Source organism: Lemur catta, chromosome 1 (genome assembly GCF_020740605.2).
Source record: "Lemur catta isolate mLemCat1 chromosome 1, mLemCat1.pri, whole genome shotgun sequence".
Classification (NCBI taxonomy): domain Eukaryota; kingdom Metazoa; phylum Chordata; class Mammalia; order Primates; family Lemuridae; genus Lemur; species Lemur catta.
The window spans coordinates 75999937-76139410 of record NC_059128.1 but is presented as its reverse complement, the minus strand read 5'-3'; the positions used below and the strand labels follow the sequence as shown (position 1 = coordinate 76139410).

Here is a 139474-nt window from a genome sequence, read left to right as displayed (position 1 = left end):
CTTCTGCCCTGGGGTTTTTAGTTCTTCCTAGAAACCGGAGAAAAAGGCTGGAGCAAGAAATATGGGCTAAAAAAGGGAGAAAGGAAGAAACCAGGGACATGGTGGATGAATAGCAGTATGAGGTGGAGGCCAGCCTTCCCTCTAACTACAAGGATGTTCCTGCCAGAAAATAAAAAGATCCAGTTGAGGTTCTAAGCTCCCACTGGGCCAGCAGCCAAAACCCCAGATTCCTGTTTCCTTCCAGAATCCCCTTCCCAGGGTACTCACACGTCTTCCATACACTCTGGAGGCTGTTTCAGGCGGTTGCCGCCAATGAGGTAGTTGTAAATCTCAGCGTTTTCGATACCAGCATATGGCGTCTGCCCACGAGTCATGATCTCCCACATGGTCACCCCGAAGGCCCACTGGGACAGAATCGAGGTTGGGGGGAAGATGTCACTAGGCTTCCTGAGCCAGGCAGAGCTGTGGGGCTCAGGGGCCTCATCACTGGGCAGCAAAACGCCAGAGAGCAGACCTGGCGAGGCCCTTGAGGGTCCTAAAGGTCTGCTCTGACACTAGTCCACCCCACGTGAGTTAGCACGAAGCCTCACTGTGCCACCACCCTGCTCACCACGTCACTGTGCACAGTATACAGGTTGTCAGCCAGGCTCTCCAGGGCCAGCCACTTGACGGGCAATTTGGAGGCACAGCCCTGACGATAGTAGTCCCCGCTATAGATCTTCCGGGAGAGTCCAAAGTCGGCCACACACACCGTCATGTCCTCTGCCAGCCTGCGAGGGGTATCGAAGGATGAGGTCAGCCTTCCCCCATGCTCACAACCTTTCTAGAGCCACTCCCAAGCTGTCCCCAGTGCATATCGGATACTGTCCCAGGCAGCAGCTGAACATTAGCTAGCTCCTCCTGTACTAGCTGCTGCCTCCCACCCCTGAGCCCTCCAGAATTCATACATGCAGTTTCGAGCGGCCAGGTCCCGGTGGATGAAGTTCCGAGAGCTCAGGTACTCCATGCCACAAGCAATGTCCACCATGAACCGGATCAGGGTCTGGAGGGGCAGGTTCTGGTGGGCAGACAGGGAAAGCTCAGGCTGGACCTGCCCACCCGGCTGAGGCAGGAGGAACGGGATTCCCTGGCCAGAAAGCCTAGCGACTGTCCTCAGAATCACTGGAAGGAAGGAAAGGGGACAGAGGGCCTTCCCAAGGCACGGAAGCTTTGGCAAGTTGGAGAGAGAGCCCAAGAGCCAAGACTTCCCCAACTTGCAGCTCCACAAGTCTCTTCTCCCAGAAAGGGCCCTTGCGCAGCCTCAAATTCCCAGCAGGGTTTTGTGAGAGAAAAGGAAGCCTGCTAGCCTAAAGGGATTCAAATTCGGCCATTCTGCTCCCCACTAGCTCTGTCAGCCCTACCCACCAAGTCCCTCTCTGCCATGGTCTCTGTCCCTTTCCAGGCCCTTTTCTCCCGCCCCTGTTTCCTCCTAGTCACCCCCACCCCAGGCACTCACAAAAGGGTTCTCCCCAATCCGGGAGGCAAGCAGGAAGGCGTGCAGGTCCCCGTGCTTCATGAAGGGCAGGATGACCATGGGGATGGGGAGACGACCTTTAGCCCTGCTCCGAAGGCTCACCCCTGGGACAAGGGAGAGTCGGGAGCTGAGCACGAAAAGGTCAAGGGACAACTCAAGTGTCTACACAATCCCCCACCAGCTGGGTTCCCCCTCTAGCCCTGGCTATGCTACCTCTTCCCACAGGTTCCATACTGGCCTAGGGACTACCCGGGAGGGCTCTGGCTGCTCCCAGATCCCTAGAGCACCTTCTGTCCCCTCCTTCTCCTCCTTTGTCCACATGAGCAGTCCTCATGCACTTTGGTACTCCTCACCTGTAACGTGGTCAGGTTTTAGCCAGGACTCTCCTTGCTATGTTGCCATCTGCCTACTTACCAGGTAAGTCCAAACTTCTCTCTTACAGACTGCCCTCTCACCTTGGCAGAGCATATTTTTAGCCTGATTCTATATCTGCCTCCCCTGCAAAAAGGGCTCACCAACAAGCTTGGCCACGTGTGGATGGTCAAACTCCTTCATACAAGCCGCTTCCCTGAGGAACTCTTCAATGTCACTTGAGGCAATGATGTCAGCTGGGAGAAAAGGATGGGAAGGAGGGAATGAAGCGAGATGTGCCCCTAGCTCTGACCCAAGACTCCTAGGTCTTATCCTTCAGATGTTCTGGGCTTCCAAGGGGCCCCAGAAAACGGTCAGCCATGAGCAAGAGAAACCCCCGTGGAATGGTGCTATCTAACAACTTCTCCACTGCTGATGCCTTCCCTGTGGTCTGGGCAGCCCAGCAGCTCCACCAGCCACAGCTGCAATCACCCCAGGAGGGAACTCAGAGGACAGTCACTGCCGACAGCAGAGAGCTGGGGCACAGATCTGTGTGTGTGCTTATGCTTGTGAATTATTCACGTGGTACAGATAGCTAGTGCTAACTAGCTCTTGGAAAATCTAGGGGCAAAAGAAAGCCTGCTTCAGGATCAGTCACCCCTATTTCCCTCCCAAGGGATGCCCTCATGCCACAACTACTATCCTCTCACCTTTCAGCATCTTTACAGCCACTTTCACAAAGGAGCCATCTTCCTGCTTCAGCTGGGCCTCCCGCACTGAACCAAACTCTCCTACAAACCAATACAAATAAGAGGGAGTCTCCTTGGCCTTGCTGCCCACCCTCCTCCCTCCCAAGTGACCCTCCATGGGGACACAAAATCATCAGAGGAGGCTGGAGGAGGCTCCCTTGCCCATAGCCAAAGTAAAGCATGTTGAGAGTGGCTCCTTAGGCCTCCCTGTCTCTAGGCACCATTCCCCTAAACATTCCAAACTCAGGAGTCTACAAGCATATCTTGTTTATAGGCGCTGACCCCAATCCATACCCTCAAAGTGATAGAGGCAACCAAACACATCCAGCTACGCTATGGCAAACTCACGCCAATCCCTACACAGCCCCACATACCTTTGCCCAACATCCGGCCCAGGGTGAACTGCTGCTCTGGAATGAGCACGTCTTCCAGTTTTTCCTTTAGTTCATCACTGATGCCCAAGCTGTCCACTGTGGGGAGGGGGTTGGTGAGAAAGGGGAGGGATTTCTGGTCCTGATCCAAACCCCAGTCTGCTGCTTATACCCCAGCCTCTGCCCTCAGAGAACAGGGCTGAGCTGAGCTCTCCCACAGCTGGGGTGGTGACCTCCATGAAGGGAGGTCTGTGTCTTTTCCACTATGTGCCTGGGACTCATCAAGGTTCAGACACACTGGTCAAGTTAATGAGTTGGTAAAAGGAATGCAGATAGAGACATAACATAGCGCATTAGTCCCTCCCATGAGACCCCCTACTCACATGTAGCCTCGATGCGCTCAGGCCTTTCTCGATTGAAGGACCGGGCGGCCCGGAAGTGAACAGCTGGCTCCCCCCGGGCCATGACACTGTCAAAAGCTTGCCTAAAGGGAAAGCCAGGACTTGGAATCAGCTCCAACGTCTGTCACCACCTGCCTTTCCCTCCCCGTCCCCACCCCCTTACCCAAACCGTGTCTCCTTCCGCCTCTTCCGAAGCAGGATAAGGGCCAGGGCAGCGGCTGTCACCAGGGCTGTGAGCACACCGAGCACCACAGGCACCCAGGATGTGCGGCTGTGGGGAGGGCCCTCCTGGCCTGTGGGAGGGAGGGGCAGTGGCACTAGCAAGGCTGACACCAAGGGGTCCCTTTAGAACTTTCCCAGGAGGGCCATCCAGCCTGATAAAGAGGCTCCTCTAAGTCAAAGGGTCCTGAGTGAAAGAGGCTCCAGAGGAAGACCCAGGACTTCCTACCTGGTCAGTGACAGGCCCTGGCTATTGTGACCTATCGCCGACCTTGGCCCCAACTGCTTAACTCTGACTTTATTAGGAGAGAAGTCACCACCAGCCTCCTCCTACCAGGCTAGGATGCCCTTGAAAGCCTTGATCCCCTGTTCCCCTCCCCCTACAGGCCTCACCTGCGTGGTCATAAGAAGAGACCACCAGTGGCTGACTCCAGGGTCCACAGCCAACTGCATTGGAGACGCACACACGCACGATCAGGTCCTTCTGGGGATCCCAGCCTGTCAAATTGGCCCTGGTCCCCTCCACTGTCAGCTCATCCTACAGCCAGGAAAAGCCCCAACCCACACTGAGCCTGAAAAGAAGGCATCCTGCTGGGGCTTGAGGGCAGGAAAAGGTCCAGCTAAGAACATGAGAGTCCAGGGGCACTGTGGATTCAGGGGCTGCAGGAACATGACCTTCTGGGAGTCATCACATTCCTGCTCCAGGCTGCAGAGGCCTCTCCAGAACACAAACAAGGCTCAGTTGGAATGCTCAGGTGGGGGATGGGAGGGGATTGAGCTGGGGACAAAGCCTTATCTGTGCCCTCCCCCAGTTGATGCAGGAATGTGCTTCCTGCTTTATACACAAAGTGGATACAGGATGCAATCTTAACAGGAGACATATTCCCATGAGGCGTGTGGAGTTTGCAGGAGAGGGTGGGGAGGAGTGGATTCCCTGGGGCAGTGGGAGGCCCAGGGCCACCAAAGATTGCCACTCTGAAGCCGTTCAAGGCCTTAGAACCCTGAAGGCTGATATTCCAGGACAGTGGAGAAAGTGGAGAGTTCTGTCTCCCTTACCTGGGTTCCATTGTCTTGAACCCAGGACAGTTTATAGGGTCCCAGGGGGCCTTCCAAAGGGCCCTCAGGGATCACTTCTTCCCACTCCAGGATGAGGCCTGAGTCTGTGCGGATGGCATGGAGGTTTTGGGGAGCGCTGGCTGGGGCTGTACCCAAAGAGAGAAGGTTGCTAAGATCCCTGCCCTTCCCACCATCACTATCCCATGCAGACCTTTGGAACCAACTCCCAAGAACTAAAGAGCTCAGAGAACAACAGACGGGGGAAGGGTTCACCTCCCAGCTCTGACTGCTCTCACCCACTATGCTGGGGGGGGTAAGCAGTGGGCTGGCAGTACCCCAGCTTGGCAGTGCTGCTTTTTATCACTGTGGTTACCACCCCTCTGCCCCATCCTTCACCACTTCCCTCTCAACAGCCATGCCAGCCTTCTTGCCAGAGAACTCCCAGCAAGTTCCTGCCACAGGACCTTTGCACTTGCTGTGCCCTCTTCCTTCAGTGATTTCCCCCAAATATTTACATGATTTCATTCAGACCTCACCCAGATCTCTTTAGAGGGTTTTCCTAGACTGCCCAGGGGCACTCTTCATCATTATATTATCTGATTTTTTTCTAGTTTGCTTATCTGTTCCACTCACAATAATTAAATAAAAATGATGCCTGAACCTTTCTGTCAGGTACCTCCTCTCAGTCAACTCTATTCAGAACTCGAGCCAACACCACCCCTCACTTGCTCCAGCCCTGCCCAGCCTCTCTGTTTGGAGTCCCTTACCTAGACCCTTTGTCTGAAAGGGCACCCAGTCAGCATAGGGAGAAGGCCCCAAGGCATTGGCACAGCGCACCCTGAGGCTGTAGTTGGTGGCAGGCACCAGGTCCCGGAGCAGGCAGGTAAAGGGTGGCACCGGGACCACAACAGCCAGGACCTCCCAGCCTCCTGGGGCCTGCGTCACCTACAGAAAAGCAGAAAACTAATGACACAGGGAAGGGCAGTCTCTATGGCCTGTGAGATGAGACAGAAGATGGGATATAGGTATGGGGGCTTGAATTAATGCTTCTTCTAAGTCTAGCAGCAAATATTTGCAACCCATCGCTCCCACCTGCCCTACCCCAACAACACACCGGGTTCCACACCTTCATACCTTTGCAAATGCTGTTCCTTTTGCTTAGAATGAGCTGCTCTTCCTAGCAAAGCCCTACTAGTCCTTTAAGACTCAGTGCAAATATCACTTTCTTGGTAAAGCCTTTCTCACCTACTCCAGAAAACTCCTCTTGTCCCTTTGTACCTGGTGCATAACTGTTAGAGTAGTTACCATTATTGTTAATTGCTTATATGCCATTTCAAAGACTCTGAGCTTCTGGAGGTCAGAGAAACTGGAAGCCTAGGAGCACCATGAACCAGCCCCATGCCTTACATTAGAGCACAGAGACCCATATACTGTATGGCTGAATATTCAAACATTATAAATCAACTAACAAACTATTAAATAATCTATCTTAGTGTCTTGACAAATAAACCTTCAAAACAACCTGGAAGGTCAAGTTTGCATTTATAATTCTCCAAATTCTTGGATTCCCAAGTCAGGATGAGGGGGTACCAGAAGAGCTGGCCCTCAGCCAAAAGTTTACACCATGAGAGGCCTCATGTGCACAGGTGTGGACGATGCTACCTGTACACCCAAGGTCGGTTCCCATCCCCCCCAAAAAGGGCTGCCCCTTGGGCTTAGAGGTACACATATCACATCGTGGAAGGCTGGACCAGGGAAGAGGCCCACATAGGCTCTGGAAGCAGACTCAGGGCCATTAGGGCAAGAGATCCTGAACATCTAGACTATGGTGTGGTGGTGAGGGGTCTTCATGATCTGGATGGGCATGTCCCCTTGGCCCTGCAGACTCTTTGCCCAGGGCCAAGGGGTATGGCCAAAGGAGGGCCAGAGGGGGGTCCTCTAAATAGTGGAGCCCAGGTCAGGGGCCCCTCCTGCACAGGAGAACTGCCTAGAACAGTTTTGAAAGGTGCTCATTAAATACCTTTTAAGTAAACAGTCTCAAATGAGCAAGCCTGCATTGCCTCTTATTTCTTATCACCTTACCCAGTTTTCCACTTACCAGGGCTTAGGACCCTTCTGATCCTCTTGTTCTCTCTGGTTTAAGTTGGTGGGGGGTAGGGGAGGCATGAGGTGGATCAGATAAATCAAAGGTTTGAGCTTTCACCCACGTAAGAAAAACTCTTCTAGGTACCCCAAATCTGCTCTAGTATCTGCTTTCCAGCCTGAAGAATGCACGGTTTGAGGTAATCTGCAGAGTCACTTAGTTGCCAGAGCACCTTGGTAAGAGACAGTGGCCTGGGCTCTTCCTGCTAAGGGGCACCACCTGAATAGAGCTGGAGACCAAGCCCCATGGGCAGGTCTAGTAAGGGTGACACGACTGTCAACAAACGTGCCAGCAGGCAGCCAAAACGAATATGGCCAGGCCTAGAGAGCCTGCCCCGTCTATCTCAGCCTACCTGAACTGTACAGGATTGGAGCAGGGCTCGGCCATCAGCACCTGGCATCCAGGCCACGCTAGCATTGTTGCTGGAGAGCTTCGTCACGGTGATGTTGAAGGGGGCTGCAGGCAGTGCTGCGGATGGGGGCTTAGAGTCAGTGCTGGGTAAGAATGTGGGAGGAGGGAGCAGGAGGCATGGGAGTGGAAACTTGAGTCCCTCCCTAGCGTCTGGGGCACTCCCAGGACCACAGTGGTACACAAGCCACCGGTAGGGCACAGCTGCTTATACCTAGGAGAGTGCCTAGGCTGTGGAGAGAGGCCGCCTCTCCCTGAATCAGGGCCCCGTCTCACCAAGGAATAAGAGAGTATGTGGGGGCAGAACCTCTAGCCTTGGGAAAGACAAAAGAGAGACAGTCAGCTGCCCCTGCAGCCACAGCCCACACACCAGCTCTCTCCCTCCCTCAGCCCCTTGGGTCTCCTCTGTCCTCATGAGGCTGCTTTCCCCACCTCCATCCCCTCACAGGGAGTGCCAGAAACAAGGTTGGGCAGGAGCTTTGACCATCTCCTACTGGCTCTCTCCCTCCCTCCCAAGGACTCTGCTTCATAATGGGAAATCTGCTGTGACGTCAAGATTCTATTCTCATCTCAGCCACGGCAGGGTCTCAGGTGCTCCCACTAGGAATGGGAGCTATGCCAATTAACCCCTCATCCCTGAGATCCCAGCAGAACTGAGGGGAGCTGGAACAGCAAATGATTCTAACCCCAGGACAGCCCACTGAGAATGCCCCTGGCATCACCTCTGGTTCCTCCCCACCAAGCCAGTCCCGTCTGCTCAAGGCAGCCTCAAACTCCTGGGCTCAAGTGACCCTCCAGCCTCAGCCTCCCAAGTAGCTGGGATTATATGTGCAAGCCACCGCACCTGGCTCAGTCCTCCTACCTTGAAGGCGAACAGTAGCTGGGCGTGAAGAGGCCAGGCCTTTTAGGTTGTGAGCTTCGCAGGAAAACACGGTGCTCTGGGTCACCCCTGGGACCAGAAAACCTCAGTCAGCCCCTCAAGCAGCAATTCCCACTCAGGCTCTGGTCCAAACATCCTGGAAGTCTCTCCAGCCAAAGGAAAGGGATGGATAGTCGGGCACGGTGAAATGAACAAGGATTCTGGAGACTAATGAGCCTGGATGGGGCTCTGTCTTCTCATCTCTCAAATGGGAGAATTGTGAGAATCAGGTAATGTGTGTAAAGTGCATGACATGCAGTAAGCACTTGAGAAATTTAGACCACTTCTCCCACCTCAATCCCATCTCCCACAGACAACACAAAACTGCCTCCCTTTTCTGGTCACTCCTTTATTGTGCACACCAGAGCTCCTCTCTGCTCTGGGCCCTATCATGTTGGACTTGCAGATTCTTTGACTAGCAATAGTTCTCAGCTCCTCATGCATGTGTCTTGTCAGCCCCAATTATGTTCAATTCTTTGGGGGCTGAACAATGGCTTCTATTTCCTTTCTGTTCCCTCAGTCCCCCGTGGTGCCTAGCACAGTGTGGTGTGTGGAGTAGGAGTTTAGTGAGTACTTATCAGGCCGCCTGCCTGAGGGTCCCAACCACGCGCATCTGGAAGGAAGTGAACCCAGCCTCCTCTCCAATCTGCTCCAACTCCGTGCCTCCTGAACAGGACCTGCCCTCCCTTCCAAGAGGGCAAGACTACAGGTCCTGCAGTCCACTTCTTCTCAAGACTCAAATTGCTGGGGACTTAACAGCTCACCGCCCCTTCCCTCCTACCTTCCAGCACATAAGACCAAGCTTGGTCTCCCATCTTTTTTGCTCAGTTAAGCCTCAACCAGAAACAGTAAACTTTGTTTCACAAATAAGCGTGCCTCACAAGCATGTGAGGTATGTGCCGAGGATCTTGGGGCCCAGGTGGGTGTGCAGGCATGACTGTGCGGAGGTATGGACAGACCCAGGGTTTGGGAAAACGTCTGGACATTTCTGGAAAGAGCCATTAGGGGAGGAGGCCCCTGTAACTTTGTGCTGGCCTCCCCCCACTCCTTCTCACTCTCCTCCTTCCCCTCCCAAGCCTAACAGTCTTGTCTTCTCAGTGTCTGCCAGACACTCCTCCCTAGCTCTGCGTGGGCTGGTTTCTGGCTCTGTCCCTTGGGAGGGGGAGGAGGGATGGGTGCCCCTGGTCTCATACAATTGATCTCCCAGGGCCAGCTGTGCATGGTCTGGCAAGCTGTGAACAAAAGGAGGCCCCACACTCTCCCTAATCACAGCGGGATCACCACTAATCAGCCCACCCAGCCAGCCCAGCACACCTGACTAATGAGCTTAGTAATGGTGCAGCTCATGCACCCAGGCACTGGGGTTTGCTCTGGACCCTTGCACAGCAAACTCAGCAAGTGAAGCAGATCCCCACCCTCAAGGACCTAGCTCCTTCCCGGCTCAAAGTCCCTTCATGAGACTGCTCACCTGTTACATTTAAAACAGATGGAGAGGGAGCAGGTCCCCCAACCTTCGTGCCTCCTCTCCACCAGACAATGGTAACAGGTTCAGGGGGACCCACGGCCTCACAAGACAGTTGGAAAGGGGCATTAGGTGGCACTGCCAGATCTTTTGGCTCCACTGTGAAAAATGGCACACCTAGGAAGAGAAGGGGAGTGGGAGGTGAGCTTCACCACCTCTTGGCTTCCTACTGCCCAACTCACAAGTCTGCTTCCATTTGAAGTCCTCTATGCAGAAGACCCCCACAGGCCCCTTATGACTGGGTCAACAGCAGAACAGGCCTCTAGGTTGGGATGTGAAGGGTGCTTCTCTTCTTCACCCTCCTTAGGAATATCTTTTTGGTTTTTTGAGACAGGGGTCTCACTATGTTGCCCAGGCTGGCCTCAAATTCCTGGACTCAAATGATCCTCCCACATTAGCCTCCCAGTAGCCGGGACTACAGGCTTGCACCGCTGCCACCATGCCTGCCCTGTACTTTAGGCATATATTTTATTTTTATTTATTTATTTATTTATTTATTTATTTATTTATTTATTTATTTATTTATTTATTTATTTATTTTTGGTAGAGACTGGGTCTCGCTCTTGCTCAGGCTGGTCTCTTGAGTCCCTCCCACCTCGGCCTCCCAGAGTGCTAGGATTACAGGCATGAGCCACCACACCTGGCCCCAGCTTTAGGCGTATCTTTTATGCTGCCCCCTTAGGCATGGCAGATTCTATAAGCTCCCTTCCCAGACCTGCTCTGACAGCCCTTCTCAGAGTAAGGGAGGAGGCTGGGGGTGGGGAGCTGGGGGAGGGGCATGAAGGGAGGGGGAGTGGGTGGGAGCTTTAGCAGAGTTCTGCTGGCAGGCCCCAGCTCCCTTTCAGGGCCCTTTGTTACTTTCTTAGTCACTTTGTTTTCCTGGACTGAACAGCTCTGAGCTCCCGCAGCTGTGGCGCCTTCCTCCCCTCCCTTATCCCTCCCCCAGCTGGCCAGGGCACTTGGCAGAACAGGGTCCAGCCCCAGATGGGTGCTTGAGGCTTGTTGCTCAGACAACTGACATAGCCTGCAGCCCATCGGTTGTGGATCCTAGTTGCCCCCTTGGTCCTCAGGTACCCGAACTCCAACAGGTAGGGTCTTCTGATGTCTGAGGTGGGCCTAGAGCCTGGTGCAACCAGGCCCCAGAGGGTAGTTCGGCAGCCCAGCTTCCACTGAGTTCTTCTCTGCAGAGGTATGCTCACAAGCAGACAGCACCTGCTCCAGGCCAACATGCCCATGTGGCTCTGCCTCCTCACCTTCTACCGTGAGCCACACTGGCTGAGAGGTCTCAGTTTCTCCCCCATCCTCCACCTGGCACCAGTACCGGCCCGCATCAGAGCGCTCCACTGACTTCAGGCTGTGGAAACAGGATAGCAGGCTTGCTTCCCAGGGTCAAGGGGGGCAGCTCTGCTGGGCAGACTTGATGGGTTCAGCCTGCCCCCACTTCTAGAAGGTTCCACAGGGTGCCGAATTAAAAAAAAAAAAAAAGCACAGACTTCTGGGCATCAGCACAGTCCCCAACCCCCAAGACCCAAGGAAAGAGCACAGCCTGCTCCCAGGCTGGCACCCCACACCTCCCCCTACAGTCCTGCACCTGAGGAAGCCAATCCAGTGCTGCTCGCTGACTGGGATGTAGAGTTGGTCCACACTCTGGACCACAGCCCCATCCTTCACCCACTGTATCTCAGGCTCCTCCATCCCCTCCACGCTGCAGTTGAGCTTCACTGGCTGCCCCTGAGACACTGTCAGCTTCACCGGGGCTCCCATGAGCTTCAGGCCTGAGGGGTGAAGGAAAATGTGTCAGTCTACTTGAGAGGGGCCTTGTCTCTGGAAATAGTTCCCATTTTCTTCCAGAATGTAACTTCTGGGTCAGAGGGTTCTTTCTCAGCCAATGCCAAGGAAGTAGAGGCAAGACAGTGTGGGAGGGAAGGTGGCCTGGACCTGGGATACGGGAAGGGGCATGACAAGCACTCCAGGTCTCATTTCTGTCACTGCCAAGTTCCCCCAGCTCTGAGGACCTCTTCCCCATACTCTCCTCCTGGGCTCAACCACCAAAAGGCAAGCTGGGCTGAAGCAATGGGAGTTACCCCTGTGGAGCAGGCACTGCCCTAGCAATTACTGCTGCACCCAGCTAGTGCAACAGGCTGCCAGCTCTCTGCCCAAGGTGTCAGCCCCGACCCTGAACTGCTGCCAGCACCCTCTGCACCCCACCCTTCCCAATGAAGGGAGGCTGAGGAAGGAAAGGAGGGGGTGCTCCCCTGAAGTAGAGAACATATGGCTGCAAAACCACGTCAGATCAAACACATGGCAGCCTTCCTGGCAGCCACCCGCTCTATTAATACCTGAATGTGTGCAGGGGCGGGCGATAGGAAGGTGGGAGGCAGAAGGGAGAGGTAGCGCCCTGAGCTGGGGAGCCCAAGGCCCCGGAGCCACTGTCACATCCACAGAGGCCACCCTCTGGAACCCTACCCTCTGCACACATACACACCCCCGCACCTCTCCTGGCTCTTGGTATGCTTTTAAGCAAAGAGAGGGGCAGGTGAAGTATCTGCATAGATGAAATCCAGTCCTGCTTCTTTGTGCCCTTTGCTGTGTGACTCTAGGCAAATTCCTGGGCTCTCTGAACATCAGATACACACCTTTCAGCTCCTAAATAGTTGTCACCCTCTTTCCCTTCCCTTCCCGGAGAGGCTGATATGGCAGGGAATGTTGTCTTAAGAGAAGGTGCCAGCTGGGTAGCTGCTGCCCTTGCCTGTGTCTCTTCCCTACTCCCTTCACCCTCTCAGGATCAGTCATAAGACAAGGAGGGACTGCCTCACACTCCATATACACCCAGCAGTCCCAGAGTTGTGTAGTGTGAACTTGGGGAGCAAGGTGCTGCATGGAGCACTCCTGCCACCAGGAATGGCTGGGCAGCTACATGGGAGCACAAGGCTAACCGCCCCCCCCCCCAAGGCCAGCAACCTTGCCCCAGCCCATCCTCTCCAACATTCCCTATTTCAGGAAGCTCCGAGAGCACAGAAACTAGAGTATGCCCAGATGTTTTTTTGTGACTGAGCACCCTCACAACCCCTGTACCTAAATGGTAACAGAGTGCCCCTTGGGTGCTCTGTCCCAATCCCTGTGGTTTCAGAGTGGCACCTCTGTGTGTAAGGCGGGCAGAATGGGGTCCTAAACTGGGGAGGGGGGAGCAAACAACTAGGAACAGCGAGGCGGGAAAATCCATTCCCAATACTCCCCGCTGACCACACACCCCACTCCCTTCTCTTCCACCCCTCCAGAAAAGCCCGGGGCTCAAGAAAGTTGGGGGTGGGGGCCCCAATCGGAGATCTGGCAGCGAACCCTCCGCTGCGCTCCCTCCCCCAGCCCCCAAGCCTCGGCCTTCCAGCTTCCGTCCCCCGACTCAAATCTCTGGCCCGCGCAGGCCGGGTCTCGCTCAACTGCCGTCCCCGGGCTCCGATCTCCGGCCGCGCCCCTCCGCAGCCCCCCGCTTTCCGCCGCCTCCCGGGCCAGCCCCTACCTGCGGCCGCAGACTCCGGGAGCAGCAGAGAGGCCAGACCCGCCAGCAGCAGCAGCAGCCCCGGCGGCGGCGGGAGACCGGGTCGCCCCATGCTCCGCCTCAGCGCCATCGGCGGCGACGCCGCACCATGCCGGGCCGGGCCCGCGAGCGAGCAGGGAGGAGGGAGGAAAGAGGAGGGACGAGGGAGGAGGGAGGCAGGAGGGGGAGGAGGGCCGCGGGAAGGGCTGCGGCCGCCGGGGGGCCGGCGCTGGGGCGAGTGCCTCCGAGCCGCGCGCCCGCTCCGAATCGCCGCCGCCGCCGTCAGCAGCGCGGGGTCCTTGGGGCCGCTCCTGGGCCACCGCGCTCGGTCCACAGCCGTCGCCGCCGTCGCCGCCGCTGATTCATGTTCTCCGAGCCGCCGCCTCCTCCCCGGCCCGCCCGCAGCCGGAGCTCGTACCGCCCCCCCGCGGAGCCCCGAGAGGCTCGCTCCGAGCGCTAACCCTGGCCTCTGCCAGCGCGCCCCCACCCCCAGACCTCCCCAGCCCCAGCCGGCACCCCTGCCCCAGCTACCCCAATGCCAAACCGGAGCATCTGGCTCGGTCCCCTGGATGGGCACCCCGGCCACGCCCCTCCTTTCCCCAAACACAGTCCAGCATCTTGTCCAACCCAACACTCCAGATCCTTCTCTCAAAACCTCTCTACCCCTACCACACCCCAACTTTTGTCCGGACTCTGATCCCAGAATCCAGCACCCCCTCTCTCAGAACTTAAAGCACGTCAACCCCTAAGACATTCCCAACCATCAAGCCCCGTGAAATTGCGGTGACCCAGGGCTCCCCCCACAGGATCTGCTAGCAGCTCTTCGAGCGTCTTTTTCATTGAGCCTCTCACCCTAATCCCCCATATTCGTGCTCCATTTCCCATGCCTTTATCGCCAAGGATCCTCCTATCTGAAAATGACCATTTTTTCCCAGCCCACCTTCCCAACATGTTTTCCAGCGTGGGTCTTGGGTCTGTAGTTTTCCAAGACCTTCAAGGTAATCCCCACGTCTTATCTGTTATATATACTCACTGCTACCCTACACAGGCTAAAGTCCAATCACCCCTATCTTTTTCGGCTGTCATTTTTCCTAGCTGCTTCCTCTGCTTCTACCCCTTTCCCCAGGATATGGTGTGAGAATTGGCTGTGTCCTCACATTGTCCAATGAAATATTACCTATTATTAGTAGACTACCTTGCACACAGTAGGCACTCCATAAGTAAATAGGCAGATGCCTACTGAATGAATAATTGCCTCAGAGCCTACCCCACAACCAGTAATCACGGGGGTGGGCATGCCCACGGACATCCTGTGAGGCAGATGCAGAGCTGGTTCCAAACCAAGCCTACCCAGGGTTCTCCTCCCCTTGCCCTTGCCTCTGTTTTGCCGCAAGGCCCTGGGTGGAGAGGAGGGTAACTACTCAGCCCCATTGCCACAGCCTCATTGGATCTTTCCAGGGATTCTCCTTCTGAGCAGCAGGGGCCTGCCTCTTCTCCACTTGGCCCCATCAGCGCTTGTTTATTAATTACACTAATGATAACAACAGCAGTGCTGGCAGTGTCAGCACAGGCCCAGCTGGGAGCGCCTCCACACGGCAGCACAGGGAGGGACTCAGGAGGCACTGTCACATGTTGGATGGCAGGAGCCTGAGGTCTCCCTTTAACAGAGCTCTCTGCCAATTTTCTTGAGCACTGTGGGTTGGCCTCAGGACCCTTTCCTAAAGGAAAAGACATGTTCCTTTCCAGAATCCACAGTTTCTGAGTTTGGGCTAAGTTGGATCAGGTCATGCGGACAACAATGTGGGGCTGAAGCCAGAATTGCCTAGACTGCACTTGGGCACTTGTCACTTCTCAAGGCCCTCTCCCCCTCCTCTTTTCTTCGGAGGGGACTTCAAGTTTCCAGTGCAGGGGAGCCTCCTCCTCATGAGTCTGGCTAACATCAATAAGACTTCTCCTGGAGGATGTTGAACCCAGAGCCCAAACCCAGCCTTCCACCTCCTTTTCTCCCTTCATTCCCTCCCCACCATTTCCTGAGCTGACAGGGAATCCCAGCCCAAAGGCCATCATTTGCCACCAGTCAAATGGGCTTCTCAGACATGTCATGGATGGCTCAGCATTCTCCACTTACAGCCTTGACAAACTTCCCACCTCAGCTACTGGCCTGAGACACATCCCTGTCAACTCTGGGGCAGCACACTTTCTGTGTGAGGCAGAGAGTCCTGAGTTCCTGCTTCCTCTTTCCCTGATTCTGAATCCCTCTCAGTTCTTAGTATTTCTATTTGCAGGAGCAGAGGGGACTGTGGGGTCCTGGTCTTCTGACTTTTCAGAGATTGTTTGGCCTCCTGAGCTCTTATAACCCACTCTCCTTGCCTGTCTCCCCCATCTTTCCTCTCTGGGCACAGCATAGGAATGTGCTTCTAAGGGTATGTGAGCAGGTGTGATTTTTGTGGAAGAGATATGTAGGTGGGTGAGAGGGTGTGCATTGTGATGTATGAGGGAGGGTGTGCATTTGTGCAAATTCTAAATGTGACTGACGCTTTGTGGGTGGATGGGGAGAAAGTGTGTGCGTGTGTGTCTGTGTGTGTGACTGGAGGAGGTTGGCTGCCTATGCAAATGCATGCTTGCAAAAGCTCCTTTTCTTCTATAAATGCATTGCTTGGAAGGAAACTAATCAAATCAACAGGAAATGTATTTGACCTAATGCGGAGTAGCTGTCCCAGAAGTTCCTGTCCTTAGAACGGAACCAGAGCCAGCTATGATCTATCCCAGGAGAGTGAGAAGGGCAGCAGGGCTGGAGGAGGGCTGAGTAAAAGGAAGGGCTGGGGGCAGCCCCTTATTATGGATAGGGCTAGGTTGCACCCTGGCATCTCCCTGATCTGGTAAAATAAGTCTCTGCTCACTCTCTGCCTTTTATGACCCAGAACTGTCCAAGGAGGCCAAGGATCCAGAGAAGACAAAGAAACCTGGAAATAAAAACCATTGCCCATTATAGCAGGACACCCTGCTGCCAACTTCCAGCACTCTCAGGAAGCAGCTGCTTTAGCTTTTTCAAAGTTAAAGCCTCCTCCCTCCACCCCCCGGGGAGGGGGGCTCAGGGATCAAAAGGGAACCAAGGTAAGCTTTAGGGTCATAGTAGTCTCACTGGCCCTGTGACTAAGGACCTGTTCTTTCCCAACTACTGGCTCAAGTTCCACTGAAGGAATGCGGCAGGCCACAGACTGTTTATTATTACCTTAGAAAAGGCAGAGAATCTCTGCCTTTGCAGCTTGTAGGAAATTGCATATAGGTGTGATCCCAGGGTCTCTGGGGACCGTTGCTGTCCCTGTCAAAACCCTCTCCCCCATTCCTAAGCCAGAAACAACGCTATTCCTTGCCCCACTGAAGATGACACAGAAAGGTAAATTCCTAGGAGAGACCACACTATGACTTTCAGTCACAGGGGAATTTCAAATGATGAGAGTCTTCCCTAAAAGCAGATTTAGGAAGTAGGAAGAGAGCAATAAGTTTAGGGTTTCTGAAAGAGTAAATGGGTCCATACATATGGAAGAAAAATTGTTTTCTTCAAAATTTCACCTAAGGATGACCCTGAGAGGAAGTGTGTGTGTGTGTGTGTGTGTGTGTATGTGTGTTAATGACTTGTGTCTGGTTGGCTGTATTTCTCTATTTGACCCTCTTTAACTGCAGTCTGGTGAGTGAGGTTTTTCTGGTTCTATTTTTTAAAACTTTTTTTATTATGGAATATTTCAAACATACACACAAGTAGAGAGAATAGTATAATGAATCCCCAATGTGCCCATCACCCTGCCTCAATGATTATCTTAGCCAATTGTGTTTCATTGTCCTATTTTTTTTGTTGTTTTGCTAGAGTTTTTAAAAGCAAATCTTAGCCACATAATTTAAGTTGTAAATATTACAATTCGTACCTGTAACAGAGAGACTTTTAAAAAAACACAAACTTACCCATATGTAATACAGATTGCTACATATAAAAATATTTATAGATATGTATATGTACAACAGTATACATACATATATTAACTTACTCTGTCAGTTGAGAAGGGCCTAAAAGCAAGACACCCCAGTAGCAATGAGTACACTTAGCACCTAGATCTTGGTTTCATATACCAATCTCCAATAAAAGGAACCAAAGGGTCTCAAAAAAAATAGCTGATTCTAGGATTAGGGCAAGAAATATACAAGATGAGCTTGGAGCATCTTGTAGTGTCGGAAAGTAAGGAAGTACTGAAACACATACACACACATAATGATGAGGTATATCAAAGGGTCATAGGCTGGGCGCAGTGGCTTACGCCTTTAATCCCAGCACTTTGGGAGGCTGAGGCAGGAGGATCGCTTTAGCCCAGGAGTTCAAGACAAGCCTGGCGATAGTGAGACCCTGTCTCTACAAAAAATGTTAAAAAATTATCTGGGCATGGTGGTTCATACCTGTAGTCCCAACTACTCAGGAGGCTGAGTCAAGAAGATCGCTTGAGCCCAGGAGTTTGAGGTTGCAATGAGCTATCATGACACCACTCACCACTGTACTCTAGCCTGGGTGACAGAGGGAGACCCTATTGGGGGCAAAAAAAAGTCATGAGAGAGATGGCAAAAAAAAAAAAAATTCTTTTTTGAGACAGGGTCTCACTCTGTTGCCCAGGGTAGAATACAGTGGCACGATCATAGTTCATTGAAGCCTCAAACTCCTAGGCTCAAGTAATCCTCCCACCTCAGCTTCCAAGTAAGTAGGACTACAGGCATGTGCTACCATGTCTGGCTAATTTTTTTTTTTAATTTCAGCATAGTATGGGGGTCAAAAGTTAAGGTTATGTATATTGCCCTTCCCCCCCCCCCCCAAATCAGAGCTTCAAGCGTGTCCATCCCCTAGACAGTGCTGGCTAATTTTTTTATTTTTGTAGAGATGGGGTCTTGCTATGTTGCCCAGGCTGGTCTCCAACTCCTGGCCTCAAGTGATCCTCCCACCTTGGCCTCCCAAAGTGCTGGAATCACAGGAGTGAGCCACTATACCTGGCCAGAGAGGTGGAAAAAAATTATTACTTTTTTTTTTTTTGAGACAGAGTCTTGCTCTGTTGTCCAGGTTAGAGTGCTGTGGCGTCAGGCTAGCTCACAGCAACCTCAAACTCCTGGGCTTAAGCAATCCTTCTGTCTCAGCCTCCCGAGTAGCTCGGACTACAGGCATGTGCCACCATGCCTGGCTAATTTTTTTTCTATATATATTTTTAGTTGTCCATACAATTTCTTTCTATGTTTAGTACAGACGGGGTCTCACTCTTGCTCAGGCTGGTCTCAAACTCTTGACCTTGAGCGATCTTCCCACCTCAGCCTCCCAGAGTGCTAGGATTACAGGCATGAGCCACTGCACCTGGCCAAAGGTGGAAAAATTTGAGCAACAAAATAAAGTAGTATTGGTTATAAACCAATGTATAAAAGCCTATATATATTTAAATTAATTACTTAATGGGGAGCATAGACAATCTCCCCTGCAGAAGAATTCCACATAATTTATGTAGATACCATACCCTTAAGGAGGTGGAGCAAAACTTCCCATTCATTAAATGCGGGATGCATGTGGAAACTTCCTTCCAAAGAGTACAGTATGAAAAGCAGGGGAAAAGAGTAAGTTTACAGTGGACAAACCTAACAAAAATTACTTTAGCTGGTGATTAAGTTTAATGCCTATAGTTATAAGTCATGTGGATAGGATGTAATAAAAACAGTACTTTAGCTCTGTGGTCTTCCTCTCAAGAACCTATAACCCCAGCCTACTCATGAGAGAACCATTAGACAAATCTCAATTGAGGCATATTCCATAAAGTACCCTACCAGTACTACTCCATAGTGTTCAAGTGATCAAAAACATAAAAAGTCTAAGAAATTGTCATAGCCAAGAGGTGCCTAAGGAGACATGACAACTAAATGTAATGTGGTATCTTTAATGGGCTCCTAGAACAAAAAAAGGACATTAAGGAACAGCTAAATAAATCAGAATAAAGTATAGACTTTGGTTGGCAACAATATATTGATATTGGTTCATTAATTCTAACAAACCGAACCACATTAATATCAGATGTTAATAGGGGAAACTGTTTGGGGTAAATGGACACTCACTTTCTTTGCAATTTTTCTGTAAATACAAAACTATTCTAAAATAAGGTTTATTTTCCAAAAAAATTTTTACCCAATAAAAATTTTTTAAATCCTTAATATCATACAAAATCCAGTTTGTGTTTAGATTTCCCCAATGGTCTCAAAAAACATTTTTTAAAATTAATTAATTAATTAATTTTTTGAGACAGAGTCTTGCTCTGTTGCCTGGGCTAGAGTGCTGTGCCGTCAGCCTAGCTCACAGCAACCTCAAGCTCCTGGGCTCAATCAATCCTTCTGCCTCAGCCTCTCGAGTAGCTGGGACTACAGGCATGTGCCACCGCGCCCGGCCCCAGCAATCTGTTTTTAACAAGACTTCCAGTTGATTCTGATGCCTGCTAAAGTTTGAAAACCATTGGACTAACACTGGCTGCCCTAAGATGTCCTTCAATCAAGCAATGATTTAACTTAAAGTCCTACTATGTGCATGGCAACATGTTGGGTACTGAGCATTATGGATGCAAAGAACAAGGTCTGGTGCTGGCAAGGAACTCACAGTCTATTCAAGGGAACAGGACATATGTTTGCGAAAAGGTAACCAGTGACAGTTGGTCGTTGGCAGTACATTCCCAGAATGCCATATAAGTGGCGCAGGTGTTAACATTCCAGGTGATTCTAAGGAAAGTTCAGTGAGTAGGCCTGGTTGGCAAAGGTTTTAGAGTTGAATTCTGCTTGGCCTTAAAGGAAGAGAAAGACTTTGGGGATGGAGGTTGCATGAAAAGGGGGAGGATTTCCAAGAAGGGAGACTGGCATGAACAAAGGCAAGATGCTCTGGAAGGGGATAACCTTGCTGGCAATAAGGCTATTTTCTTCTCCTCACCGCCACCATTTCCGCAATGCACTCTGGGAGTGTTCCTTTCCTTGAGCCTTTTTCATAGTTACCTTCTTGCTTGTCCATAAACACACCGGGGAGGTCACACTGGGGTGTGTGTGCACGTTTCTGTGCGCTGCTCGTGGGCGTGAGTGCTGGGGTGTAGGATGTGGTTATGCAGGCTGGTTAGTGCAGAGGGACGTCTGAGGAACCCTTTGTCCCTGTCACGGGTGTCGTATGTGTAGAAGGGTCTGTGCCTGCTGTACATCAGAAGGATGTGTGTGCTGAGTGTTGGTATAGAGTTTATGCAGGGTAGGACACCGCCAGCGGCGCAGCTTCGCGCTTACCTGCCTGCGACGCTCAGCAAACAGCCACAATACTCCGAATCAAGCCCAGGAGGCGGGGCCGCGCTGCCGGGCGGAAGCTGAAATCTGGCGGCGGCGGAAACGCGACCCCAGAGGGGCAAGATGGCGGCGCCCTGGGATCTCTGTAGCAAGTAGGTGGCAGGGTTGGAGGGACGGACTTTAGGTGACCCGGGCAGAAAACCTAGGGTCCAGTTCCTTTGTTGGAGCGTGCCCGCGGGTCTTTGGTCTGCACGGGAGCGGCTGCGGCCTTCCAGTGCATAGATCTCGGGTACGGCTTTTCATCCATCGGCGGCAAAAGCTGAGACTCGGTGATTTCTCGTTGCTGACTCCGGTGTTCAGGAGGCATGCCTAGAACTCCCGACCGCAGAGCTCTAGGGGCAGTTGCGTGACCTGACTCGGGTTTGGATCCTGGCGCTAGAGGACAGGCTGCGATGTAAGAGCCCCAAAGACTCCTCAGAGGCAATGCAAGAAAACCCAGAGGTCCATTGTTAGCGCTACTTTGCTTACAGGTTACTCTCTAGGCTGAGCATCCACCCTTATTTTGTTAATAGTTAAAGATGTTATCATTTCTAGCACGGATTGGTTCTGGACAAATCTGCCCTGGAGTTTGTGGTGGAAATACATTGGTGGCTTTACATAGACTAGAATAATTGCTGTCAATTATTGAGGCTTATTTAAATAACAAATACTGGAGTAGACGCTTGGTGTGCTTAGCCATTTAAATCCTTACAAAAATTTCTGTTATATAGGACCTGTTATTATCCACATTTTATGGTTATGGAAACTGGACTCAGGGTAGCCTAGATAATTTCCCATTTTCGCACAGCTAGTAAGTAGCTGGAGCTGGTTTTTGACGTCTGGCCTTCTGATTCCAAAGTTGGTGTCCATAACCACCATAGCTCTCTGCAGTGTGGATTATGGCCCACCCTGAGAAGTGTGCTGGACTTTGCTTTTGGTCACTTGAATCCATTGATAAATAGAGGAAATAGTCTCTGCTTTTGTAGAATCTTACAGAAGTGAATTGTTAACATACTTTGGATTCTCCCTTCATCTAGTTTAGCCTTCCTTTGGGCCAGGGGGGACACTGGGGTAGGAGATTTTTTTTTCCTTGTTTGTTGGCAAGACTGCCCAACAATTGGTTACAGTTAATTTCTCTTTGTATGAATAATGAGAATCATAACTGGTATTTGTGTACTTGCCATGTATAAGACTCTTATTCTAATCACATTACATATATTTAACTCATTCATGAGGTAGGTACAATTATCTTTATGTTACAGATAAGGAAACAGGAACAGTAATTTGAGTAAAGTACCTTGCTTAAGCTTACAGTTAGTGAATGGTAGAGCCTGAATTTGAGCATAGGCAGTCCATCTCCATACTGTTTACCACCCATCCAGGAAGAGGCACACCTATGTACTTTGCTGTTGTCACTCTACAAACATATTTACTTATTACAAGATCTGTGCCAAATTTAAGACTCAACATTGTACACAGGTCTTTGCTCACTTCATCCACTTCCCTCTGTTCTCTGCTTATGTAAGTTTTCTCCTTCAATATTTAGACCTATTTTTATCCTTTAGAGATTTTTTCCACCTCTGAAATCCTGTGGACTAGTTTTTTATGTGATTAATTTGGTCACTGGGATATAATGCTATTTATTTATCTATTTTTTGTTATTACAGAGTCTTTCTCTGTTGCCCAGGCTGGGGTGCAGTTGTGCAATTACAGCTCACTAACCTCCCTCAAACTTCTAGACTTAGGTGATCCTTCTGTCTCAGCCTCCCAAGTAGGTAGGACTACAGGTGCATGCCACCACGCCTAGCTAATTTTTTTGTGGAGATGGGGTGTCACTGTTGCCCAGGCTGGTCTTGAGCTCCTGACCTGAAGCAATCCTCTCACCTAAGCTTCCCAAAGTGCTAGGATTACAGGCATGAGCCACTGCACCCAGCCTTGTTTTGCTTTTTAAGTGTATACATGTAGTTACTATATTCCTCCCCCAAATTTGGGTGCATCGTTGACCAAAGGAAGACTTTCACAATCTAGGAAATGTCATTTTAACTACAAAACTTTGGAATTTCTAGGCTTGGGGGTGGGGGGAAGAGAGATAATGAAGTAGGAAATTATTAAAAGACCCAGTATTTTGGCATGGTTTCTGCCTCCCCCGGAAGCTCCTTGACCCCAGGGACTGGGTTTTACCTGCATTTCTTTGTATTTACAGCCCCTTGTACACCATTCTGCCTAGAGTAAATTCTCAAAAAAAGTTTTTTATTATGTTCTTAAAGTCACATCCTCATGTGATTGTTTTTGCCATTTCTACCCATTTTAACCTCTCCCACAACCTTGTTTTGGGGAGTGTTTCCAATACTGGCTTTGTTATTAGATGTAATCTTGCTTAGAACTGCATGAAGAAAGAGTAAGGCAATGTGTCCTTCAGCACTATTGTTATTCCCATCTATCCAGCCTTGTCTCCTCCTGAGGAGGCGGAAGCTGTCAACTTCATTGCCTCTCTCATGTGCCATGTTTATCCAGTTTCCACAGTTTTGCTCAGCTGTTCTTTCTGGCTGGAGGCTCATCTTATCCTTCAAGGTCTGGTTCAGTGGTTTTCAACTAGGGGTGATTTTTCCCCTAAGGAGACATTTGGCAAAGTGTGGAGATATTTTTGCTTGTCATAACTGGGAGAGGAGGTATGCTAATGGCTTCTAGTGGGTAAAAGCCAGGAATGCTGCTCAACATTCTATTAATACACTGCACAGGACAGCCTCCCACGACAAAGAATTACCCAGCCCTACAGGTCAGCGGTCCCTATTGAGAGAAACCCTAGTGTAATTCCAGCCTTTGCTCTTCAGAAGATGCTTTGTAGTTCTCCCCTGTCTCACTCACTGTTCCATACTTCCAGGACACTCGAGCACAACACTAAGCAGGAGAACACTGTGGTTAAGAGCATGGACTGACTCTGAGATTGAAACCTAGTCCTACCACTTACTGAGACTTTAGGCAAATACTTCTCAGCACCTCTCTTTCCTCAGCAATAAAATGTGAATGATAGTAGTAACCTGCCTCATGTGGTTGTTATGAGGATTAAATGAGTAAATATGAAAAAAGTGCTTAGAACAGTATATGGCACATACTAAGTGCTCAATAAGTGTTAGCTATAATAATAACATAATTTTATTATTATCAACATCTAGCTCAGGGGTTCCAAACTAGGCAGCCAGCTGGCAGACATGTTTGTTTGGCCAACCCAAGTTTTTTTGTCTTTTAATTGAAATATAATTTATATACCACAAAATTCACCATCTTGAAGTATACAATTCAGTGGTTTTTAATATATTCACAAGGTTGCAACCAACACCACTAATTCAAGAACATTTTCATTATCCCAAAAAGAAGCACCATACCGATTAGCAGTCAATTCACTTTTCCCTCCAATTCTCCTAGTCCCTGGAAACTAATAATCTACTTTCTGTCTCTATGAATTTTCCTCTTCTGTGCATTCCATATTAACAAACACATACAATATGAGGCCCTTTGTGGCTGGCTTCTTTTACTTAGCATAATGTTTTCAAGGTTCATGCATGTTGTAGCATGTGTCAGAACTTCATTCCTTTTTATTGACAAACAGTATTCCATTGTATGAATATACCACATTTTGTTTATCCATTCATCAGTTGATCAGCATTTGTGTTTCCACTTTTTGGCTATTATGAATAATGCTTGTTCTGAACATGCATGTGCATGTTTTCTGTGAACATATGTTTTTATTTTTCTTGGGTATGTATGTCTAAGAGTCTAATTACTGGATCGTATGGTAACTCTGTGTTTAATTTTTGAGGGACTGCCAAACTATTTTACATTCCCACCAGGAGTGGATGAGGGTACCATTTCTCCACATCTTACCCAATACTTGTTATTTTTCTTTTCTTTCTTTTTAAATTTAATTTCAGCCTTCCTAGTTGTTGTGAAGTGGCATCTCATTGTGGTTTTGATTTACATTTCCATAATGACTAATGATGAACATCTTTTCATGTGCTTCTTGGCCATTTGTATATCTTCTTTGGTGAAATGTCTATTTAAATCCTCTGCCCATTTTTTAATTGGGTTATTTGTCTTTTAATTGTTAAATTGTAAGAATTCTTTTTTTTTTTTTTTTTTTAATTTTTTTTTTTGAGACAGAGTGTCACTTTGTTGCCCTGGCTAGAGTGAGTGCCGTGGCGTCAGCCTAGCTCACAGCAACCTCAAACTCCTGGGCTTAAGCGATCCTACTGCCTCAGCCTCCCCAGTAGCTGGGACCACAGGCATGTGCCACCATGCCTGGCTAATTTTTTATATACATATTTTAGTTGGCCAGCTAATTTCTTTCTATTTTTGGTAGAGACGGGGTCTCGCTCTTGCCCCAGCTGGTCTCGAACTCCTGACCTCGAGCAATCCACCCGCCTCGGCCTCCCAGAGTGCTAGGATTGCAGGCGTGAGCCACCTCGCCCGACCTCGAATTCTTTATATAATCTAGATACAAGTCCTTTATTATTTATATGATTTGCAAATATTTTCTCCCATTCTATAGGTTGTCTTCACTTTCTTGATAATCATCTTTGATGCACAAAAGTTTTTAATTTTGATAAAGTCCAATTTATCCATCTATTCTTTGGTTGATTTTGGTATCATATCTAACAGATTGTTGCCTAATCTAAGGTCACAAAGATTTACAACTATGCTTTCTTTTATTACCTTCTTTTTCTTTTTTTTTTTAATTATTTTTTTTTTGAGACAGGGTCTCGCTCTATTGCCCAGGCTAGAGTACAGTGTTGTCATCATAGCTCACTGCAACCTCAAACTCCTGGGCTCAAGCAATCTTCCTCTCACAGCCTCCCGAGTAGGTGGAACTACAGGTGGGTGCCACCACACCCAGCTATTTTTTCTATTTTTATTTTTGGTTGAGATGGGGGCAGGAGTCTCCCTCTGTTGCTCAGGCTGGTCTTGAACTCCTGACCTCAAGCAATCCTCCTGCCTCGGCTGCCCAAAGTGTTGAGATTACAGGTGTGAACCACCATACTCAGCCTACACCTATGTTTTCTTCTAAGAATTTTACAACTTTAGCTCTTACAATTAGGTCTGTGGTCCATTTTCAGTTAATTTTTGTATATAGTGTGAAGTAGGAGTCCAACATCATTCTTTTGCGTGTGGATATCCAGTTATCCCAGCACCATTTGTTGAAAATACTCTTCCTTTACTCTTCTTTCAAAGATACAATGTCTTTCCATTTGTTTAGGTCTTTAATTCAATAATATTTTATAGTTTTCAATGGACAAGTCTTGTACTTCTTTGGTTAAATTTATCCTGAAGTATTTTACTCTTTTTAATGCTATTGAAAATCTTGTCAACCTTGTTGAAAATTAGTTGACTATAGATATATGGAGTTATCCTAGACTCTCAATTCTTTTTTTTTTTTTTTTTTTTTTTGAGACAAGAGTCTCGCTGTGTTGCCCGGGCTAGAGTGAGTGCCGTGGCATCAGCCTAGCTCACAGCAACCTCAAACTCCTGGGCTTAAGCAATCCTACTGCCTCAGCCTCCCCAGTAGCTGGGACTACAGGCATGTGCCACCATGCCCGGCTAATTTTTTTTTTCTATGTATATATTTTAGTTGGCCAGATAATTTCTTTTTTCTATTTTTAGTAGAGAGACGGGGGTCTCGTTCTTGCTGAGGCTGGTCTCGAACTCCTGACCTCAAGCAATCCACCCGCCTCGGCCTCCCAGAGTGCTAGGATTACAGGCGTGAGCTACCACGCCCGGCCTTGGACTCTCAATTCTATTACATTGATCTATATGTCTTTCCTTATGCCAGCACCAGACAGTCTTGATTACAATAGCTCTGTTTTCAAAGTGTGACTCCTTCAACTTTATTTGTTTTCAAGATTTTTGGTCCTTTTGTTAAGACAGAGGGGTCCATTCGTCTTTTTGTGGCAAACATATCTTGCTCTTGCTCTTGCTCTTGCTCTGTAAATCTATCTTGTCCTTCCTCGGTAAACTTTGTTTCACACTTGCCTTGCCAAAAAAAAGAAAAAAAAGATTGTTTTGGGTAGTCTGATGAGTCCCTTGCATTGCCATATTAATTTTAGGAGTATCTTGTAAATTTTTACAAAAATAGACAGTTGGAATTTTGATAAGGATTGGCCTCGAATCTGTAGATTTGGGGAGTATTAAGTCTTCCAGTGCCTGAGCACATGATGTCTTTCCATTTGTTTAGGTCTTTAGTTCAACAGTGTTTTATAGTTTTCAATGGACAAGTCTTGGACCTCTTTGGTTAAATTTATTCTGAAGCATCTTATTCTTTTTAATGCTATTGTAAATTAAATTGTTTTCTTAATTCCATTTTCTGATTGTTCTTTGCTAGTATATAGACATATGAATGATTTTTATACATTGATATTTTACAGCCTAAGGTTTTTAATAATTTGAATACCTTTAAGCCAGGCATGTTCTCTCTGTTTGATACAGAATCATCGCTCCCTGTTATGACACATTTATCTGCCTAGCCCCTGATAGGATTTTCCTCAGGTCTCCTGCTGGTTGTTCCTGAGCATTTTATCACCCACAGATTATAAACAACCTAAGCTGGCTGTAAATATTGTTGCTAGGCTGATGACATTAGGGAGGGCTGAAAAGGGAAGGCAATAAGCTATGAATGAGGAGGAATGAGTTCATGTGAATCCAAGGAAAGACAGGGTCTTCTCTGATACCTAGCACAGAGGATTGGGGTTCAGTTGCAGAGGGCCCATCATCTTTATTGCTCTTAGGGATGAATGAGAGGGAATCCCCACACGGAAACAGTGCTGGAAAGAGTCATACTGGGGCTGCAGCTGGAGGGTCAAGATGCTGTCAAGACCAAAGCCGGGGGAGTCCGAGGTGGACCTGCTGCGCTTCCAGAGTCAATTTCTCGCAGCTGGTGCAACCCCAGCGGTACAATTGGTGAAGAAAGGAAATAGGAGAGGTGGCGATGCTAACCCAGAAGAGGCTCTGCTGCAGGACCATCGGGATGTGGTGATGCTGGACAGTGAGTATCTGTGGGGTGAGGCTAAGAAGAGGAGAGGGTACAGCTTCAGGGGCCCCTTCATCTTCCTGATGTGGCTGGGTTCTACCCCATCATTATTTCAGACACTGCATAGTCTCTGTTGCGACAGCCCCATTTTACAGATAAATAAACTGAGGCTCTTAATATATTACAGATAAAGGCCCCATTTTACAGATAAAAGAAACTGAGCTTAAATATTTTAGCCAGGTGCAGCGGCACATGCCTGTAGTTCCAGCTACTAGGAAGGCTGAGGCAGAAGGATTGCATGAAGCTAAAAGTTCAAGACCAGCCTGAGCAACATAGTGAGACCCTATCTTTAAAAAAAAAAAAAAAGTTGAAAATTAAAAAAAAAAAAGACGTTAAATATCTTACCTAAGGTGAAACACCTTGAGCCAGGCTCCAAGGCAGCTGCCTTTCTTTGGCTCACCTCAGCCCTCGGCGTCCTCCTAGGAAAATATGAGTATACTTACATGTGGGTTTTTTCACTTCTCAGATCTCCCAGATTTGCCCCCCACTTTGGTTCCTGCTCCCCCGAAGAAAGCTAGGCCCAACCCTGGCTACCCTCTGCCTGAAGATGAGGACCCAGAAGAGAGGCTGAACAGACACGATCAACACATCACTGCTGTCTTGACTAAGATTATTGTGCGTCTCACCCTGGCTGAGTGGGACAAGGCATCCCAGGGCAGTAAGGATATTGGTGGGTGGATAAGGGTGAGCCTTATGAGTGGAGGGTGCTTCAGAAAGTAGACTTCCCCACTGCAGTCAGGTTGGGAGCTGGGTTAGAATCACTCTGCCCTAAAATAAGGTGAGTTCATGACTCTCCAGAGTGAGGTTCTAGTCTTGTAGAACGAGGGCCAGTGGGGTAGAGTCTAGCTTGTGGAAGTCTCTCCATTGTCGTTCACTACTTTGTGCTTTGTTGCTACAGGAACGAGATACAAGTTCAGTGGCCGTGAATCTGCCTGTGCCCAGTGGTGTTGCTTTCCCGCCTGTATTCCATCGCTCACAGGAGAGACAGGTGGGCAAGGGTAAGCTTAGGCAGTGCTTGGGAGACAGGTGAGTCTCATAGTACATCTTCTCCAGGTGGTTTTAATAATGATAAGCAATTCCATTTATAAAGTAGTACCATCCTAAGCACTTTATACATATTACTTCTTTTAGCCCTCATAACAAACATGTAAGGTAGAGGTGTCATGATGATACCTTGAGTATGAGGATACCTTATCCCTATTTTTCAGATGAGGAAAACTGAGAGCCCCCACCCAGAGAGGTGAATAACTTGTCTAATACCACACATCTAATAGGTAGAAGAGCCCAAGCTTCAACCCAAGTCTGTCAGATTTTAAGATGTTTACTCCTACAGAGTTCTCGTTTTTCTGATGACTAGGGTTATGATCCCTAGAGCTAAGTCCCTTTTATCTTTTTGTTCCAGAGACCTTAGTATAATGGGGTTAAGAGGAGAGAGATAATGAGCATCAGTAACCTAGGTCTTCTTTTTGCCACATAGGGGAAGTCAGGAACATCTGGTAAGAGAAGCATCTTTGCCCAGGAAATTGCAGCAAGGAAACTGTCTGAAGCCAGGGTGCCATCCGTTGAGGAAGTTGTGTCCAACGTGGTCCCACCAGAGGGTAAGCTGAGGTTAAAGAGGCTTGGGCTTGGCCTTTTTCTTTTTCTTTCTTTTTTTTTTTTTTTTTTTTTGAGACAGGGTCTCACTCTGTTGCCTAGGCAGGAGTACAGTGGTGCAATCGTAGCTCACTGCAGCCTTGAACTCCTGGAGTCAAGCAATCCTCCTGCCTCAGCCTCCGTCCCAGGTAGTTGGGATTACAGGCATACGCCACCACTCCCAACTAATTTTTCTTATTTTTTGTAGAGACAGGGTCTCAGTATGTTGCCCAGGCTGGTCTTGAACTCCTGGCCTCAAGCAATTCCCCCGCCTCAGCCTCCCAGTGTGCTGGGATTACAGACGTGAGATACTGTGCCCTGCTTTGGCCTTTTTAAAAGATGTGATCATAGGTTCATTTTTGTATGTGTGTCTTCCGTGCCTCAAATAGGAGGTGCATTTGAGCTATCTCAAGAGAAAGTCATTCCATGTCCTTACTTAAAAGTACTGAGTATGTTAGGCTTGGGTCCACATCTAGGTCTTAGGTGCAGGGAGGGGGCAGGCCATTATGCAAACCTGAGAGAACGGGTATGGGATAGAAGTGTCTGGCAGAGACTATAAAATAAAGGTGTATTAATAGTTGAGCCAGGCACAGTGGCATGTGCTGGTAGTCTCAGCTACTTGGGAGGCTAAAGCAGGAGGATTATTTGAGCCCAGGAGTTTGAGGCCAGTCCGGGCAACATAGCCAGACCCCATCTCTTAAAAAAAAAAAAAGATGTAGGCCAAGGTTCCTTTAATAATGCACCTTACTAGCAGAAGAGCTGGGGGCAGGCACTTAGCAGTAGATGGCTGCCTAGACATCCAGGAAGAGTCAGAAACTAGGATGTGGCCAGGTGTGCCAGTTTGAGCCCATAGTCCCAGCTACTTGGGAGGTTGATATGGGAGGATTGCTTGAGGTCAGGAGTTTATGACCAGCCTAGGTGATATAGTGAGATTGTCTCTTTAAAAAAGAAAGAAACTATGATGTTTCTGAGGGAAACCTTTTCATATAAGTCCTAGGGAAACAGTGAGTGGAGAAGCCACCTCCCTTCTCCAGTGTGCGTGGAGTCCTGTGCTAGACCCAGTGGGGTGTCTATTCTGTGCCTGGGAAAGCTCCGGTCTGTACCTGTCCCCAGGCTTAACAAGCATACAGAAAAGGGCCATACGGCCCAGTTAGAGCCATGGAGGGCAGGGTAATGAAACTGATCATGCACTTCTTCCAGATGCTGTGACCTGTGAGGCACCCGCTCCTAGAGACCAGGGCTACCAGCTTCCAGGGAGCAGCCACAACTTCCAGGGCCCCAGTTTGGTCACCGGGAAGGGGCTCAGAGGCCAGGAGGCTCAGCAGGAAGCCCAGACCATCCATGAAGAGAATGTAGCGAGATTGCAGGCCATGGCTCCTGAGGAGATACTACAGGAACAGCAGCGGTTGCTGGCCCAGCTTGGTATGGGTACTTGACTTTGCTAGGAAGGGACTGCCACTTATTGAGGAAGACTTACTGTGAGTTCCAGGTGCCGTGCTGGGTACTTTAATGTTATTATTTCATTCTATCCTTAAACTCATCCCGTGAGGTAGGTGGCATTAACCTCATATTATTAATACCTATGAAAAAAACAGGCCCCAAATTTTAAAGAAATTCTCCATGGGTCACAAAGCATATAAGGAACTCAGATTGGATTTAAACCTAGGTCTTTCTGGTCTCATAGGCCCTGCTTGTAAGCACTGTGCTATGTGTAACTGTACTACCCTGGTGCAGTGGACATTATGCTTTATTACAGCTGTACGCCAGTGTAACTGCAGTCTGTTCCATTCTGTGACACTACTGTGCTACACCTCCCTCCTAGCTTTTCTTTGCCAAATGCTAGGCACCCAGTCAATCTTGTCTCCCACTGTATTATCTAGCACCTATATAGAGCATAATGCATATTGGATATTTAGTAAATATGTGTGTATAAATAAATTAGCTGAAAGAAGGTGAGGGAAATTGTTTCCCTAAATGCCTTCTCTTTGGCCCTCGTCAACATTCATTCCATAGCCACTTACTTTGGACCTGTGACTTAGAGCCAAGCACAGGGACAGGCATAGGAACCTGGGGCAGAGGACTGTCAGGGCTAGAGGGAAAGGTGGGCAGCCCCTAGTGACCCACAGGTGTGAGAAGGCAGGGTCATTGAAGGGTCATAAGAAGAGCCAAGGGGCTTAGGCCAGGGCTGGGAAGCAGCTTGTCCTGTCCTTGACACCAACAGGCAGGCAATATTCAGCAGGTTCCAGGCCTGTAGCAGGCTAGGAACAATCTGCCCTCTCTTACTGTCCCTGCACCTTCACCTCTAGACCCCAGCTTGGTTGCCTTCTTGAGATCTCACAGCCATATCCAAGAACAAGCAGGAAAGAAGGCCACCGAGGAGCAGAGGCTGGGAGGATCCTCTGTTCATGTCACCAAAGAGGAGCCCCTCATGTCAACTTCTGCCAGTGAGTCCAGGAAGGGAGACAAGCTGGAGCCAGGAGCCCCAGGTATGGAGGAGGGGGGACCTTCTTTTGGTGGATAAAACAAGGGGAAAATGTCCCTTCTCCTAGGCCTGGCAAATGAGAGAAGGTTCTCTGCCCTTGGAGAGCTAACATTAATCCTCATCGTTGGCTTCAAATCAGTCTTCATTTGCTGATGCATATCTTCTTCCTGCACATGCTTCCTGTTTTCATGTCCTGTTACTGCTCCTTCTCCACCTCCCCTTATAAGAGGCTGAACGGCCCCCTCCCCCTGACAAACCGTCTCCCTGCCTTTGCTGTAGCTGCCTCAGCTCTGGCTCTGTCCATCCCATAGTTCTTTCTACCTCTGATCCCAGTGTTGGGAGAAGATGGCCCAGCCAGAGTGATGGGAGAGGAAGAGTATGATGAAGGTCTTATGAACGTGCCAGACCAGAAGCAGAGAGGCCAGTGGAAGCACTCAATTCCCAGAAACTAGATTATTTCATTAGTGATTAACAAAGGAAGAAATTGAATTATGACAGCCAGGAACCTCCTGCCCCCGGAGGAGCTCCAAGCCAGCTGAGTAGGTTGGGTGGGGGTAGGGGTGAGGGAGGAGGATAGTGTTGCAGGGGTATGTTTCTATATCTAGCCCCCTGGGGCAGTTTAGTTGCTTCCTCATTGTCCCCACTCCCCTACTCCTTTAGAGGGCTGGAGAGCTATGCTTTCCCAAATCTATGTGGTCCTCCCTTCCTCCTCTTTTCTGCCCAATTTTTCTCTTTCTTTCCTCCTCCCACTCCCAGCAAATTCTTGGGGTCTGCAAGGGTCTAGAGCCCAGGACTGGATGTGTCTGCCATATCTGCAACATTCGCCTGGTTCCCAGGAGTTCTAGCCCCAGGGCCATGCTATTTAGCCACAACTGAGGTTAGAAGCTGCCAGATCATGGGGCAGAAGTAGATGTGGCAGCTGCTCAGTGACAGTGGGGACTCTTGTGGACTAGTGAGCCGAGCCCCTTAGGGAATACATCATGCATCTATCTCCCCAGCGCTTGCACTGCCTGTGACCCCCCAGAAGGAATGGCTGCACATGGACACTGTCGAAATGGAAAAGCTCCATTGGACCCAGGACCTGCCCCCACTCCGGCGGCAGCAGACACAGGAGGTGAGGAGAGCCAGCTGGTCTACAAGGGGTGGGGTGGGGCGTGAGGGGCTACTGCTCTTACACCCAGAGCTCAGGCCCTTCTATTCCCCTGAGCCTGAGAAACATCTCTCTTTTGCTCTCATCCTCCCCTCGCATCACCCTGCATGGCCCCCAAGGCCAGATGAGCCCCATTTCCAGGCAGAGGTAGAGTCAGGACCTAAGTCCTGAGAGGCCTGAGATTAAACGTGAGGAGTGGGTGTGGACAGGTTGCTGCTGCCCCGGCCCACAATCCTTTCTCTTCCCATCAGAGGATGCAGGCCCGATTCAGTCTACAGGGAGAGCTACTGTCTCCTGATGTGGACCTACCCACCCACCTGGGCTTGCACCACCATGGCGAGGAGGCAGAGGTGAGGCATGAGGCCCAGGGAGAACTGGGCAGCTCTTGGAAAGTGCTTTTAACAACCACGTGGAGGCCGGGAAAGGTTGCTCACGCCCATAATCCCAGCACTTTGGAAGGCTGAGGTGGGAGGATCACTTGGGGCCAGGTGTTCAAGACCAGCCTGGGCAATATGACCAGGCCCCATCTCTACAAAAAAAACAAACCATTGGCCCAGTGCAGTGGCTCACGCCTGTAATTCTAGCACTCTGGGAGGCCTAGGTGGGTAGATCGTCTGAGCTCAGGAGTTCAAGACCAGCCCGAGCAAGAGCAAGACCCTGTCTGTACTAAAAATAGAAAGAAATTAGCTGGACAACTAAAAATATATAGATAAAATTAGCCAGGCATGGTGCCACATGCCTGTAGTCCCAAATACTCAGGAGGCTGGGGCAGAAGGATTGCTTGAGTCCAGGACTTTGAGGTTGCTGTGAGCTAGGCTGACGGCACTCTAGCCCAGGCAACAGAGTGAGACTCTGTCTCAAAAAAAAAAAAAAAAAAAAACAAACTATTAATATCTGGGTATGGTGGCACATGCCTATAGTCCCAGCTACTCAGGAGACCGAGGTGGTAGGATCACTTAAGCCCAGGAGGTCAAGGATGCAGTGAGCTAAATCAGGACACTGCATTCCACCCTGGGCAAAAATGGCACATGGAAAAGGATCTCTGGTCAGTTGCCCATGACCTCCTGTGTGCCCTGCTCTAGTTCATGGCCTTGCTGTCCATTCAGTTCCTTAGGCTCAAAATCTTGCTCCTCTCTGCCACACACTTGCCTACTTTTGTCATCATGCATCCTACATCATGGCCTTGCTCTGTCTGCTCAATTGCCATGCCTTCCACTCTCTCCTCCATGCCGCTCCATCCCTCACAAGGCTGCCGTACTGATTTCCTCTGGCCCAGCTCAGGCTATACCTTGCCTTGGAAAGTTTCTTGGCTCCCCTCTGCTCACAGAATAAGGTCCTGGTTCCTCAGCTTGGCAAGACCATCCGTTCCCCGCCTGTTCCTGCTGACCCTGCCACCCTGCCCCCTTCACTCCTGCTGCCCCACTCTGCCGCCTTCTCCCCACACACCTCCTGTGCTCAGGGACCTTCAGGGCTCAGCTTGCTCCAGGGAATGCTTTTACCTTTTGCACCACGCCAGGCCATAGAAGTTCTACCCATCCACTGAGACCAGATGGCTTTTGCAGGTCCCCCTTGCTCTTTCTTCTGTCTACTGGTTGCAAATAAAACATGGATTGCTATATTCCTCCCCATCTGCCATATGCCACGGTTACTTGTGTGCAAGTCCCATCTTCTTTACCAGCTCGAGGCTCCATGGAGAGCAGGGGCAGGAGATATCACTTACTCATCTGTGTCTTTCCCTTGACATTTTGCTGGGTATGTTTTGGGCACTGCTTTGCATCTTTACTCCTTCTAACTTCCTGTCCCTGCCCCAGAGAGCAGGGTACTCCCTACAGGAGCTGTTCCACCTGACCCGCAGCCAGGTGTCCCAGCAGAGAGCACTAGCACTGCATGTGTTGGCCCATGTCATCAGCAGGGTGAGTGGACTACTGGCCTGGTCCTGCCTGCCCCTACCCCCTTGCTCCACAACCTTAGACGTTCCCACTTCCTGCCCTTTCCATTCTGGCTCACCAGCCAGATACGTGCTTTTAACAACCCCAGGTCATTAGCGGGCAAATGAAGGGTTAGAATGAAGACTATTTAACTTCAGCATCTCCAGCAAGGTTTTATCCTCCTGCCCCCAAGGCCCAGGCTGGTGAGTTTGGGGACCGGCTCGTGGGCAGTGTCTTGCACCTCCTTTTGGACGCTGGTTTCCTCTTCCTGCTGCGCTTCTCCCTGGATGACAGAGTGGATGGGGTCATCGCAGCTGCCATCCGGGCTCTTCGGGCTCTGCTGGTGGCTCCTGGAGATGAGGTACGCCACAGGGGTAGGACTGGGGCTTGGAAGCGTCAGGGTCCCCACTCCTCATGCTGGGTGAGCCTCGCAAGCAGAATGTAGAATGGGAGTGAGCCGGTATCACCCTCTTCTCCTAATGGCCCCGAAGCCCAGGAGCCTCGCCCCTTTCACTTCTTCCCACCCCTATTCCCTTTCCTTTGGCAGGAGCTCCTCGACAGCACCTTCTCTTGGTACCATGGAGCTTTGATGTTCCCTCTGATGCCTAGCCAGGAGGACAAGGAGGAAGAGGATGAGGATGAAGAACCCCCAGCAGAAAAGGCTAAAAGGAAGAGCCCCGAGGAAGGAAGCCGGCCTGCACCTGACCTGGCCCGACATGATGTCATCAAGGTAAAGGAAAAGCATCTTTCCCATCCTGTGCCTAGAGGGCAAGCACACATTGGGCAAGAGGTGTCATCAGGGCCTGGGCCCAGCTGTGTTTGGCAGTGGGTTTCTCTCTCTGACCTCTAGGGGCTCCTGGCTACCAACCTGCTGCCTCGGCTGCGCTTTGTGCTAGAGGTCACCTGCCCAGGACCTGCTGTGGTCCTTGACATCCTGGCCGTGCTCATCCGCCTGGCCCGGCATTCCCTGGAGTCAGCCACCAGGGTGAGAAAAAGAAGGGGACAGGGAGTGAGCAAAGAGCCTGACTAGGCCTGGTCAAGACAGCCTCCCTACCTCCCCTTTTCCTCCCGTCTCCCATAGGTCCTGGAGTGCCCTCGGCTGATAGAGACCATAGTTGGAGAGTTCTTGCCCACCAGCTGGTCCCCCATGGGGATAGGGCCTACCCCCAGTCTGCACAAAGTACCCTGTGCTACTGCCATGAAACTACTTCGTGTCCTGGCCTCGGCTGGTAGGAATATTGCTGCCCGGCTGGTGAGCAGGACACAGGGCAAGGGATGAGGGGGTTTGGGACAGGGCTGGGTTGGTAGCTAAACATGGCCCCTGAACTCGGGGTGACCAGCTCATGCCATCTTCCTCTCTGGTTCAGTTGCTTAGAAATACAACAGAAACCACCAGACAGGAAGCTAGTCAGCGGGAGCCTGGTGTGTCCTGTAGACATACTCTAGTCTCACGATGTAATGGGAGGGCTCCCCTTCCCCAGACCCAGATCACAAGAGCCACATATAGATAGGTGCTCATCACCCTTAGCCAGGCAGCCCTAGAGAAGGTGCCCAGCAAGTGCTTGCTAAAGAGAGGGAGAGGTGCATGAGATAGTTTCACCCCTGCCCAGAGCTATGATCCTGTGGCCCAGAGTGGCCTGCAACAGGGTCAAGTTGAGCCAGTCTCTCAGTCCAGCTGAGAGTAGGTGGACTTGGACTCCCAGCAGACCCTGATCCCCATACTCTGCCCACCCCCAGTTGAGCAGCTTTGACCTCCGGAGCCGCCTGTGTCGCTTCATAGCTGAGGCTCCCCAAGAACTGGCCTTGCCCCCAGAGGAAGCTGAGACGCTGAGCACTGAGGCCCTCCGTCTGTGGGCTGTGGCCTCCTCCTATGGCCAGGGCGGTGACCTTTACAGGTGAGGAGAGGCAGGAGTAGGCTCCCTTGTAGACCCCTCCATTTCTGCACTGGTGACCAAATCAATACCTCAGTCTTGCTCAAGGTCCCAAGCTTGGTTGGGGGGAGGGGGGTGGCACTTAGAATGAGGAAGGGATCTGCTGGGTGTGAAAAGTCTTGAGAGTCAGGACCAGGCAGAGAAGAGCGGAACAAACCTGAGCTAACCACAGTCTGCACAAAAGCATTGGTATCTTGGTGAACTCAGATTTAAATTCTCTGTTGGGGGCAGCCTTGAAGGACTACATCCTTCCCTTTCCTCAGGGCCCAAGAGTGCCTCAACCTGGGGCCTTCTCCGTCCTGATCCTCCTTCACCAGACGGCAAACCCCTGGGGCAGGGCTGTGTCTGTGTGTCATTTCTCCATCTACTCCATGCAGTGGAAGTTAGTCATCGTTCTTCCCCAGGGAGCTCTACCCAGTGCTGATGCGGGCCTTGCAGGCCGTGCCACAGGAGCTCAGCACCCACCCGCCTCAGCCCCTGTCCGTGCGACGGATAGCCTCATTGCTCACTCTCCTCACCCAGCTGACCCTGGCCGCCGGTAGCACCTGCCCCAAACCCATCAGGTAGGTTAAACCCTGAGCCTGCCAGTAGGGACATCCTGCCGGCAACCCCAGGACAGGCAGAAATGCTCCTCCCTAGGGAGAGAGTGACTATTGCTTAGAGGGGAATCAGGCAGCCAGATCCTCACTGTGGCCCCTTTTGGCACTTCTGTAGTGACTCTGCTGAGGCCAGCCTATCGGCCACCCCCTCGTTGATCACTTGGACGCAGGTGTCTGGGCTCCAGCCTCTTGTGGAGCCATGTCTAAGGCAGACCTTGAAGTTACTGCCCAGATCTGAGATGTGGAGTGCCCTGAGCCCAGTGCCCACCGCCTGCCTATTGTTCCTGAGCACCTACTATGAGGTCTGGAGCCAGCAAGTGAGTGTCACCTGCCTGCCTTCCATCATACCCCTGTGCTGGCCTCCAACCACATTCCACCCCTCCACTCCTATTCCCCATTTCCCACCATCCATCTTTTAACTCCTGCCTTTCCTCCTCTTTCCATCTCCGTATCCCAGTGGGGCTTCCCAGGAGCCATGCTGGTTGGGACCAGAGAACCCAAGCAGCAGCTGAGCCTTCCTATAGCCTTTATGTTCTCTGTGAATCCCTGGCCTTTGGGTGCCAGAGCAGCCTCAGGGCCTTCTCTCCCTTCAGAAAGGTCAGCCTGCAGAAGCTTCCAAATGTACTCTTGGGCTCTTGGGATGGTGGAGTTGGCCCAGGTACACAGGGGTAAGACAATGGGTGTCCTGGGCCATCAGCTCAGTGAACCCCGTGGTCCTCCAGCCAAGCTTGTGCCCAGAGGATTGGCTTCAGGACATGGAGCGCTTGTCGGAGGAGCTGTTGCTGCCACTGCTGAGTCAGCCCACTCTGGGCAGCCTGTGGGAGTCCCTTAGGTATGTGCCATGTGTGGGTAGTTAGGGGGAGGCAGAAGAGGAGGCACTTTCTCTTCTCGGGATTCCTAGGTCCAGCTCTGTCCATCCCAGGGTGCAGCACTGCAGCCTGAGGGAACCTGAATCCCTAGCAGGCAGCAGTGCGCGGGGCTCGAGGAGTGTGGGCACTGACCTGCACAGCCAGGCCTCTGCCGGCCTTGGTCACAGACCAGGCAGCTCTTTTCCAGCCTGGCACATGTCAGGCCAGAGCCCCCCTCCAATTCTCTGTTTTGCCTGCAGGCACTGCTCCCCTCTCTGCAACCCGCTGTCCTGTGCTCTGGCCCCTGAAGCTCCCCCTAGCATTGTGTCACTGGGCTGTGCAGGAGGCTGCCCCACTCTGAGTCTGGCTGGCTCAGCCTCACCCTTCCCATTCCTCACTGCCCTCCTCTCACTTTGCAACACCCTGGCCCGGATCCACAAGGGGCTGTGTGGCCAGGTAAGCCCTGGGTGCCTGGTTAGGGGCCAGGGAGGGGGCCATGGTGGCAGGAGTCAGAAAGAAAGGGGAGGGTGTTCCATGGGGAAAGGAAGCCTCTTCTGCCAGCACCCATTTCTCTGAGTTTGGCTGGGAGGGGACAGCCACTTGGGGAGGCCCAGAAGGCATCAGAGTCAATTTCTACATCTGAACAAAACCGTTTTTCCTCAGCTGGCAGTCATATTGGCTGCCCCTGGACTCCAGAACTACTTCCTCCAGTGTGTGGCTCCTGGGGCTGCCCCACAACTCACACCCTTCTCTGTGTGGGCCCTGCACCACGAGTACCACCTACAGTACCTGGCCCTCGCCCTGGCCCAGAAAACGGTGGGTTCCCCTGTCTGACAGGTTCTGCCTCCTGCCCCGAGATCTCCTCCTGCTTCTTGGAACCTTTGCTGCTTCTGCCAAGCCATGCAGCTCCTGCTTTCCTCCAGACGTGCCCTGGATCTGTGCCCCTCAGCCTTGCTTACGTCCTCTTCCTCACATCCCACTGCTTTGGTCCCCTCCCCTCCGCACTCCCCCACACTAAATAGCTCCTAGCTTTTTTATCCACAGGCAACTGTCCAGCCACTGCCTGCCGCCAGTGCTGCCCTCTATCATGGTATGGCCTTGTCCCTGCTGAGCCGGCTGCTGCCCGGAAGCGAGTACCTCGCCCACGAATTGCTCTTGAGCTGTGTGTTCCGGCTGGAGTTCCTCCCGTGAGTTCAGGGTTACTGGCATCAGCTGTGCCCTATGGAGGTTGCTGTGGTTGTTAACTGAGCAGCCCTGTATTTGGAGCCAGCAGAGCTAGATTTAATTCTCTTTCTTCCATGGATTGCACGTTTAACCCATCTGAGATTCTGTTACCTCATTAGTAAAGTGGGAATGAGGCTTACCACACCAGACAATGATTGTGAGACTTCGGTGTGACCGTATGGCTAAAAAGTGGTATATAAACTAGCCATATGCATGTACTAGCTCGCAGTTACTGAGTGTTTACTCTGTGTCTGGTACTCCCTTACGTGTTTATCTGTATTTTAAGTGTTTTACACGGGCCATGAGATAGATACTATTATCCCTCTCTTACTCTGAGGAAACTGAGGCACAGGGAAGTTATGTAAACTTACACCTGTGCAGCTGGCTTTAGTGTTCATCCTCTTAATTGGTATACAACACTGCATGGGAGGTGGTTAGGAGAGCAGGGAGGAGCAGGATTGGACTTAGGAGCTTCTGGGAAGCCCTAAAGAGCTGGCACGGCCTCCAGTTGCACTGATTCCAGCCCTTGTTTTTGGCTTTTGCATCCCATTACAGAGAAAGAACATCAGGGGGTCCAGAGGCAGCCGATTTCTCTGACCAACTCTCCTTAGGGAGCAGCAGGGAGCCTTGGTGTGGACGAGGGGCCCTACTAGCTCAGGCCTGCCGGGACCTCCCCAGCATCCGCAGCTGCTACCTGAGCCACTGCTCGCCAGCCCGAGCCAGCCTGCTGGCCTCCCAGGCTTTGCACCGAGGGGAGCTACCGCAAGTCCCAACCCTGCTGCTGCCTGTGCCTAAGGAGCCATTGCTGCCCACCGACTGGCCCTTCCTGCCACTGATTCATCTCTACCACCGGGCTTCAGATACCCCCTCGGGGCTCCCTCCCACTGACACTGTGGGGACAGCCATGCGGGTCCTGCAGTGGGTGCTAGTTCTGGAGAGCTGGCGCCCCCAGGCCCTCTGGGCTGTGCCTCCTGCTGCCCGCCTGGCACGGCTCATGTGTGTGTTCCTGGTGGACAGTGACCTGTTCCGGGAGTCCCCAATACAGCATCTGGTGGCAGCCCTCCTATCCCAGCTCTGTCAGCCTCAAGTCCTGCCAAGCCTCAACCTGGACAGTCCACTTCCTGGCCTGACATCTTTCCCTGACCTCTATGGCAACTTCCTGGATCATTTCGAGGCTGTCTCTTTTGGGGACCACCTCTTTGGGGCTCTGGTCCTTCTTCCCCTGCAGCGTCGGTTCAGTGTCATCTTGCGCCTTGCCCTATTTGGGGAACACGTGGGAGCCTTGCGATCTCTGAGCCTGCCTCTCACCCAGGTACTGTCTCAGCCCAGCAGGGCCTGCCAGGGGTGCCCTGTGTGGCCCTAGGGGCAGTCCTGAGCAGGGGGACCTTTAGTGGGCCTCAGGTTCCTCTCCTTACCCCTTCTGAGCTTTGAGGGGATTGAGAGAATCCATGAAAAGGGTTTAACGTGGTATCTGACATATAGTAGGTGCTCGTTATTATTAACAGGGTATGGCTTTCTCATAACGGCTACAATCCAGGGAAGAAGAGATTTACTAAAAACCAAAATGGCTCTGAATTGTTCAGATTCTAGGTGTTACAGCAGGATTCAGAAAAGGGAAAGATCAAAGTAGGCTTCCCATAAGGAGAACGCTTTGTGGAAGAAGTAGGGATTGACCTGGGCACTGAAGGTTGGGTAGAATTTGAATTGTTGAAGAGATAGAAGGGCAAGATCTTCCTAGTAGAACAATATAAGCAAAAGCTCAGTGGCAGAAAGGAGCATGACAAAAGATAGGGAGGAGAGTTCTGTTGGGAACTTTTTGAAAACAGGAGTTTGAGGTTGTGGTGAGCTGTGATGATGCCATTGCACTCTAGCTGAAGTGACAGCAAGACTCTCAAAAAGAAAAAAGTACTATATAATATAATCCATTGTGTAGATGCACCCCAATTTTCTCAGAACCTCTTGCTGGCTGTTTAGATTGTTGCAGATTTTTTGCTATTTTAAGTAACACTGTGATAAACAGCATTGGACATAAACTTTGTGTTTCTCTTATAATCATTTCTCTGTGAGGTTAAGAATGACTTTTTAGAAAGAGAATTAACTTGCCCAAAGAACATGAATTTTTGAGAAGTCTGTTAACGGAGCAGTTGAATATGACATTTTGAAAGTTTTTATTTTAAAGTATTAAGCAGTGGTAGGCAGTAGACGTTCACAACTGCTTCTCAGTTCCCAGTTTCCCTTGCTTTCTGCTCTTTAGTCTTTAGCCTTGATCCTTGTGCTAGAGAAGGATTGATGTCTCTCTGAGACCTGATCTCTGTCCTTATGATTTGGTTTCACGTGACTATCAACCATCCACCTTGTAGTCCAGTGATACACATTCCCACCCTTCCCCTCAGCACATCTCATTTCCTCGTCACAGTTGCCTGTGTCCCTGGAGTGCTACACGGGGCCTCCTGAAGACAACCTGGACCTCCTTCAGCTCTATTTCCGGGCCCTGGTTACTGGAGCACTCCGTCCACGTTGGTGCCCTGTGCTCTATGCTGTGGCTGTGGCTCATGTAAATAGCTTCATCTTCTCCCAGGACCCAAAGAGCTCAGTAAGTTACGTCCCCGTCTTGAAAGGGAGGAAGGGAACTAGCAATTGAGCTGCCCCTGGGCCAGCTGGGGAAGAGGTGAGGGTCAGACAAGGCCCTGGGGCAAGGTAGTGGGTCCTAGCCCTTGGCTCAGTGCCTCTCCCCGTTTTGCATCTAGGATGAGGTAAAGGTGGCCCGCAGGCATATGCTGCAGAAAACTTGGCTGCTGGCAGATGAGGTAGGGTCAGGGCCATTAGGAGGGTGGGAGATTAGAGGATCCTGGGGGACAGAGACCTCAGCAGCATCCCACTACTCACTTCATAAAGTCTCTTCCCTCTCCACAGGGTCTCCGGCAGCATCTCCTCCACTATAAGCTTCCCAATTCTACCCTCCCAGAGGGCTTTGAGCTGTACTGTCAGTTGCCCCCTCTGCGTCAGCAGTACCTCCAGAGACTGACCTTAACGATGCTCCAAAATGGGGTATCAGAGATCTAGTGTAGTTGCTACGTTCTCCTGTATCCATCTCACCAACAGACGCCTGGCCAGACAGAAGAGTATTATGTCCTAAGGGCAGGCAGGAGACAAAGGAGCAGAATGCTTACCCTCCTGGGAGCAGGTAGTTGGAGCTCTTTTGGAGCAGAATGAACCCTAGCATTACATCCTGATATCTGGAGCTCAGGATCTGGGGCTTTTGAGGGCCTGAGCTGGGAGTGACAAGTGACTTACCTATTTACCCTCTCTTTGGGAACAGGACAATCTAAGTACACCTCTCCTTACCTACTCCCAGCCCCTGCCCTCGGCTGAAGTATATGAATGCTATAGCTGTGCATTGAAATAAAAATTTTTTAAATCTACTGGGTATCTGTTTTTTGTTTTTCTGTGGTTTTTTTTTTTTTTTTTTTTTAAATAGAGACAGGGTCTCACTCTTGCTCAGGCTGGTCTCGAACTCCTGAGCTCAAGCAATCCTCCCACCTCGGCCTCCCAGAGTGCTAGGATTACAGGCGTGAGCCATTGTGCTCTACTGGGTATCTGATTTGGACTGATTTCACTCATGTTAGTTCAGGGTTGGTGTCAAGGGGTGGGTTATCCCAGGGGAGGGGCAGGGGAGGAGAGAGATGGAATCAAGAGTGGAAGGTAAAAACTGAATCCACATCTGAGGCCAACAAGAGTAGGTCCTTCTGGGCATGGTGATGCATAGCTTAGTCCCAGCTAGTGAGAAGGCTGAGGAGGGAGGATCACTTGAGCCCAGGAGTTAGAGTTTAGCCTGGGAAACATAGTAAGATCCCCAAAAAGAGATCTCTAAAAAGAATGTGGGTCCTATTTCCTGGATGGTTCCAGGCCAGAGCAACATTCATGGGAATGTGGGTACTTCTGGAAGAACTCTCTCAGCAGTCCACTAGGAGTATATGTGTCCATAATGAGGTCATCAGCTAGTCTCCTTGTGGTTCCCTATTTCCATCAAGTGGTATTATAAGCCACGAAGAAGCCAAAAGTCAGACCTGCTGTAGTAGCTGTCCTACAGCACCATTTCCACTGGGGATTTTATTGGTGGTAGGCATGGCTAGGGAGGAGTAGATCAAAGCATAAACTCAGGCCAGGCCCAGTGGCTCTAATTCCAGCACTTTGGGAGGCTAAGGTGGGAGAATTGCTTGAGGCCAGGAATTGGAGACCAGCCTGGGCAATGTTATAAGGTCATTTGAGGTCAGGAGTTTGAGACCAGACTGAGCAAGAGCAAGACCCCTTCTCTACTAAAAATAGAAAAAGTTAGCTGGGTGTGGTGGCATATGCCTGTGGTCCCAGCTACTTGGGAGGCTGAAATGGGAGGATCACTTGAGCCAGGTGTTTGAGGTTGCTGTGAGCTAGGCTGACACCACAGCACCCTAGCCTGGGCTGCAGAATGAGACTCTGTCTCAAAAAAAAAAAAAAAAAAAGGAGGAGGCCGTAACCTCTGGTTCATCTCTATTTTGATAAAGTTTCTAGGTTGTTCTTTTGTCTAAATTCTAACAGACTTTATTACACTGTCACTCGTTGTATGTAGTTACTTATTGTGTTTGCGGTTCATCAGGATGAGTTCAGTGTGCCAGGCCTGGCCCTGTCAGTAGGTAGAGAGAACCCACTCCCTGTAAATGGAGATGCTGAAACATGGAATTGTCTAATAGGTTTTATTAAACAACTACTGTATCTGCAAATACCAATGGTTCTCAAACTTATGTGACAAAAATCACCTACAGAGTGTGTTCAAACATATTGCTGGGCCCTGCCACCAGAGTTTTTGATTCAGTATATCTGGGGTGAAACCCAAGAATCTGCGTTTCTAACAAGTTCTCAGGTGATAGTGATGCTGTTGTCCAGAACCAGCCACATCTGGGGGTGGAGAAGGAAAAAAAAAAAAAAAAGACGAAGAACCAACCACGATTTGAGAAGTAGTAGCTCGGTTTACAGGGACCTTTATGGTGATCTCATAGTGCAATATCTACACAGTTAACTATGGCATGGATACCAGAGTTTTTACAAAATCACTGTTGTATCTACACCTTGCATTATACACAGACTTTACCAACTGGCTATTATAACTTCTTTATTCAAGTGTTTTATACTGAACATAGGTCTCAACCTTTCAAATTGGTCATGTTGAGCAAAAGATTTAGGACCCAGGACACAAAACCACCTGAAGGCCAAGTGGCCCTCTCAGTTACAGGGTGCTTTGTAGTTTACAGAGCCACTTCCCTTCATGTGATTTTACAGGTGGTGGGGAAACTGTCTCAGATCACTTGTGTGGCCTGTGCTGCAACACCCATTGACTAGAGATGCGAGTACTAGCACTCGGATCTTCTGACATCTGGCGCAGTCCTTGACCCCATCACAGTAAGAAGCTGTGCAGAGGTGTAACGCAGTGGAATTGTATGAGGCCAACAAGGGAGGTTCAGCCTTGCACTCACAAAGGCACTGGAAGACATAAGTAATGTCAGGTAACGAGCCCTTCCTTGGAGGAGTTTACACAGTACTCCCCACGTGTGATCACACGAGCACACCCACCACCACCGTCACCATTACCAGTGAAGCGCACACACTACTGCTCCTGTCCTGAGGAATGTAGCAGTCCGTGCCCGATGTCTGCGGCGGGGCACCTCCTCCTCGACCTCGAGCCCACCCCGCTCCCCGGGGCAGCCCGGGGCACACCCGATGGCCGGAGACGGCAGCGACTGCGCGAGGGCTCCGCCAGGCTCTTCCCGGAAGCCTGGGGACCTCGCCGCCCTCACGCCCCGCCCTTTCCTCCTCCAGCATCCCGGGGGCTGAGGTGGGCGTGGCCAGACCGGCTTTAGTTCCCTGGGGTGTCTCGCTGGCGGCTGGACCCTGCTATAAGCCTGGGCCGCAGTGGCTGGGTCTGAGCTGTCAACGTCAGGTGCCGCGGACCGAACGGGCGATGGGCAGCTTGGGCCGGCTGCTGCTGTGGCTCGGAGCCGCGGGTAAGTGCGATCTGGCTGTCAGGAAAAGGCCCAGCCCGAGGCACCTTCCTAAGCTTGGGGATGGCGGTCGCAACAGGCCATGCCCCAGTGCCTCCTCCAGAGGCCTGCAACCCTCGTGGCCAAACTTCTCCGGTCCGTGCTCCTGGAGTGCAGGTGGAAAGCGCGAATCCGAGGACCCGGATCACGCAGCCTGGGAAGGAGGGACAACCCTGGGGGTTTCAGCACTGCCTGGGGGTAGGGCCACCAATCTAAGTGCTGCGAAGGGTTGGGGTGGAGGGCTGCGGAACCGAGCTCGGTGCGCCCAGTCATTCACTGGGAAGTGCTCTCGAGGAGAGAAACTGGTAGAGGCATCCGCGGGCACCCGAGGGGCTTCTGCCACCGAAGTTGGGCTGTGGCGCGCATCCAGGTGTGAGTGAGCACTGGTGCGCAGCGGGGTTAGGGGTGTGGCCGCGGGCAGCAAGGGCTGCTGTCGTGGGGTTGTCTCTGAATCTCTTTACCTCTTTTATCTCCTATCCCTCCCTCCCGTTAACATTCTGCGCCCTCTCCCTGCACTGCGGGCTCCCTGTCACCTTTCAGGAGGCACCATTCTCTGCTCCAGCTCAGGGTCCCAGGGGCCTTTTCTGTTATCCTCGCGCCTGCCAACTCCCAGCTCCCGGGACCCGAAAATCAGCGCCCCGCCTAGCGGCGTGGAGCCAACCCTCCCCTTAAATCCCTCAGGTGAGCTCCCGGCTCCTCCCTTCTCTTCCGCTTACCATACTCAGACCCCTCGGCCGGCCAGGGGCTCGACGAGCCTTTTCTCCCTCCTTGCTCCCAGGCACCGAGAGGTCTTGGCAGTTCTCCACCTGCGGGGCCAGCGGCCGGCGCGGGCCCACACAAGCACAATGTGATGGGACGTACGCCGGCAGCGGCATGGCGGTGACTGTGGGGGCCGCCGGGCCGCTGAGAGGCGTGCAGCTGTGGCGGGCGCCGGGTCCTGGCCAGTACCTGTAAGTGCGGGGCTAGGCTGGGGGTGGGCGATGACCCGCGATTCTGCGGTTCCACTGTCCGGGGAACCGACGCCACGTACGCACCACCTTGCGTCTTAGGGTTTTCCGAAGCGACGTCCAACCAGGGCGACCTCGAGTGCTCCTCCTTCCAGCGCCCCCCGGGAAGTGTGGCGGTAGAAGCCACCACGTTAGCCTGTCCCCAGGAGCCCATTCCCGCCCAGCAGATGGCCCCTAACCCGCGGCAGCGCCAAGGGGTGGCTTGATCCTCCCCCATCTCCGTTAACACTTCTGGAATAAGTGTAAAATTTAATTTCATGGTGCGCAAATCTAGTCTTCCCATCCCTTCAAAGCCTCTAAGTCCCTCAGATAAAAAATTCTGGAGCTGCCTCAGTCGCCAACCTCTGCCTGGAGCGGCTGCCCGAGGGCGAGGGCGGGGGACTCAACGCCGGCCTCCCGCAGGATCTCAGCCTACGGAGCGGCGGGCGGCAAAGGCGCCAGGAACCACCTGTCGCGCGCGCACGGCGTCTTCGTCTCAGCGATCTTCTCCCTTAGTCGCGGGGAGCCGCTTTACATCCTCGTGGGGCAGCAGGGAGAGGACGCCTGTCCTGGAGTAAGCGGACCAGTGGGAAGTGTTAGGGCGTTCCCTCTTTGGTGCCCCGACGCCGGCACAGCGAGGGGAGGGTCCCGGGCCCCGCCAATTCCTGCCCCTGGTGCGCGCAGGGGAGCCCGGAGAGCCAGCTCGTCTGCCTGGGAGGGTCTCCGGCCGCAGAAGAGCACGAGGCGACGGACGCGACCGAAAGGGCCCCGGGGTCGCAGCGCTGGGCCGGAGGTGGCGGGGGTGGCGGCGGCGCCACCTACGTCTTCCGGGTAAGTGTTCCCCTGGGGCGGGGGTCTCAGTCCTAGTCCCAGAGGCTCACGCGCACGCGCTCTATGTACGTCCCTTGGGGTCCCTCTATCCCTGTGCTGGGCTGGGAGCCCCTGCCCGTTTGGGGGCCCGAGGGACGGAGACACAGCCCCGTGTCCTCCCTGGACGGCTGGGGGGCGCGCCCCTCAGCGCCCCGCTGGCCCCATAGCTGCGCGCCGGCGAGCTGGAGCCACTGCTGGTGGCGGCCGGAGGCGGCGGTCGGGCCTACCTGAGGCAGCAGGACCGAGGCTGGGCTCAGGCCACCCCCGAGAAACTGGAGAACCGCTTATCCGCGCCCGGGAGCCGCGGGAGAGGCGTGGCAGCAGGTGAGGGCGCCGGGCCGCGGGGAGAGGCGGGCGTGCTCCCCATCCGGCTGCCAGCCATCGCACTGTCGCTTCGCAGGTGGAGGGGGCGGCTGGACGTCGCGGGCCCTCTCCCCGCAGGCCGGCCGCTCACTGCAGGAGGGGGCGGAGGGCGGCCAGGGCTGCGCGGAGGCCTGGGCTACTCTCGGCTGGGCCGCGGCTGGCGGCTTCGGGGGCGGCGGCGGGGCCTGCACTGCGGGCGGAGGCGGCGGCGGCTACCGGGGTAGGTGCACCCCTGGGGAGGGCAGCCGACAGCCCCGAGGGTGAAGTGAGGTTAGAACCTTAGAAGAGGCAGGAGCCCTCCGAAGGGCTCGGTGGGAAAGGCGTTAAGTTCGGTTCAGCTGCTCCAGGCCAGAGCAGGAGCTCGCTCTTAGAAATGGAGGTCAAATAAATTGCAAATCACACACATGCAGACAGCCCTAGATTTTCATTTAAATCCAGGATATTTTCCATCACACTAGGTGCCCTCCCTGTTGTGCAGTCCCAGGAACTTAGCACGCTGAGCAGGGTGGCAGAAAGGCAGGACTGGTTTAAGTCAGTAGTTCTCAAAGTGTGGTTCTGGAACCTGTAGCCTCAGCACCACCTAAGTTATTAGAAATGCAACTTCTCTTGGTTGGGGGAGCATACAGGGGAGATGTTGGCCAAAGGATACAAAATTTCAGTTAGATAGGAAAAATAACTTCCAGAGATGTATTGTACAACAGGTGGCTATGTATTACTACAATGTATTCTTATCCTGGCATGGTGGCCTCTAGTCCCAGCCATGGTGAGGCTGACGCAGGGGGATGGTTTGAGCCTGGGAGGCTGCAGTGAGCTATGATTGTGCTCCCGCACTCCAGCCTGGGCAACAGAGCTGGACCTCCTCTCTTTTAAAAATAAAAAAATGTATTCTTGAAAATTGCTACGAGAATAGATTTTAGTTCTTATTACAAAAAATGATACGTATGGAAGGTAGCGCATATGATGATGGCTTGAATTAGCCATTGCACAATGTATGCATATTTCAAAACATCATGTTGTACACAATAAAGATATATAATTTTTAATTTTTAATTAAAAAGAATGCAAATTCTCAGCCCTTCTCTAACTTACTGAATCAGAAACTGTAGGGGAGAGTCCCAGTGCTGTTTTAATCAGTCATCTAGGTGATGATACTAATACACTTCAGTTTGGAAACAATTGGTGTCAAGAAACAACCTTTGTGTCTGGGCTATACTGTTTATAAATACTTTACACACACAATCTACATTCTTACAGAAATGGAATGTGTGCGTCGTGCCTCTCACATTTTATAGCTGAGAATATGGGATGGGAGGGGCTCAGACAGACAGGAAGTGTCCCAGCCAGCCTTAGCCAGGCTTTCAGGTTCTAGCTGATTATGCCCTCCCCACCTCTCTAGCGCCTGAGCGCTTACTTGTGAACAGAAGCACTTGCATCAGAAGGCTCCTGTAGAGGAGGCCACACTGGGATTTCCACTGGGAGATGCTGGCCTCCCCACTGTTCGTAAGCCAGCTTCCCAGCTGTGAGACAGCTGTGTGCCCCTTGCTCCTCTCCCATCCCCATTGCCCTTCCTCCCTTCCTCCCACCTCACTTTTGTAGCCAAACCCTCCATCACTCTCAATTTCCAGGGGGCAATGCCTCAGAGACTGACAACCTCTGGGTTAATGGGGAAGATGGGGTATCCTTCATACACCCCAGCAGCGAGCTCTACCTGCAGCCTCTGGCAGGTATTGGTCCCAACCCCCACCTCTCAGCCTGGCCTAGCCTTTTTCCTCAATCCCTGAACCCACTCCAGAAGAGAGTCTGCAGGCTTGCCAGAAGGCCCAGGCTCTCCCACCACCCTTGTGTGCTTGGCATTGCTCTTTGCTCTAAAGTCCTGGGCTAGAACTAACCATGTGGCTGGAAAAGGCATGTATATCCCACCCCTACTCTACCCCCACCTGACCCCCCACATCCCTCCCACCCCACCCACATCCCCCACCCCACCCACATCTCCCACACCACACCCCACCATATCAGTTCTTTTACTGTCAGTCACAGAGAGCCACGGAGAGGTGGAGATCCGAAGGTATCTTAACTGCAGTCATTGCCCTTTGAGAGATTGCCAGTGGCAGGCAGAGCTCCAGTTGGCTGAATGCCTGTGCCCACAGGGCATGGTGCTAGCTGTGGATAACATCACCTGCATGGGTATGTCCTACCTTTGCCCAAGGTCTGTTCTCCTGGGATCACAGGCTGGGAGGGGCAGTAAGGCACTTGGAAAGATGGTATAGAGACCTACTGTGTGCCAGGCTCTGTGTTGGGTGCTGGGCAGGAGATTAGAGACCCATCGGTGCACATTTTGCCTTCCAGGAGCATGTGGTCCAGTGTGGGAGGTGAGATGGATATTTAGATATAGCTATATGGATGTGTATCTCGGGTGACAATTGCTATGGGGGGTAGGAAGTGTATTAGAGGATCTCAAAAGGGAGAGGTTGCTTATCTCTAGGATAATTGGGGAAGGCGTGATGGAAAGGTTAACACTTGAGCTGAGGCTTGAAGCTTGGTGAAATCTGGGGTAAAGGGACAGAGAGCACTTTCCCACTGGAGGTGTCTCTCTTTCTCCCTAGACCTGCCCACCCCCCCAGGCCCTCTGGTTCTGATGGTGGCTGTGGTGGTGACCTTGACACTGAGCCTCCTTGTGGTGTGTGGGGTCCTGATTCTGGGTACGGAGCATCTAGCAGGCACGGCAGATTCAAGGCTGCCCCATCTCCACTGAGCTGTGGTGGTTTTCTGTGGGGTTCCAGGGGCATGTGGGGCTGGCTTCCAGACCGCTGCCCCCAGCAGAGCAGTGGTAAACTCCTTGGGGGTTCTAAGACAGGAAGCAGCTGGGGAGGCCTGGGGAAAACATTTACCTTAAGGGGCATCTGTAGAGGTGTCCTGGGCAGGGGAGGCAGTGCGGGCCTGATGGGAAGGCAGAGTGTATGCCTTTGTTCTTCCCACCCCCAGTGAGCCAGAAGAAGTGGCAGGGCCTGTGGGGAATGAGGCTGCCAGGCCCTGAGCTTGAGCTGAGCAAGCTGCAAACCTCTGCCATCAGGACAGCCCCTAATCCCTATTACTGCCATGCGGGGCTTGGCCCAGCTCAGTCCTGGCCTCTGCCCGCAGGGCTCACCGAGGTTTCCCCAGCCAATGTCACTCTTCTCAGGTGAGTCCTCTGCTTCCATCTGAGAACCCGTGCACTATGAATACACATCTCTGATCCTGCTCCCAGCTATGGTGAATTACAGATCCCAGAGAACTGGCCCAAACTCCTTGTATAGGGGAGATGGAGGCCCAAAGAAGCTCCAAAAGGGGAAGTAATTTGCTCAAGGTCAGCTTTCAGCCCCAATTCTGGAATGGGAGGGGCCTTAGAATATGACTCTTTTGGAGCCCAGGAGTTGCCTCCCTCCTAGGGTGTCTGCAAGGACATCAGGGAAGGCCTCATCACAGACTTCCACCCTGACTTTCACCCCACACCTGCCCCCTCTTTTGCCCTGGCTCTGTGCAAGTCCATGTCACCTTGGAGGGCTTCTACCGCGCTGTGATGCTGAGAGAGCTCACATAGGGTCAGCTGGCCATGTGGGGGATGTGGAGGAGCAGGGGAGACAAAGGGGGTAAAAAGCTCTCTAGGACCCTTCTCCAGGCCAGCCACCCCCTTCCAACCTGTCTCCCTGCAGAGCCCTGGGCCACGGTGCCTTTGGGGAGGTGTACGAGGGACTGGTAATTGGCCTTCCTGGGGACTCCGGCCCGCTGCAGGTGGCTATCAAGGTGAGAAGCAGTGGGACTTCTGGCTGGGGTAGAAGAGCAGGGTGCCAGGGAGGAGAGAGCAATTGCTAGAGCTAGGGTTAACCCACCCTTCTGAAGTGTCCAGGGGAGCTCAGAAACTGCTCTTCCTCCGCCCACCCCAGACCTTGCCAGAACTCTGCTCTCGTCAGGACGAGGTAGATTTCCTCATGGAGGCGCTCATCATCAGGTGCGCCTGGGGCAGGGGCAGGGGCAGGGGCGGAAGGCAGGAGGGAGAAGCCAGAACTGGCTGCAAAACAGCCTCTCTTCACCCTGGGGCTGAGAGGTGGCAAGTCTGGGGACACAGAAGTCCTCTCCAGTTTTGTGGAGCCTAGAACATGGTTTATATCTCCCTGCTGGTGATGGGGTATGTGCACCACCTGCCCAGCAAGTTTAGCCATCAGAACATTGTGCAGTGCGTGGGGCTCAGCCTCCAGGCTGCCCCTCGCCTCATTCTGCTGGAGCTGATGTCTGGAGGGGACATGAAGAGTTTCCTGAGGCATAGCCGGCCACAACTGGTAAGACCCTTCTCTCAGGCCCCCGGGCCCCTCCAGAGACCCTGTCCATGTGTCCTGAGACCTGCATGGACTGACACACCTTCTGTCTGACCCAGGGCCAGCCATCACCTCTGGTCATGCAGGACCTCCTGCAGCTGGCCCAGGACATAGCCCAGGGCTGCCACTACCTGGAGGAAAATCACTTCATCCACAGGTTGGGAGCAATCCTGGCTTGAGGGACCCCCAGCCCAACTTCCTCCTGAAAGAACAGCTCTTCCATGTAACTTTTAAGGAAATAGATCAGGAAGGGCAAGAACTTCTGCACTCTGGGAGTGATATTTTTGCTAAACTCTACAGGGACATTGCTGCCCGGAACTGCCTGCTGAGCTGCACTGGGCCCAACCGAGTGGCCAAGATTGGGGACTTTGGGATGGCAAGAGATCTCTACCGGTGCGGGGCTTGGGGAGTTGGGAAGGCTGTTGCTTCAAGGGGGTTTACCAGCACCTTGGTGGTATTTAAACAATTCATCACTCCCCTCCGCCCTCCTGTAGGACCAGTTATTACCGCAAGGGGGACCGGGCCTTGCTCCCAGTCAAGTGGATGCCCCCAGAGGCCTTCCTGGAGGGCATCTTCACATCCAAGACAGACTCCTGGTGATAACACACCCTCCCTTATCCTCCTCTCCCCTACCTTGAGGCTAATCCTATCTTTTCTGGGCCACTCTGTGTGAGGGAAGGGGAGGCTGCACTGCGCTAAGGGTCCTCACCTGGTTCCTCTACTCGTGATGCAGGTCTTTTGGGGTGCTGCTCTGGGAGATCTTCTCACTGGGCTACATGCCCTACCCTGGGCGCACCAACCAGGAAGTGCTGGACTTCGTCATCGCAGGGGGCCGGATGGACCCTCCTAGGGGCTGTCCAGGGCCCGTGTGAGTTTAGAGTGCTGCCCAGGGAGGGAGGTCCTTTATGACCACGGGTGGACACGAACTCCTGCCTCTTCCCAGGTACCGCATCATGACCCAGTGTTGGCAGCACCAGCCTGAGCTCCGCCCCAGCTTTGCCAGCATTTTGGAGCGTCTTCAGTACTGCACTCAGGTGTGCCCCCTGACCCACCTGACTATCTTGCTCTTGGGGGGTCAGGAAGGAAGTCATAAAACAACTCCATGGCCCCCTGCTCCCCGACTGTCCTATTACAGGACCCTGATGTGCTAAATTCACCCCTGCCAGTGGAGCTGGGGCCCACTCTGGAGGAGGAAGGGGCTTCTGGGCTGGGGAACAGATCTTTGGAGACCCTAAGATCCCCACAGCCCCAGGAACTGAGTCCAGAGGGTGTGACAAGCTGGGGAGGGAGTGCTCTTGGCCCCTGGTTGTCCTCTGGCCTCAAGCCCCTCAAATCCAGCAGCCTCCAGCCTCAGAAGCTTTGGAATCCCACCTATGGCTCCTGGGGCCCCAAGGGGCCCTGAGGTCAAGGACTCAGGCATTGATGGTAGCAATGGCTCCTTTCTGCACTCCTCAGGCTTCTAAATCACTTGTAATTCCAGTAGCGTCCCCTGCAGTCTGCATGTCTGGGCCTGTCTCAGGGCTGGCCTGGCAGCACTGGACTTACCATGCTGGAAACCAACTCCAGCTCCCGGGGAAGGGCCAGGCCACTCCTAGCTTTTGATCGTTGGGCCCAGAGGCCACCCCATACCCCAGGTGTCCGTGAGGAGTCCTGGATTGCCCTCCCCCATGAACATCCTTCATCTGACCAGTCCCCAACCTTGCAGATGCTTCTAATAAAAACCTCTTCTCACATCCTCCAGTGATCTGCGTGGATGTGAGGGATACCGGATTGAGGAAGAGGGAACCAGGAGGGAGGGGATGAGGCCTGAGTCATGGAAGCTGGGTCTTTGAGTTTTATTGGAAAGGGGAATCTATCGTAGTGTAGGAGGTTAGACCAATAGGTCTAGGCCTGCTCAATAAAATTCATAATCCAGCTCCTCTGGAGAGGGTAGAGCCTCAGAAGAGCTGGGCTGAGGAAGAAGCTTTTGCTCCCTCACATTCCATAAATTAGTGTCATTCTGCTCTGGGAACGCTGGGGCCCGGGTGGGCGCCAACCCCTGACATCGGCAGCGCGCCCCCTTAGTGGTTGGCACCTGGTCCTTCAGGACCCTGTGAACTGCCCCTCACAACGGGGTTCCAGTCTCTCGCCGGCATGCACTGTGGGGACGTAGCCGCAGGTCCACATGTCAGACCGGCCGGCCCACGTGGGGACAGGAGTCCAGCCTCATCTCTCGGCCAGGCTGGCCAGGATGCCAATGAGATTGTCCAGCCCCAGCAAATAGCCATCCTCACGGTTGCCCTCCTCCCAGGGCAGCCGGTGGTCCAGGATCTGGCCGTCGGGAAGGGGCGTGGTTTTGCCGAAGTCGATGAGCCACACACCGGCGCGATGGCAGTGATCATGCACGAAGAGGAGCGAGCTGCCGATCACCTGCCGAGCCCCACACGGTCAGGCCGCAGCCCTTTACCTGCGCAGCCCCGACCCTATCCCCACTTAGCCCTCACAGACAGGGACCTGAGCCTGCCGGCTTCTTACCTCGTGCCTCCTGAAGAACTCGGAGACCTCCAGGGTGTCCCGGATCTGCTGCAGGCGGTTCAGATACCTCCTCTGGAGAGAGTAGAAGAAGAGGGCAAATGAATTAAACGCGAAGCGAGCCCCTGCTAACGCTCAGGAGCCACAGTGCAAGTTCAGCTTGGCAGATACTGTCGTGAGGAGGACACGGCGCCCCGCATGGCGCACAGCCCAGAAGGAAAGGAACCTAAGGCAGTTACAACTCAAGGAGATAAATGGGGTCACATAGGCGAGGGCACTAGACGGAATGACCAGGGGCACCCCTTGATTTCAGGATCCCCAATACCTCAGGGTTCTGGGATTCCACGCTCACCAGTACTTCCTCATCTCCTTGCACAAACTCCTCAAAGACGCGAATCACTTGCTCCCGACTTCGCGTGGTCTTGAAGTCTGTGCTACAAGAGCCGTCGGCTTTCTGAAAGAGGAGGGACAGGAGTGCCAGGGGGCCCGGGCCCGCCCAGTGGGGGAGGATCAGCCTAAGGCAGTGGTGCTTCCCGGGGCGCCGGGTGCTGGGGACAGCTAGATGGCCGCCAGGGGCCGTCTGGCTGTGGCCGTAGTGGTGGTGGCGTTCGCGGTGATAGGGCGAGGGGCGAGGACAAACCGTACAGGACACTGCGCGGCGGGGCTGGGGCGGAGGAAGGGCCAGGGCGGTGCAAAGCGAAGCGGACGTGGCCCACCTTGATCCCCTCGATGCGGAAGCCAAGCGTGGTGCTAGAGCTGATGCCTTCTCGCCACTGCATGTAGCGCGGCTTGGTGACCGCGCGCTGCGCGTGCTCCTCCTCAGTGGGCGCCGTCGGGTCCACAGCCAACATCTTCTTGTACATGTCCTTCCGTAGCTTCGGCCGCTCGCGGGCCTTGGTCAGCTCCTCCTCCAGGTAAGTCCTGTGGGGGTGCAGGCACCCGACAGGGTATGAGGGGACCCACACGGGCACCCCATTAGCGCTTGTTCCAGTCCGGCCCCAACTCGGTCTCCGCCCCAGCCCGGCAGGGCACACGTACCTGACGCCCATCTTGCAGTCAAGCACGCAGGGCCCGTCGAAGCCGTCGAGCAGGTCCTGCAACTGCAGGTAGCTTTCGCCGTCGCGCTCCACCACGCCGTGGAAGGTAGGCACGCAGCCGCGCAGCGCGTCCGCCATCAGCCGCGCCAGGCAGTAGCGCTCCGGCTCCGAGCAGCGCTTCAAAATCAGCCCGCTTGTGCCCGCCGCCTTAAAACTCCCTGCGGACCGGCACCAGTTAGCGCTGCCCGGCCTCTTCCTTTCTCGGCACCTCCCAGACCCCATCCTCGCGCGCCCCGACGCTCACCTGTGTGCCCTGCCAGCTGCACCCAGGCGTAGCGCTTCTTGAAAGGGCTGATGACCGGCAGATTCACCATGGTCCGGATCTTCTGCCAGTGGCTTTTCTGAAAGCGACAAGGTCAAGGTCTGCAAGTCCGCGTCTCAACAATGCACAAGCCCCTCCCTCCTCTGAAACAGGGTCTCGTCCCGCCCTGGACCCACCGGAAGAAGCTGGAGCTGGATGATTCATTCATTCATTAATTCGTTCATTCACTCAGTGAAGGTTTATTGTGCGCCTGTGTGGCTCACACAGTGATGGTGATTGCAGCTTCTCCAGTAGGCTGTAAAGAGCCCTGGACTTAGGATCAGAAGGCTCAGGTTTGCACCCCAGCTCTGCCACTTAAGAACTGCCTAAGCAGGTTACTAAACTGCCCTGCTGAGGTTTTTGTGAGCATCAGAATAACCTGATGGTCAGCCCTTGTTAAAAATTGCAGAATCTGGCCAGGTGCAGTGGCTCACTCCTGTAATCCCAGCACTTTGGGAGGCTGAGGTGGGAGGATCACTTGAGCCCAGGAATTTGAGGTTGCAGTGAGCTATTATTGCGCCACTGAACTCCAGCCAGCCTGGGTGACAGAGTAAGACCCTGTCTTTAAAAATAAAAACTAAAAACAGCAGATTCTCAGGTCTACCGTAGGGAAATTCGGAGTAGGTCTAGGGTGGGGCCAAAATTTGCATTTCTACCAGTGCCTAGGGATCTTCTGGGCCTGAGAAACAAGGCTCTGAGTATCAGTTTCTTCATCTATAAAATGGGGAAATAACTACGCTTACTGGGCTGTTGGGGTTAGTAAATGGGGTTTGAGTGTGACAGGCACTTAGCTTTCCAATCCCATTCCTTGGCATGAAGCATAAGCTGGACAAATCTGGATCACTGATTCATCCACTTGGGACCTTGGTTACTCTCATTTAGGGAGACAGACAAACACAGAAATGTAGTTTACACAGGCCCAGGGCAGGGAGACCAGCCTGGAAGGGCCTGGAGAAAGAATGGCTTGGGACTCCCCTAGACTCTTGCTGTCCCTGGATTCAATGCACACCTCACTAGTTGGCAAGGCCCAAGGCACCTTTTGTTGATCTGGATCCAGAAATCTAAGCCTTGAAAATGGGATGCAACCCTGAGGGACTGTCATCTTAGACAAAACTGGGAGGGAACTGTGGGTTTTTTTGGTGTACCCCTTGCTTCATAACCATTGCATCTGAGAGCATCTCATACCCTGAACCTTTTCTCTTCCCACCCCAAACTCAGCAGTCCTGTGTTTCTCTGAAGTACACGGGTTTGCTCATCTAAACTGTGTGCCTCCTCCCAGGGGTGCTTGTCTTTTAGAGGAGTTATGCATGTGTGCCTCCACAGGAGTGAAACCCAAGAACCACCCTCCCTGACAACAGAGGAGGGAAGAGAACTGAGGAGGTGGCCTAAGTAGGGGAGGCTGCTGACCATAAAGCCCTTTCCCATGGGGAGGGGATGGAGGCTATGACAGAGCACTGGTTGGGAGTCAGCAGTTGGTTCCAGGCCTGGCCCTGTCACTTTCTAGCTGAGTGAACCCAAGCAAGTACTCTCATCTGTGTGGACCTGTTTCCTCTGGGAGGACGTAGCTGCTGCCATAACACAAGACACAATTTACTGACTGCCTATTTCATGCCAGGCACTTTCTCATCTTCCATCAGACAGCATTGCTCCCACTTTCCCACTGAAGTCCTTACATGGCACACTAAGGTGTGATCACATGTCCAATCCCTGGGGATCTGGGGGTGTAGCCAGAAGGAGCCCACTAGAAGGATGACATCACTTTCAAAACTCCTTTTTAAAATCTTTAAATACATACAAGGTTTGCATTCTGCTGCATAATAAATCCAAGTTTTATTATAAAACTCCCCACCTCCAAATCCTCAAGTAAAATTCCAGGAAGATGATGTATGTGCCATGTATATTCAGAAGCACCACCTGATCCCCCTTCTCCCACACGGTTTGGGAATCATGATCATGAGGCACACGCACAGCAAGAGCATGAGGTGGTGTTCTTACTCTGTTTTACACAAGGAAGTTATCATCCAGAGGAGTTAGCATCCCCTCACTCCTGCCTCCAGCCCCCCACTCTCTGGCCCAAGCTGTCTTACCCCAGCAAGTTCCAAAGTCCATGGTGCCAGCCAGCCTCCCTTTGGGGGGTCAAATGGGATACTGCCTGAGAGAGAGTTTTGTACAAGAGGAAGTGATCTGCAGCCATAAGGTGGTATTTTGATCCCTATGGGGACCCTGTCATCTGCCTGGGGCATCCTCTCTACTGGCTGGACACCTTTACTTTTATGCAAAGGAATGGATTTAATGGCAGGCAGCGTTAGGAGCCTTCTAGAAGAATTTGCCAGATACTGGGGCCAGAATGGAGTTAGTCAGGGGATACATTTTGGGTAGGTGGGGTGAGGAAACTGCACCATCCTTCCTTCTGGGATCACATGGAAGCAGTGAGGGGAGCTGGGAGGTGGAAGGGAGACCTGGTAGACCACATAGAATTGCTCCCAAGCTGAGGTAAAATGGGGTCAACACCTACTCTCTGCACTCCAGTTTTATGCATCTCATGTGAGCCAAGAGCAGCAGCAATTAAGGATGGTTTTAGCCAGCAGGTGACAAAGGGCTTTCTTACCCATTATCTCATCCAGCTCTCCTGGCTACCTTGCAAGGAGACAGGATTTAGCCACCCTCCGAATGATGGGTATGGTCAAACAGGGAAGGAGTTGATGTGTCATGGAACTCAACTCACTGCCATCTTCCACCTTAGGGAGATACCTCCCCCAGGGAACATAATGCATTTAAAAATGAATGTATTCAAAAAGCCTCCTGGAGAATCATTCTTTGGAGGGTGGGTGGGGATTTTGGCACATGAACAACAGCAGGGAAGATATTTTTGAGCAGGTAAGACTTTTATTGTATAGAGATCAGAAAGCATTTGTTATGTTACAGAGTGAACTCCAGCTGCCAAGGTGGCCCAAAGCCACATCCTCCGGCCCAGCCTTCCCTTCATGAAAGTGTTCTCTCCGGGAAACCAACATGAAGCCAGAGGTTATCTGGGCATCTTGGGGCAAAAGCCAGGAGAGCTGACCATGTGACAGTCTTTGATGAAGTCACCAAAGGACCCTCTGACAGTTCCTTACTTCTAGGGCTAAACAGGTAGCATCTCTCCTTGGGCAAGTGTTGGCTGGATACTAGTCTCAGACCCTCCTTTGTTTAAGCTCCATGTGGAAACCGCAAGGACACCCATGTCTTACATCACACCAGACACTCAGCATATCTCCTGCCAGAGCAGATCCTTTGCTCTGTCTTTGGTACTCACCCTGCTGCCTGCCTCCAGCCCTCCAGTCTCTGGTTGAAGCTCTCTATCCTCTCTATCGTCCCAGCACCCTCCCCATGTTCCAATTGCCCTGTCAAACTAGCACTCCCTGTGGTGGTGTTGGCGGGGGAGCAATCAGTTTAAATTTATAAAATGATTTGCACTAAGGTATAAGTGACCCACGACTTCACCTTCCCATGGGCATTTGATTTTTAAAAAGGAAGTCTGTTAACCTAAATTCTGCTCTATAATTAGTGGAAAGTGATGTGTGGGAATTCTGAGTCCAGGAGGGAATGTCATCCAGGTCTCCTTACCTATCCTCGAGCACTGAGAAAAGAAAACCAGATGTACAGGAGCCAAACACTCTCTCATCTGCTAAAGCAACATCCTACAATTGTTTTAGGAGGCAGGCAAGGCCCTAGAGTCATGGCAGCTGCCCTGGGGGACAGGTCTCCTACTACTCTCCTGGCTTGTTCAAGTTTCCTGCCCAGGACTTTTCATTTTACCAGAGGAAAGGCCCCCGGTGGAAGGGAGGCTGCCCAGTCCCAACTACCCGGCTCTAGGCAGGCTGTACAGGGCTCCTAGGAGGCGAAGGGGAGGATGTGGGCCTCCATCTGCCCAGGCCCGAGTGTAAGGGGCTGGCAGGCTGGGAGCCCCAAAGTTGAACCCCAGTACCTTTCCCCCGGTGCATCCTTCACAGTCGGCGGGACGGGCTCTGCTTCCTGCCTGGGGAAGCCCTAAAGGCGGCCTGGGAGGGCAGGCTGTGTTCCTCTGGGACCAGCCGTGAGGCAAAGTCCGCTCCAGGCCCTTCCACGAGGACGACGCAGGCAGCCTCTGTCAACAGCCCCTGGCTTATCTGCCTCCGCTGTGGCTGTTTGCCTTCGGGGAGGCCCTGGCGCTGGGGGTTGGGAAGACCCAGCCTTGGAGCTGGAAAGGCCCTCAGCGGCCATCTGCACCAGCTCCCGGCGGCTCCGGGAGACAGTGAGGACCAGCGTGGAAGAGGCGACCGAAGACGCCCAGTACACAGCTGAGGCTGTCTTGACCTCAGCTGGGGTTGTCTACACTGCACTCAGGCTTGGGCCTCGGGACCTCCTCCTCGCATAGTCCCTCCCCCAGGCACTTCGCCAGGCCTCTGCAGGCGGAAGAGGGAAGCCGGGCGCCCCCGCGCCCTCACTTGCCCACCCGCTCGCCCGCTCACGCTTCTCAGGTGTCAGATTTGAGCGGGGGAGCAGCCCACCTACAGCTACTGCTCAGGTTTTTACGACGAGGAGGAGTGGGAGGGGTGCTCTCGCTGCCACACGTTCCACTGTCTTGGGACCCCCTCTGTGGCATCTGCCTCCCTACACAGGCCAGGGCTGCGTCAGAAATGATAGTGGGTCAGGGGTACCCTGACCCGCTGGGGGAGGAGAGGGGAAGGTGGCAGGCTCGTGACTGGGCCCCCGCACCCTACACCTGGCGGCAAGGGTGTTCCTGCTTCGCCTCCCTCTTGTGTCACTTACAAACCCCACCGCCCACTGGGTATTGTAAATCTCAGGGGAGTCACTGAGTCATGGAGCCACCGCAAGTCGTTACAGTGTCTCCTCCGCCTCGTCCATTCCGAGTGTGCGGCGGGACCCCGGGTCCAGAAGGCCCAGGCAGAGCCCCAGCGCTCTCCCCGCAACGTCCAGGCGACCCTGGCGCCAGCCCGCGGCTTTCACAGCCCAGTCGCCCCGACCCAGGCTTTTGGGCAGGCTCGGAGACACCTCGGCTCCACGGACGCTTGCGTAACGTGGATCTAGAGCAGGTCCTTCGCGCTGACCGCGGGCAGTTACTTAAGGTATTTGGCCTTGGCTAAAACGAGGGGGACAAGGAGGCTGTCCCGGCAGCCGCACACCCCCTAAGGGGCGGGCGCCTGGAGTGACTTCACTTCATCCTGGCCGGGGTTTTCCGAGGGACAAACCTGGCCCCGGAACATCCAGGCTACCAGAGGCAGAAGCTAGCAGGCTGATCCCGCTCCCTTTCAGCCTCAGTTTAGACCGCGCTTAGGAGCAGCAAAGCTGGGAGACTGCGAGGGAGGGGGGCCCGCACCAGGTGGGCTGAGTCCGCTCCCTGCCGGAGCTCCCAGCCCTGCGCCCCTCCCCTGCGTCCGCGCCTCGTGCGGGCGCCGGGAGCAGACGGCAGCGGCTCGGAGCAGAGCCTGGAGCGCCGCTCCACTCCCACTCAGGAGAGGGAAACCGTGGCAACGGCGGGGGTGGGGCCGCGGCACTAGAGAGGGGGCGGGGAGCGAGGGAAACACTCCTTCGCCCCTCTCTCCGAGGGTTCATGGGGCAAGGCTAAGCCCCTCCGATCCCTCCAGTCGTACCTCACAGCCCACAAGGTACGGTCCCCCTGCTTCGCCCGGTCCCTGTGGCCAGCCGTGTACTCTTCACCCTCCTTAGACGCCCCCGGGCCCGGGCCGCGACCTGCTTGCGGAGCGGGGGCGACAATTGCCAAGGCGAGAGGTCAGCCTGGCGCCTCCCTGAGACCCCCACGTTCCTTCTAAACAGTGAGAATCGGACCCTTCGCGGAGGGAGGCTGCGACAGAAGTCGGTCCTCGGAGAGCTCCAAGCTGGGTCCCCAGTGCACAGCCCTCGCGCCCGGCTCTGGCCCCGCCCCCGCGGCCCGTACCTGACCCACGTCCTCGCCGGCTTCCAGCTGCACGTTGCCGCGGCTCCGGCTCTCGCTGTCGCTCAGCAGGTCGTCCTCCGAGTCCTCGAGTAGCGACGAGGAGCCAGTGGAGGACAGCGACGAGGTGGAAAGGCGGCGCGGCTGCTGCAGGTGCGACGAGCCCACTGCCGGGAGGCAGTCACCCTCCGGCTGGGGCGGCCCCGGGCTGGCCGGGGGTACGTCCGGTTCCTCGGCTGTCACGGTCAGCTGCGGGATCACCGGGGCAGGGGGAGCCCGCGGGAGCCCGTTGGGGACCTGCCCCCCACGCCGCTTGGCCCCACGGGCCCGGGGCTCCCCCGCAGCGGCTGCGGCAGCGACCGCGGCGCAGCGCGCCTCGAAGAGCAGGCGCAGCTCCCCGACACTCCGGCGCGGGGCTCGCTCCAGCCCCGGGCTGCAAGGCCCCGCGCCCCCCCGCCGCGCCATGCTCGTCGGGCCCCCGGGCAGGGTCATCTCCCAGCACTGGCGCAGCAACTGAGCCCACCAGCCCGCGGCGCGGCGGGGACTGGAGTCGCTCGGCGCCCCCGGCTCGAGACTGCCCCGGGGCGGAGCCTGCGCGGTCGCCCGCCTGGGCCCCGCCTCAGCCGCGCCCCCCGCCCACTCCTTTCACTTTCAGAGAAAGCGCGGGCCTCCTGGGGACCTTGCCCATCAGGGAAGACTCTCGGTTGCTCCTCGAGGTGGCAGGGAAGTCCAGACTCCACAGGCACATAACCTGGGCCTCTCCCAGCCCGCCTCTCCCAGCCCGCCCTCGAGGACTCGGGAGGGGCCGCTCCGCCCCGGGCCTTGCTGCCTTCCCCGGCTTCGGGACCGGGAAGGATTCCCCCTGGCGGCTCCAAGAGCCCTGTCCCCGCGGGGGAGGAACTGGTCCTGCTCTAGCTGCCCCACCCGGTCCCTCGGGCTCCTTTTTTCCGCTTTCCATCCAACCCGGGCAAAGGTTTCCAAGTCTCCGCGGCTTTTCTCAGGCCGGGGCCCCTTAGCACAGAGTTTAAGGCCACCGGCCTCCCAAGGAAGCCCCACCCCAGGGCGTGCCCGCAAGCGGAGACTCTGTCCCAGGGGCGTGCTGAGGTTGCTCCCCGCAAGCTCCCTACTTCCCGGCGGGCAGAGAACAAGGTCAGGGGGAGGGGCCTGGATCTCTCCACGTGTCCCGATGGAGTCTGGGGCAGCATCCCTGATGCTGGCTGGCCGACGCTGAGTCCTCCCTCCTCCTCCTCCTCACCTTTTGGAGCTTGGGACTCGGAGTCTTTAAGCAAGTCATTTCACCTCCCTGAACTGCTGCTTCTCCTGTGCAGGGCTGCTGTGCACTTCGCAGGGTTGCTGTGAGAATAAAATAAAATGAGAGATACGAAATCTAAAACGTGAGAATGGTTTTCAGCGTGGTAGTAGAAATAGCCAGTCTGAGGGCCACCCCACTCTAGATGTGATTTTAGGCAGTCCCTTCACACTTCCGAGTCCATTTCCTCATTTGTAAATTTGGAAGGACCTCACCTGACCCACAGAGTTGTGGCCGTGAAACTGGGAACAGACCACTGATGTTGAAGTGTTTCAGCACTGCCAGGTGCTTATCAGTGTCATCGCTGTGTGGATCTCCGGCCACTTTACGTGTAGGTGATCAGCTGAAATGCAAGGCTGCTTTGAGCAGAAGCCAGTATTTCCCGTCTTCCCCAAAATGCCATGAGTGAGGATGCCCCATCCGGAACCTAGCGGGGTTAGGGCAGCGGCACCCCCAGAAGGACGGCCTCAGCCTAACGGCCACAAGGGGGAGCTGCCCTTCCCTCATCTACCTTCAGCCAGGACTCAAGGATGGCCCAGGAGGAGGAAAAAGCAGGGTCCAGGGGGAGAAGGGGAACCTCCAGCAAAGAAGAAAGAAGATCCTGGGAACTGAGGGAGGAAGCAAAAGAATGGAAGAAAGAGGAGGAGAGGGGAGGAGGAGAAATGAAGGGAAGGCAGGAGTGAGAGGAAGAAGGAAATGTAGGAGTTTGACTCCGGCATTAGAGAACCTGGGAAATTATATATCCACCTTCTCGGGGCACAGCGGTCTGGAGGAGTCTCGGTGTTGGTGTGAGAGGTTACTCCACAGCTCAAAGGCCCAGAAGCACCCATGGCTCGGACACTCACTTTCCTCCCTCCTTTGGAGCCACACCGGGCTGTGGCAGGGGGTGGGAAGATGCTTCCCTCAGAGGGTGGGAGGGGGCGGGGAAGCCAGGACGGACCTGCCAGAACTGGAAAAGCAGGAGGGGATATGAGGGGAGGGACAATGCACTGAGAGTACCTGCGCACCAGGCAATGAGCAGCCAATGTTGGAGGTACGAGGAGGCTGGGCACTGGGTCTCTGTCCCAGCTGCCAAGAAAAAACCCAAGGACAATTCTTCTTGTATGAAGCACTTGCCCAAGTCTTAGGTCCACTACACCAGCAACCAAAGAATCGCCCTTTGCCATAGCTGCCCAGGTGTCCCTCACTGGAAAGCGCAAACTTGGGAATGGCTGTAGAGTGGGAAGAGGTCTTAGATGCATCCTATCCTCCTAACTCACATTAAAGAGGTTAAGTGATTCAACCAGGGAGGTGTGGAAAAGCCAGTGTGTCCAGGCTAGGTCCCCTGACTTCTATTCCTGTGCTGTGCTCAGTTTCTTTCATTAACATCTTGTAGTTCCTTATGCAGTGTAGGCAGAGTCTGCCTCTACCTACCACAGGCAAAAACCTGTGAGTATCAACATGAGGGCAAGGCGTGGCAGACCCAATACAGCTGGGGCACAAGGTCAAGAGGCTCTAATGTCCTCTTGGTCAAGCCAGGAATGAACTTTGAAACCTCAGAATATCTGTTCTTTATGCCTGTTTCCCCAGCCATTGATGCTTGAACAGATGTGTAGAAAATCAGACTGACCACTATATAGCTGGACGGGATGGCCCCTTGTATTCTGCGTTAAAAAATGGGGAAACTAGGGCATAGAAGAATCTGTCAAGGTTTTGTTTGTTTGTTTGTTTTTAGATGGAGTTTTGCTCTGTTGCCTGGGCTAGAGTGCCATGGTGTCAGCACAGCTCACAGCAACCTCAAACTCCTGGGCTCAAGCAATCCTGCCTCAGCCTCCCAAGGAGCTGGGACTACAGGCGTGTGCCACCATGCCCGGCTAATTTTTTCTATTTTTAGTTGCCTGGCTAATTTCTTTCTGTTTTTGGTAGAGATGGGATCTCACTTTTGCTGAGGCTGGTCTCAAACTCTTGACCTCAAGTGATCCTCCAGCCTCAGCCTCCCAGAGTGCTAGGATTATAGGCGTGAGCCACTGCGCCTGGCCTGTGTCAAGGTTTTGATGGTCGTTAGGTGGCTGTTCTGAGATAGGCCATGAAAGTCTCTGCCTTGGCCACATGTCTGAGGAGAGAACCTGTCTTCTGTGGCATCGCAGTTGGGTGAGCCTCCTGTACCATAGAGGCCTGCTTCCTGAGGTGCCCAAGTCCTCACCCCTCTCAATGGCTTTCAGGATTCATTACACCTGAGGGCTACATCTCTCCTGGACAACAACCCTGGGGCACAAGAGCTGGGAAAGGAGAGGGCCTGGAAAATGGGAAGTGTGAAGTGAGGGGTTTCTGGGGCCTAGTTTTATTCCCCAGCCTGTCTCATTTAGTGCTGCCTCAGCCCTACCCGACCCCCAGGGCAGCACTCACCACTCCCGGCCAGATACAGTGACAGTTTCCGCTTCCTAAAACACAAGCAGGGCCACTCACCTGGGGGAGGGAGAGGGCAGCACAGCCTTTGACCTGTGCTCCTGAATGGGGCACCTGTTGCTTTGAGACTTGAATGCTTCTCCAGAGGGAGCAGAGCCTCTGTGGTGTGTGTGTGGAGGGGCTGTCTAGTTCCTCTGGATCAGGTGGTGCAGGGCACGCAGGGCGTTATTCTAGTAATAACTCTCAAACATACTCTGTGGGGCTTGGTGTCCTTCCAAGGGACTTTCTGACTCCAAGATTCCAATATTGTGACAATACCTGTGATTCATTCATGCACTCACAGAGCAAACAAACTTCCACTGAGCAGCTGCTGTGAACCAGGCATTGTGCCAGGTGCAAAGGGTGTGTTGTAGGAATGAGGGGCTCCTATGGTGGCCCCCCACCCCCTTACTGGGAGTGATAGTGTAGCATTGGGTATTGTCTTATGGAAGAAGGAAACCAGAAAGGACCCAACCAGAAAACAGGCCCCAGGATGCTAAATGACTGCCTTCGCTGTTTCCAAGGAACTGTCAGAGAGACCCCGGGAATCTCGGTCTCTCAGCTGCTTCATGCATCCAAAACATTCCCCAACTATGGTTAGTCTGCTGCCCTTCTCTGCCCATGGCATACTAGAGAGGGTGCTGGAGGGCTGGCCAGAGCCAGGGCCCAGTGGAAACTTGAGGATGGGGAAGAATCAAAGGTCTCCTTTCTCCTAGGAAGAGGTGAATGGCTGTCTTCACCCAACAGGTGAGCCCTCAGCTCCCAACCCAGACCCTTTTTCTTACCTCTGGGTTTCTTCTCCTTTCTTGCAATCTCTGATCCCAGAAATTGATAGACTAGACTTTGTAAGAATATTCTGGTTTTTTTTTTTCTTCCTTTTGTACACCACAACGGCTCAAGAGGTATGTAAGAATATTCTGGATTCGTGCAAGGATAGTTTAGCAGGGCTCAGGATCTAGCAGCGTTCACTGACCCTCCACAATCTGAGTCATTCTTGGCCTAAAATGAAATGTGTCACCACGCTTGTGTATGCACAATAACATAGTGTCTCCTGATACACCTCAGAAACAAGGTTTCCCATCTCTCCCAGAGGCCTGTGTTCCTCTTCCTTCTCTCCAGAACTCACAACCAGCAGAATCTCTCCCAGTGGCGAAGCGGAGGCAGAGGGCACCCAGGAGGGTCTGAGGTCAGGGACTAGGTGTGTGGAGGCGACTGCTGTAAGAATGCCCGAGATGCTGTAGCCCTCCCTCCCACAAGCCACCACGGGGAACTTCCCGCATCTTGTAGTCGCGGGGCCAGGGGGCGGAGCTCCTAATTCCATTTGTGATCTCTGCGACCTCCACTCCGGGCGCGTGGTGACCGAGACCACAGAGCATCCGGTGGCGGGGCGGAACCATGAGCCACGCGGAGGCTGCCGCAGGCCCGGGGTCCGGGAAGCTAATGACCGCGGCGCCTCCGCGTCGGCCGCGGGGACACCTCAAGCTACGCGCCCGGGGAGCGCCCGACTCCGGGAGGCCGCCGGGACCCGCGCCCTGCGGGGTCCGAGCCTGGAGACGCGAGCGCGCGCAAGCGCAGGCAGCGGGGCCGCCCCGGGCAGGGCGCTCGGACCCCGGCCCCGAGACCGCTGGGCCGGGAGTGGGACGACAGAGGCGAGGCGGGGGCCCGTGGCACCCTGGCTTGGGGTGAGCAGGCCGCCGCCATCTGCCGCCGCCGCGCTTCTCGCCGCCTTAGACTGAACCCAAAGGATGTGAAGCCCGGGCTTCTGCCGCTGGTGGCGTCCCCGCTGCCGGTCTCATTCCCGGGTGCGCGGCGGCGCGCGGGGTCTGGGGAGCAGATGGGAGGGGAGAGCCGGGGAGGGAGGCCCCAGAACGCGGCGGCCCGGACAGGGTGGCCGCTTGCCCTCCCCCTGGCCCGCCGCCGCGTTAACCGGGCGCTCACTGCGCGCCGGGACGGCGAGGGACAGGCCGGCACGAGCAGCTCCCAGGCTGGGGCAGACTAACTGCCGCGTGGCCAGCGCCGCGCTAGGGCGAGCCGGCGGGAGGTGCACCCAAGCCAGAGTGGGAGCGGAGGTCAGGGAAGGCTTCCTAGAGGTGACCCCTCGCACTGAGGGGTGAGGGGACGGTCACCAGGGAAAATCGATGGCGAGAAAGCCGTGCATTACGGGCTGGGTGAATCAATGTGTGTGGCTGAGCAAGGTGCGCTCTCCGCACGCGCTTAGCAAAGCAGGGCCGTTCACAGCTAAATGAAAGGAAAAAAAAAAAACATTTTAAATATCCAGTATCTTGAAGAACATACTGGGGCGGTCATCATGAGAAGGATCAGACCTTTGTTGGACTTCTTTACACTTACTTTCCAGCTTGGTACTGTTTTGAGTTTTAATTACTCTTGGTGGTGGTGGGTAGGCCGGACCTCACAGTCTGAACCCGCTGTAGCGGTGGCGGTGGCGGTGGCGAGGTGGCGAGGTGGCGAGGTGGCAGGCTTCAAGGCCTTCAGAGCTGCAGTCTGTAAAGGGGGTGGGTTGGGGAGCTGGAAGTAATGACAGGGCCTGGCCCGGGGCAGCTCACTTTCAGCCTCAGAGCCTACCGGTGGGAACGTCAACCCGGAGGCGGCTTCTTGGCCTCTATCCCCCTGGCTGACCCTCCATTCCAGCCCCTGCGGTACAGGCCGAGCCACTCTGCCCCAACAGCTCTGCTCTGGGACTCAGCGCCTTGTGTTTTCACTAACAATAGTATTGATTGAGCACTCATTGGGGATAGGAACACTTAATATCGAACATGATCCTGACGGGTTATTTTTTTTTTTTAAAGAGGGGGAATTTGTGGCTCAGAGGAGTTAATGGCATAGCCCTAGGTAGTAGGTGGTGGAGCTGGGATATGAACCCTACATCTACCTGGGGACCTTGTGTTCTCCCTCAGGTCTGTAGAAAGTCCGGAAGCCCTACAGCTGCCTGTGCTCCAGTGGCTAAGCCCCTACGCTGGCCAAGAAACTCCATTTCCAGGTTCTGCTCCAGGTGAGGCACTGGGGCTGGCCTGTGGAAGCTCATAGAGAAGATAGGCTGCCTTCTGGCCCTCCCTTAGCACTGCCATTCCCCCTAGCCCTCTACCTCCCCAGCCTCCCAACGCATACACACCCCACCAAAGGAGCTCAGCAGCCCCCTTTAGTCCAGGAAATCTGGGAAAAAAAATCTGAGCTGGGGTCAATGGCTTCCTAGAGCTGCTGGAACGCAGCCACCCATAGTCACCCAAAACAGTCTCCCCTCCTGGAGAAGCCTGGCCAGGGAAATAAAAGTTGACCAACCCAGTACCCTTCTCCCCTCCACTTGTGCCCCAGGTAACCAGCTAGCTTGCTTCCCAGAGACAGGTAGCAAGTGGCTGCTCCACAGCAAGTGGGTACTGAGAGATAAGCAAGTTTTCTTGTCATCTGCCCAAGAATCCCTGCTCTCTCGGGCCCACCGCTCCCAACTATCAGGTAGTGGGAATGATAGGGGGCTGGAGAAAACCTGATTGCACCATTTGTGGGGTAAGCTGGGCACTCACCTCTTCAACACCAGAGGCAGTCTTGGTTGGACCTGGCTCCTACATTTCCAGGATCTTCTTGCTTCCTAGCTAAAATATGGTCAGAGACTGGGCGTTGTGGCTCAGGCCTATAATCCTTGCACTTTAGGAGGCAGAGGCAGGAGGATTGCCTGACCCCAGGAGTTCAAGGCTGCAGTGAGCTATGATGATGCCACTGCATTCCTGCTGGGTGACAGAGCGAGTTTCCTGTCTTAAAAAAAAAAGAAAGAAAAAAATATGGTCAGAAAGAGTTTTGAGACATAGCTTTGGGCACTGAGGGTGGGGAGCTCTTACAGATCTCCCCAGCTTCTGAGCCTGAAGAAAGGACATCATTTCCTCCATAGCCACACTCACAGCCCCTGGAGCTGCCCCTTCACACTCATGATAGGCAGGAAACAGGAGAGCAAAGGAACTGTGCCTAGGCCAATCAATGTTGGAAGGACCAGAGTTAGGCAGTGTATAGGGCCTATCTATCTCTGTTAAGGCTTGTTAGTCTGTTACTAAGATACGAAGTAAACCAGAATTGGAGGTTACCCTGGTCTAGGCAACTACTCTACCAGAGAGGCTTCTGGGGAACCAGGCTGCTAGAGTTAACAACAGCCACTTTTGGGTGGGGTGTGGTGGCTCAGGCCTGTAATCTTAGCACTCTGGGAGGTCCAGGTGGGAGGGTCACTTGAGGTCAGGAGTTTGAGACCAGCCTGAGCAAGAGCAAGACCCTGTCTCTACTAAAAATAGAAAGAAATTTGCCGTGCATGGTGGCACATGCCTATAGTCCCAATTACTTGGGAGGCTGAGGCAGGATTGCTTGAGCCCAGCAGTTTGAGGTTTCTGTGAGCTAGGCTGAAGCCACAGCACTCTAACCTGGGCTCTGAGACTCTGTCTTAAACAAAACAAAACAAAACAAAACAAAAAAACAGCCACTTTCACTTTGGGGGATATAGAGGGAAGAGAAGGGGAAGGAAGGAGTGAGAGAGGTCCTTTTGGACTTCCAAAACATGGCTTTGAGAGTTGCCCCTCAGGATGCAATCCTAACACTAAATCTGATCCCCTTGTCAAAATGGCATAAAGTTTATTTACAAATCTCTGTACAGTTTTGATTGACAAGTCAGGACTTCACAGAAACAAAAACATTATTTTTGATGGGAAGTTGCAGGCAGTACACTTTCCCTGAACTTGTCAGAAGCAAGACAGACCTATGGCATATGGACACTGGCCTTTTTGCTTCTTGGAATGAACTGAAAAATATACAAAAAACAATCTTGGGTGCTGTACCCTTCAACATTGAAACCACATTGGTGGGAAGGCAGGGCCCACTGAAGCAATTCCCCAGCACAAGAAACACTGTGAACCACCAAGAACCCAGAGCTGGTGGGACAAAGCCAATGTCTTACACCTGGCCGAATCTTGGTTCACAGGCCCTGCCTCAGCTGAGACTGGAGACAAGTCCTTAGTCTTGATCTCAATCACCAAGTAGGTCACTCAGGTGGTGAGTTAACTTCCAGTCTTCTTTGGTTGGCTTTTCTCCCTGCTCTGTGCTTTGGCATCTCAGAATGGTTTCAGCGCTGCATGTGGAGATGTAGTGGCAAAGTGGCTACAGTGTGATGCAGTTTTAATAAAAATTTTATTACACAGCCATAATGTAATTGACACTTCTCCAAATCCAAACGATACTAAATACAGATCTACATGGTGGATCAGAATGACTCCAGCAAATTATCTGGATTCTATAATTTTATGTCTTTTAAAACCAGAAAGAAAAAAGTCCAAGGTCTTCATGATAGGAGAGGTCCCAGCAGCTCCAGGACTCTGCCGGAGTCCAGGCAATGTTTAACAGTCTGTGATTCCACATTTACACAATAGTCTATAAAGAGTTCTGGTCAATGGACTATTCAAGTATATATGATTTTAATGAGTCCATCACCACTCCTTTGCCCGACTGAACTGTGTCACAGCTACCACATAGCTGTGTTACAGTCATATTTGTCAATTTTACACAATCACAATACTTTAAAACCATCCATTGCTGCTTTTTTTAAAAATAAAAAAATGTAAACTAAGTTAAAGCAACACTGAGGCTCTACTAAACCCAGAAGAGTTACCAAGTTCATTTTTATGTTTAAATACAACTTAACTCCATGATTTCCCATCACCCCCTTCCTTATACAAAAGTAGGGTGAAGAAACACAAAGCAGAGCTTGTAGATTCCTCTCCCTCTTGTGGAAAGCGGCAGCTCTCAGCTGTTTCTTTAGCTTAGTTCTTGGTATATATAGTCAGCTGTACTTTGTTCTGAAAAGATTTGTTAAATGCCACTCTTATTTACACTTGGAGCTTTACACCTGAGAATGATTATCAAGCAGTCAGCTTATCTCTTTTCAAACATTTCATAAAGACATACACACCCCTTTGCTGGCTTCGCCCTAGCTGCACAACAATATATATGCTTACCATATATATATATGTATACATACACACGAAACTGCACATGCTTGTAACATTTGCAACCTATATCATTTTGTGTTTGCTCTCCACATTCATGATGACTAATTTCTCTTAAAAACAAAATGTTATTCTTGCCAAAACAGCAAAACAGAATCACTAGGAAGAGACAGGTACACTGGGTGAGAAAAAGACATATCCTATGTTTAGCCAAGAAGCTGTGGGCTGTAGCCACGGGGTGAGCAAGACACCTTCACTGCCCTCCCTGGGACCTGGCCCTAAGCTTCCCTCCCACCTTCCAGGACACAGCCTGCAGGGCAGGGGGCTAAACTGGGGAATTTTCTCCAAGATGGGAAGTGATGGGGAAGAGGAGGGAGGGAGGGGAAGTTACACAGCTACAGCAGTCAGGCCTGTTTAGTAAGAAGAATCACATTTAATGAGTTTCTTTCTTGCAGTTTCAGATGCTCAAGTACAGCTGAAAAAAATCTGAAACAGCCATAGACCCATGACAGACTGATACAAAGAGTACTGCATTTTAAAAAAATGATAAAAAAATCCACACACTTACATACACATACATACACACTCTCTCTCTTTCTCTCTCTCTCTCTCAAATTAGACCCCCACCCTCCCCACAAATGTACACTTTTTGGAAACTAAATTGGTTTTTGAAAGCCCCTCTTCCACAGAGGCAGGAAGAAGAGAAAGATGAGGAGTGAGGAAGGAGGACTGCAGGTGCCCAATCCCTGCTCCCTCCACAAGGGTCAGGTGCCAATGTTCAATGGTTGGGTCCAAGGCAGTCTGCAGAGGGGACTGCCCAGTGCTGCTGCTATTGCCACCAAGGGCTCCAGCAAGAATCCCAGCTCCATGGTAATACTGAATGTGTGCAGAGTGGCCAATGAACTGTGCTGGTTAAAAAAAAAAACAAAAGGCAAACACAAATCTAAAGACATGAAGAAAGCCCAAGAGAGCCCAGATCCACCCTGGGTGGGGCCCGGGGGGCTGGTGGGAGATGGTGTGTAGACAAGGGAGATCTATACAGCAAATGGTTTATATTACAGATGACTGGCAGTTTAGAGTCTCTTCCCAGTTCTACTGCTGCTCCAGCCCAAAAAGGGCAAATCAAAGGAAAAGAGGAAAGGTGGGTCACTGTGATGGGGCATGCAGGGTCAGAAGCAGCAGGCTGGGTGCACTCAAATAAGCCCCCGTCGTTTCTTATAGTCTTCCAAGTTCAGAGATCTCCTTGGAGCCCCATCCTTGGCTGGCGGAGCCTTGGAGGTGATGGCCAAAGCCTTGGATTCTGTGGGAAAGAAGAGCAAATTGCCACCTCAAATACCTACAAAGTCCTTTTAGTCTTGTGCGTCACTCCTTCAGGGAGCCTTTCTGACTGCAGTCCTGTCCTCGCTGAAAACATACCTGCAGCCTGTTTTACCCTGGCCTCTATATATTCTGATGAGCAGACACCCTAACTTCTTCCCTAAAATCAGGCCTCCTTGGTGCCCGAGACAGCCAAGGATCTATCTGGTCCTTGGCCCTCACCAGGCCCACACCTTCACTTACCTGAGCTAGGAACTTGTAAATCAATCTTCACATCAAAATCATGTACTTTGAACAGGTCTTCTGAGAGGTCACTGGCTGATTTAGAATTCAAATCTTTATCCTTGCCCTGACCCTGCAATGTGAAGAGGAAAACTAATTATAAGAGCATAAATGCAAGTGGATTTTTAGAAGCAGCAGCCACTAATGGTAAAAGCTCTTGCTCAAGTTCATTAGATTTTCCTATTAAGGCCCTTTTGTGATTCCTTCTCTCAGAGGGAGGACAGGCAAGGCCACGGACAAAGAGCGTTCTCTTCTGAAGGCTAAAAGCAAAGAGGAGAGGGCAGGCTTGTGTCTGTGGGATGCGGGTAGAAAAGGTGGGCTTAAGACAACAGGCCACCTTTTGACCCAAGATTTCAGGAATTCCTGGGACAGTTTAGGCTATACAAGAAAAGTCCTAACTTAGGCAGAAAACTGCTTCTAAATTTACCATTTTCATTTTCAAAGGGCTTTCACTTTACAACATCTGATCTTTACATGTCAACTTCTCCTCCTAATTATCCTGTGACGTAGGTAGGGTAAACAGTATTATCACCATTTTACATATTAGAAAATGTGGCACAGAGGGCTAGAAGTCAGCTGCCCAAACACACAGTCAAGGCCCTAGGTAAGTAGTGGCGTTGGGTTTAGGATTTAGTTTTCCGACAAAAATTCAGTAGCTGCTGATTATATTTGTATACAACTGGGATGGAGAAAGAACTGCAAGTGGGAGTCCCTGTTCCTCCAGGTAAATCAAGCCCCAACCAGACAAGGTGCCTGCTTGGCGTCCTGGCCAGCATTCCTGCTGGGCAGGCCATAGGGTGGTACCGCACTTGCCTTGCTCATTTCCTTTGGAGCATCTGGTAATACTCCAGAACCGTATTTTGCATTCAGCTGGGCCAAGATAGCAGCTTGAACAGCTGGGTCCCTGGACTGAGGGAGAAAATAAGTTATTTTAGAGATTGTTCAACACTCAGAGTCCTACTGCCAGATTCTTTCCCACCTACCACACTAACATCACAGGCACCATAGCAAACCCATCAGCAGCTCAGTGGGGTTTTCCTCAAGGCAGAAAAAAATGGGCAATTAAAAACTTTAAAGCCCAGCCCAGCCAGGCTCTAGCTAAGGGACACATTCCTAATGTCTGCTGCACTGTAAGCCCACCCTGTTGGGTGGTTAGTCCCTAGGTTTTTATAAATTCATGCCAGGTCTTCACTACCTATATGCCCTATAGCAAGATAAAAAAGGAAGTGTCCAGGCCCAAGAGCTTAAGGCAAGCAAATCCCAGCTAAGAAAACATTATTTTTAACTTCTTTATTAATTTCCTAATGGAATTCATTTTATGTCCTAGAATCTAGGTCCTGACTAAAGACGTCCTCTTTAGGCACTCACATTAGAAACGATGGTAGGTTTGCACTGCCGCCTGGTAAAAGGATCCATCTGTTGGTTTTTCATGTTGTGACTTTCAGCCTGAAACAGACAGCATGCACTGCAGGACTGCATCTCCATTCCCCTCCTCTCATTCATCATAAGCTCACATGTAAATAAGAGTCTTTGCAAAGGATTGAAAAAAATAAAAAGCTGTCTATTATCTTTTTCCCTTCAAGAACATCAGAGTAATTATGAGGGCAACAACCAAAAAGTAGAAATTGATAAAAATGAACACCTATGCAGTAGAATCTACGGGTGGGGAGGGGTAAGACAGGGCAGAAGACTCTGTTTTTCATTATGATCTAGTAAATTACATAGGTGTATGTGGGCACACAGAGAGAGCATGTGTACACTAAGTGTACATGTTATTTCACTAATTGAAAAAACGAACTTGAACAAGATATAGAAAAGATTTCATATCATCTTATTAATTTTTTTTTCAGTGATTCAGATAAAGTTGTCTTACTCACCACCAGGGCCTTCTCAGACTCTACAATGTTCCACTCCCGGTTCCGCTGGTTGATGTAACTATGGGGTAAGAGGAGGGAGGGAGCCATTAAGCCCTGACCCCAGAGCTCTGTGCGTCAGTGCAGTGCTATGTGTGCCGGCCACAGGCTTGCCTAATAATTCTGGCCAAGGTCTGTGGGCCAAGGATAGGGGACAACCAAAACATGCTCAGTAACACACCTGATAGCAGATATGTTCTTGGTCCGCTGGCGGTCCAGGGCCTCTGCCCGCTCCTCCAGCTCATTCAGCTGGTCTTGGATTTGCTTGGCCTTGTCCTGATCCCCCAGGTCCTCAGCCATGGCCTGTGCACAGAGAGATGTGTGAATTCTTGGCTATAACTGGTTCTATATATCAAGTGTCCCCTTACTTCCAGCACAGGTAAGACATCTTATGTGATGAACAAATGACAGGAGATGTGAAAGAATACCAAAGAAGTACCTTACAAATACAAGATATAATTTTTTTTTGTTTATTTTTTTCTTTTTTCTTTTCTTTTTTTTTAAAATGGAGACGGGGTCTCAACTCTTGCTCAGGCTAGTCTCAAACTCCTGAGCACAAGCAGTCCTCCCACCACAGCCTCCCAGAGTGCTAGGATTACACGTGTGAGCCACCATGCCTGGCCAAGATGCAATTTTTATTATAGTAGTACACAGTACAGTAGTAACACCTTCCCATATAGCTACCTGGCTCTGGGCCACTAGTGGCAGTGATATGTAACATTTACCTTAAAACCCAGGTCCCATATGGCTAAACCACCATAACAAGGCTCACCCCACCCTGGTGTGAAGAATGAAAAACCACCAGCTGCAGCTGAGCTTGACAATGTCATTTGTCTGTTCAGACTCAGTACTGGATTCTACCCTGAGGTCTATTTTATTACACATGAAACTAAAGTGACTAGAAAGTAAGGAGAATGCAACAAATACGATCAGTTTCAATTTATAGAAAGGAAAATGGCCAAGGAATGCTGCCCAGGTGCCAAGAACATACTGTGTTGCTTATAATTGAGCCCAGAATTTTCTCTCCCAATACTGCCACCACTAACTCAGCAGAAGATGAACAAGTTTGATCTCCACCTGTCCACACAGGATGGGGAAGGGGGCCCGAATGCAAGTCCTTACCTTTTCCTTTAGCAGCTGGGTCTTCTTCATAGCATAGTTGGGTGGAGCTTTTCTGAACCTTTCTTTCTCTTTTACAATCTGTACCAGAGAGGAGATACCAGCAGTGAGGTATTCCTAAACTATTTTTGTAGACAGGCTAAGTGAGCCCATTTTGGAGACAAGCAGCTAGTTAAAAGGGGGCTGCTCTTCCTATAGCAGTGTCATGTCCCAGAGAGAGAGAGAGAGCGAGTTCATTCCAAGGGATACTATGCTGCTTCCAGGGTCACGGAGATTCTTCTGGGACAGTCTGAAGGAACATGCACCAATAAACAGCAGCAGCCCAAGGGCCTGGTACTGTAAGGCTACCCACTGTCCAAGAGAACAGAGATCAAAGAATTTTACCAAAATATTTTGGAGGAAGAAAACTCTTGAAGGACCAAGCCTAGCAGAATATAGATCCCTGAACCCTGAGTACATTTTAGTCTACATAGTCTCATCTGAACCCTGAATACACTTTAATCTATGTAGTCTCATCTATAGGTGAGAATGTACAGAGAAAAGCTTGATGAACTATACATAATAACACAGCAATATTAGTATTCCCTCTTCTTTATGCATAACTAAAAATGTCAAGATACAGGGAAAGAAAAGAAAATCACGATCTTCTCTAAACACTGGTTCTTAATGAGCCTCCAGGCTCTGAAGTATCAGGTTTCTTACCTCTTCAATGTCCTGATCATTGAATTTATAATTAAGAGCTTCTTTAATAGATAATTCCTTTTTATTGATTTCATCTAGGGTAGGCAACTGCATGCCAGCAGAAAACATCTGGACCAAAACATGATAAAAGGTTATTAGTAAGGGATTTTGGAAAGATGCTCTCAGGGTTCACGAACAACTACTAGGTAGTCTAGCCACTTACCGCTTCTTTCCATTTCATAAATTCACTTTCAGTGAATTCTTGGTTTGAGACAAACTCTAGGCGGAACACGCGCTGATCATTGCCATGCCTGAGTAAAAGAGAGATAGCACCTCTAAGAATGTGAATGTTCCCGTGGATGCCCTTTTTGGCCTCCACCCATCTGCACCCAGATGCTCAAATAAACAGCATTATTAAGAAAGAAAAGAAAAGAAAGGAGAGAGGAGGGGAGGGGAGGAGAGGGGAGGGGAGGGGAGGGGAGGAGAGGAGAGGAGAGGAGAGGAGAGGAGAGGAGAGGAGAGGAGAGGAGAGGAGAGGAGAGGAGAGGAGAGGAGAGGAGAGGAGAAGAGAAAAAAGAAAAGGGAGGGAGGGGGGGGAGGGGAGGAAAGTGCATGTTGACTATAGTACCAGCAAAGCAATCTACTAGTGTACTACCTATCTCTACTGTCTCTGTGGTTCTCAATCCTGACTACTCTTTCTTTAGAGTCACCTAGGAAGACTTATACAAATTCCAATGCTAAAGCACCACCTTAGATCAACTCAATTAGAATTTCTGGGAATAAGAACCAGGAACAAGAGTTAAAAAAACAAAACCAAAACCAAATGAAAAAACTTCCTAGGTTGTTTTAATGGGCAGCCAGAGTTAAAAATCACAAAGCTAGCACTGGAAACCAAATGGACTTGCTTAGTGCTTCAAAAGTCAATGTACAGGCTGGGCGCGGTGGCTCACACCTGTAATCCTAGCCCTCTGGGAGGCGGAGGCGGGTGGATCACTCGAGGTCAGGAGCTCAAGACCAGTCTGAGCGAGACCTCGTCTCTACTAAAAATAGAAAGAAATTATCTGGCCAACTAAAATATATATATATAGAAAAAATTAGCTGGGCATGGTGGCGCATGCCTGTAGTCCCAGCTACCCGGGAGGCTGAGGCAGTAGGATCGCTTAAGCCCAGGAGTTTGAGGTTGCTGTGAGCTAGGCTGACGCCATGGCACTCCCTCTAGCCCGGGCAACAAAGTGAAACTCTGTCCCCAAAAAAAAAAAAAAAAGTCAATGTACCATAAAATCCTTGATAAGTCAATCAGCATCAAGAATATGCCATGGAGCCTGGAGCAGTGGTGTGTGCCATAGCCCCAGCTACTCGGGAGGCTGAGGTGGGAGGATCACTGAGCCCAACAATTTGAGGCTGTAGTAAGTTATAATCGCACCTGTGAACAGCCACTGCACCCCAGCGTGGGCCACACAGGGAGATCCCATCTCTTTAAAAAAAATTTAAGGATATAGTTGTCTGAATGACAAGCAAACTCTATTCCCCAGAGAGGAAGAACACTGCCTTTCTACTGACCACTGTGTTGGCGAAGTTAAGTGGCTCAGCGCCATGCTCCTGGGGACTCTGCTTGTCAGGGCCACTCCCTACCCCTAGCTGGCCCCCTTTTTTTAACAGACCAAGGGAGATGATGGGGCAGGGACGGGAGAGGGGAATGGAGAGACCATGGAAACCAAATTAGGCCAGGGGACACCTGTGTCTACTAATTGCTATTTGATGGGTGATCCTGGCAAAACTACTTCCATTCCCTATACAGGGGTCTTTAGCATTCTCAAGCTTCAAGATGGCAAGGATTTGTGTATGTCTATTTTGTCCTCTCATTTATCGTGATGCCTGGCACATAGTACCTTCAGTAAATATCTGTTGAATGAATGACACTTTCATTTTACTGAAGAGGGACTAAGTTCTGAAAGGTCATCGGACTCGTCAAAGATGAGATGAGTGAGCTGCATGATGGAGCCAGGGCCAGAAGCCCCCTGACCGCTTGCTAAAAAAATGCCTGCTTGCCCTGGGAGGAGGGTCTCTCACAACCCCACATCTCCCTTCTATTTGTCCTACCGCTTCATATCCCTGGTTCCCCCATAGGAGAGAATATCCTGCTTTCCCTCCAGGCAAAGATAGAATATAAGTGTCTCTCCAAGTGCTTCGTGGGGATGGCATAAATAGTGTTCACTGTATGAGAAGCATCACACTGAGAGAGCGTAACAGCCCAAACAGGCGGTGCCTGTTTGAAGTGGGAGCAGAAGCTGACATAGAAGTCTCTTACCGTAGTTGTAGCCCTTTGTTTGTTCTGGTGCCACCTAGCTGGTAAACTTTGGCAGTTTCCACAACACCCGTAATCTCAGCAACCTAAATGAAAGGACAGAGACTCAAATCAAAAACAGACTCATTCAGAGCTTTCCACACCACTCTTCCTTTGCCTCTATTTACCTGAACGCAGACAAGTGACCCTGTGCTGAGGTGAGCCCACAGCGGCCAGGTTTCTGAGCACCTTTCTAGGCTTAGACTTCAGATGGCCAAGCACAGACAGCCTTGTGCCCAGGGTAAGCAAGTGCCAGGGGAAGAGTCAGTTAGCCTAGTGAGGCCCATTAGAAGTTTTTCCTCCCACTATTTCTACCATACTAGGGCATGTACTTGGGATTTCTAAAGTTGATTTTTATCAACCAAATATGAGGACCACAGAGGTCAGCTTCTGTTGCCAAGCTTTTTAGGACATGGCATGGCTGCAGATCTTCATACAAAGAGATAAATACACATGTTAAAACCAGAAAAACTCAAAATAAAACAAAAACAAAATAAAACAAAACCAACAAAAAAATCAAATGGCTACGTTCCTGCTACTCAGACCATAGAAGCAGTGCTGGAACCAACATAACCATCTCTATTAGGTTGGAGTTACGTTTTTTGTTTTTTCTAACCTCAATACAATTCTCTGGTCTAGAAGTCACTTGGTATGCAACATGAAAAATTTTCATTCATTTATTTTTCAAATGAACAAATCCTCCACATTATGTAACTCCCAACAAATACTTCACAGATGTCTCCCTTCTCCCTTTTATACTGAAAGTAGATGGAGAAAACTATTCTAAATCCAAACCCACCAGACACTTGGACTCCATGTATTCTTCCTGGCATTAGGTCATGAATGATCTCTACTTACCTCAGATTCTCACTGCTCTACAGGCATCTCATTTGGAGTCTATTTTCTAGTCAAATTGTGGCAGAACAGTGACAACTTTGTTTAGTAGCTCCTACCCTCAGTACAGAATTATTATATTTAACACATGGACAATTGTCTAAGCAAAGAAATACCAACCCGGTAAACTGGTTTGCTGTTGTGGTTTCCAATGCCAATCCGTACAAAACATCCTGTGACAGTTTTAGCAAAGAAGGGCATATGACACCAACGTTCTAACTTATGGCGTGATAATCGAACCCGATTCAATTCTTCAGGTAAGGAAACTGGTTGTGATTTTGGAGGGATCTCTTCTTTCCTGTGAGGAAGAAGGGCGGGCAATGGAAAAAATGTTCATCATAAAAATAGAACAAAATAGAAAAATAATACCAACTTCTCAAAACTTAACCTCAACCAAAGTACATGTGATTAACCTAAGAGGAGAGATAAATAAAACACTGGGAAAGAGCTGTATTAGAATCCTGTTCCAAACCAGTGTGAACTATCTTGAATAGGGCCGCCACCCCAGATAACCAATCAGAGTGAGACAACAAATGAAAGCTCCAGGCCAATCTGAGAGAGACATGAAGTTGGTTCCTACCAGCCGGGGCCAGGTGAAATGTCCAAGGGTGTAGGCTAGCAGCCGGGGGCAGAATAAATGAATGGGCAGATGTGCTGAGGAACTCAGTTTAACAAACCAATGTTACCCAAAGTTAATGGCCCAAACAGGGAGATTTTGGAAACTATACCTAGCTTCACCATAAAGAACCACCAAAATGTACAAGAACAGCTTACTCCTCTTCTTCATCAGATGACGATGTTCGGGATGAGCGGTCTGACTTTTCACTAGACTTGTCATCCTCTTCCTCCTCCTCATCATCAGAGTAGACTTCGCTGGTTTTTAATGGCTGTTTTTTGGCGAGGAGCTCAGCTGGAAAGAAAGGATAAATGTTTACCTAGGTATTCTCAACAAGAAACTGAAACATCTTTCATCCTTGAAAAAGAACTAGAAATGGAAGAGGACTCAAATACACAGCTCTATCTTCTCCAGAATTGGATTGTGGTAACTTGAGCTATATACAGAAAGGAGGAGTTAAACGAGAGCGTTAAAATCATTCAGGTGCCAAACAATAGGCCCCAACAGAAAAAAGGGGGGAGGGCCTGGAAGACTGTTACTAAGTGGACAGAAAGGGTCACCAACACTCCTGACAAGTGTCTTTTATTGATTGCACTCAAGACACTTGAAGATGGGCAGCAAAGAGGGGGAAAAACTCATGATGACTGTAGAGAGTTTTTAAAGAAAACTTGATTTTGAATTTGCAGTACTACTTGTAATAGCAAAAGAGTGAAAATAACCCAAATGTCCACAAACAGGGAAGTGGCTGAATCACCTCTGGTACATCCAGCCAATGAATTACTATGCAGCTATAAAAAAAAGAATGAGACATACTACACCCTGAGTCAGAAAATGTTTTTTAAAGGGTCAGACAGGGCTGGGCATGGTGGTTCGTGCCTGGGAGGCTGAGGTGGGAGGATTGCTTGAGCTCAGGAGTTTGAGACTAGCCTGAGCAAGAGCGAGACCCCACATCTCCTAAAAATAGAAAAATTAGTGTCTACTAAAAAATACAGAAATTAGCCATGTGTTGTGGCATGCGCCTGTAGTCCCAACTACTCAAGAGGCTGAGGCAGGAAGATCACTTGAGCTCAGGAGTTTAAGGTTGCAGTGAACTATGATCATGCCACTATACTCTAGCCTGGCCAACAGGACGAGACCCTGTCTCAAAACACACCAAAAAACCAAAAAAACCTAAGGAGTGATCTGATCTCTGGAATATACTGTTAAGTAAAAAAAGCAGGGTGGAGATTATGCGACCATTAATCTAAGATAGGAGGTGAATCTATGTCCTTATGTTTAAAAAAAAAGGACATAAAAATTTTTTTAAATGATTGCCTAATATAGGAGGTGGAAAGGTGTGAAATAGAAAGGTATAGAAGCTAAACTTCTTTGAATATACTTTGTTTAGTAGATTTGACTTTGGAACCACATAATCATAATCATACACACAATCACATAATCATAAAACAAGATAAAAAGTCATCTCTGAACATCAAAAGCAAAATGAGACAGTATTCATTTGATGACATAACCACACAGAAAGGAAATGTAACAAGTGACTTTATAAAATAGTCATTGAAAAGACAGACATGGAAGATAATAGAGAGCCCAGAAATAAATCCTTGCATATATAGTCCTATGATTTTTGACAACAAAGCCAAGACCATTCAATGAGCAAATGATAATCTTCAACAAATGGTGCTGGGAAAACCGAATATCCATACACCAAAAAAGTGAAGTTGGACCTTCACCTTATATCTACCATATACAAAAATTAACTCAAAATGAATGAAAGATCTAAATGTAAGAGCTAAACTATAAAACTCTTGGATGAAATCACAGGGAAAAGCTTCATGACACTGGATTTGGCGACAATTTCTTAGACATAATACCAAAAGCATGGGCAATGAAAGAAAAAAAAAATAAATTACATTTTCTCAAAATTAAAAACTTTTGTGCATCAAAGGTCACTATCAACAGAGTGAAAAGGTAACCAATCCATGGAATGAGAAAATATTTGTCAGTCATATTATCTAATAAGGGAATAAAATTCAGAATATATAAAGAACTCCTTCAACTCAACAATAGCAACAAAAAACAAACAACCTGACTAAGAAATGGGCAAAAAATTTGAATAGACATTTTTCCAAAGAAGATGTATAGATGGCCAATAAATGCATGAAGAAATGCTAAAAATCACTAATCTATGGGAAAATGCAAATCCAAATCACAATGAGATACCACTTCACCCCCAACAGGATAACTATCACCAAAAAGACAAATAAATATTGGTAAGAATGTAAAGAAATTAAAACCTTCATTTGTTGCTGAAGGGAACAGAAAATGGTGAAGCTGCTTTGGAAAACAGTTTGGAAGTTCCTCAAAAGGTCAGAGTTAGTTACCATATGAACCAGCAATTCCACTTTGAGGTATATACCCAAGACAAATGAAAACGTACGTCCATATAAAAACTTCTGCACAAATGTTCACAGCAGCATTACTCAGAAAGTAAGAACAACTCAAATGTCTACCAAGAGGTCAATGGATAAACAAAATTTGTATACCCATATATCCATACAACGGAACATTATTCAGACATAAAAAGGAAGAAATATCAATACATACTACAACATGGATGAACCTTGCAAACATGCTAAGTGAATGAACACAGACACAAAAGACCGCATATTGTATGATTCCATTTATAGGAAATGTCCAGAATAGGTAAATCTATAGAGACATAAAGTAGATTAGTGAAGAAAAATAAAAAAGAAAGAAAGTAGATTACTGGCTGCCTAGGGTTGGTGGATGATAGGTTTGGGGGTTTCTTTGTGGGGTAATGAAATATTCTAAAGTTTACTGAGTTTTATTGCACACCTCTGTGAATATACTAACACCCAGTGCGATGTACACTTTAGATGAGTAAACAGTATCATATGAGTCATATCTAAATGAAGTTGTTATTAAAAAAAAAATTCTGACATCCTGAATTTGAAATGGAATTATCAGTATGAGGTTCATGATAAATTTTATCCTTAAAAAAAAAATTCCTAGCTCTGTACACTGAAAAGTCTTAGAAATAATAGCTAACTCAGTAGCACGAGAGCTCCTTTTGTCTAGATTGTAGTCTCTAAATACAATTTCTCATGAAAAAGGAACAAGGGTTCCATAGAGAAATCGTTAATTCCAAATCCAGAAAGCAAGGAAGCTATTAAAGACTACTGGGGTTTTGTGTCAAAAGGACTCAGCTGCAACAAGTTGACACTTTGTGTATCAATAATAACAAGTGTAATGGATTAAAACACAAAAAGTATGTTAAAAACCATGAGTTCACAATTATATTCAAAATAAGTAAACCTCCTTGGTCATCATTGGAAGTTGCTAAGGAACTATTTCATTCTTTTGAAAATTGATAAATAAAAAGAAAATAAACCAAGCATTTATCTGCCTTTCCTATTCAAAATGTACCTGGGAGTAATTAAATAGCTGTTAAGAAGTTTCTCTTTATAGAAGCAAACTAGGTAATAAATGAAGAAAGGATGATAGATTAGAATATTACCACTTTGTAACTCCTAATGAATTAAGTGATCTAGGTAATGATCACCAATGGCTACTAGGATACAACACATTACTATTTCCAATTCTTCATCTCTCTCTATACCATGCCCTTTGCCATGTGACTTGGTAGTTCCTTCTGGCCTCATGGTGACCATGTGGCAATTCCAAGCCTAGGCCTTAAGAGGCATTGTGTGTTTTTGTTTGTCCCTTTTATACTTCTGCCATCACCATGGTTAAGAATATGACTGGAGTTTACTGGTCCAAGGAGGAAGAGAGACAGGTAAAACACAACTGGCCCCAACCTGAAGCTTGGAGACAATCCTAGCTGAACTCCTACTATCAGGCAGCTGAATTGCAGCTGAACTATAGGTGCATAAGCAGGAACTGGGGGGAGTTTGTTACTTCACATTATAGTGGTTAAAGCTAACCGATAGAGCTGGTAACATCCCAAAATGAGAGACAATCAGTATTATGTATCTCCTGATGGAAATACACATCACCACCTAAAAATCAGCCTTCCCCTGAAACAAAAACAACAATGAAAACAGAACCCAAAATCTGACCAATTCCTCAGCTCTAACTACCAATTTACAGGAAATTCAAGGGACTAGAGAAATACATTCAACACTACCAATGAAATGCAGGCAGCACCTTTGAGAAACTGCAAGACAAATGACCCAGTTTCTTCAGAGAATAAACTGTAAGGTGCGGAAAAAAGAGAAGGGGAAGAAAACCTATAGGTTCAGTGACTTAAGGGACATATTAAAACATCACAATGTGTGGACTTAAGATCCTGATTCAAACTGTCAAATTATTATTTTTTTAATTACAAAACAGAAATCTGAACACTAAATATTTGATAATATTAAGGGATTATTATTATTTTTTAGGTGAAATAAGGGTATTGTAGTTAGTTTAACACAACAGTCCTTATCTTTTAGGGACACATATTGAAATACTTATGATTATAATATAATGAACCTAATATTTACTTCAAAATAATTTGATGGAAGAGGGAGTATAGATTTAACAAGACTGGCCATTAGCTGACTGCTGAGGCTGGATGATGGGTTCAGGAGATTTATTGTGCTATTCTCAGCATATATTTGGAATTTTATATAATAAAGAGCTAAAAAGAGGGAAAAATGAAAATAGGTACCAGGAAGTCAAATCATATGATCAAAGACACAAAGTAGTCATTACATTTTTCCCACTTACCTGTTCTGTTCTTCCGTTTTTCTCGCTCTGCTTTCAGCTCCTCCATGGCTTGGGATTTCTTATCTAGTTTCTCATCCCGTTTGGAACGCCGTTCCTTGTTGTGGGATGTTACCTGGGAAAGGAAGGGTATGTAGGATGGCCCTTTTAACCAACAGCTGATAAGATTCAATCCTCCCAAATGAATTTTTTTCCTTTCTTTCTTGCTTTTAGAGAAGGGGTCTTGCTTTGTTGCCCAGGCTGGAGTACAGTGGCACCATAATAGCCCACTGCAGCCTCGAACTTCTAGGCTCAAACAATCCTCTAGCCTGAGCCTCCTGAGTAGCTGTGACCACAGGTGTGCACCACTATGCCTGGTTAATTTTTCTTTATTTTTTTTAGAGATAGGGTCTCACTTTGTTGTCCAGGCTGGTCACGAACTCCTGGCCTCAAGTGATCCTCCCACTTTAGCCTCCCAAAGTGTTGGGATTATAGACATGAACCACTGTGCTCAGCCCCAAAGTAAATCTATATTGGCTGCAGAAACTTAGAACTTGTAGTGTAAGGGGAGAGAGCATCCTCTTGTGGTCAGAAAGGACAGAGCAGTAAAAGTAAGCCCCTGTCTTACATGCCGCATAAAACAGCAAGTTTAGGAATTATCTGAATAAACTTTTTCTGGAAGAACACCCTAGATCACAGCTAACATTTGTTGATATTGTCAACAAAGCCTTTGATGATGAATACAGAGATGATTGTCCCAGCTACATTTATTCCAAGGCTAGGATGACATACACCTGAGTAAACTTCACAACCAATCAGACTACCTGGGAGAGACAGGATGTCTACCAACTCTTCCTAAGAGTTGCTCACACACATCCTCCTGCTGTTTAAATGCGACTTGAGTGTGAAAGCCAGTTGTGGTGGCATGCACCTATAGTCCCAGCTACTTGGGAAGCTGAGGCAGTAGGATCACATGAAGCCAGAAGTTTGAGGCTGCAGTGTGCTGTGAACACACCTTTGCATAGCCACTGCACTCTACCATGGTCAACATAGCAAGACCTTATCTTTTTAAAAAGAAGAAAAAAACAAGTACTAAGGAGTTAAACAGTGCAGCTAATGGTGAAAAGATAAAATATGCCCAGAGATTAATGAAACCTACAAGGTGCAGATGACATGTAAGAGTCTTTCACTAACTAACTTCAGCTGATTAATATAAACCCATCTTCTAGGCTGGGCGTGGTGGCTCACACCTATAATCCTAGCACTCTGGGAGGCCGAGGCGGGCAGATCGCTAAAGCTCAGGAGTTCGAGACCAGCCTGAGCAAAAGCAAGACCCCCGTCTCTACTAAAAATAGAAAGAAATTATATGGACAACTAAAAATATATATAGAAAAAATTAGCCGGGCATGGTGGCACATGCCTGTAGTTCCAGCTACTCAGGAAGCTGAGGCAGTAAGATTGCTCTAGCCCAGGAGTTTGAGGATGCTGTGAGCTAGGCTGACCCACAGCACTCTAGCCTAGGCAACAGAGTGAGACTGTCTCAAAAAAACAAAACAAAACAAACAAACAAACCATCTTTTACATCAACACACACACACACACACACACACACTCTCTCTCTCTCTCTCTCTCTCTCTCTCTCTCTCTCTCTCTCTCTCTCTCTCTCTCTCTTATCAAAAGAGGTTTACTCTTTGGACAAATGAAGACCACTGAATCTCCTACCTGAGATTCCTGAATCTGTGTCAGCTTTTTCTTTTCCTGCTCCTCTTCTTGCTTTTTCTTTTTTTCTTTCTTTTCTTTCTTTTTGGCTGTTTTTAGTTTTTTCTTGATTTCAAATCTGGTTAAAAGATATTTGTTTGGTTTTTAAGTAGCAATGAAGTATATGTAAAGACTGATTTCTATTAGATAGGAGAAAGGAAGTAAGTAGAAGAAAGGAGTTAATAAACATTTTGGCTTCTTGCAAGAAAGTTTGATGTACCTTATTAGCATGTTAAAAATACTGAATTATAACAAAAGTACTTGAAACCGTTAAGTTGGAATATACTTAAAATGAGAGAAAATACTCAGGATATTGCTGTACTTCATCATTAGCCTTTTGGTAACAGCTCTTGCTCAATCTTCACATAATAAAACAATTTATTCCTGGATCAATTTAGGTAGCAAAACTGAACTCCAAGGGTGTTCTATTAGAGAGCTAATGTCACATTCTTAAGGTGCTCAGGAATAAGGGTGTATTTTAAAACCACCACTTTCCATCTTTCTTCATTAGGAAAAATGTTTCTCACCCCACCAAACATGTCAATATATATGCAACTCTCTTAATTCCAATCTGGGCTCTTTCCTCATAACAAAAATCAGGATTTTATGAAATAAAAAAATTTTTTTGTGAATTTAACAGACTATATGGAATAAAGGACTATAATGAACATTAAACTCTTACTACCCCTCTAAACTTTAATTGCCAATTTTTAACTTAGTTCTTAAATATTTCTTTATGCTCTTCTAACTCATTATTAAGATTGTTCATGTATATTTATAATGTAAGATAGGGGAAATGTTGTTATGAATTTACTCCTTTTAAAAAGGGTAAACCAATGAGTCAAGAAAGAAATCACAAGAGAAATTAGAAAATAATTTGAGATGATTGGAAATGAATACACAATATACCAAAACTTACAGGATGTAACTAAAGCAGTACTTAGAGAAGTACATAGCTGTAAATGTCAGCATTAAAAAAGAAGAAAGGACCGGGCGTGGTGGCTCACACCTGTAATCCTAGCACGCTGGGAGGCCGAGGCAGGCGGATCCTTTGAGCTCAGGGGTTAGAGACCAGCCTGAGCAAGAGCAAGACCCCGCTCTCTACTAAAAAAAAAAAACAGCAAGAGGCCTGGCCCGGTTGCTCAAGCCTGTAATCCTAGCACTCTGGGAGGCCGAGGCGGGTGGATTGCTCAAGGTCAGGAGTTCGAGATCAGCCTGAGCAAGAGCGAGACCCCATCTCTACTAAAAATAAAAACAAATTAGCTGGCCAACTAAAAACATATATAGAAAAAATTAGCCAGGCATGGTGGCGCATGCCTGTAGTTCCAGCTACTCAGGAGGCTGAGGCAGGAGGATTGCTTGAGCCCAGGCATTTGAGGTTGTTGTGAGCTAGGCTGACGCCACAGCACTCTAGCCTGGGCAACAGAGTGAGACTCTGTCTCAAAAAAAAAAAAAAAAAAAAAAAGACTAGCCTAGGCAACATAGTGAGACCCTGTTTCTCAAAAAACTGAAAAAAATTAGCTAGGCGTGGTAGCACATACCTCTAGTTCCAGCTACTCAGGAGGCTGAGGCAAGAGGATCACTTAGCCCAGGAGTTTGAGGCTGAAGTAAGCTATGATTATGCCACTGCACTCCAGCCTGGGCAACAGAGCAAGCCCTTTTTTTTTTTCCTTTTTTTAGACAGAGTCTTGCTTTGTTGCCCTGGGCAGAGTGCAGTGGCGTCATCATAGCTCACAGCAACCTCAAACGCCTGGGCTCAAGTGATCCTCTTGCCTCAGCCTCCTGAGTAGCTGGCACTACAGGTACATGCCACCACACCTGACTAATTTTTCTATTTTTAGTAGAAATGGGGTCTTGTTCTTGCTTAGGCTGGTCTTGAACTCCTGAACTCAAGCAATGCTTCCACCTCGGCCTCCTAGAGTGCTAGGATTACAGGCGTGAGTACCACGCCCAGCCCAGAGCAAGCCTTATGTAAAAAAAAAAAAAAAAAAGACAGTGAAAAAGAACAACAAACTAAATGTCAAAGTAAGCAGAAGAATAAAGTTGAAATTGATGAAATAGAGACTAGAAAAACTATAATCAATGAAACCAAAAGTAAGTTCTAGAAAAGATCAACAAAATCAACAAACCTTTAGCTATACTGATAAAGAAAAAAAGAGAACACTCAAATTACTAAAATCAGAAATAAAAGAGATCATAAGGGAATACTATGAACAACTGTATGGCAACAAATTAGGTAATTTAGATGAAATGGAAAAATCCCTAGGAAGCCTCAACCACCAAAATTGACTCAAGAAGATAAAGAAAACTTGATTAGACCTCTAAAAAATAAAGAGACTGAATAATGGATAATTTTAAAACTTCCAACAAAGAAAAAGCTCAGGCACAGATGGCTTCACTGGAGAATTCTACCAAAAATTTAGAGACTGTTTGTATTTAAAGAATACCAATTCTTCACAAACTCTTCCAAAAAACAGAAGACGAGGAAACACTTCTCAACTCATTCTAGGAAGCTATTATTACCCTGATTACCAAAACAAGACAAGGACATGACAAGAAGAGAACAATATAGACCAGTATCTTTTATGAATACAGACATAAAAATTTTCAACAAAATAGTAACAAAACAAAAACCCAGAATGGAAATGGCATAAGGATAGATATATGTATCAATGGAATGGAACTGACCATGCACAAAATAGTAACAATTGAATCCAGCAACTTAAAAAAGGATTATATACCACAACCAAGTAAGAATTATCCCAGAAATGCAAAAACTATAAAACATTGTTGAAAGAAATAAAGATGACCTAAATAAATGGAAACACACCCATATTCATGGATTGGAAGAAAATATTAAGATGGTAATACTTCCAAATTTGATCTACAGATTCAACACAATTTCTATCGAAATCCCTTTTTTTTTTTTTGAGACAAGGTCTTGCTCTCTGTCACCCAGGCTGGAGTGCAGTGGCATCATCATAGCTCACTGCAGCCCTCAACTCCTGGGCTCAAGAGATCTTCCCTCCTGCCTCAGCCTCCTGAGTAGCTGGGACTACAGGCGCACGCCACCATGCCCAGCTAATTATTTTATTTTTTGTAGAAATATGGTCCAGGCTGGTCTCAAACTCCTGGGCTCAAGTGATCCTCCTGCTTTGGCCACCCAAATTGCTGGGATTACAGGTGTGAGCCACCGTGCCCAGCCTTTTGTTTTTTTGGTAGAAACTGACAAGCTGATCCTGAAATTCACACAAGAAAGCAAAGGGTCCCTTATACCAAACAATTTGAAACAGAAAAAACCTGGAGAACTCATACTTCCCTGTTTAAAAACTGACTACATGGCTATAGTAATTAAAATAGAACAGGGCTAGGCATTGTGGCTCATGCCTGTAATCCTACCGGTTGGGGAGGCTGTGGCAGGAGTATTGCTTGAGGGCAAGAGTTCAAGACTAGCCCAAGCAAAAGCAAGACTTCGGGGCTGGGCTCGGTGGCTCACGGCTGTAATCCTAGCACCCTGGGAGGCCGAGGTGGGCGGATCGTTTGAGCTCAGGAGTTCGAGAGCAGCCTGAGCAACAGCGAGACCCCATCTCTACTAAACACAGAAAGAAATTATACAGACAGCTAAAAATATACATAGAAAAATTAGCCGGGCATGGTGGCTCATGCCTGTAGTCCCAGCTACTCGTGAGGCTGAGGCAAGAGGCTTGTCTGAGCCCAGGAGTCTGAGGTTGCTGTGAGCAAGGCTGACGCCATGGCACTCTAGCCCGGGCAACAGAGTAAGACTCTGTCTCAAAAAAAAAAAAAAAAAAAGCAAGACTTCATTTCTACAAAAAATAGAAAAATTTGCCAGGCATGGTGGCATGTACCTGTAGTCCCACCTACTACGGAGGCTGAGACAGGAGGATCGCTTAAGCCCAGGAGTTTGAGGCTGCAGTGAGCTATGTCGACACCACTGCACTCTAGCCTAGAAGACAGAGCAAGGCCTTGTCTCCAAAAAACAGAACAAAACAAAAACCCAGAATGGAAATGGCATAAGGATAGATATATGTATCAATGGAATGGAACTGACCATGCACAAATAAACCCATATATCTATGGCCAACTTATTTTTGATAAGGATGCCAAGACCATTCAATAGGGAAAGAATAGCTTCTTTTCAACATGTAGTGGTGGGACAAGTGAATATGCAAAAGAAAGAAGTTGGAACCCTAGCTCACATCATGTACAAAAATTATCTCCAAATGGATCAACAACCTAAATATAAGAGCTAAAACTATTATAAAAATTTTGCATTAAATATAACACTACCCAAAGAGTGAAAAAACAACCTACAGAATGGGAGAAAATATTTGCAAATCATATATCTGATAAGACTTTCATGTCCAGAATATACAAAGAATTCTTGGCTAGTCACAGTGGCTCATGCCTATAATCCCAGCACTTTGAGCAGCCAAGGTGGGAGGATGCTTGAGGCCAGGAGTTCTAGACCAGCCTGGGCAACATGGCAAGATCTCGTCTCTACAAAAAATTAAAAATTAGCTGGGCCTAGTGGTGTGTACCTGTAGTCCCAGCTACTCAGGAGGCTGAAGCAAGAGGATTATTTGAGCCTAGGAGTTTGAGGTTACAGTGAGCTATGATCACACCACTGCATTCCAACCTGGGCAACAGAGTGAGATCCCATTTCTACAAAATAATAATAATAATAATAATAATTTGATAAAAATAAAAACAGGCCAGATGTGGTGGCTCACGCTTGTAATCCTAGCACTTTGGGAAGCCAAGGCAGGAGGATTGCTTGAGGCCAGGATTTTGAGACCAGCCTGAACAAGAAGAAGGAGACCTCATTTCTACAAAAGTACAAAAATTAGCGGGACATAGTGGCACGTGCCTGTAGTCCCAGCTACTTTGGAGGCTGAGTGAACTGTAATGAGGTCACTGCACTCCAGCTTGGGCGCCAGAGTGAGACTCTGTCATTCATTCATTCATTAATAAATAAATGAATAAAATAAAGTAAAAACCAAGTTCGAGACAAGACATTCATTCCTTATTTTTGAGCTACCTTGTGATTTTATCATAGGGCCACAATTGGCTTTATATGACAACCTCTTGCTATGCTCTGTACAGTTCAGAAATACAAATTTTAGAAGTCATTCCTAACCATCTGGCAACCCCAGCACAGTTTCTTAAGTGCTGTTTGTTCCAATACAGGTAACCTTGGAAGCACTCATACTCAAAACAAATGTCTATTGCTTGCTGCTGACTGAAAGCCAAACATTCTTGTCTAGTATAACTCATCACACTTAATGTCTCCAAAAGGGACAAACAAGCTCCCAGATGAAATGGTACTAACTGCTGCCAAAGAAAATGCTTCTATTTTTCTGTCAGGGTATTAGGTAGATATGGAAGGAACCTAGTTCTGAGGACTATTTCATTTCCCGAGACAAAAGCCAAGTTTATTTTTACCTTGAAATTCTGTTAGGAGATAAGAAAGAACTTTTGCCATTTAAAGTATGGTACAAGTTCAGAACTGAAGCAGCTTCTGCATACCAAAAAGCAATTTAACATTTGAGTTTTTAAGAAATACAAAAACCATGTTAGAAAGACAGACACCTAACTTGTATATAATATGGAGAAATTCCAGATCTTGAATCCTGTCAAGACAGGGTTCCAAATGTGAATTTTGGAAAATTATTTCCACTTAAAAGCTTGAACAATTTCAAGCCAATTTGAAAATATAAAGCTGTAAAACACCATTTGTTCATTTAATTTTTACATATCATTTGATATGTTCCTACATAATTCAGTAATTACTGCATTCATATTCTAAAATCAAGGCAATCTCATGATTTCCTCACTACTTTTTGGTGAGTAGAAATCAAAGCATATAATGATCTCTATCAAAACGAAAAGAATGTCTGTAAATCCCTTCAGATTTCTGCTTGTACTGCCTGTGTTACAGAATACGTAAGATAATAGGAAATGTAAGGCAGAAGAGGATGTTGCTACACTGCATTTTATGGGGTCAGATGGTCCCAGGTTTGAAATCCAGTTCTACCATTTACCGGTTAAATGACACGGGGCAAGTTCCTTCTTTTATTCATTCAACAAATAGTGCACATCTGCGTGCCAGCCACTGTTCTAGGTACCAGGAATAGAGCAGTGAACAAGACAGACTAAGTCTCTGCCTTCATGGAGCATACGCCTTGGTTACTAAATGTTTCTAAGCCAAGTTTCTGCCTCCAGAACATGGTATAACCAACTTCATAGAGATGTTGTGAAGATTAAATAATGCACATAATGTCTTACGAATAAAACCCTATGAATAATGCACATTAGTAAAGCCAATGGGACTGAATAAACAAAAAATGTGATCTTAAATTTTTTAAATACACCGTTTGCATCTCATCAAGTTAACAATCACATTGCCAAATGCCAGTCTCCATATACAGGCCAGGTGTGAAGAAGAGCAAAAACTGAAGACAAGAAATAAATAGAAAAGGCAGGGTGGCTACAACCTTACCTTCTTTTCAACACCTCCCTCTTCTCTATGCGATTGAACAGTTCTTGCTCTCTCTCTTTTTCTGTCATCTGTTCTAGACGGGCCCTGTCTTCCTCATCTCCCATGAGATCCTCTCCATAACCATCATGGAACTCTTCATCTTCTGAGGAAGAGTCTGAATCTGAACTGGAAGAGGAGCTGTTGCTGTCAGAGTCTGACACTTCACCTGCAACAAAAGCCCAAACACAAGATTACACTGTGCTACAGAAGACTGAGGCCATAAGTGACTCCATAGTGTGGATCATCATCACCCTTAGCTCTCCCAGGTAAAGTGGCACACAGCCACCTCAACCCTCATAGGACCAGTCCTTAGTCTGCCTTTGGTAAATACAAACACAGGTTAGGGAAATTTAGGCTGGAATAAAAAACCAGCCTGTTCTTTTTATTTTATTTTATTTCTTTCTGGGGGGGGGTCTCACTATGTCACCCAGATTGGTATTAAACTCCTGGGCTCAAGTGAACTTGCCACCTCAGTCTCCCAAGTAGCTAGGCCTACAGGCTCATGCCACCGCACCAGCCAAGCTTGTTCTTTTTAATTCAAATTTTGTATTTTGAAAAAAATTGCATGCCTGACAAAGATGACAAGAAACCTCCTCCCCCCCCAAAAAAAAAGAAAAAAGAAAAAAATTGCAGACCTAGAGAAAAAGGTTCCAAGAATAGTTTGACACCCATACATCCTTTACTTAGATTCACCCATTGTTAACACTGCCAATTTACTTTCTCCTTCTGTCCACATAAATAAAATAATGTACACATTTTTATTATTTATGTTGCCAAACTAAAAGTTGCAGAGATCATGACTCTTTTTACCCCTAAATATTTCTCCTAAAGGGGGAGAGTCTCTTAAATAACTAATTATACAGTTATCAAATTTAGGAAATGTAACACTGATACAATACCATTAACTAATATTCAATATTCAGTCCATATTCAAATTTCACCAAATGTTCCACTATTGTCCTTTACAGCCATTTTTCAGCCAAAGTAGGATACAATTTAGGATTACATGTTATGCTTGGTTGCCATGTCTCTTTAGTATCCTTCAATCAACATCAGCCTTTCATTTTCATGCCACTGAATTTTTGAAGAGTATAAGTCTCTAAAATTGTCTAATGGAATTTTGTAAGACGGTGTTAAAAATATTCTGTATCTGAATAGTAGCCATCATATGTGACTACTGAGCAACTGAAATGCGGCTAGTACAATTGAGAAACTAAAATTTATTTTATTTTTTAAAAATATTTATATTTTAAAACATTTTTATTTTAAAAATAGGCCTGTGTTCAGTTACACATTCCCCCCTCCTCCAAGCTGTGATCATATTTCTTTTATTTTGATTTGGGAAGAAAATACTGGAGAAACTGAATTTTAAACATCAATTTTTTTTTCTTTTTGAGACAGGGTCTCACTCTGTTGCCCAGGCTAGAGTGCAGTGGCATCATCATAGCTCACTGCAACCTCAAACTGGGCTCAGCTATCCTCCTGCCTCAGCCTCCTAAGTAGCTGAAACTACAGGCATAAGCCACCATGCCTGGATAATTTTTCTGTATTTTGTAGAGACAGTGTCTCGCTCTTGCTCAGGCTGGTCTCGAACTCCTGGCCCCAAGCAATCCTCCCTCCTCAGCCTCCCAAAGTGTTCCATCAACTGTTCCAAAAGGATTACAGGCATGAACCATCGTGCCCAGCCTAAACATTAATTTTTAATTCAAGTTTAAATAGCAACAGTCATCAAATGTCCCCCAATTTGGTTTCATTGGCTTGTTTCTTTAAGAAACAATTCAGGTTACAAATTATGGCAAGAATACTCCATAAGTGACTGTGTTTTTTCAACATATCACATCAGGAAGTGCCTGGCATCTATTTGTCTCGTTACTCGTGATGTTAATTTGGATTACTTAGTTAAGGTGGTGTCTCCCAGATTTTTCCTTTGTAAAGGTACCTTTTCCCCTCTGTACTTATGCATAGGGAGATGCTTTGAGACTGTACTTGTATTTGTTTCCCAACAAACTCTCACTCAATCGTTTTAGCAATCATTGATGATTCCTTTTTTTTTTTTTTGAGACATATTCTCACTCTGTTGCCCGGGCTAGAGTGAGTGCCCTGGCATCAGCCTAGCTCACAGCAACCTCAAACTCCTGGGCTTAAGCGATCCTACTGCCTCAGCCTCCTGAGTAGCTGGGACTACAGACATGCACCACCATGCCCAGCTAATTTTTTGTACATATATTTTTAGTTGGCCAGATAATTTCTTTCTATTTTTAGTAGAGACAGGGTCTCACTCTTGCTCAGGCTGGTCTCGAACTCCTGACCTCGAGCGATCCACCTGCCTCGGCCTCCCAGAGTGCTAGGATTACAGGCGTGAGCCACCACGCCCGGCCCATTGATGATTCTTGAGTAAACCAATTATTACTATGATGACTGAAAAATTGTCATTTTTCTAACCCTGTAATTTCTTCTACATTTATTAGTTGGCATTATTTATTTACTTATTTATTTATTTTTTGAGACAGGGTCTTGCTCTGTTGTCCAGGTTAGAGCGCAGTGGCATCACCCTAGTTCACAGCAACCTCAGACTCCTGGGCTCAAGCAATCCTCCTGCCTCAGCCTCATTAGTAGGTGCCACTGTTCCTTTTTTTTTTTTTTTTTTGTAGAGACAGGGTCTCTCGATGTTGCCCATGCTGGCCTCAAACTCCTGGCCTCAACTGATCCTCCCACCTTGGCCTCCTGAAGTGCTAGGATTATAGGTGTGAGCCACTGGGCCAGACCCTTAGTTGGCATTTTAAATGCCAATGTTTTAGTGAGTCATTAAATTAATTATTATGAATGCCTAATGACAATGGATCTTGATAGGATAAAGGATGGCATGGAAAAAGACAGTATATATTACCAATGAGTATTAAGTTAAATCAGCAATTAAATAAGAACTGTGCTTGACTGAATTTGAACTAACATTCACAGGCATGTGCTTAAAACCAGGTCAGGCAAATTCTATACAAGCCAGTTTGTGGGTAAATATTATGATTTTTTTAAATTTAAAGTTTATCATTCTAGTCCTGGAACAAGTTCACTTTTCAAATTAGTGTTAACAGAAAATTCTGGAACTGGCTTCCAAAAAAGAACATTTTCTCCTTTTTTTGTTTTTTTTTTTTTTTTTGAGACAGACTCACTCTGTTGCCCAGGCTAGAGTGCTATGGTATCAGCCTAGCTCACAGCAACCTCAAACTCCTAGGCTCAAGCAATTCTTCTGCTTCAGCCTCCCAAATAGCCAGGATTACAGGCATGTGCCACCATGCCCAGCTAAATTTTTCTATATATATTTTTAGTTGTCCAGCTAATTTCTTTCTGTTTTTTTTTAGTAGAGACAGGGTCTCACTCTTGCTCAGGCTGGTCTCAAACTCCTGAGCTCAAACGACCTGCCTGCCTCGGCCTCCCAGAGTGCTAGGATTACAGGCGTGAGCCACCACGCCCGGCCTCTCCTGAGTTTTATATCTGGTTCAAAAATTCAAGGATTTCCCTTCTCAGTTGGACTATACATGACAAAGAAAAAGTAGAAGGCACTCAGGATAAAGTGAACTGAGACTCATGCAGGGACTCCTCATAGGTCCCATGGCTAGGTTTCAGGGGTCACACAAACCCTTTGGAATTGCATACAGCTTTTTTGCTTCATTCAGATTCTCAAAGGATTCATGACCATTGGAAAAATAAAGACCACTTCTCGAAAGGCAGAGGTCATGCTGTAATGCAGGCACCTTTCCTCCCCTTTATGCCTCTGAGTCTTCAACCTGATGAGAGTGGGAGTTTTGGGCTAAGCTCACCTTCCTCAGGGGCTGAGCTCTCAGCTGAACTGTCTTTGTCTGAACTGCCTGAGGAGGCAGTTTTGTTGGCCTGTTTCTTCATGGTTCCTTTCTTCTCTATTTTTCTGGCTTTTCCTTTCTTCTTATTTTTATTGCTCCCAAATGTCCACTATAAGGAGAAAAGAAAAGGAAAGCTGAAATAGGAATAGGGACTTTATTGGGAAAAGCTGGAAGATTCAAGAGTTAAGAGTCTCTGACATTCATCTTTGAACCCCAAACAATATACTTTGTATGAAAAAAGATACAGATTTCCGAAAACTTGGTTAAAACTTCCTAACTTCTGGTTTGGAATTTCGTAGAAATAGTAAACATTTACAAAATGAGCATAAAATTTAATTAAGTTTTTTTTTTTTTTTTTTTAAGAGACAGACTCTTAAAAAAAAAGTATTGCCAGGACTGGGCTTGAACCCCTGGGCTCAAATGATCTTCTTGCCTCAGCCTCCTGAGTAGCTGGGACTAGGCATGAGCCACCACTCCCAGTTCATATATTTTTTACTGCAACAGAAAAACAAAGAGATCAACTTTATGGCAAGTAAACTGAATTAACTAAAACAAGAAAAAACAGCTTCTAATGTTTTCTGTGGCAGAAATGGCAATAATTGCTAAGGGTTGGTTGTCAAGGTTTCAGTACACAGAGAATGGTTTAGTTCTACAGTGACTTTCAGGAAGGCAGGGAATGAAGCTCATGCCCAGGAGAAAACTGTGGAAAGCACAAGTCTGAGGACCACTCTTTGGCATGCATGGCAGCACTGGCACCAATTCCAAGGAGGCACAAGGTAACGTAGATCATTAAATACATGTGTGTATATCTTTTTTTAAAAACCTGTACACACTATAATGTTTAAATTGGATCATAAACATGAGATTCTAGATGTCTTAACACAAGGAACCTGCAATTTGCTTCATCAGAATAACAGACAGGCAAATACACAGTTAACTACCCCAAGGCCCAAACAACCATCTTCACCAAGCACTTTAAATTATAAGGCTAAAAGACCGTACAATTGCTTTAAAAATTAAAAGACTATTTAGTTACTATTACACTGTACCTTCTTTGATATTTTAACTTGTCAATTCAGAATGATTTTAGAGGCCGGTAATCCTAGCATTCTGGGAGGCCAAGGTGGGATGCTTGAGCTCAGGAGTTTGAGGTTGCAGTGAGATGTGATGATACCACTGCACCCTACAACAGAGCAAAACTCTTCTCCAAAAAAAAAAAAAAAAAAAAAAAAAGATTGGTGAAAAATACTTTACTTGGGAACTTTATTCTATGTACCATAAAGAATAATCTTCATCTTTCCATTATCATAGGCTGAGTATCAAATCTGGTATTAACATAAAATTTCTACATCTAATATTTAACAAAAGCATAAAGTCTTTGCTCCTTCTGTAATAAGTTGATAAATTAACCTCCTACCTTGTAATAGCTAAGATCAGAAGAAATTTTTTTTTGGTCTTTTTTGGTGAGCTGGGATGGCATAAGGAGGTAGTTCTGAAGAGGTTTCCATCTTAGAATTTTCCCATGAGTTACTCTTAAGAACCACAGTCTGCTAGTGTACCTTGATACAATACTGTGAAAGGGTGCTATTTTAACATGCTGGTTTTCATTTTCAATTTACTATTATTTTAATTGTCACTTTATTTTTGTATTCAAGAGCTAGGTAGAAGGGACAAGTGAAAATAAAACAGCCACATGTTCTAGTTTGATATATTAAGTGAATGAACAATGACTTCTCTTTATAAGTGAATGTACTTCTTAAACTGTAACATTTTGACACCTAAAGCGTTATCTATAAATCCTAATGCTTCTCTTTTTAAACTGAGTTTTCAACCGTTTCAAATTATAATCATTCCAGGAAGATAATTTTCTATCTAGTTTGAAACACTCCAAAAGAGGAGAAAATATTCAATTTCTTAGATAACTGAGCTAAAATATATCAACTTTCTGTGCTGACAATACAGATACTACTGTAGTCAATACAATATAAAATATCTTTTGCATTGGCTCTTGTTACAAGAAATAGCACAACTATACACATAATAGATGCAAAATATTTATTTGTTGGTTTTGAAAATGGGCATGACCCACCTTTTCCAAACAGAGTGTCTTGGCCCTTTGTACTTCTAACCCAATGGGACTATGAAGAGATTGAGAGCATAAAGGTTGAGCTATCAGGGTCACATGTGTGTCACTGTGGCTAGGTCTATTTTTGCCTACAGATTTGGGTTTCTCATGTGGAATAGAGCCAAATTCTGGACTCCCTCGGGGAAAAAAGTGTTTATAAGAGCAAAATGACCTAAATGTGAAGTCACACAGGTGAATGTAACTCAGGAGGTGCTAAGAAGCAACCTGGCTTCCTTATTCTTCCACCCTCCATCTGCTTCAATCTGCCTCAGCCTGAGCTTAGCAACTTGTCACTCATGTATAGTCTATAAGGTATCCTTTGTAAGGGAGGGAGAAAAGACAAGGGTAAAAATAGAAGAAAATTAAAATGCTTTGATTTAAAAGGGGCTTTCCTGGCTAAACTTGAATGTGAGAAGGGAACCTCATTTTATTCTTCCAACAATTTTCAAAAGAAATGAGATGACACAGTTGCCTTGTCTCCTATGAGGCTGACTCAGTCAGGTCTATCACACCAAAGGCAAGCCACCGACAGCTCAATATGTGACAAAGTTTTGGGGGAATTATAATAATGTGGGTGACTTTACTTCTAAAACTGAAATTTCTTTCTTTTTTTTTTTTTTTGAGACAGAGTATTGCTCTGTTGCCCGGGCTAGAGTGCCATGGCATCAGCCTAGCTCACAGCAACCTCAAACTCCTGGGCTCAAGCAATCCTCCTGCCTCAGCCTCCCCAGTACCTGGGACTACAGGTGTGTGCCACCACACCTGGCTAATTGTTTCTATTTTTAGTAGAGACAGGGTCTCGCTCTTGCTCAGGCTGGTCTCAAACTCCTAACCTCAAGCAATTCCGCACCTCGGCCTCCCAGAGTGCTAGGATTACAAGTGAGAGGCACTGGGCTCTGCTCCTAAAATTTCTTACAAATACATCTTTCAGTATTGAGAAGCTGGATTGCAGCTACTTGTATATTTACTCTCTACAAAAGTATTTTATTCTTAAATAACCTTTAAAATCTAATTTTAAGAATAATATATGGGGGCTGGGAGCGGTGGCTCACGCCTGTATTACTCCTAGCACTTTGGGAGGCCGAGGCGGGTGGATCGCTTGAGGTCAGGAGTTCGAGACCAGCCTGAGTAAGAGCGAGACCCCATCTCTACTAAAAATAGAAAGAAATTATGTGGACAACTAAAAATATATACAGAAAAAGTTAGCCGGGCATGGTGGCGCATACCTGTAGTCCCAGCTACTGAGGCAGGAGGATTGCTTGAGCCCAGAAGTTTGAGGTTGCTGTGAGCTAGGCTGATGACATGGCACTCTAGCTCAGGCAACAGAGTGAGACTCTGTCTCAAAAAAAAAAAAAAAAAAAAGAATAATATATGTTTATTATATGAAGCTTTGAAAATATAGAAAAGATTTTTTTTTTTTTTAAAGAGACAGGGTCTCACTCTGTTGCCCAGGCTGGAGTATAGTGGTGCAATCATAGCTCACTGCATCCTTGAATTCCTGGGTTCAAGCAACCATCCTACCTCATCCTCCCAAGTAGCTAGGACTACAGGTCTGCACCATCACGCCTGGCTAATTTTTTAAATTTTCTGTAGAGATAGGGTCTCACTATGTTGCCCAGGTTGGTCTTCAACTCCTAGGCTCAAGCAAGTCTCACATGTTGTGGTCCCAAAGTGCTGGAATTACAGGTGTGAGTCATTGCACCTGGCCAAGAAAAGTATTTTTAAAGTTAAAAAAAAAAATCACCCATATTTCTACCACCCAAAGATAAATAATCACTTAAAATTGGGGAAGGGGGCAATCTCAGATGGTCAAGACTTGTGGCAAGAATTGACGTAGAAATGTCTTAATCTAGACATTAGCCCAGAGATTGCTCACCTATCCCTGCAAAAGTCTTATTCTCTTAACTCTGAGACAGAGGGAAAATGAATTCTTTCATTGCCAGAGTATGGTAGTAGATGGAGTCTAACAAATAAAGGACAGAATTAAAGAGACAGTCTTATGCTTTCTCCACCCAAGGAGGTAGTAGAGGAAATGACCTGGCATTTCTTAATTTGTTTGGGAACTATGGCTCTACTGAAAAGTAAGCTCTGTTGTAACCCTAAAATGCACCAAGCATAATGCAAGAATGAGAAAACAAGCGCCTGCTGGTCTGCATCTGAACTCTGGGAGGCCAGAGCATCCCCCAATGACAGCTGCTCGAAAACGACCTGGGAAAAGGAAAGGATCCATTGTCAGAGCTGCTTTCCTGAGCATAAATATATGGGAGCAACACATAACATAAGAAAGTCTTATGTAAATATGTAGTAAACAAAACCTAAAACAGAGACTGGATGCAAGATGTTTTCTTATCTAATAAATTAAAAGAGATTAGCAATTTGACTTTCACTGATGTAACAGATACTCTAATGGGCAGCAATTATCTAACAATACAAGAAGGTGAGTGCTACATAACCCTAAGCCACCCTGAGTGTGTGCAGAATGTTACAAGCAGGTCTTCATTCTGGGAAGCAGCTGTCCTTCCTGGCACTCAGCTGAAAGATGGGAAGGAATACAGGGTGGGGAGTGGCTGCTTTGGACTTGGGTGCCATTCAGATGCTGAGTACTTTGAGCATCCTGGAGGCAGAAAAGCAAAGAGATTTCAAGATTTTAAAAAGGAAATTACCTCTAAAGGTCAAGGAATACCCATATTCCTAGGCCTCAGGACTCAGAGTAGAAACCACTCCAGCCCAGTTACTCTGAACTGAATTTACAAGTGAAATAAAATACTTTGAAGTATGTAGGGTTAAAGAATTATAGCTGGGCTAACAACAAACTACACTGGGATTAGGGGTCAAAAGAACTGGGAGACAGCCCAAGCCTTTAATCTGAGACTGTTTCTTTATGTGTAAAGTAGTAATAATACTGCCTTGACCACTTATCAGGGTAGTGTGAGACTAAAAGGAGACAAAATAAGAAAAGTTTAGAGAACGTTAGAAACCATGAAGTTCTACATAAATGCAAGGTACCATTTTAGAAAAAGGAAATCAGAACTTTCATGAGCCTTTGTTTTTTTATCTGTGGAATAAGGCATTCCAGATGACCTCTAAGACTCCTAGTGTTGTAGGATTCCATATGAACTGAATGTTATACCAAGTCAAAGCAGTTGTCAGACGGGTTCTGTAGTCATTATTCTAGATCCTGACAGTGGCCAGAAAGAGGTGTGTTTGAGAGGGCATGGTTCCTGATTTAGGTGTTTTTTTGTGAAGATAAAAAAGAGTCAGGAGTTTAAGAGTAAACTGCCCAAAGAACATGAAGAATAACTTTCTTTTCCTTTCTGCTGTGTAATTAATCAGACAAAGTACAAAAGACACCATTTTATTTTATAATCATGCAATCACATACATTTAACTAGAAAGCATAAAGAATCCCTGTACTCAATCACAAAAATTTTTAGTCTAGTTTGGACACAAAAGCACAAATGAAACATAAGTGATACCAAAAAAATGTACAATATAATTAATACTATATCATTTGGTAGGAAATATCAAAACTGTAAATAATTTTGAATTTTGATTTGTAAACAAATTTGACCAAGCGGTCAATGAAAATCACCTTATTATTCCAAATATAATCCTTGCAATGAGATTTTAATGGTTTCTAGATAAATAAGGTGCTATTGTATGGATGCCTACATAGTCAAGAGCCAAGAAGTATATAAAAATAAGGGTCGTGCCGGGCGCGGTGGCTCACGCCTGTAATGCTAGCACTCTGGGAGGCCGAGGTGGGTGGATCGCTCGAGGTCAGGAGTTCAAGACCAGCCTGAGCAAGAGCGAGACCCCGTCTCTACTAAAAATAGAAAGAAAATTATCTGGCCAACTAAAATATATATATAGAAAAAAAATTAGCCAGGCATGGTGGCATATGCCTGTAGTCCCAGCTACTGGGGAGGCTGAGGCAGTAGGATAGCTTAAGCCCAAGAGTTTGAGGTTGCTGTGAGCTAGGCTGATGCCACGGCACTCACTCTAGCCCGGGCAACACAGCGAGACTCTGTCTCAAAGAAAAATAAATAAAAATAAGGGTCGTGAGCGATCCAAATAGCTGTCATTAAGTTTAAGTACTAAAGCAGGGTATTCCAACCTAAACTCTACTGGAGATCCTGGTTTCCGGACCCCAGAGCAGATTAGACACGGAAATTGGAAGTAGAGCAGATTACCAAGAGATGAACACAATGGTCACATCTTACCTATAGTGGAGAAGAAAGAAAAGCTGTAAAAAGCAGTACCACACAGCTCAGTATTTTGGAAAGCATTATTTCATAGTAGGAGAACTGCCATTTGTAGTCATGGCTTTTTTTTTTTTTTTTTTTTTTTGAGACAGTCTCACTCTGTCACCCTGGGTAGAGTGCAGTGGCATCATCATAGCTCACTGCAGCCTCAAACTCCTGGGCTTAAGTAATCCTCCTGCCTCAGCCTCCAGAGTAGCTGAGACTACAGGCACATGCCACAATGTGAGGCTAATTTTTCTATTTTTAGTAGTGACAGGGTCTCACTCTTGTTCAGGCTGGTCTCAACACCTGAGCTCAACCAATCCTCCCAACCTCAGCCGCCCAGAGTGCTAGTTATTTGGGGTTTTTTTTTCTTTTAAAGAGACAGGATCTTACTCTGTTACACATGCTGGAGTGCAGTGGTATGATCATAGTTCACTGCTGCCTCAAACTCCTGGGTTCAAGTGATCCTCTTGTCTCAGCCTCCTGAGTAGCTGGGACTACAGGTGCATGCGACCATGCCCAGCTAATTTCTCTTATTTTTTTTGTAGCAATGGGGTCTCACTATGTTGTCCAAACTGGTCTGGAACTCCTGGCCTCAAGCAATCCTCCCGCCTTGGCCTCCCGAGCAGCTGGGATTACAGGTGCAAGCCACTGCACCTGGCTCAGTACAGTCATGGCTTTAAATCAACAAGAAAAACTACTCTATATAAAAGTTACTATCAAAATTTTTTCATATAGTGTTTTTATATTTTAAACTTTCAAGAGTTTAGTTTCAGTATTGGGATGATTCATCCCCACGTGGAACATCTTATTACAGAAATGTTGTGTGTATGAAAACTCTACTAAACCAATATACACACAGGAAAATATAAGCTCATCAGTGAAGGTCTTTATTGGAAACGTGCTAATTATGTATTATCTGTATGGTAAAGTGATAGCAAAATGCTCTTAGATATCTAGTCTAACTTCCTGGAAAAGCTGTTAACTAAATAAATTTATAAATAAAAGATAAGCTGTAGGTCTATCTTTTTCAGAATGTTCTATTAGTCTTTTTCTATTGATAAAAATATTAGAGCCAACAAGAGATAACAGAGTGTGAATAGTAGCACAACTAGATCAAAGTGGGAGAGCCTGAAAGATCAGCTGGGATAAGAGCAAGAGAAGGAAGAAGCTTCAGAAAGAAATTATGTAGAAAAAAATGGAATGGGAAGAAAAACAAGAAGAGATCAGAATCTTTGAAGAAGCAGGTGGGGGCATAAAGGCAACCTGGAGAGGCTGACAAATGTCCTGGGGAAGAGGAAACAAGTGTGACAAGTGCTGAACTATAGGGCTGGGCTAAATGCTTTTATTTCTCAAAAATGTTGAAAACAAGACTATACGTGAAGCTTTTTAAAATAATTCTTGCTTAGGCAGAGGGTATTAGAACATAGTTTAACTGTTTCCTCACTTGTCTAATGTAGTTACATTCAATTTTGAACAACAAAGTTTTTTTTGGTATCCAAAGTAACTTTTACTGGTAAGTAGTGAAAAATCTAGGTTTCTTTCTTATCCAGCTGGCAGCTATTTGTTTTATATGCTCTACCCTGTTTCTAAAAAGGACTCTGAACTACCTGATGTGGGACCCTGTTCCTCTTAACAAGTGGACTTCTTTGTTTTGGCCATTTTTTTTAGCCCCAACCCATGACTGAATGGCTGCTACCTTTCCTCCTCCTCCTAACTCCATCAAATGCTTTCAGGGACAGGAAGTGACAACACCAAAGTGCCACACCATAGCATTATGACCTTCAACCACTGAGGTGTACTTCCCAATTTCCCAGGCTTGAGCAATGTAAGCCTTACAGAAATAACTTTGTTTCTTATTTTCACAAGATATCATTGAGAATAATTCATTTACCAAAAATAATAGACAAGTATAGTCTCTGTCATTAAACTTAGGCTTTTCCCCCTGCAAAGATACTATATATGAAACATCTACTTATTCTCTCACTAACTGGACTTTTATACTTAATGTCCAGTGTATCCACTTTTTTCTGGATAGGAAACTATCATAACTTCTCTCCATTTCTCCTGCCCCCTTCAATGAGCTAGGTAATTTCTTGCTCTAAAATCAGTGCATGTCTCTCCTTATCACAGACTACCCATTAACCTCTTAACTAAGTTGTTCTTGACCAATTTTCTGTCCTAGTAAAGGACAAACATTTCTACCTATATTCATGGCTCACTAATGACAACAAACAATAAGGGAGGCATACATAAGTTTGAAAAAACTTCAGAGTAGCTTCTGGTACAAGCAAGGTCCATGTGACTGAGAATTACCATTTGAACAACCAAATTTCTAAAAGGCAATCTGCAGGTAATAAAGATATAAAAGCCAAAGCAGAAATAAAAGACATAGCAAAATCCTTTAGTATGTGGTTTTTTTCCCACAGAGAGATGTATAAATATTCCTTATGAGAGAGGTAAAAAACAAGAGCCACTGTCTCAAGCTTTTTTTTTTCTGAGACAGAGTCTCACTCTGTTGCCTGGGCTAGAGTGCTGTGGCATCAGGCTAGCTCACAGCAACCTCAAACTCCTGGGCTCAAGCAATCATATTTCCTCAGCCTCCAGAGTAGCTAGGACTACAGGCATGCACCACCATGCCTGGCTAATTTTTTATATATATATTTTTTAGTTGTCCAGATAATTTCTTTCTATTTTTTTAGTAGAGATGGGGGTCTCGCTCTTGCTCAGGCTGGTCTCGAACTCCTGAGCTCCAACAATCCACCCTCCTCGGCCTCCCAGAGTGCTAGGATTACAGGCGTGAGCCACTGCACCTGGTCTGTCTCAAGCTTTTTATCTAAGGATAAAGTCCCCTATCCAACCTAAAACGTCTACAGCAGCCATAAATCTGAAATCACAGTAATACCATTGAGTTCTCCAGGGGTTGGCAGGATTTTTGAAAAAAACATTTCAATAGTTATTTTCTTAATTATACAAAATAATGAAATGTTTGCTATAACTTTAGGTGCTCTGTGCTAAGCTAGTATCCTGGGTCAAAGAGACATGATGCAAACCAAAGAACAGGCCTCTTTCAGAATGGCTGTGATAGAGCAGAGACACTGCTCTTCCCAGAGTGGGCCTGGAGGGCTGGGACCTGGAGGCAGCAGATAGAGCTAAGAACCTTATAGGGGAAAAGTCACTCAAAGCCTCATTTTCTACTGGGCAGGGTGCAGCTTGCCTGTCAGCTTTTTCTCCAATAAGTGCATAAATAGTTGGGTAATATTCTAAGGTGAGGACTTTGTGACTCATTAAGTAACTGCAAGTAACAAAGGGAACTGTAAAGGACTTTATGGTCCTGGATCTAGTGTATTTTTTTTTTTTAGAGACAGGGTCTCACTGTGTCACCCAGGCTGGAGTACAGTAGCATGATCATAGCTCACTGAAGCCTCGAACTTCTGGGCTCAAGCAGTCCTCCCACCTCTGCCTCCCGAGTAGCTGGGACTACAGGTGCACACTACTAAACCCAGCTAATTAAAAAAAATTTTTTTTTTATAGACAGCATCTCACTACGCTGCCCAGGCTGGAACTCCTGGCCTCAAATAATCCTACCACCTCGGCCTCCCAAAGTGCCAGGATTACATGGGCAAGCTACCACACCTGGCCTGGATCTACTCTATTACAACTTTTGAGCTCCTCTAATGATGTGGAGTTCCCATACACTCTGCTCTCGTAGAAGAACCTAAAAAGGATGAAGGGAATCAATACTTCTGTCGTTTAGAGAGGAATCAGTGACAATTTGGGGGTAACCTCCAGCTCAGTTTTCCAGTTACTTTTCCATTTCAGACATACATTTACCATTAAGAGGGAGAGGGCACATTTTGGAAACATTTCTTTAACTGCATACTTAGGACTCTGACCTAACAATAGGAATATGGAGAATGAATGAGTTCCAAGGATGGTAATTGCTTGTATCTTAAGAAACTACAGAGACCAAAAACACATTACAGGGTATTCCAGACACAACACAGATTCAAACTTAATAAAATATTGAATGGGGAGGTGGGAACCACAGTAGCTGACTTCTGACACATGAAAAACAAAAGTAGTTTTAGGAATAGTGGGAGAGGGAATTATTTCAAGATTTTCCTGTATTGTCTATGCATTTAAAAAAAGAAAAAAGAAAACAAAACAAAAAAGAAAATTTCTTCATAGACCCCACTGATTTTCTCACAGATTGGGTTATTTTATCAATTTGAGAGGAATTAAAGTTCCTTCATTAAACAAAGGAATAAACATTAACTACCTCTTGTTGTGGAAAGAAATTTTAGGTCTACTAAACTACTGAAGATTAAGAGAACATCACTACAGTCAATCAGAATGCAATCCTTCCCAATTTGCACTTGTAGGGCACTAGTAAACACTGTTCAGTCGTTAAACTGAATTTCATTATATTAAACAAACATCTTTTACTTTACTGTTAAAAAATACTTCCCTGCAGGGTAAGAGATTAAACACAAAAGCGATATCCAGCTTCTCTCCAGGAAATTACTAAAGGGAAAAAAGTGTTTAAAATCAAACAAGGAGCATGTACCAGTGCTTTAAACACTCCCTGCCCCCACCCCCATCCCTGTCTTCCATTAAGGTTCTAGATCTTTTAGGGCCTGGCTTTGTTGGTAAGTAGTTTGGGAAAGTCACCTTGGTGAACAGATGGATTTTCTTCCTTTAAGGTTAACACCATCACTCTGAGGGATGGCAAATCAATCGTCACAAAGAAACCTTCTCGTCTCACTAAGTATTTCCCACTAAAATATGGCATTCCTGATAGAATTTATTTTGTAATATGAAAATGAGACTAAAAAATGACTCAAAAAAAAAAAAAAGAAAGTAAAAGAAAAGATGATTAATAGGTTGTGTCCCTTCTGCAATAAGGCTGAAAATAAGGCTAAAGAATGGGCCAAAATGCCCTGCAAACGGACCCACTAGGTAACTAGCAGTCCAATGAACATGACATTCAAGAGCTTTCCTTACACAATTTTCTGTCCCTAACAAGTTCCTGTAGCTCTTAGGCTGTAGGTTTCAGTTTAAGGAAACAAGGTGACAGGAGTCACCAACTCAGGGTCCTCAAATATCCAAGAGTCCCACAGGCCTAGCCCCTCCACACCCACCTCATCATCACTGTCAGAAGTCTCAGAGTCTGACGAGGCCGCAGGCTGACTCACAGGTGGCTCCTTCTCCTCAGAGTCACTGCGCTTCCGCTTTGCCAGGGACAAGAGCTCCTAATAGGGCAGAAATAATCACATTAGTTTTGTTCAACAAAGAATGTCCAATAAAATGCCCACCCTCTCTAGATCTCTTTCACATCTCTCTGCTTTCAACAGAAGGACATCATCATGGGGACATCCATCACGTGAATAGACTGATTGCAGTATTCCTAGGTGCTCAAGAAATGTTTCCAAAATGTGCCCCCTCCCTCTTAATGGTAAATGTATGTCTGAAATGGAAAAGTAACTGGAAAACTGAACTGGAGGCTACCCCCAAATTGTCACTGATTCCTCTCTAAACAACAGAAAGTACTGATTCTCAGGGACTGATAATAACCATGTTTACAAAGGTAATTTGCCCACTGTTTTAACTGGTATATCTAACTAATAGTCCAAGCATCCCTTTTATTAAATTGTATGGTAACACTGGCATTTGTGGGCTGTTTTGAATAAGCTTACAAATTATAAATTGGTCATTTTATATTTTGAATGCTTAAATCAGGAAAAAAAAGTATACTTCTGGTGTTTAATTCAGGTTCTGAAAACAAACAGTGAGTATGGCCACTACAACAGAATTCTAATTTGACAACCCCTATATTCCCATTCACCACCTCTGCTTTGCCTGGTGATTTAAGTGAGATTAGAGGGCCAGGGAGGTGCCAGTAAGCAAGCCATGGCTACAACCAGGATTTGCTGTCACATGGTTCCCTTGCTTCCTTTACTTCTCTCCAACTCAGTCTAGTCACTCAAAAACACAACAAAAGTTTACCAGCTCTGCTCTCTGCTAATACCAATACCAGTCCACAATTATACTGTACTTGCTAGATGCCAGGTACTTTTCTAAGCATTTGATGTTTAATCTTTACAACAACCCACAGCAAGTTATTATTATCATCTCATTCCCATTTAAAGATAAAGAAACTAAGGAGCAGGAGAAAGGTTAAGTAACTTACCCAAGCTGTGTAACTTACCTAGTAACACAGCTAGTACATGATAGAGCCAGGATTCAAACCTGGGCAGACAGAATCCTGGCTCCTAATTTAGTCATGGTTTACTAGTCTAAACATTTTTCCCTTCTGCCAAAAGAGACAAAATACAGCTAATAAACACTAGTAGTATTATTCCTTGATGATCATGGTGGTATACAATTATAGGTCAAGTGCCAAGACAGATTTTAACATAATAGACAGCTACAAAGTATCTGTTTCCTTCTTCCAGTCTCTTTCTATTTTAAGAGTATACCCTCCTTCCTTGGCCAGAATGAGAAACGACCTTCTCAGATTAAACAGCTGACACTCTCCCTTGTTCATAAGCAGTCATAAAATGTTACTCTTCTCATTTCATTAGAGAGAGCTAGCATAACAATTTCCTCAAAAGGCTTAAGACTGTAAGAATACTATACGCTTTCATACCCAAATGGTAACTCTACAGACCAAATGCAAATTATAGAAATATCTGTGTGTATGGTCTTTTTAAAAGTTGAGGTATAATTTATATACAGTATATTTTTTCCTTTCTAATGTATAGTTCTATGAGTTTGACAAACCCATACGGTTTAACCACTACCACAGTCAAGATATAAGATAGTTCTGTCATCCCCCCAAATTCCCTTATCTTCCTTACTTACTTACCTCCTCCCATTCCCTGGCAACCACAAACCTGTTTTCTGTTCCTATAGATTTGCCTATTACAGAATGTCATATAGATGGAATCATAGAGTACACAGCCTTTTGAGTCTGGCTTCCTTCACTTGGTATAATGCATTTGAGATTCACCCATGATGCAACATGTATCAGTATTTGAGTTTGTCCCTGTTTATTGCTAAGTAGTATTCCACTGTATAGATGTATCACAACTTGTTTAACCATTCACCAATAGAAAAATATTTGGGTTGTTTCCATTTTGGGGCGATTAATATATATCCATGTACAAGTTTCTGTGTATGGCCAGGCGCTGTGGCTCACGCCTGTAATCCTAGCACTCTGGGAGGCTGAGGCAGGAGGATTGCTTGAGGTCAGGAGTTCAAGACCAACCTGAGCAAGATTTAGACCCTGCTTCTACTAAAAAAAAAAAAAAAAAAAAAGTTTCTGTGTAAGTGTAAGTTTTTATTTGACTTGAGTAAATACTTAGGAGTGGGATTGCTGGGTTGTACAGTATATAGTAATTTGTTTATGGCCTTTACTGTTACTTTTCTTTCATTATTACCTTAATGCAAATTTATAAACTTTAGAAAGCCTTCTGGTAAGTAATCTCTTCTCTGACCCCTTGAGGGTCACAAATAGACTAGAATTCTTATTTTAATACTAACTCATTTTAACAGAGATTTGGATACAGTATCAAATACTTCCCTGAAACATTAACTATTATATGCAGTAGATATCTATTAAAAGTTACTGTAACTAAGTGTTAAGATATTCGTACTGCCTTCCTGTTAAAGAGGTTCCACTCTATACTAAAAACCTAACAAATGGCTCTTCCACATCAATGAACAATTGCATGTAAAAAGCACAGTCCCTCTTCTACTACATTAAATACCATATTAACAACAGTATCATGCTCGCTTCTGCAGCACATGTACTAAAATTGGAACGATACAGAGAAAATTAGCATGTAATTATATTTAAAAAAATTTTTTTTAAAAAACCCAATAGTATGGAGATAAAAAAGACCCTCTTAATGATGTGAAAGATGCACTTTCTACAACTTGAGGATTGTATAGGAAGTTACTGGGGGAAATCACAGCAAGGTTATTCTTTTTAGTTCAATCCTTTAGTTCAACCTATTGAGGGCTCATAATAGACAGCTGGATACACCAATGTGCAACCAAACAGTCTTCCCAACACTGCACATATAAAGAGACCCATCAGATTTGTCAGGGGTAACTTATCAAACATGGGTACTCTAAAAAGCCAATCTGAGGCCAGGCGTGGTGGCTCATGCCTGTATTCCTAGCACTCTGGGAGGCTGAGGCCGGAGGATCGTTTGAGCTCAGGAATTCGAGATCAGCCTGAGCAAGAGCAAGACCCCGTCTCTACTAAAAAAATAGAAAGAAACTAGCTAGGTTGGTCGCGGTGGCTCACGCCTGTAATCCTAGCACTCTAGGAGGCCGAGGCGGGTGGATCGCTCGAGCTCAGGAGTTCGAGACCAGCCTGAGCAAGAGTGAGACCCCGTCTCTACTAAAAATAGAAACAAATTATCTGGCCAACTAAAAATATATATACACAAAAAATTAGCCGGGCATGGTGGCGCATGTCTGTAGTCCCAGCTACTCGGGAGGCTGAGGCAGTAGGATCTTTTAAGCCCAGGAGTTTGAGGTTGCTGTGAGCTAGGCTGACGCCACGGCACTCACTCTAGCCCGGGCAACAGAGTGAGACTCTGTCTCAAAAAAAAAAAAAAAAAAAGAAATTAGCTGAGCAACTAAAAAAAAAAAAAAATATATATATATATAAAATTAGCCGGGCACAGTGGCGCATGCCTGTAGTCCCAGCTACTCAGGAGGCTGAGGCAGTAGGATTGCTTGGGCCCAGGAGTTTAAGGTTGCTGTGACCTAGGCTGACGCCAATGGCACTCTAGCCCTGGCAACAGAGTGAGACCCTGTCTTAAAAAAAAAGGCCAATCTGAAACTGATCCAGGCACAAGGCATAGGTCTATCTGTAGCTCCTTCCTGCCAGCCCACTTCTCTATGCCACCCTAGTTGAGACAACATTTCTGTGTGTCCAGTGGATTCTCTCACCGCCATCCCTTTATTTCATCTCATGCAGTGAAAACTTTCCCTATTTATCTCAACATTCCTCTAGGGGAATGGAATGTGGGGTGCCAGGATGGTATATCAAATTTAGACTGAACTAAAGATCTGCTTAAAATAATGCCAATGCCCAACCTATTATAGGTATAGCTGTGCAGAGTCCACATCTGGCTTCTAGAGCAATTTCATTAATATTGCTTAAAAGCCATATTTAACATTAAACTAGACCACAAAAACTGAGACCCCAAAAATAAAGCAAGAAAAGGAGAATAAAAGCCCATATAAATAAACTTCAAGAGGTTTTTATAGCTAATCAGCACACAGATCTTTTTCACTTATTCATTCTACAAATATAACTAATGTAAATAATCCCTACCAGCTAAGATGTCCAAATATCCTGGTTTGCCCAGGACTGTCATGGTTTTAGCACTAGAAGTCCTGCATTCTGGGAAACTCCTCAGTTCTAGACAAACTGGGATGGTTGGTCATCCTACTACCATTATGTACCATGCCCTGGGTAGAGAGTAGCAGAAAAGATATATGGTCCTTGTCCTCACAGAATTTGAAATCAAGTGTGGGAGACAGACAATAAGAAACAATGAATTACATCAAATGATAAGCGCTAAGAAGGAAATCAGTCAAGTCAGCGGTCCCCAACCTTTTTGGCACCAGGGACCAGTTTATGAAAGACAATTTTTCCACAGATGGGTGGGAGGGATTGGTTCAGGATGATTCAAGCACATTACATTTACTGTGCACTATATTACGGTGTCACTTGCCACTCACTGATAGGGTTTGTTTTTTTTTTGAGACAGAGTCTCACTCTGTTGCCCAGGCTAGAGTGCCGTGGCGTCAGCCTAGCTCACAGCAACCTCAAACTCCTGGGCTCAAGCGATCCTACTGCCTCAGCCTCCCGAGTAGCTGGGACTACAGGCATGCGCCACCATGCCCAGCTAATTTTTCTCTATATATTTTTAGCTGTCCATATAATTTCTTTCTATTTTTAGTACAGATGGGGTCTTGCTCTTGCTCAGGCTGGTCTCGAACTCCTGACCTCGAGTGATCCTCCTGCCTCAGCCTCCCAGAGTGACTGATAGGGTTTTGATATGAGTCTGCAAGCAATTGATTCCTTATGGTCTCTGTGCAGTCGAACCTCTCTGCTAATGATAATCTGTATTTGCAGCCACTGCTATTTGAGCCAGTGCTAGCATCACTGCCTCAGCTTCACCTCAGATCATCAGGCATTAGAGTCTCATAAGGAGCACGCACCTAGACCCCTTGCAGGCGCAGTTTACAGTAGGGCTTGCACTTCTATGAGAATCTAATGCCTCTGCTGATCTGACCCAGGCGGAGCTCAGATGGTGATGCTTCACCTGATGTGAGCAAAGGGGAGCAGTTGTAAATACATATGAAGCTTCTGCCGCTCACCTCCTCGCTGGGTGAGGGCGGGGTGGGGGAGAGATGGGGTTGGGGACCACAGAGTCAAGCAAATGGAGGGCCTATCCACAGTACAGTGACTGGGGAGGTTTCTCTGAAGCAATGGCACTTAGGCTGAGACTAGAAACTTTCGGAGAGGAAACAAGGGTGCAGTTTTCTGGACAGAGGCCTTCAGATGAAACAGCTAAGTCCCCGAAGCTGATAACAGCTTGGCTTAGTCAAAGAACTGAAAGAGAAACAGTGTGGCTAAAGCTTAGCAGGCAAAGGGAAGAATGGAATGAGACGGGTTAGAGGTAAGAAGAAAACAGATGATTCTTAGTTTTATAAAGCAGGGTCAGGAGCACAGATTTTATTTGAAGGCAGTGGGAAGCCATCAAATGGTTTTAAGCAGGGGAGTAACCCAATCTGCCAAGGGTTTTTAAAAGAGCACTACTAGAAAAACAAATAAAAACAAAACAAGAGGGGCCAGGATAGGAGAGCAGAGAGGAGCCAAAAGGAACCCACAGCAGTCTCATCAGAGTGGACTGTGGCCACAGGGACAGAGAGAAGTGGGAGGACTTGAGAGATGATGAAGAAATAATAACACTTCATAGAGTTTTAAATTTAAGATGTTAATTCCTAGTCTTCCCTTCATAGCAAAACTGTTGGTAGAGAAACATGATTAAAACAGTGGATACTGGTTACTTTTCAGGAGTAAGGAAGGGAGCCATTATATGCATATATGTTTGTGGGAGAAGGAAGTATTTTTGGTATTGTTGGAACTCTTTCAACAAGCCTATATTATTTTTTTCAATAATAATAATAAAACAAACCAAGGCGGGCGCAGCGGCTCAGGCCTGTAATCCTAGCACTTTGGGATGCTGAGGCAGGATGATTGCTTGAGGCCAGGAGTTCAAGACCAGCCTGAGCAAGAGCAAGACCCTGTCTCTACAAAAAATAGAAAAATTAGCCGAGCATGGTGGCATGCACCTGTAGTCCCAGCTACTTAAGAGGCTGAGGTGGGAGGATCACTTGAGCCCATGAGTTTGAGGCTGTAGTGAGCTGATAACCCTATTGCATTCTAGCCTGGGTGACAGAGCAAGAACCTGTCTCAAAAAAAAAAAAAAAAAAATCAAAACAATGAACAAACAAAAACCATTCTAAAGTAATAATTCCAAAGTGGAAGTATAACAATCTTTTAAATTGCACATGATTGGGACTCAATGTAGTAGCTTTCCCCTCAAATTTCCAGCAAAGCAATTATAATTGTACATAAAAATATTGAGTTATATAAATGCCCACAATGTTGCAGAACTGACAAAATGTTTTCAACTCATTCAAAATAAAAGCCACATAAAAGTTGGCTGGGCACAGTGGCTCACGTCTATAATCTTAGCACTCTGGGAGGCTGAGGCCGGAGGATTGCTTCAGCTCAGGAATTCGAGACCAGCCTGAGCAAGAGTGAGACCCTGTCTTTACTGAAAATCAAAAAATTAGCCAGGCACAGAGGCAAGCACCTATAGTCCTAGCTACTCGGGAGGCTGAGGCAGGAGGATGGTTTTAGCCCAGGAGTTTGAGGTTGCAGTGAGCTATGATGACACCACTGCACTCAACCCAGAGTGACTACATAAAAGTTAACAGACAGAGAGAGACAGAGATTTTACTATTATTACTTGTTTTTACTTAGTTCCCTTCTCCCAATACACTTTCTAAATAATATACATTACTATTCTTTAAAGAAGAGATATCAGTATTATAAGTAGAGGGGTTGGAGCAAGAACCCCCACACTGATGTGTCCCTTATCTCTTTAAGTAATCTCATAATCAGGTTAGAAAACCTCCCACCATGGATGTGCTTAGTAGCATTTATTATACTTATTCAACAAAGATTTATAAGTGCCTACTCTGTGTCAGGTAAGCATTATTTTCAACTACCTATTTGATGTCTCCACTTGGATATCTCATAGACACTTTAAACTCCACACATCCAAGACTGAACTGAGGATCTTTACCTCTAAACCTGATTCTCCTCCATGGTTTCCTGTCTCATGCCAGAGTCTGTTATCCATTCCTTATACCTCCTCTTCTCATTCCAGTATCCAATCAGTCTTCAAGTGCTCTCAGTCCTACATCCTGAATATTATGTCTATTCCATTCCACTATCTGTCATCTCCATAACTATCATACCAATCCAAGTCAGTCCTTCATTCAACAAATACTGACAGAGTGCCTACTGCACACAGGCACTGTTCTAGGTGCCAGGGGTACTGCAGTGAACAAATATGCTTGCCCTCCTAGAGCTTCCATTCTAGTGCAACTTATATTCTCTACCTTCTCTCACCTGGACTTCTCTATCTGCCACCTAAATAATGTCCCTCCTCTACATTCAGTGTAAGTGAGCTGATAAAAAGGCAAATCTGAATATCTCTTTCAGCTTAAAATCCTTCAGTGGCTTCTTTTTACTCTCAGAATAAAGTTCAAAGTTCTTAACATTGCCAATATGGCCCTGCCAGTGGCTTTAAAACTATTTCTTTCAGAACAGTGGCCATGGAAGTCAGAATCCCCTAAGGTGTGTGTAACAATTCACCTGCCAAATCTAACTAGAAAAAAATTAAAAAATTAAAAAAAAACTAAAACTTTTTCTTTTGAGGACGTTGGGACCTTAAGACAGGAGACTGCCAACCTCCTCATTTGCTAGCAAAACACCTCTTTCCTTCTCCTCAAACTACTTGTCCTCGTTCTTCTGATGCAGCTTTGGGGATAAGTGCCAAATTCGGTAACAGAATTTGGTATCCCTGCATGGGCTCATTGGTGTCCTGGTGGAATGGCACCCCACGACTGCTGGAAGAGGCAGGGAGCAGTCCTGGGTCAAAGCCATGGGTCTTCACAGGTAGGAGCAACTTCTTTTCGAGGTGAGAGAGCAAGGGACAGCCCCAGCAGCTGCTGGAGCCTGTTTTAGCTCTGGGGAACTCCTGTCTCTGTCTTCCCAAAGTAGAAGTAGCTCCCCACAACCTGAATTGAATTGAGGATAAGGAAACAGATTTGGGAATCATTGCAACAGCCAAGGCCATTTGTAAGTAAAGTTCCCCAGGGCACCAAGACCCTGTTTCCCACCATATGGTGGGGTTGGGGTGGGGTTCAGATCATCCCATTGGATTTGTTTTGAGTCGCCAACTGGGGTTGGAAGTCAAGACGTTGAGTGGAACTAGGGAACCTGGTTTGGACTGAACTCATCTGCAGTTCCCAGGGAACCAGGGGGTATTGGGAGATGTTGGTTCTTTTGCCTGAGAGAATTTGGTTCTCGTTTTGTGGTTCACAAGATTGTCTTAGTTGAAGATGGGATGAATCAGAACCTTTAAAAACTCTTTACTTCTGCTCAGAAGCAGGACATTGGACTTTAAGATGGGAGTCTACCAACCTTCTCATTTGCTGGCAAATTAATAAACTCCTCTTGGCCGGGTGCAATGGCTCACGCCTATAATCCTAGCACTCTGGGAGGCCGAGGTGGGAGGATCGCTCGAGGTCAGGAGTTCGAGACCAGCCTGAGCAAGAGTGAGACCCCCATCTCTACTAAAAATAGAAAGAAATTAGCTGGACAACTAAAAATATATATAGAAAAAATTAGCCGGGCATGGTGGTGCATGCCTGTAGTCCCAGCTACTCGGGAAGCTGAGGCAGGAGGATCGCTGGAGCCCAGGAGTTTGGGGTTGCTGTGAGCTAGGCTGACGCCATGCCACTCTAGCCCAGGCAACAGAGTGAGACTCTGTCTCAAAAAAAAATAAAAGAATAAACTCCTCTTTCCTTCTCCTCAAAAAAACAAACAACAACAAAAAAAGTTTTCTTTTTAACCTCAGCCCATAGTAAAATAAACTATACCTCATGACCCACTATACACATATATATATACATGAAACACAAATTCATGGAACGATACTTATCTTTACTATGTATAACACACTTGACGTTTTCTATTCTATTCAATTTCATTTTTATTTATTTATTGAGAGACAGAGTCTCATTCTGTCACCCAGGCTAGAGCACAGTGGCATGATCACAGCTCACCGTAACCTCATGATCTTCCCACCTCAGCCTCCGAATAGCTAAGACTACAGGCACAGGCTACCACACCTCGCTCATTTTTAAATTTTTTGTAGAGACAGGGTCTCCCTGTGTTGCCCAGGCTGGTCTCAAACTCTTGGCCTCAAGTGATCCTCCTGCCTCAGCCTCCCAAAATGCTGGGATTACAGGTGTGAGGCACCATGCCCGGCCTCAATTTCATTTTTATTTTTAATGCTGGTTGTAATCCACTAAACTGACTTCTCCATCCTCAAAGAGTCAGAACAGAATCTACCTCTGCAGTTTCATTTGTGCCACATTCTTTTCAACTATCCAACTACTTATGTTCCAGTCACGCTGAGTTTCTTTCAGTTTTGTGAGGATAGTAGGTCCTTTTTGACTCATTTCTTTTGTAGATGCAGGGCCCTCAACCATGAACATTCAACACCCTTCCCTTTACTCTTCAGTCTTCTAATCTCCTTTTCCTTAACACATATTCCAGGTCTCAGTTTAAATGTCATTCTTGTCAGGCTAGCATAGGGTCCCTGGTCATACTTTCATAATATTCATGTTCTTCCTTCATAGCTTATAGTGCAACTGAAAGGAAATGACTCTTTGAGCAATGCCCCAATTCCCATCTCTCTCTCGCTTCACTCTAACCTCCTTGAAGGTGGAAACTGCTTCCATTTTGTTCACCCAATAGCACTAGTGCCTAGCACTGTCTAACACATTTGCTGAAAGATGAACAATCTCTACCCTTGAAGGAACTTATATTCTAGGAAGGGAGCAATAAACACAATGTGCTTCTGAAGATGGGTTTTTTCTTTTTTTGAGACAGGGTCTCGCTCTGTCACCCAGGCTACAGTGCAGTGGCATCATCATAGCTCACTGCAACTTCAAACTCCTGGGCTCAAACAATTCTCCTGACTCAGCCTCCCAAGTAGCTGGGGCTACAGGTGTGCGCCACCACACACGACTAATTTTTCTATTTTTTGTAGAGACAGGGTTTCACTCTTGCTCAGGCTGGGGTTTTGTATTTTTGTTGAAAACTTCACTGTCAAAGTTTCCATGGGACACACTCTTACAGCACTATTTCTAATGAAAAACCTAGTAAAATTAACAAATGAGTTACATCAAGCTAGATGCAACATTATGACACAAATTAAAAACTTCACAAGTTAACATTAGCACTTCTCACAAATTTATCCTAGACTTCAAAAACTGCCTTTGATTAATGTGAAAACTATATTAATGAGAAGTACAACTTTTAAATTTCTCAAGTTTTATGGGGAAGGTTTATAGAAGGATACATTATAACAATGATATTTTTTACATGTAATGCCTGAAAATTGTTCCCAGAAAACACTTACGGTGCTTATTCTCTCAAATACAAATTTAATTATTGTGGGCTTGGTGAAGTGGCTTACACCTGTAATCCTAGCACTCTGGGAGGCTGAGGAAGGAGGATCCCTTGAGGTCGGGTGTTCAAGACCAGACCCCGTCTCTACTAAAAATAGAAAAAATTAGCCAGGCGTGGTGGCATGCACCTTGTAGTCCCAGCTACTCAGGAGGCTGAGGCAGGAGGATGGCTTGAGCCCAAGAGTTTGAGGTTGCTGTGAGCTATGATGACACCATGGCACTCTAGCCTGGGCAACGGAGTGAGACTCTGTCTCAAAAAAAAAAAAAAAAATTAGGCCGGGCACGGTGGCTCACGCCTGTAATCCTAGCACTCTGGGAGGCTGAGGCGGGCGGATCACTCGAGGTCAGGAGTTCGAGACCAGCCTGAGCAAGAGCGAGACCCCATCTCTACCAAAAACACAAACAAATTAGCTGGCCAACTAAAATATATATAGAAAAAATTAGCCGGGCATGGTGGCGCATGCCTGTAGTCCCACCTACTCGGGAGGCTGAGGCAGGAGGATCGCTTAAGCCCAGGAGTTTGAGGTTGCCGTGGGCTAGGCTGACGCCACGGCACTCACCACTCACTCTAGCCGGGGCAACAAAGTGACACTCTGTCTCAAAAAAAAAAAAAAAAATTAGTTAATTATTGCTCCTTCAAGTTGGATGAGCAGAGAAAAAAACAGGCCATGACAACATAATCACCATTTTAAATAAGAAAGGAAACTGTAAAATAAAGCATCCCAGTGTGCATATAGCTCAATTTTTTTGAGAAAGGCAGAGTAAATTTTTATAAATACTGAGCTGTACTGATCTGAGTGGAGAACTCTGTCTCCTTTGCTATCTTGGACCCTTTTCATTTTACAGAACTCACTGAATAAATATTCCATAAAGAGTGACACACATTATCTCAATGAAGGTAGGTGATGAGGTAAAAAGTCCAGAGGTTTGCGTCAAATTCTGTTATTTTTTTCCCCATAGGAACCAACAGCAAATATCTAACAATTTTAAAATGTTGAAGAAAGGTTGTGACCAACATAAGAACAGGGTCACAATCAGGTCATATGCTAAAAGAAAATCCTTCAAACTCTCAAACTAAGGTCAGAGTTTTAAAAACCTTTGAAAGTTAAAACAAATTTTAGTGCTCACTTTGGCAGCACATATACTAAAATTGGAACGATACAAAGATTAGCATGCCCCCTGAGCAAGAATGACATGCAAATTTGTTAAGCATCCCATATTAAAAGATTATTTAAAAAAATAAAATAAAACAAATTTTAAACTACTCCACTTTAGTTACTATGTATGTCTTTCCAACAAGAAGAAGAAGAAAAAAAAAACCCACGAAGATATAGGCCTCAATAAAAAGTATCCCAACAATTCAAATAAATTCAGAGATCTAGAAGAACCAGCAACTTTGCCACTTTAAACATCCCTGTCAATGTCCTTTGGTTCTGAGTGTGCCCTTAACTTGTTCACACTATGGCAGACAGGAAGCTATTTCTCTTCTAAACTACTTATAGTAGTGTCTTACTAAAAAGATTAACTTACACATAGACAGTGGTCTTAATCATTAACATAAATCATAATTACTCGGGCTGTACCTGTTACAACTGCAGAGTCCAGGGCTCTATCACTTGAAAGTCTGATTCAATAGGTCTAGGATAGGAACTGCTACACCCTGCACTTCTCAACTAACTTTTTTTTTTTGAGACAAGGTCTTGCTCTCCTGCCCAGGCTAGAGTGCAGTAGCATCACCATAGCTCACTGCAACCTCAAACTCCTGGGCTTAAGCAATCCACCTGCCTCAGCCTCCCTAACAGCTAGGACTACAGGCACATAGCACCCTACCTGGCTAATTTTTCTATTGTTTGTAGAGACGGGGGTCTCGCTATGTTCCTCAGGCTGGTCTTGAACTCTGGGCCTCAAGCAATCCTCCTGCCTTGGCCTCCCAAAGTGCTAGGATTACAGGTGTGAGTCGCTTGCCTACATTTTAAATAAGCAAACCAGGGAGCTTCTGACACAGAGGCCCTCCCCACCCCCACCAGGAAAAACTAGACTAGAAGGCTCACCTAGCTCATCTTCAATAAAGATTACTTAGTTCGAGGTAGTATTTTTGACATTATGGCTTAGATTCCCATCTGGAAAAATCAGGGACAAAAGGCCTCCTTAATAATTATGCTCCATTCCACACTAGACACTCAGTGATCTATTATGGTTTGTTCCTTCCACAAGAACCGTAAACTAGATAGCAAGTCTAATGTTATATCCCTAATAAAGACTCAGAACTAGATGCAACAGCCCAAGGCATCTTGGTCAGAAAAGGCCCAGAATGCATTAGTTGTGTTCTGAGAATTCCTAAAGGCCCCAAAACCACACTGACTGTGAACTGCTAAAGGCCTTTGGTGAAAACATCCAGAGGGCAGAAATCTTACTCTTTGATTCCTCTGAGAGCCTGGCACAGTGCTGAACACACAGATAGAAGGCATTGGTGCCCCTGTTAGGATGTGTAGGGAAAGTGAGTTTAGAACTAGTTCTCATCTGATAACAACAATGCCAATGAGGAGTTGAAGGGGGAGAAGTTGAAAATGCTGTTAAAACATATCAGGTATTATCTAAAAATTTCGCATTAATTTTTTTTTACAAATAGATATTTAGAATTGGACTTAAAGTTGCAATCCCCTCCAGTTTCACTTTGGAAAAGGTCTTTGTGGATCAGGTAAAATTCTCTACCACAAAAGGAAGCACTCAATTCACTTCATTCATCAGAATTCCATGTAAAACCACTAAGGGCAGAATAACTTGCAGTTTAGTTCATTCATCACTGGAACAGATGTTTTGAGAGTGCTTTACCAAGAAAGTCACCCAAATAATCTTTTTAACTGATGTATCAATTTCCTCTAAACTATTCAGTGTACTTTACAAACAAGAATTCTAGGCTGGGTGCAGTGGCGCATGCTTGTAATCCCAGTACTTTGTGATGCCGAGGTGGGGGGATCATTAGAGGTCAGGAGTACAAGACCAACCTGGACAATATAGCAAGACCCTATCTCTACAAAAAATTTTAAAAATTAGCTGGCCATGGTTGCACATGCCTATAGTCCTAGCTATTCAAGGCTGAGGCAGGAGGATTGCTTCAGCCTGGGAGTTGGAGTTTGCAGTGAGGTGTAATCATGCCACTGCACTCCAGCCTGAGCAACAGACTGAGACCCTGCCTCATAAAAAAAAAAAAAAAAAAGTCTAGCAACATGGAAAATGGCCGTGAAACATTATTCTCATTTTGCAATATGAAAAATTTTAAATTTAACAGATTAAGTTGGTTGAGTGGAAAGAGTATAGGCCTTATACTCATGTAGGTTTGGGTCAAAATCTCAACTCTATCACTTACGAGTTGTATGAATTATTTAACTTCTTCGACCTCCATTTTCTTCTTATGTAAAGTGGGAAAAGTGATTACAAGTTAACCATAATTTGAACACTGGACAATGTAAATAAAACAATTAAGGTCTCTACTTAGTCACCTAAAGCACTATGTAAATGGTAACTGATGTCATTATCTGAAACATCTACATTTGCAGATGAGAAAATAGTAAAAAAAAAAAAAAATTCTAATCCTCCTAACTACCAGTCTAAAATTACCTATCAAACTTTGACAGTCAAGAATATACTTTTGTAAACTTCAGGAGCCGTTCAAGAAGAACACTTTCTTTCAACTTACATTTTCGATTTCTATCCCAAAACAAGGTTTCTATTCCTTAGATAGTTCTCTGCAAGTCCCATTCTTTCCCCACCTCTCAACCACCATTTTTAAAACAGCTCTTCTTCGATACCTCTCCAGTCCTTCCTTCTTAAAAGTCCTCCTCTTTCATGCCCTATTTATTACTTTAGTCCTGAGACCTCTGGCCTAGTACAAAGGACCCCCAAGAAGTCATTTACACAAAAACTTTATAACTTTGCTAATGTTTGCAGAACCATTTATTCTTATAAACACTGATCCTTATAATAGCCCAATTAGATATACAGGCTGATGTTTTATCTTGATTTTACAGTTAAGACCAAAAATACATAGCTAAAATATAGGATAAGCCCAGCCTAGATCTCAAATTTTCAGATTCCAAGTTTGGTACTCTATTCAACTTACAAAGCTACCATCTCTCTCATATTCTTTCTTTATATCATTTGCTCATTAAACATGGGGGAAACCATCTTTGTATCTCCTAGTATCACTAGAGCACTGTCACAAAGAGCAGCTTCCTTCCTACAATATTTTCTAGAGTATATAAACAGTTCAAGACAATGAGGCCAAAAATTACTTTCAATGCTTCCTGCACAATCTTCAAGTAAGAAAGAATTCTGGATGTTGCATGAAAAAGGCCAAGAGGCCTGGGTCATAGTACCTCCATACTGCCCGACACAGTTCTCCACTTCTTCCAGTATCTGCCCTTTTTCCTCCTCCCAAGAGTGTTTTTCTCGGTCTGACATCCCAACGGGGGCCCTTCTCAATCACAAACGACCCTAGTCGCCAAATAAACTCGTGCCCACAGCTAACTCGTGCCGAGCCAAGTACGGCAGAGGCTCCTCGGGACATTTACGCATGTCCCTCCTCTCCGTCCACACTCCTTGTCCGAAAAACTTCATCTTCCAGAGCCCGCACCTTCTCGGCTCTGGTCCCCCCACCACCCCACGCTCACCCTTGCGCCTCCTCCAAAACCTCCCACCCTCCCGGGTTGGCGGGCGCCACTTCCTATCTCTTCGGGCCCGGATCGCCTGGCCTGCAGCCCGCCGCCCGGATCTGCCTCCAGCAGATCGCGGCCCCCTTCGGTCCCCCCAAGCCCAAGGCCCATCAGCCAGGTCCCTGCCCCGCCTCCCCGCCCAAGGCGCCAAGTCCTCGGTGCTCCGTCTCCAGGCCCGGGCCGGACTCCGAGGCCCCGACGCTGCGGGGAGGACAAGAAGGGGGTTGCAGCGGCAGTCAGGGCACTGGGCGGGCCGAGCGCTAGGGTCGAGAGGCTCCGGGCCCGGGCTGCTGCCGGCTCCCGTGGCTCCGACTCAGCCCTCCCGCTCCGCCGGCCCGCGCCTCCGCGGCCTGCCCTAACCTGATCCAGGTTCTCGTCGCTGCCGCTGTCCTCCGTGTCAGAGTCGATCACGACGCGGCCTTTCCGCTTCTTTACCATGGTGGTCCCCCGGCTCCCACGCCGGACGCCGCCCGGACTCCCCTCTTGCCCGCCTGCCAGTGGGACCGCCACTGCCGCCGCCACCGCCGCCGCCGCCGCTCGACCCACACAAAGGCGACCGCGCATGCGCGCTCCGCTCCGCCCCTGGCCCCGCCCCCGGCCCGGCGCTCGCCGTTCGCCGGCACCCGGCGCCCCGCCCTATCCCACCCCCGACGCAGCGTAGGAGGCGGGGCCGCGCTCCCACCTGGGTTCCGGGCAGGGGATGGCGGTGGCTTGTGGGGCGCTGGCCCTGGGTTCTCTGGCTGTTTCCGCTGAGGAGCCCAAGTTCGGTGGGCTTCCCATGTGTTGAGGGCTGGAGCCGCAAGGATCCAGGTCCTCTCTGAGGGGGCTCACGTGTCTCCACTCTCTGACACTGTTGGAGTGTGGAGGGCGACCTCAGGGGCTGCCGCCTGCAAGAAACAAACTGAATGAAAGTGACCAGTGGCTCGGACCAAGCCGAGGGCACTGGTTGAGGGATGAAGCCTGCGTACCGGGGCTGTGCAAATGACAGCTGAGCTGAGATCCAGAGAATGCATGAGTTTTTCGAAAAAAGAGTGGAGGAAAGGGTATTTCAAGCAGAGAACAGCGTGGGCAGTGGCCCAGAGATAATAGAGAAAGTTGGGTTCCGGCAACGGAAAGTTCTTTGTGGCCAGAGCAGAGTGTGTGGTGCGTGGGGACAGGGGACAGATGAGGCTAGAGGGACGCGGCGGACACATCATTCAGAACCTAATAAGCTAACTTAGGGAGTTTGATCTTTAGTATTGAAAGGTTTCAAACTGAAGAATGACATGATTAGATTCGTGTTTTTAAAAGATTATTCTGGGCCGGGCGCAGTGGCTCACACCTGTAATCCTAGCACTCTGGGAGGCTGAGGCAGGAGGATCGCTTGAGGTCAGGAATTTGAGACCAGCCTTAGCAAGAGCGAGACCCCGTCTTTACAAAAAATAGAAAAAATTAGTTGGGCAACTAAAAATAGAAAAAATTAGCCAGGCCTGGTGGTGCGGTCCTGTAGTCCCAGCTACTCGGGAGGCTGAGGCAGGAGGATTGCTTGAGCCCCAGGAGTTTGAGGTTGCTATGAGCTAGGCTGATGCCACGGCATTCTAGCCCCAGCGACAGAGCAAAATTCTGTCTCCAAAAAGAAAAAAAAAAAAGATTACTCTGGCTGCAGTGTGGCAGATGCATTAAAAGAGAGACTAAGGGCAGTGAGACCCTACTTGGGGTGTTGATGTCTTCTTTGCAGCAGACGATGCATCGGACCAAGGAAGCAGCAGTGGCTGTGGAGAAAAGCAGATGGATTCTAGATAATTTGGAAGGTAGAATCCCCAGGATTTGGAGATTATTTGTGGGAGGGATAAGGGAAGGAGAGGTCCAAGACACTGATGATGTTCAGATTCTGGCTTAGAAAGCTGGTGGCAAGTGGGAAGTGGGCCCTTCATCAGGATCTGAAACAGGAGAGAAGAAGGTTTAGGGGACTGGCATGTGTAGGAAATTCAGTTTTATACTTGTTTTGTTTGAGGTCAGCTGATAAAAAGTTCAGCTCCAGAAGTGATTTCTTTGTGGGATTTGGAATATAAGCAATAATAATTTGAAATTGTTCTCAAAACTCTTCTGGAGTCCATTAATTCATTTATTCTGGTAGTAAACTTGGGAGTTAGACCCCTGTCTTTCCTGGGTAATACTGGGCACAGGCAGGCTGATGAGTTCTTACTTTCTGGATCCCTTTTCCATATTTACTGTATAAGTGTTATTTTCTCCACCAAGTTGCAATACATATCACATATGTGCATGCCTAAAGATAGCAATAAAAGAAAATATGTCATACATAGAGAAGTCTCTAGAAGCAAACACCTCAGTGTACGGTTTGCTTCCAGTTAGCTTGAAAAGGTGTTCAGGATTATAGTGAAGAAAATGACCTTTAAAAAGCCCAGCTACCTCTTTACTTTAGAAGAGTTTTCCTAAAATATAACCTCTAGACTTCTCTCACCCAGCATATCCTTGGAACTGAGCCCATGGCCAAGATGACCCAAAGTGCCCAGGGCAGGCCAGCTCTGTCATTTCTAGCCACCCCGAAGCATGGTGCCCTTCTGTGAGGCCCCTCTAAATGTGTTAATTACAGCAGTCCCCAACCTTTTTGGCACCAGGGACTGGTTTCATGGAAGACAATTTGTGCAGAGGTGGGGAGCAGGAAAGACAATTTTTCCCTGGGTGGGGGGAGGCTGGGGAGGTGGAGCTCTGGGGCCGGTTTGGAGGCCTGGGGCTTAGGGACAGCAGGGCTAATACACAGAATTACTGAAAAGCAAGCCATAGTATAGTAAGTGAACCTTGACTGGAATTAATAAAGTTATGTTCTTTGAGTGAAATCTGTTGATTTTTATCTTTCTGCAAGGGTTCCTCTAATGATTCATGGAGTGAAGTTAGTTTATAATAAGACTAATCAGTGTCTAAATTGAGTGAATAAACATCCAGCACTCTATTTTTTTTTAATAATATGGAACGCTTCACGAATTTGCGTTTCATCCTTGAGCAGGGGCCATGCTAATCTTCTCTGTATGGTTCCAATTTTAGTATATGTGCTGCCAAAGCCAGCCATCCTGCACTCTAAACTCCCTCTTGAATCAGCTTCCCAGAGAACCCAACCTGTGAAAGTTTACAATTAGTAAAATGAGGATAATGATAGTATCTGTCTCTTTGATTTCTTATAAGGTTTAAATAAGTTAACATTAAAAACAAAGTGCTTAGAATACTTCCTGGCAAAGAGTAAACAACAAATGTCAGCTATAATTGTTATTACACTTTGGGGAAAGAGACTACAGTACAGTGAGAAGGGGTTGGAGGAAGAGGGTTGGTGATAGAAGATTTTTATTTTTTACTTTATACACTTCAGTGCTGTTTAAACTCTATACTTATGAAAACTGTCAATCAGTAAGAAAAAAATTATACTGAGTATGAATTCTTTATTATACTTTTTTTAATATTTTGGGGGAAATAGAATAATTTTTTCTGATTATAAAAATGATTCCTGCTTATTATAAATTAAAAGACAGAAAAGTATAAAAGTAAAGAAAACTATGTAAAATTCTACCACCCCAAGATACCCTTCCAGTCTTTAACAAAACAAACAAAATTGTTTGTGTGTGCTTATATTTATTCAAAATGTATTTATCAAGTACCTACTACATGCCTGAGCTCAGGCACTGAGCTAGCTGCTGAACAAGTTGAATAAATGACCAAGACAAGATCCCTGCTCCCAAGAGATTACATTTATAACAGATATACATTACAAAAGGCATGTACATTTAAAATGCTGTGAGGACCCCTTTTTATGCAGACCACCCAAAAGGACAAAAGAAGTATTTTTAACATCTGCTGTTTGAGAAAATGCAGAATGAAAAAAACTACTATGGATTCCCTAACAAATTTAAATGAACTTGTATTCTATTCCTTACAACTATGTCTTTTTTAAAAAAATATCACTAATCACCCTACTGTCCAATGAATGAATAGTAAGGGCAATACTGCTAACACCTACACAACATGGCACCTAAATTAAACTTTTAAATAAAACAAATTTAAAAAAATAGCACTGGATCAAACGGCATGGATGTTTTTAAAATTCTTGATACATATTGTCAAATTGTCCTATAAAAGGTTCTATCACTTTACACCCAGGTTCTATCTGGGTGTTTGAAGTCTGAATGTTATGTAATTTGGAGAAGCCCTCTTTAAGAAAAAGAAAAAAAATAAAGTACAAAAGCGAATATTTAGAATAATAAGAGATGCCAGGTAGAGTGGCACATGCCTGTAGTCCCAGCTACTCAGGAGGCAGAAGCAGAGGATCCCTTGAGCCTAGGAGTTAGAATCCTGCCTGGGCAACATAGCAAGACCCTGTCTCTAAAAAATAGTTGAAAATAACAATACACCAGCCTGAGCAAAAGTGAGACCCCCATCTCTACTAAAAATAGAAAGAAATTAGCTGGACAACTAAAAATACATATAGAAAAAATTAGCCAGGCATGGTGGCACATGCCTGTAGTCCCAGCTACCCGGGAGGCTGAGGCAGAAGGATTGCTTAAGCCCAGGAGTTTGAGGTTGCTGTGAGCTAGGGTGATGCCACAGCACTCTAGCCAGGGCAACAGAGCGAGACTCTGTCTCAAAAAAAAAAGAAAAGAAAAGAAAAGAAAGAAAAAAACAATACACATATGTGAACTTTGGAGGAAGGACTAGGGAAATCATTACTGTGTATTGCCAATTTGTCATGGTGTTGCAGGGTCCTTCCTTTGGGCGATTTAATTATCTTTTTTTTTTTTTTTTTGAGACAGGGTCTCACTCTGTCCCTCAGGCTAAGGTGCAGTGGCATCATCAAAGCTCATTGCCACCTTGAGTTCCTGGGCTCAAGAGAGATCCTCCTGCCTCAGCCTCCTAAATAGCTGGGATTACAGGCACCTGCCACCACACTCAGCTAACTTTTTTTTTTTTGGTAGAGGAAGGGTCTCACTATATTGCCCAGGCTGATCTCAAACTTCTGACCTCAAGTGATCCTCTCGCCTCAGCCTCCCAAAGTGCTGGTACTGCAGGAATGAGCCACTGCCTCCAGGTCTGATCATCTCTTTGAGACCCTGAGTTCAGAGTCTGAAAATTGGCTCAGATCTAAAAGTATGCAAGAGACAGTCACTTTTTATTGGGGCAACTGTCCTCAGTCTCCTGATCATCTATCCTTGATTTCTTCTGACAGTAAATTGAATAGCTTTATTGGCTACCCATCTATTTTATCCCTGGAGATGTTATGTTTTAGTAGCTATCCCCATAATTCTCTGAGGGTCAGACCTGCTTGGCTATCACTCTGACCTTTCCACTCATTATAATTGCATCTACCTAGCTTCTGACAGTAAGTGCTGCCGCCTGCCTTCTTGTTTCAAGGTCCAATCATCCCATTTCTGTTAGTGACCCTAGTTTTTAACAGCCTAACTACAGTTAGTCCTGGCCTACACAGGAGAACCACCGCTGGATCTTTAGTGATGTTGGTGCACCTCTTACCAACATGTACCCATGGCCTTGGTAAGTGGAACATCCTCTCAGTATTCCCAGGGAACATAACCGTTTAATGGGTTTTCTGGCCTTATACAGTACATTTACTCCAGTGTTCTCACTTCTCTGAGCTTTTTAATCTCTTCCTGCACCATCTGTCTTGGCAGTTCTGGCATTTTTTACCTTATGTGGGCTGTAGAGTTTTCCATGCTTCTAAAAAGCCATTATAATAGCAAATCTTCAAATCCTGGGATTCTTGGCAGGGTGATAAATTTTGTATCCCAGGAAAGTGCTCCCAAATCAATAAACTCTCCTTTATCCAATCTTACAATTTGGTCCCCTTGATCAAGCACCCTCAGCATCCAGTCCTTTGCTACTCTCCCAGCTCCTGCCAGTACATGCTTGGCTAGTTCTTGCGGATCTTTTGGGGTATAATCCCTTTCCTCCCTTATCAGGCCCAATATGTCCCACACTGGGTTATGTGGTGACTTAACTTTAGTTATAAACCTAGTGACCAGGAGGGAGGTAAGGGCAGATTCTGAGGGGAAGGGGGACACATGCAGTCTTCCAGGGTACAGTCCTCTGCACTGTCTACAGGGAAGTGGGGGATGATGGATGGTAGACCATTTCTGCAGGTTCAGAGAGTTCTGGAGAATCTGAGAATTCAAGATCTTCAGGGGCATCAACAAGACATCCCCATCCCATATATATCATGGTCCCATTATTTCCCAACTAGGGCCCTGGCCATGGCTTAGCAGGCCTGCCTTGCTTGGGAGTTTAACCTTACTGGAGCTCAGGCTACTCTGATGATTACCCTAGGCCTCTGTGTTCCTTGCCTCCACCTGCAGGTATTGAAAGCCTCTTTATATGCTATTAAGGAGGGCCTCTGGCTTTCATACTTGGCTTTCAATAACAGCCACCCAATTCCGCTATCCTTGTAGTTACTATGCTCCCCATATTTTTCAAATGCCTGATACATCCCACCATCTGGTATCTTCCCTTCCACCAGCATACTAACCCTATCCATCCATGATGAAATATTCAACAAACTATCATCTCATGGCACGTCTTTCTTGCCAGCTGGATGGTGAGTGACCCAGCTTCTAAACATCATTTTACTGCCTCCTTTCTCAGACCACTCCTGGCAACAGCTATCACAGGTTGGGTTCTCCTAGAAGCAGGCTCTGAGACGGAGAGTAGCATGAGGGATGTTAATTAGAGAGTGCCCCTGGGATTGACAACTGTAGAAGGGATGGAAAGTGGGAGAAGCTGAACTGCAGTGTGGACCTGACGACCAGGTCAACCAATCGCATGGGCACTCTGAAGCTAAAATAGGCCACCAGAGTTGTTACACATTGGACTAAAATGGCCAGACGATTGTAGCCCTGCCTTACTCATTAGATGTAGGCCACCTGGGAAGGATGTGAGCTTGGGCAAAGGGTCTTTCTGCAGCTCAGCCAGACGCTGAAGTATCTGAGAGCTAAGGGCTGTCAGGTAGGGCAGCAAGTCCCTCCTTCCCAAATGACACATCTCTGTGTCCATCCAGAACCTGAGGGACAGAGAGGTTCCTAAGGTCACACAGTTGGTAGGTGATGGAGCCAGTCTGACTCCAGATCCATGCTCTTAACCACTGTCAGCAATTTGGTACCTCTGCCTGGTCTGGTAGACAAGCAAATACAGACCACTTATCCAAAGCAATCAGGGGCCAGCCCACTGGAAATAACTTCAGTAAAACAAGTGGAGGAGCAAGATTGTAAAGGTGGTCAAGATGGCGCAGGGTGGTAGAAACAGAGTAGTCAGAAGGGGGTCTAGGGAAGGGAGAGTTTTCTAGCATGTCTCCATTGCTGCAGGAGAGAGAGGCCTTGATCAGCTGGCATGCCCAGTCCATCAACCTGGGAGCCCAGGAGTGGGTGACATGCCAGACTTCCAGAGTCTGAAGAAAATATCACTTCACAGCCTCCAAATCCATCTGCTCTGAAGCCCCTGTTCTTCAAGCAGCGCCCTAATCTAAGAAGACTTTCCCTCCTGGAAGGAGGCTGTGCTGCCTGGCTGACACAAATATTCCTGGCAAACATTATCTCTCATAGTAAATTGTTGGTAAACCTTATAAATCATTCTGTCTGTGGTTAGTAGGAACTGGTTCACCAGAGCTTGATCATTTTTCTTTTTTTTTTTTTTTGAGACAGAGTCTTGCTCTGTTGCCCAGGCTAGAGTGCCATGGTATCAGCCTCGCTCACAGCAACCTCAAACTCCTGGGCTCAAGCAATCCTTCTGCCTCAGCCTCCCCAGTAGCTGGGACTACAGGCATGTGCCACCATGCCTGGCTAATTTTTTCTATATATTTTTAGTTGTCCAGCTAATTTCTTTCTATTTTTTAGTGGAGACGGGGTCTTGCTCTTGCTCAGGCTGGTTTCAAACTCCTGAGCTCAAATGATCCACCTGCCTTGGCCTCCCAGAGTGCTAAGATTACAGGCGTGAGCCACTGTGCCAGGCCAATTGCTTTTCAATAATGACCTGAGCAGCTAGACTTTGAGGAGAGAGGAGAGATTGCAGCCTGGGAGCCCTGAGCTCAGTGTTCCCCTCAGCGCAGTACCCTGCTCTTCTTGCATGACCCCTCCTCTTTCTAACCTTGGTCTCGCTTCCCTGACTTTGACTACATGACTCTTTTTCAGCCTAAAATCATCCCCTAATGCCCTATTGTGTGAATAAAATCACAATTTCCTACCCACTACTCTTATGTATTTCTGTGGTTCCTAATGTTACTACTAGAAGGTGGCATAGTCAAGCTGCTTTGCTGCATTATGCTATTATTTTAAAACAGGGAGAAGGAGAAAGAGAAGGAAGAGGAGGAAAAGAAGAAGAAGAGGAGGAAGAATAGGAGGAAGAGAAGGAGGAGGAAAATGAAGAAGGGAAGAAGGAGGGAAATATGAAATCAAAAGAAAAGGAAGAAAGCAAGCTCCTGCAGTGTTGAATTCAGGGCATGAAGCCAGTTTCTTTGAATTTCTCCCCGCCGGGCACAGTGGCTCAAAGTGGTAATCCCAGCACTTTGGGAGCCCAAGGCAGGAGGATCACTTGAGACCAATCTGGGCAACATAGCAAGACCCTGTCTCTAAAAAAAAAAAAGGAAAATTAGCAGGACCTGGTGTCATGTGCCCATAGTCCTAGCAACTTGGGAGGCTGAAACAAGAGGATCGCTTGAGCCCAGAAGTTCAAAGCTTCAGTGAGCTAAGATTGAGCCACTGCATTCCAGCCTGAGTGACAGAGTGAGACCCCATCTCTAAAAAAAATTTAGTGAGTCATAAGTAACCATTTTAAAATTGTAATTGAAACTGTCGGAGTATATGACATGTAGTAATGGAAATATTATATATTTCATTTATATATTACATAAATGAGGATAGGCTAACTTTTACTGCAGTAACAACACCAAAATCTCAGGGCTTAACAGAGCAAAGCTTATTTTTCACTCATACAAAGTCTACTGTGGATCTCAGAGATGCTCTAGGGCAACTGTTCTCTCTTATTGGCTTAGTGACACAGGGTGCTTCAATCTTGTGGCATCTCAATCTCAATATATCCTTTCACAATCACTGCTGCAGGGGAGGAGAACACTGGATGGTCTTAAGCCCAAAATGAAATGGTTTGGCCAGGGACTCAGAAATGTCACTTTTGCTCATAATCTATTGGCCAGAGCTAGTCATATGACTGCCTAAAATTGCAAGGAAGCAGAGAAGTATAATCCTCCAGTATGTCCAAAGGGATAGAAGAAGTAGATGTTGGTGAGCACTAGAAAATTCTACCACATATATATGTATGTATATACTGGGTCATAGTTGATTGCATTTCTTATTGTGGGTCACAGCAAAAAATCTTTGAGAAACTGCTATCCTGCTTCCCTCTCCCTCTACTCTCACTATGTCCTGAGATCCAAAGGAGTGCACAGACGTTATCATACCTACATTCAGAGGCCAGTCCTACCACTTCCCTGTCTCTGTGAACTTGGTTGGGTTCATGTTTGTTAGGTAACATGCTTGTTACCTAATCTTTCTGAGTTTCATTCCCTCAGAGGTAAACGAGGGAAATAACATCTGTCTTACAAAATTGTGGTAAGGCGTAAGAGACATGGTATGGTAAGTGCCTGGCCCTGGGATTGACTCTGTGTGTGAGTTTAGACAGTAGAAATCTTCACCATTCTGGCAAGCAGAACTCTTCCATTGAAGAGATGATGTGTTTCAGAATCCCATGCCTTCATGTGTGCATGCTCCTTCACCTGGATGGCCTTTCCTCTTCTCATCTGCCTGTTACATGCCTTGTTCTTCAAAGCTCAGCTCATGTTCTTCCTCTAGGAACTACTCCCTAACTCAGATGAGCAGATATGACTCAGAGTGGTGGATAATGAGCATGTATCCTGGAGATAGCCAACAGACGTGGCTTGAATCCCAGCTCCACCAATTCACCAGCTGTGAAAAGCATGTTACTTAACACCTCTGAGAACGTTTCCTTCCTTGGGAAATATTGGTGTAATATTAGTACCTACTTCATAGGATTATTGTGAGGATTTAAAGAGAAAGTGCTCCAAAAGTGTTAAGTCAATACCTGGCCGATAAGTGCTCATTAAACCCTTATTTGGGTCACTCTTATACCTAGTACATCCGTCTACTATAGTTCCTTTCACACTGTGCTGCAATTATTTGTTTGATGACATGCCCTGTACTACTAGAATGTATAAGCCATATCCCTGTTGAGCACTGTCCCAGAGTTCAGCAATAACTAGCTTTTTTTTTTTTTTTAGATATGCAATCTCCCTTTGTCTGTTGCCCAGGCTGGAGTGCAGTGATGTGATCATAGCTCACTGTAACCTTGAACTCCTGAGCTCAAGCAATCCCCCTCAAGCCTTGACCTCCCAAAGTGCTGGAATTATAGGTATGAGCCACTGCACCCAGCCAGAGCTAGCTTTTTTGAACACTTATAAAAAATTCCAAGACTTATGCTAAACATTTTACATATATTATCCCATTTAATATTGATTGGAAGCTACATTAATATCTTGCTACTTTCTAAGGTTGGCCAGGGATAGACAACCCCTCTGCGTCTTTGCTCACTGACTACAACATACGGGACTATAGGGCTTTACTCATTCACGTCCTGCTTCACAGCAGCTTCAGTGTCCTCTGGTCCCAGGCTTCCAAATGACGCTCTTAGTGTTCATTTCCTTTTGAGCAAAGAGTTTCTATTCGGAGTAGCCTGCTCTTGATTTTTTCATTTTGTTCCCTCTGTCATATTATCATTTTAGGGCATTTGCCTGCTCTATGTCCATAAATAGATAGACTGTTCCCTGTTGTTTCCATTTCTAATTTGGGTGGGTTTCAGTTTTGTTATGAACAAAGATATGGTTATGCTCTGGTGATGCCCACTACTACTGCCTCAGAGGCCAAGGGAGAAGATGCCATAGACATGGCTGGGTGAACCTAAATAATCATTTCCCCTCAGACCTTTGTCTTTATTTCATTCCTCTAATACCTCTGCTTTCTCTTCTGCCTGACATTTTCATGTCCTTCCTTTTTTTTTTTTTTGAGACAGAGTCTCACTCTGTTGCCCAGACTAGAGTGCTGTGGCGTCAGCCTAGCTCACAGCAACCTCAAACTCCTGGGCTCAAGCGATCCTACTGCCTCAGCCTCCCGAGTAGCTGGGACTACAGGCATGCACCACCATGCCCGGCTAATTTTTTTTTTTCTGCATATATTTTTTTAGATGTCCATATAATTTCTTTCTATTTTTAGTAGAGACGGGGTCTCGCTCTTGCTCAGGCTGGTCTCGAACTCCTGACCTCGAGCGATCCACCCGCCTCAGCCTCCCAGAGTGCTAGGATTACAGGCGTGAGCCACCTTGCCCGGCCTGTCCTTCTTTTTTGATTTGAACAATTTCCCTCCCTTCCAGCCTCTCTTACCTCACTGCTAATAAATACACATGGGGTTTCCCATCCTTAAAAAAAGCAAACAACTAATGATTAGGAAAATTCAAATAAAACCACAATGAGGCCGGGCGCGGTGGCTCACACCTGTAATCCTAGCACTCTGGGAGGCCAAGGCGGATGGATTGCTCGAGGTCAGGAGTTCGAGACCAGCCTGAGCAAGAGCGAGACCCCGTCTCTACTAAAAATAGAAAGAAATTATCTGGCCAACTAAAAATATATATATATAGAAAAAAATTAGCTAGGTATCGTGGTGCATGCCTGTAGTCCCAGCCACTCAGGAGGCTGAGGCAGTAGGATCACTTAAGCCCAGGAGTTTGAGGTTGCTGTGAGCTAGGCTGACGCCACGGCACTCACTCTAGCCCGGGCAACAGAGAGAGACTCTGTCTCAAAAAAAAAAAACCACAACGAGATACCACTTCACACCCATTAGGATGGCTACTACCTGAAAAATTTTAAAAACTCAGGATGTGATGGCTCACACCTGTAATCCTAGCACTTTGGGGGACCAGGAGTTTAAGACCAGTCTGAACAACGTAACAAGACCTTGTGTCTACAAAAAATTTAAAAAATTAAAAATTAGCCAGGCATTGTAGCTTGTGCCTGCAGTCCCAGTTACTTGGGGAGGCTGAGGCAGGAGGGTTGCTTGATCAAGCCCAGAAGTTTGAAGTTGCACTGAGCTATGATTGTACCACTGCACTTAGTCTGGGCAATAGAGTGAGACTCTATCTCAAGAAAAATTTTTTAATAAATAAATAATAATAAATAAAAATCCAGAAAATAAGGGCAATAACTATAAGGTGTCTTTGGGTTTGGAAAGAAAGAGTGAAAGATCAAAGATCAAAGAGAGCAAAAAGAATGCAATGGAACTTAGGGTCAGTGAGAGGAGGTTTTAAGAAGAGTTAACGATAGCCAAGGATTTCCAGCCTGGAAGGATTTGGGCATTCACAGAAATAAGGAAGATAAAAGGAGGAGTTAATATGGGGAAATATGGCCTGGTGCTGTGGCTCATGCCTATAATCCTAGCCCTATGGAAGGAGAATCACTTGAGGCCACAATTTGGAGATCAGCCTGGGCAACATAGTGAGACCCCTGTCTCTACAAAAACTAAGAAGAAAATAAAAAAATTAGCTGGGTGTGCTAGGGTACGCCTGTAGTTCCAGATACTGGGGAGGCTGAGACAGGAGGATCCTTTGAGGCCAAGAGTTCAAGGTTACAGTGAGCTATGATCACACCACTGCACTCCAGTCTGGGCAACAGAGTGACAACTTTGTCTTTAAAAAAAAAAAAAAAAGGTGGGGGGAATATATGTTTAGTTTTAGACATATGGAATTCGAGATGTTAGTGATATATTCCACAACTAGAACTGCTACGAGAGGTTGGAAATGTATGCTGGTGTGAACTAAAATAAAATCTTAAGGCTTCCCCCTCACCGGCTGACTGAATGGACCCCCTCCTGGCCAAGGGGATACCCTAAAACTGAATTGTCTGCCATGAGGAGGGAGGTCAGACATGCCTCATCATGCCCAGCTCCCTTCTTGGAGATATCTTTTGTAACTCATTAAGAGGCCTAAGGCTATGCAAGACAAACCTGCAGGTCCTCAATTTACACAACAAATATATGTCCCACTGTTTGTCTCTTCCTGATCTAAAAACATTCAAAACCTTTAGACAAAAGCTTCATTTTTTTTTTTATTTTTTTATTTTATTTTATTTTTTTTGAGACAGAGTCTCACTCTGTTGCCCAGACTAGAGTGGTGTGGCGTCAGCCTTGCTCACAGCAACCTCAGACTCCTGGGCTCAGGCAATCCTCCTGCCTCAGCCTCCCGAGTAGCTGGGACTACAGGCATGTGCCACCATGCCCGGCTAATTTTTCTATATATATTTTTAGCTGTCCATATAATTTCTTTCTATGTTTAGTAGAGACAGGGTCTTACTCTTGCTCAGGCTGGTCTCGAACTCCTGAGCTCAAACGATCTGCACGCCTCGGCCTCCCAGAGTGCTAGGATTACAGGCGTGAGCCACCGCGCCCAGCCAAAAGCTTCATTTTTAACCAATTATAAGTCAAAGAGTCTTTAAACTCACCTATAGCCTCAACCCTCCCCCCCCAACCCGCTTAGAGATGGCCCACCTTTTGGCGCTAAACCAATGTATGCCTTCCATGTATTGATTTATGACTTTACCTGTAATCCCTATCTCCTTGAAATGTACAAAACCAAACCATAACGCAACCACTGCAAGTCCACTTGCTCAAGGTTTCTTGAGTATGGCTCCTGGTCATCGTCCTCAAATATGACTCAGGATAAATCTCTTTATTTTACAGAGTTTGGCTTCGTTTCCCCTGACATTGGGACTTAGAGAAGGAGAATATTAAATTGTGTGTAGATAATTAATATTTGAAACTAGAAGAGAAGGTGCAAGCTAGGCTATGAAGATAGCCCAAATTTAAGGTTGTGGGAAGAGAATAGAAGAGTTAGTGAAGCAGGGAGATGATAGGAGGAGGTAAGTGTACAGTCTAGAGAAGTCAAGCAGAATTTTAAGAAGGAAGAGGATTTGGCCTGGAAACCAGTGATGGAGGAAACCTGGAAAAGGAAATTGTATTTGGTGAGCTCTTTCGGAGCCTTGGAGAACTACAGTGTTAACGAGCTATACGGTCTCGAATCCACGCTGGGCGCCATGCTAGGTGCTGAGGAAAGGAAGAACAGCGCAGTTCTGGACCCAAGAAGCTCACAGCATGGCGAAGGAAGTGCGAAATGAATGAATAATTAAGATACAATGTTGAAAATAACTTTAACAGAGGTGTGCTCAGGATACAATAGAAGCCCTGCCGAGTGGCGACCCCGCGGGGCGGGATTGGGGAAGGGCCGGTAGGACATGTAGCTGTCTGAGTGTGGTGGGTCTTCAAGGGGGGCAATTCCAGCAGAACCGGTCTTCCGAGGCCTCAGAAAACTCTTGGGGGACTGCGGGGAGATGAAGCACCAGGGTGCCCAGACGGTTCTGGCGAAAGGGCGTTAGCAATAACTGGGTCCAGAGTGAAAGACGCAGGAATGGAGTTTGCAGCCTGAAGGGATGCAGGAAGAGGAGGCGAAAAACTTTTCTAAATTCTCCCCACTTCCTCACATAGGGTAGAATAGATTAAGAGGGGTTGGCCGGGCGCGGTGGCTCACGCCTGTAATCCTAGCACTCTGGGAGGCCGAGGCGGGTGGATCGCTCGAGGTCAGGAGTTCGAGACCAGCCTCAGCAAGAGGGAGACCCCATCTCTACTAAAAATAGAAAGGAAATTATCTGGACAACTAAAATATATATAGAAAAAATTAGCCGGGCATGGTGGCGCATGCCTGTAGTCCCAGCT

At 47.5% G+C, this 139474-nt stretch overlaps 5 protein-coding genes and 2 non-coding genes across 18 annotated transcripts in view; 3 read left to right on the top strand and 4 right to left on the bottom strand.

Moving 5' to 3' along the window:
* TYRO3 (TYRO3 protein tyrosine kinase) overlaps window positions 1–13545 on the bottom strand; it is a 16961-nt gene extending 3416 nt beyond the window's left edge. Inside the window, exons 1-18 of one of the 3 annotated variants that reach the window (XM_045538408.1) lie at window positions 13170–13545; window positions 11244–11427; window positions 10906–11006; window positions 9599–9769; window positions 8074–8160; window positions 7156–7271; window positions 5428–5605; window positions 4661–4806; window positions 3998–4142; window positions 3549–3678; window positions 3368–3468; window positions 2988–3083; window positions 2575–2655; window positions 2029–2121; window positions 1496–1617; window positions 948–1057; window positions 611–770; window positions 268–404 (exon numbers count right to left, since the gene is read on the bottom strand). In XM_045538408.1, the coding sequence (XP_045394364.1) occupies window positions 268–404; window positions 611–770; window positions 948–1057; window positions 1496–1617; window positions 2029–2121; window positions 2575–2655; window positions 2988–3083; window positions 3368–3468; window positions 3549–3678; window positions 3998–4142; window positions 4661–4806; window positions 5428–5605; window positions 7156–7271; window positions 8074–8160; window positions 9599–9769; window positions 10906–11006; window positions 11244–11427; window positions 13170–13278 (2267 nt within the window). In that variant the 5' untranslated portion in view covers window positions 13279–13545. The remainder of the gene's footprint in view (window positions 1–267; window positions 405–610; window positions 771–947; window positions 1058–1495; window positions 1618–2028; window positions 2122–2574; window positions 2656–2987; window positions 3084–3367; window positions 3469–3548; window positions 3679–3997; window positions 4143–4660; window positions 4807–5427; window positions 5606–7155; window positions 7272–8073; window positions 8161–9598; window positions 9770–10905; window positions 11007–11243; window positions 11428–13169) is intronic. The other 2 variants (XM_045538563.1, XM_045538484.1) reach the window with 2 other exon arrangements.
* Window positions 13546–20522: 6977 nt separating this feature from the next.
* Window positions 20523–42837, top strand: RPAP1 (RNA polymerase II associated protein 1). 4 transcript variants are annotated; one of them, XM_045538076.1, is made up of 25 exons: window positions 20523–20656; window positions 27320–27576; window positions 28088–28236; window positions 28520–28609; window positions 29099–29219; window positions 30454–30675; window positions 31560–31739; window positions 32734–32849; window positions 33137–33235; window positions 34697–34798; window positions 35007–35174; window positions 35361–35543; window positions 35664–35798; window positions 35895–36065; window positions 36551–36708; window positions 37149–37307; window positions 37459–37660; window positions 38066–38175; window positions 38452–38647; window positions 38855–39007; window positions 39236–39378; window positions 39971–40727; window positions 41832–42008; window positions 42163–42222; window positions 42329–42837. In XM_045538076.1, the coding sequence occupies exons 2-25, from the start codon at window positions 27396–27398 to the stop codon at window positions 42476–42478; spliced, it is 4182 nt and encodes a 1393-aa protein (XP_045394032.1). In that variant the 5' UTR covers window positions 20523–20656; window positions 27320–27395; the 3' UTR covers window positions 42479–42837. The 4 variants fall into 4 exon arrangements, with proteins under 4 accessions (XP_045394032.1, XP_045394177.1, XP_045394100.1 ...); XM_045538144.1 differs by lacking the exon at window positions 20523–20656 and adding an exon at window positions 20667–20958; XM_045538221.1 differs by lacking the exon at window positions 42163–42222 and having other exon boundaries at window positions 20605–20656.
* A 2455-nt stretch (window positions 42838–45292) lies between these two features.
* Window positions 45293–53780, top strand: LTK (leukocyte receptor tyrosine kinase). 2 transcript variants are annotated; one of them, XM_045537881.1, is made up of 20 exons: window positions 45293–45450; window positions 46027–46167; window positions 46265–46436; window positions 46896–47046; window positions 47157–47303; window positions 47510–47666; window positions 47743–47925; window positions 49331–49429; window positions 49737–49889; window positions 50309–50404; window positions 50688–50883; window positions 51395–51485; window positions 51626–51690; window positions 51889–52018; window positions 52114–52211; window positions 52355–52447; window positions 52549–52650; window positions 52788–52922; window positions 52998–53088; window positions 53190–53780. In XM_045537881.1, exons 1-20 carry the CDS (start codon window positions 45408–45410, stop codon window positions 53454–53456), a joined length of 2610 nt encoding a protein of 869 aa, XP_045393837.1. In that variant the 5' UTR covers window positions 45293–45407; the 3' UTR covers window positions 53457–53780. The 2 variants fall into 2 exon arrangements, with proteins under 2 accessions (XP_045393837.1, XP_045393908.1); XM_045537952.1 differs by lacking the exons at window positions 47743–47925; window positions 51395–51485 and having other exon boundaries at window positions 50804–50883.
* Window positions 53781–53874: 94 nt separating this feature from the next.
* ITPKA (inositol-trisphosphate 3-kinase A) lies at window positions 53875–67159 on the bottom strand. Of its 5 annotated transcripts, none has more exons than XM_045537600.1 (11): window positions 65653–67159; window positions 63955–64156; window positions 63423–63550; window positions 63154–63251; window positions 61902–62147; window positions 55907–56003; window positions 55604–55820; window positions 55282–55486; window positions 54918–55019; window positions 54569–54640; window positions 53875–54463 (listed from the first exon to the last, which is right to left on the bottom strand). In XM_045537600.1, exons 4-11 carry the CDS (start codon window positions 63190–63192, stop codon window positions 54260–54262), a joined length of 1182 nt encoding a protein of 393 aa, XP_045393556.1. In that variant the 5' UTR covers window positions 63193–63251; window positions 63423–63550; window positions 63955–64156; window positions 65653–67159; the 3' UTR covers window positions 53875–54259. The 5 variants fall into 5 exon arrangements, with proteins under 5 accessions (XP_045393556.1, XP_045393625.1, XP_045393698.1 ...); XM_045537669.1 differs by having other exon boundaries at window positions 66417–67159; XM_045537742.1 differs by lacking the exon at window positions 63955–64156.
* Window positions 67160–70787: 3628 nt separating this feature from the next.
* Window positions 70788–125263, bottom strand: RTF1 (RTF1 homolog, Paf1/RNA polymerase II complex component). Of its 2 annotated transcripts, XM_045537460.1 has the most exons (18): window positions 125010–125263; window positions 109206–109316; window positions 97651–97798; window positions 93797–94001; window positions 87241–87355; window positions 85543–85654; window positions 80946–81081; window positions 80292–80469; window positions 79242–79324; window positions 77157–77244; window positions 76955–77062; window positions 76256–76333; window positions 75315–75436; window positions 75098–75155; window positions 74589–74666; window positions 74034–74129; window positions 73182–73293; window positions 70788–72921 (listed from the first exon to the last, which is right to left on the bottom strand). In XM_045537460.1, the coding sequence occupies exons 1-18, from the start codon at window positions 125211–125213 to the stop codon at window positions 72815–72817; spliced, it is 2139 nt and encodes a 712-aa protein (XP_045393416.1). In that variant the 5' UTR covers window positions 125214–125263; the 3' UTR covers window positions 70788–72814. The 2 variants fall into 2 exon arrangements, with proteins under 2 accessions (XP_045393416.1, XP_045393462.1); XM_045537506.1 differs by lacking the exons at window positions 109206–109316; window positions 125010–125263 and adding an exon at window positions 98739–98860.
* On the top strand, window positions 121058–121161 carry LOC123631182. Its single transcript, XR_006733049.1, has one exon. It is a non-coding gene; the product is annotated as a U6 spliceosomal RNA (small nuclear RNA).
* Window positions 125264–127608: 2345 nt separating the features above from the next.
* On the bottom strand, window positions 127609–127711 carry LOC123631103. Its single transcript, XR_006732978.1, has one exon. It is a non-coding gene; the product is annotated as a U6 spliceosomal RNA (small nuclear RNA).
* Window positions 127712–139474: the final 11763 nt, after the last annotated feature.

Excerpts from the sequence above, each read along its gene's own strand:
- RPAP1 (XM_045538076.1), top strand. The coding sequence starts at position 27,396 with ATGCTGTCAAGACCAAAGCCGGGGGAGTCCGAGGTGGACCTGCTGCGC. Across the intron at positions 27,577-28,087 it reads GGATGTGGTGATGCTGGACA|ATCTCCCAGATTTGCCCCCC; the intron begins GTGAGTATCTGT and ends TTCACTTCTCAG. Across the intron at positions 28,237-28,519 it reads CTGTCTTGACTAAGATTATT|GAACGAGATACAAGTTCAGT; the intron begins GTGCGTCTCACC and ends TTGTTGCTACAG.
- LTK (XM_045537881.1), top strand. The coding sequence starts at position 45,408 with ATGGGCAGCTTGGGCCGGCTGCTGCTGTGGCTCGGAGCCGCGG. Across the intron at positions 47,304-47,509 it reads GCGCCACCTACGTCTTCCGG|CTGCGCGCCGGCGAGCTGGA; the intron begins GTAAGTGTTCCC and ends CTGGCCCCATAG. Across the intron at positions 49,430-49,736 it reads CTACCTGCAGCCTCTGGCAG|TCACAGAGAGCCACGGAGAG; the intron begins GTATTGGTCCCA and ends TTTTACTGTCAG.
- ITPKA (XM_045537526.1), bottom strand. The coding sequence starts at position 62,390 with ATGACCCTGCCCGGGGGCCCGACGAGCATGGCGCGGCGGGGGGGCGCG. Across the intron at positions 55,487-55,603 it reads GACTGCAAGATGGGCGTCAG|GACTTACCTGGAGGAGGAGC; the intron begins GTACGTGTGCCC and ends GCACCCCCACAG. Across the intron at positions 54,464-54,568 it reads AGTTCTTCAGGAGGCACGAG|GTGATCGGCAGCTCGCTCCT; the intron begins GTAAGAAGCCGG and ends GGGGCTCGGCAG.
- RTF1 (XM_045537460.1), bottom strand. The coding sequence starts at position 125,213 with ATGCGCGGTCGCCTTTGTGTGGGTCGAGCGGCGGCGGCGGCGGTGGCG. Across the intron at positions 87,356-93,796 it reads AGGGAGGTGTTGAAAAGAAG|ATTTGAAATCAAGAAAAAAC; the intron begins GTAAGGTTGTAG and ends TCTTTTAACCAG. Across the intron at positions 74,130-74,588 it reads AACCTACCATCGTTTCTAAT|TCCAGGGACCCAGCTGTTCA; the intron begins GTGAGTGCCTAA and ends TTTCTCCCTCAG.